The following is a 144,179-nucleotide window of genomic DNA, read 5'->3' on the forward strand; positions in this document are numbered from 1 at the left end:
TTATTCAAGTGAAATATCCTTTTTGTCATTCAACTACATGAAATAGGCATGTTGTAAAACCATGGCGCACATTGTATTGAATCATGATAGCTATATGATTGCATGATGTCCACCAAGTTTAACAAGCAGGGCTGGCAAACGAATTATATAACCCTTCATAGAACTTGTCACATTTTATCATTAGCTATCGTCTTGCACCTGCCGGCTATTACTGTGCTCTACAGTAGTGTGACACGGCATTTTGCTCCTGCGACAATCTATTTAAAGGGGAAGGCTAGTAACTGATCAGTGGGAATCAGTGGAAATGCTGGGAGATGATTGTTCCAATCCTTATGGGATTCATTCAAGAGTTCATTGTATATCTATTGTTGTGTGAAAATGATTTGCTTCAGAATGGTCTCATATTCAAGTAATGTGCAGTTTAATGCTTCCAGGTTAGCGTCCCTGGTCAGTGACGGAGCATTAATCTGCACATTACTTGAATATGAGACCGTTCTGAAGCAATAAATCATTTTCACACAACAATAGATATGCAATGAACTCTTGAATGAATCCCATGAGGATTGGAACAATCATCTCCCAGCATTTCCACTGATTCCCACTGATCAGGTACTAGCCTTCAAGTGCCTTTAAGCCAGCTGCTCCCGTCTTACTTTCTCCAGGAACTTTTAGGGTTAGGGTAAATGGTTTCAGGTTTAGTTTGATGTGAGGATTAGGATTAGGATTAGGATTAGGGTTAGGGTTATGCTTGTGGGTAGAATTTATGTCTATTACTAGCGTTCAGATATTTCATGGGAAAAATTGTCGCAGGAGTAAATAACGGTTATTTCCTGGTTATGGGACCGCACTGTTTGGTGATGCAAGAAAAACAACGATGACGACGATGCAGAAGACAACAACAACTATGTAAAACAGCAGCAGCAGCAACAAGAACAACAACAACAACAACAACGCCTGTTATGTGTTGGCCAGACCTGAGAAATCTAATATTAGGGCCTACACTAACAGATTACTAACGAATCTTAGTATTCCACCTCATGATTATTCGAACTTGGTGGTGCGAAACTCGCTTTGTGCAGCAGCAACAGAGCTGAACAGCATGCATGCAGATGCAGTAACATCAATCAATCAGGGAGGTGAGACAAAACACCTCCCCGCGCCCGCCGCATCAATGCGAAGTGTATCCTAGAAATTTAAAGTAGTTTCATAGCGCCATCTACGACAAAATGTCCAATTCGCAGGCATTCACTTGCTGTGCGCTAATAAATTGCCTTTTTTTCTAGCTAGCTGCATTGCTGCAACACTGTGCACTGACACCTGCTGCAGCAGCAGCAGATGCTCAGCGGCGCGGCAACGGCCTTTTACGGGCGGGATCTGGGAGCTTAGAAGCGCAGCGCAGCGGCATTATCACTCAACAACATGGCTGCGCCTAAGCGAAAGGAAGTGGCGTCACCCGCACGCGAAGGGGGCAGTCACTTGCTGACACCGTCTTTCCCTTCCGCCTTTTTGGCAGACGTCCCGACGGCAAACCTGATTTCTTTCGAAGATGATGATGTCATGTCATCGCGGCACGGAACTCATGAGATCGTCACGGGTGTCGGACGGCTTAGCATGGAAACTGATCCATTTCTAGTCGGAGAGAAGAAGGTGGCGAGTCATACCGGGCTGCTGTCTGCTAGCGAGCCAGCATTTCCCGGCGCACAGTCCCGAGAGCGCTCCGTTGCAATTTCGCGTACTTTATCCCCAGAACGTCAACAGCAGCAACAGCCAACACTCGATAGTGGAGGTCTGGATGGTTTTGAAGAATTTATGGCCGGTCGATTGTCGTCTGCCGAATCGTCTTCGGGCGATCAGGAGAAAGGAACTGTCGAACAGACTACAGCTGCAGGAAAGGAGCGAAATACAAATATGTGCCGATCGGATCCACCGAGTCCCACAAGTGACGTGAGTGATGTGATTTCGGCCGTGATTTCTCAATTTCTGAAAAGTTACACTTCGACTTATTGATCAGCTCAGTCAAGTAGACCCTGCTAGGAGTTCTTCCTGTTTAGTCACAGACATATTTTGTGTAGATCTAACACAACGTTACATTTCATTCTCCCTCACATAGGTCTATGACAAATGGCTAAAAGATGGCTTGTTGAAAGTTGTAAAGAAGAACATCTCACTACACATCGATGGTTAGTTAGATCATGACCCTCTTTTGTGCATCAGGGCCTATATGAGTCTTTCATAAATGCGGGTGTAGAACACCTAGCGTAGGCTGTAGCAAGTAGGCCTACAATTGTAAATGAATATCTAGAACATCGGTGTAAACAAATAATACCTTGATTATAAAGCAACAGGTGATTCTTTATTTACAAAATTCATTATTCACAGCCTTTTAATAGCCTCAAACAACTTATCCAGAATTTATCACCAGCAATCATATTCATGATGATGTAGCCCCGGAGACTGCGCCGCAAGAGCGGCGGCTGTCGCAGTTAATGATGATACTGACCAAATGTTTGGTTTAAAATCTAGAATGCAAGGGCACAATGTAACTGTGTACAAGGAGCGCCCGGAGTTAGGTGTAGGGTACATTGTGTAGGTGCCATCATATCATAACTTGCTAAACTCCTTTTATACCCAGTGCCCAGGGCAGGGGGCACAAACATGTCTATGTCTATGAGACACATCATGCCAAAGCATTGTCGTTGTTGTATGACAAAGTCAAAGACGGCATTTGCTCTCTTGTTTTGAGGATCCATGGAATAATTTTCCTGGTATCGCATCGCAATTTGCTATGCATTTTTACAACACTGCTACACAAACTAACCTTTGTGTAGCAGTTTTCTTCCATAGAAGTGTACAAGATAACATTTAAAATATTGTTCATCAGCTGAAATTGCTAATCAAATTTGAGTTGAAAATTATTCCCTGGGATCACATTGACCTGCTTGTCTAGATCTTGTAACTTTCTCAAAATACAGTTGTAGTTTGATAAGACAAGGTTGGCTGGAACTAGACTGGATATACACTGTGATTTGTTACTCTGATGATGTGGTCAGTGGAAAAACTACCCAAAAATATCAAGAAAAGCTATCGTTTTACAGGGACGGGGTCCCTCCTGGGGTTTCGATTTGTCAAACTGCTTCAGAAAAAAAAAATGCTTTTATAATGGACGTACACAACTGTTGTCGCCTGTTTTGATTGTCTATGAATAGTTTTTTTTTTTTTTTTTTCTGCCTTCTTGGCATCTGAAAATCATTGTTTCATAATGACAAGATATCTCAACACAGTTGCATTTGGTTTTTGTTTAAATGACTGTTAACCCGTTGAGGACGGTTTGATTTTGCCACAACACGCATTTCCCATAGACACCTGCCCGAGTACATACTCGGGACTCGTCCTCAACGGGTTAAGAATGATGTTTGTTGTATAATGTTGGCACATATGACCATCTATAGGCAAACAACCTTAGCAAGCCGTGACATGTACTAGTAGTAGTACTGCCTTGAAAAGGGGATCTGCAACAAGCAAACAAACAAACAAACTGAAAACACAAAACCAAATACACTTCATACATGTACATATAATACACTATATTTCAGATATTACTCAAGTATTTCATAGTACAGGAGGTGTCATGGTTGTATGACTCAGTGTATTCCATAATGAATGTTTTATAATCCTGATCTCTGTAATGGACATTATCCTATCACACTTGGATGTCCACATTTTTATGTACAAACTTCAGTGATAATGATTATTATTTATAACAAAATCTGTAACCTGTAAGCTGTTTTATTCCTATTTTCTTTTTTCTTTTTTTTTTTGTGAACGTCGCTCTGTTACAATAGGTCCTTGACTGCTGTTAAATGATTGTGCAAAAAGTGTCAAAATACTGCCTGAAAAAAACAACAACAAAAACAAACAAACACAAAACCTGGCAACAGCAAACCTGGTTCTACTTCTAATCAGGATTTTCCACAAAGCGCTGCCTTTTTCCCCTCAGATTTCTCAGAGGTTGAAAACACAAGTGAGCACTGCAGTTTGTTTTTTCCGAAACATTGCATGATGTGTACATGTGATGTGTGTTTGTTTTTATTATGTCGTTGAAAATATAAATCCATTCGCGGTCAGCTTTCCATACCACCCTCTTGAGCGGAAATGAACCAATTACTTGGGACACTCGCCTCTTCCTCTTGGAGAGTCCACATGTGTGCCAGATCTCGACACCCTTCATGCACACGTGTGACATGCAGAAGGAAACACTCGTGATAATATGGATGTGAACTCCCACTCAGTGGCACAATTTAGATTCATGGAAAGGGGATGCTAGTCTTTGTTCAAGAGAACATGCCATTGTTCAACCTGATCAAGTGAATTGTTTTTAAATGCACAAATTTTCTGGTCGATTTTTTTTTTCCTTCTCCTTTTCCTTTCTAAAAGGGTGACATACAACAGCTCTATGTGTACATGGAATGTTCCCTAATTTTAGGAAAAATCTGATTTTCTGTTTATGTTTACAATGTATGAACTTTTTTTTTTTTTGCACTCACTGTTTTTAGATGAAATACTATGGGTATTGATATTTTTGTTCTGTTGTTTTACATAATGTACATATAGACTAAACTTTTTTCAAGTGGTTTTTTCAGTTTTTAGCATGGTATTTAAACAAATGAATTTATCACAGGGAAGCACTCATCATATTGATTAGTTGTCATTGCTGACACATGAGATTTATGAGCATACATTGTCTAGATCATTCCTCCATAAAACTAAGATTTATGGATACTATACAGATGTACATGTATGTGTGTGTACCGGTATACAAGTTGTACAATGTATGTAGTGTAGACTAAAATTTTGTACTGCCCTACTTTGGCAAAAGGAAGCAAGTGACAAAAGTGACATTTCTCGTAAATGAGCAAAATGTGACTGTCATTTACACTGACGTCAATGGACTGTCATGATGTCTTATCTAACATACGTATTTCTTAGTAGGATGAGTGTTTCTGCATGAAATTTAGTCTGGTAGAAGAGCTCATTATGTGAATTAGGAAAACATCAATAACTCATATTTGGATGGTACATGTATGTCACTTGCTTCCTTTTGCCAAAGTAGGGCAGCAGTGTTATGTATTGAAAATATAATGGCAAGCTTTGATTTTGTGATTCTTTGAAGCAGCGAGTTCCATCTCTCTCCCTCTCTCTCTCTCTCCCCCTCTCTCTCAGGGCCCCGTCTTACAAAGACAATCACAACTTTACGATTGAATGCAAATCTATCTTATAAAAAAGTTATGATTGAAATTAAGACGGAGAACTGCAATCAATCAATCACAGGTTGCGATTGATTGCAGCTTTCAAGAGATTTGTGATTGACTGATTTCTATCACAAGTTTTATAAGACAGGGCCCTGGACTCCTCTTTTGTGCTCTTCAATTTTCTCTAGTCTGCTTTTTTTTTTACCTCTCTTTCTTTCTCTCCCTCTCTTACTCATGGATATAAAGCAATGCCACAGAACTTTGGTTTACTCACAGGAATCTTGAAAGCAATTTGTTCAATTTTTATTACTTATATCTTTTTTGATTTGCACCTTCTTCCTTTCCTCCTCTTCATTTGTCTCTCTTTCTCTCTCTTTGCTATACTTTGCTTTGCTATGTTTTTCATCCTTTAATAGGTCCACGTTATAAGTGCTAATCTTTAATGTTTACAAGTTTAATGTGTTTTTGATGTGACTTCTAATTGTACTGTATGTATTTGCTTTATGCATGTTTGCTTTTAATACAACTTTGCAATTCTGTCGAATGAATTTCACTCTTCGATATAGTTTTTAAAATATCAAGTTTAAACGTTAACTCACACTGCTAGTCTGTGTGACAGACTTTTTTGATGCAAACTCCTTGTGCTAATTTTATGAAAAAAAACCGAATTGAACAAATGAATGAATGAATGAATTTCCTGATGGATGCTGGTCATGGTTTTCCAATGTATCCCGTTGGACAGAGAATGAAGTATTCATTCAATCACACCACCGATATTTCCACATGCTTGGGCCTTTAAAACAGTTAAAATCCTCCCCTTCCCAACACGACAACAACAATCCCCCAAAAACAAACAAACAAACAAACAAACAAACACAAAGCAAAAACAAAACAAAAAAGATGCACCCACAAATACACGCACACACAAAACCCCAAACACCCACTTGAGTTTGTAATTATGCAGGTCAGGAGCATTAAAAATAACCTGTTGAGGACGGGCTGACTTTGCTACAACACATATTTTCCATTCATGATACACTTGCCGAGTATACGCGGGACTTGTCCTCAATGGGATAATGTCAATTCTGGTTCAAGGACTAATCTCTCTCATCAAGGCCCTGTATTTGTAGCCTTACATCTTTCTTTACCAGCCCAAATAATATCTTGAGCAATCCAATTAAAGGGATGGTATAGTTTTGGTTGAGGCCTAATTTCAGGTTTCTAACATTTTTTGGTGAGATAATGAGAAACCTCTTGTGAAATATTAAAGAGCATGTAATTCCATGTGGAATTCATCGTTTATTTGATGAAAATTGGTCTTGAAATGGCTGAGATATCCAAAACAGAGCGATTCTAATAAAGTGTGGGACCCACATTTTGTTACGATCACTTTGTTTTACTTTGTTTTTGGATGTTTTAGTCATTCAAAACCCAATTTTCATCAAATAAAGTTTGAATTCCTCTTAAAAGGGTATGCTCTGTACTATTTCATAAGTGTTTTCTTGGTAGCTTGCAAAAAGCTAAAAGCCCAATTCTTATCTCCACCAATACTGTACTATCCCTTTAAAAATGCATGCGCACATATTGTTTACAACTAGTCAAGTTTTTCTTCCTACATATAAAAGTGTGATATGAGTGTGATAGAAAGGTGTTTGATAGATTGCTCAGATCAGATTACAATGTATCTGACAGGTGTGAATTGGGGCCCTTCCCTACTCTATCCGGGTACGGAGAAAGTGTAGGTGAGAATCGTACAGAGAATAAGAGTCTGAAAACAGGAAGCCAACACTTTAATGTAGCTTCAGTGCTGTTTGAATGTCCTGCATATACTGTTGTAGTTATTGCTAATGCCCAGTCTTTACTACAGACGCACACTGTGTGCGCTCAAACGAGAATATCTATACCACATACAGTGCTGAGTATGTGAAAGTGAAAGTCCCATTTGCAGCGCTGCGAGTCGAGAAGCACCTGGGGAAATGAACTCCTGGATACTTTTTATGGAAACGTATCAATTCAGTATAACACCGAAACTGAGATCAGATGATACATAATATCTTTTTAAGTTGATTTTTAATAGTTTGTTCTTCCTTTTGAAGTCATTTATGAAGACAATTAGAGGCATTCATACATTTATGAATGCAAGGTTTAGACAGGGAAAGTGCTTCTGGTTTGATATTTAATGGACTGCATTCAGTGCTGCCAGGGAGAGAGAGAAAATACTTATTAATCTTGGCAAGATAACATTTGCTGCATACATTGTCATACATTGTATGTTTTATGCAGTTACCTTTTGAATTTCGAAGAGATGTGTTTTTACATACCAACTGCAAACAAGACATAATTCTGAAATACGGAAATCACATCACTGATTTTTATTTGAAATAACATTTACATAGAAATTCAACATGTTTTCACTTTTCTAGCAAAAATAGAGCAAGACTTTGGTACCTCTTTTGGGAAGCAGGGGGAGCGACATCATTTTGAAACATATGGGGATTTGTATAGTATCAGTAACAAGTTTAGGGGATGTGTGCAAAGCTGTGTAGTTTTGTGGAATTGTCTTTTCTTTTCTTTATATTGTTTTCCATAGATGGCATCAAAAATGTTTTTACATCCTCTTAAAATAATCAAATGTTAAAAATGCTAAACTTCTCAACAGATTATCCATTTGATACATATAATGTTCTATTAATATTGCTGCATGGGTCTAGGGCAATCACATTTACCCCCTGGACGATTACCCTAGACCCTTCCCCTGACCCTAACTCTAATCGTAATCCTGAACTTAATCCTAACCCTAACCCTAATCTGTACTCTAACCTTAAAGCAGTATTTAGCAGGGGGGTAATTACCCTGATAGGAAGTTGCTACATGCATTCAGTCTACATGTTTTGATGGGAAATTCCCCTTTAAAGAAAGTTTTCCTTTTCCTGTTTTCCATTTTATGTAGTATGTGTGTTTTGTTTTGTTTTTTGTCCAGGATTTCCAGAGCAAGTCGGTCAAATTGTGCGGATACCTGGACAAGCAGGGAGAGAAGGGGATTCTTAAGTCTTTCAAGACTAGATGGTAAGTTCCAAGACCGTATACTGTGCTTTCTGTGCTGATTACAGGCCTCAAATTCCATCGATTTTGTTATAATACAGCCCAGAAGTCATATGGCCCATGAGTTCGACACAATAGCAAACAAGGCCCATGAGACCAACACATTGTGTTGTAGATCTCTCGAACTCGTGGGCTGTTTTTACCTCAGAGGCTAGTGTCAATCTCATGGGCATTATTTACCTAGTTGTCAAACTCGTGGGCTGTACGACTTGTGGGCTGTATGACTCATGGGTGTCTGTCTCGTGGAATGACCCCCACTGGCCATGGCTCTCAAAATCATATCAGAACTATTTTACTTTCATCAGACTTTGATTTAATTTGTGCTTCTCTGCCTCCCTGGCAACAGAAGCTACGACTGTTGTTTAAGGATGTGATACTGCACTGTAGAATGCTACGGATGTATTACGTGATAACTTGTTCTAATCTACAGTTGAGCCTCTCGTATCCGGACAAGTCGGGACCGGGGCTCATCCGGATAAGGGATTTGGCCGGATACGGGAGACTCAATGCTTTATACATATACACATGTACTGATGTAGCCCATTGTAGTACAACATGTAGTAATGTGTATACCGCAACCTTTTCATTGTTACACTCAGTAACAAACCCCAAAATAGAGATTCGTGTTTGCAAGAATGAAATCATTTTCTTTTTTCTTGGGATGATTTACCTAAATAATTATTAAGAAATGTATCAAGTATATGTAATTCATGTGTGTTTGTGTAGGAGTTCTCAAGGAGTTGGGAATCCCCCTTTCCTCCCGTAATTCTTAAAAAAAGATAAAAAAATCACGGCGAGATTGCGTCCGGATAATAGAGAGATCCGGATAAAGGGAGGCCGGATAATAGAGGTTCAACTGTATTTCATAAAAATATCAGGGTAAACGTAGTATTTTGGACCACATTCTGGAATAATGTGCTACAATGGAAATCTACGTAAAGACAGGGCAGATTTTTGTTTTTATCTTCAAACTTATCAGATTTTATATTTCTTTTGCCAGAAAAGGGTTATGGGCATTTAGTGGCCTTAAACTCTGTGAATGTTAGAGGGGCATCATGCGTGGTCAGTTGGTGGAGCGTCACAGCCATTGGCCTCCTGGCCTTCTGGTGTACGTATTTCGAGCCCTGCAATTAGCGCTGATGTCTGGAAACTAATTTCAGTGAATAGAGATTGATCTTATCCTTCTAATCTCTATTACCGAAAAAACAAAATATGTGACCCTGCACCTCAAAACAAACAAAAAGTCGCCTGACATGAATTTTTAGTTAAGACCATATTCTGAAAGAGCAGACTTTAAGCTTTAAAATGATGTATAACTCAAATCAAATGGACTCTCCTAACCTATCTAAATATTGGAAAGAAAGCACAAACTCAGGAAAAGTGTGAACTGAGAAAAGAGGCTCTGAAGTACAGTGTCTATTCAAGCGCTTAATCTTTAACAAACCATGCTGGCTGTGCGATGAATGGGACAAAAAACAGGAAGTAAACCGCCAGAGTAACAACAATGAAGGGATTATCAGATTAAATTGAAATTAAGCATGCCTCATTAACACATTCTGTCCATAATTAATGCCAACTTTCAAAGCAGTAGCACTATCCTTTCAAAATTTATTAGAGTTGAAAGTGAAGAGTGTGGACAAGGTTTTTCAGAAATGAAAAAGGGATTCTAAAGACACACCTAATCACACTATTCTACCAAAAATGTTAGAGATAAACTGCTAAAAAAACACACTTTCCTGCCCGTTTTATAATACCAAATTTTAGCATAATATAAAAGAAGACCCGCTCTTTCAGAAAATATGAAAAAGTCAAGTTCGGTTAGGTTGACCCATTTCACTTATTTTCAGTCCTCACGCAAAATCAGTGTGTGCGACTTTATGTTCGTTTTGAGGTGCACGGTCACATATGCAGATAAAAAGTACATCTGTATCTTGTCACTCTGGTCTTCCTGTTGAACTGGGATACATTACTACACCTGAGTGGGCTTGCTAACTTTCTAAAGAGGTCAAATGTTAATGAATTACTGAACTTTGACAAAAGCACTTTGACATGTTAAGTGAAGTGACTGGACTATTAGATAGGGACACTCCTTTGCTTTTTAAACACTGTAAAGTTTCACTCAGTTTGAACACATTTTCTGTCTCCTATGCAATACAGCAGTGAGTTAGCTGGGTATTTCCACATTAACCTCAGGCTATTTTGTGTTTCCAATGTGCATTGCCCCCCAATAATACATTAAATGATCTTTAGAACCTTTGAATGAGAGAGAACTTTGCCCCCAAATTGCTTTAATAGATTTTTTGCCAAAAAGAAAATTTGTGGGTGAACGTATACAACGTGTACGTGTAATGCTGAACTGACATCTTGTAATACATAAAAATTTTCATTGAGAATGTGTTGTTTTTCAACTGATTTTTTTCAATTGATTAGAAAAGATAGTAACACTAGCAGCCCTAAAATTCTATTGAACACTCCGTTTTGTACAATTTCTAGACTTAGTGGTAAATGTGTACTGAGACTGACCAAACTGTCACAGTCCAAGAAACATACAATGTACACTTGTACATTCACCACCTACACTACGGCATAAACTTGCATCCTAAGCACAAAGTTTCAACAGCTCTCGATTTTCATGGCCTCATTGGACACTAGAAAGAATATCCTGTGAAATGACACTTGTAAGCAGCACCTCCCTTCTCCCCCCCCCCCATGAAAAATATTTTGATGTAGACATAATGGTAAGTACCATAGGTGAGATAGGACTCTATAGAATCTCTAGGGCAAAGTCTACAAGGAAACTGAGGTTACTTTTCTCGTCAGGAAACTTTACTGCCAGAGTGTGATTGGAAAATGAGTGTCTCACCCACGTTACCTGGAAAAAACAGAGAAGAAATTTATGTGCCACCCTTGATTAGTCAAGTACAAAGACCTGTGTGCCTGATTGAATTTTCACTGAGTGCAGATTACAAAGAAGGGCCCTTTGAAGCTGATTTTGTTTGTTGAGGTGTAAATCGGGAACAATTGTATTGCAATATATAACAGTAAAAAGCCTGCTGCTTTGTGGCTGTAAACAGTGCAATTCTCCTCGTATCAAAATGTCAAGGGGTGCGTGAACAAGAAAGTCTGTGCGGTTTGTTTAATGCTCCTAGCTACTGGGTAAAACACAAAAACAGGAACAGAAACCAAAACACAACAGTCTTTTAGGTGTTGGTGGACTCTCCAGCCTATTTGTCGGTATACAAGTGTATAAAATTTATGATACGATGTGGTTTTTAGTACTATGAGGTACCACATAGAGAGCTGTCATTTTGTTAAATTAATTTCCATATTTGTTTTTCTACCGCTGTACTAGAATTGAAAAAAAAAATAAACAAAATGATGAAAGCAATTTTAAGTGCTTTATGCACGAACTTTTTCCAGCACTAATGAAAAAAAAAAAACGTCTATAAATTCATATGTAATTTGGATCTTGGGTCACCTAAAACAACCTTTATTGGAAATGTATTTCAAATTCTGTTCATTATTCAAATTAAATTCAAATATAACCTTTGCTGATTTCATTGAAGATTTGAGTAATCTATCTGTGATAATCATTTTTGGTATGTGTATAATAATATGCTCTTCCCTTCCAGGTTTGTGTTTGATGATATCAGATGCCGGCTCTACTACTACCGCAATGCACAAGATACAGCTGCACTTGGGTAAGGACACTAAAATATACTATAAAAACAATAATCGTTCCTCTGATATGTTGAGTTTAGTCTTTTAATGCAGTGTAGTACTTTATCCATGATAATGTGGCCACTAAGGAAACAAAAGTATGGGCACTTTAATATGCATTCAATGTATGCCAGTATTCATAAGCACAATACCACAGGGGCAATAGCCTTTTAGGGTGCTCCAAAAGTAGGTGGTAGGGACGCACGTTACCCCCACCTTGGGGTGATCTGTTGTGTTACTGCTAGCAGACTTGAACCATAAAGCAGAAGAAAGAGAGTACATTGGCTATGTTTAATACACAGAGCCACAGCAGCTCAAACAGCCCCTGAGAAATGAGTATCTGAATATAAGAACGACCCAAGTCCATGGAAGACCATTTCGAGTAAACTTTAAAAAAATTCATATCTTTTTTATTTGTCCAATAATATTCTATTTAACTGTGATGGGAAGGCAACATTGTACAAATTAGAACATATATTATTATGGCAGTTAACATTTACATTAATTGTGGAGAGGCCATTTTGTGTGATGGACTTGGGTCGTTCTTTGAATCATTCTGCTATAGAGATGAGAGAAGGACGAGGGAGGGCGCTATAATATGAATGTAAGAATGACCCAAGTCCTTCAATTTTACATTCATATAAGATTTAACTCATTCATTTGAGGCACTTCCATGGGTAATTAGGCTTTATCATTTATACACCAGATGAGTCCTTGCATAAGTTACAATTTCCCATGTCAAACTGAATTTGGCCAAAAATTGGACTTGGGTCGTTCTTATATTCAGGTCTTCAAATGTGGTTGTATAATCTGTTCAACTTTCAGTATACAGATGGAGGTGGAATGATATAATGATTTATAATAAAAATATTGAAACATTTGAAACTCCAAGGCCCGAATTCACGAAGTTGGTACAATTGAAGCCATGGACAAAGACCGTAGTTTCGTATGGGGCGCCAAGTGTCGGATGGCCTATTTTATAAGGAAATCGTTAACAAATGATCATTTCGTCAACGTAATGTTACCATTTCGTATGAAACGAAATAAACATTTTGTCAACGAAATCGACGAAATGGCTGATTTCGTAAGGAAATAGGCCATGCGACACTTGGCGCCCCATACAAAACTATGGTCTTTGTCCATGGTTTAAACCATGGTTTCATTTGTACCACCTTTGTGAATTTGGGCCCAAAGGTGGTTTTTTGCAATATGTGAATCTTCTGTTGTATTAAAGTCAGTATATGCACAATCTGTTAAAGGGTTGATATAGTTTGGTTGAGGCAGAAAATCAGGTTTCAACTTTTTGTGAGATAATTTTGATACCATTTATATGAATCATTAAAGAGCATACAATTCTAAGAGGCATCTAAAGTTTAGATTTGATGAAAACAGGTCTTGAATTGACTCAGATATCTGAAAACAATGAAAGCAAAACAAATTGATCCTAATGAAAAGTGGGTCTCACCTTTCATTAGGACCACTTTATTTTGGATATCTCAGCCATTTCAAATCCCATTTTCGTCAGATAAACTCTGAATTCTTGCTAGAATTGTAAGCTCTGTAATATGACTTTTTTTTTTGGATAATCTCACAAAAACTAAAAATCTGATTCCCCATCTCATCCACAATTAAATAATATGCCATCCCTTCAATAAACTCTTGTTGTAATTTCCTACACTCAAATAATGGACAAGATATATTTTGTATTCGTCATTTATGTACATGTAGATCCCTTTAGGAATGTATTGATTTTTGGTATCATTTTCAAGCAGAGCATAGCTGTAACTTTACCATCGTTATGGCAATTTGTGTTTCATTTGATTGTGACATTTTTCATAATCTTCAATATTAAGTAATGTGTCTCATCAGTTTCATACTACATTGTATACATATGGATGTTACTTTTCAGCTCACTTTAATAGTCTTTGTATTAATTCTAGCACTTTTGTAAAGGGTCTTGTACTCTCACAAGATATGTTATACAGTAATGACTTGAGCTACAATGTATACATGTACAGTTCGACCTCGATTATCCGGCCTCCTTTTATCCGGAAATCTCTATTATCCGGACGCGTTCACGCAGTGAAGGACTTTTTTTTTTTTTTTTTCATCCAAAAATTGAGAAAAAAAAAAACAGTGACTTTAACATCTTTTCATGGATCTATTTCACTAATTCCATAAGATGTGCGTGAGTTTCTCAAACTTATCTAATGAGGTAAATCATGTATGATTTTCACATAAAGATATACTACTTTATTTTTGTGAAGAAGGGACTAAATTTTGCGCAGGCTAGCATAGATTACACCACCGTTGCGGGGTACGCTACCTGCCTAGCTGCCAGTGCACTGGGACAGCAGCTTGGATGGCAGCGATATACATTAACATCATGTCTCCCATATCCGGCCAATTCGCTTATCCGGATGAGCGCCGGTTCCGACATGGCTGGATAATCGAGGTCGAACTGTAGATACATTGCTGGTTTTGAGAGGAGACCATTGTCGGCAGTAACTCAAGCCAGTGATAATGGGAGATCTTGGCTTTAATTTTACGTTGGTGTGGGAAACTTTCTCAATTACTAGGATGTTATGAATACAGTAATCATAACGTTGAAACAGAGCTTTTATTATTTCTTGCAAGTGATTGTTTTTATTTGGTCTTGTTTTGCTTTGTTTGTTTCCATCCCCCTGAAATTACAGCTCCATCGACATTGCCAACTCATCTCTCACGTTTGATGTCACAAACCCAGGAAGTCAGAGACAGTTCCAAATTCAGTGAGCTTTATTTTATTTGTTCAAATTTAGTGAGTTCTTGCTGTCAACTTGTTTGCTTGTTTGCTAGTTTTTTTCATTGCTACTGAATATCTGCGGTCAGTCTGGCAAAAGATTGTGAATTTTATTATCACGATCTTTACAGTCTCCGTCTTTTGCCAGTGTGACTGCAAACTTCCTGTGAAACTTCTCGCGAAACTTCTCACGAAAATTCCCACTCAAACTAGGTATATTTCTCCACCCCCCGCCAAGCTTCTCGATCTTTTGGCAGTGTGAACACTTGGTGAAGTTTGTCACATGGCTAGTCCACCATCTGTTTTCGGGCCGAGCCTCTGAAGCATGTGGCCATTGTGATGTACAATTATGCATTGTTACGTCACAATCACTCGCTGTCAGATGGCGTACTCTTTCTTATTCCTTGCGTACATGCATTATTGACCCAATCTTCTCGATCCAAAGACTGAGAAGTTTGGCTGCTAGTTTGAACGGACATCAAGACTTCGCAATCTTAAACTGCGATCTTTTGCCACTGTGACTGCGGCTATTGACAAATTGGCCTTCATTGATTTTACAAATAGGCACCAATTATTCATTGTTTTATTCGGAGCCATGATAAAAGAAAACAAAAACAAAAACAACGGTATACATGAAGGTACTCGAGTTACACTCGCACCAATAAAGTGAACCTGATTGCTACACAGGTGATGTATACACTGGATTACTGAGCTTCTGCCTGACAGCCAGTGCCATTCCTAAAGCCCTTTATATATACAGGGGATACTGTGTAATTTATTCATATTGATAAATTCTTGTGTCATGTTGCTTTTATCTGCAATTGATTGACAGATCATGCATGGGTTTGAGTCCAACCAGAGTATCAAATGCCCATATTTTCATCGTGGCTCTTTTAGTACGAAGACAGAAAGTGTTGTACACTGTATTTGGTGCTGTAATACGTTGACAATTGGCAATTGTCAATCAGTTGCAATTACTTGCTTTGATTTTAAAGTGACCCTCTTCTCCGTGTACTGCTGTGAATTGAGTTTCATATATCATTTCAAGTCTCGAAAGATATTCTGTAAATATTAAATCCAGCACTCACCTACAGTATCTTGTAAGGAAGTATGTTGTAAAAGTGTATCAGTTTCAGCTCTAGCTATTACATGTATGATTAATGCTGTCTTTGAGATGGATGAAGTGCCATGTGATCTCATATCAGTCTTGATTTATGATCCACTTTATAAAGAGAAACCTAACTTTGACAAGCAATCTCAGCTGAATTTCATAAAAGCCTTTCCTCAACTCTTTGATTTCCGAGTAAAGCTCTTGAGCATGTCACCTTTTTCTCACTCGTCATTAGACTTGTATGACACCATAAATTTGTTTAATTTGTTTTCAATGGTTTCCAGTTGTGTAGCATACCAGTTCACTCGTAGTGTAGAGACATTTTCCAGTCCTTACGCTGGCTACATTCTGAGGTAACGCTACATACGTAGATGAAACTAGAGAAAGTCACAGCTCTTCTATTAAATATTTTTTGTTTTTGTTTTATATTAAGCATATTATGGCACAATATGATTGGTTGATACTCTTTGCTGAGTATTACTAGTCACCTGGGGCGAACCACGAGGGGTCGGCACCATTCACCATTTTTTTCTTGTGTGGGTGGGTAGGGGAGCCTATTCAATGAGTTGGCACCCTGCTCTTTGCGATGAATGAATGAATAAAGTGGGGTCTTTCATGTGCGTGAGTCATGGCTATTAAACTCATCTTATACAGTTGTGCAGGTCTTCCATTTAACATTACATATACAAAGGGACAGGTGAGTGTTTTTGCCTCTTACTAGAGGGGATGTAATGCTTTAAAAACACACAACATCACTCATTGAGACTCAGGAATCAAAACGGTACCCTTTGATCTGGGGGCAAATGCGCTATCGACTGAGCCAAATCACCGCGCTAAATGTCTTTAGATACTTAGCCTTTGTCACCATTTAATGCTGAATTCTTATTCAAAGCTTTGATATCTAGTGACTGGGAATTAAGCTACATAAAATGATTCAAACCAAAATCTCTCAGCTCCCTTCTGATGGCCAAAGGTCAATTATAGGTGACGTTAGACCCGTGGTACGGGTATCCAACATGGATCTAGTGGTCAGCCTCTGCTTGCCTCATAGCATTGAAGTCCAGTTTAGTACTATGCTAGAAACAGAATGTCCAATATCGCTGCTACACAGATGGTGCAAAGAATGTGTACGTCTCTTTTTAATGTGCTAAGAAACAATGTAAAAAATGTCATGAACTGAATATTGAGGTCAAACGCAAACCTTAGCCACTTCTTCCCTCCCTTACAGGACGGACGGTAGGACGTACGTCCTGCAGGCCAAGGATCAACACACCATGATCTTCTGGCTGCAAGAGCTACAGGTGAGACAGGGTGGGCTTCATGGGCAGTGCAGCTTGAACCCTTTGAAGACTTGTCTAGGGTGCCCTCAGACAGGTGTCTATGGGAAATGTGTGTAATAGCTAGATCAGCTGGTCCTCGATGGGTTAAAGATGTTGATTCACCAAAAAGTGATATTGGTTGTGACTGCATGTGGTACACATAAGCTGAGGTGATGGTGTTATCAATTTTAAATGCACCCATTGCCCTTTGTGAATAAAAGTAGCATTTATGTTTTACAGAGGTCTAGTAGCTGTCCGATAGCCCCTTCTACACACAAGCAAAAGGGAGAGATTTTGTCAAGGTGTTTTGGATCGTAGTGAAAAAAAAAAGAGGAAAACAATATGAACACATTCTCATGTACAATGACGACGTTTCACCAAATGTTGATTTGCTCTTTTTTTTTCTCTTTTTTTTTTGTCTGACCGCAAAGACCCATGTGGCAGATTGGTCCTATAAAAAAAGACTAGTTCAGCTTTCAACTTATAATTATTATGTGTGTGTGTACATATGTTCATGTACACGTGTGTATACGTAGTAAGTTTATTTGTACACAATACATGATAAATTTCATATGAATCTAGTTATCTATTCATTCAGTTTTCTAGCTACTTATCTATCTGTTTACACCAGAGTTTTTTTTGCAATCAAGAAATCCATGTACTTTTCAATCAACCATTGTATCAACCAATCAATCAGTGCATCTATCAATCTATTCTGATGTCTGAATAATCTCAGTAAGGTTCCCTAACTTGTATCCAGAGAGTTACAGAAGTTTGTCTCAACTGCAGAATTTGACATTCCCTATCTGATTTCTACACACTGTTCTTGTGAGTCTGAATTGTCTGTATCCCAACCTCTTTGATTCGTATAGGAGAGGCGGAGAGCGTTCAGCAGCCTCAAGACTTCCCTGTCCAAGGAGCGCTCCTTAACCAGGATATCAGTACTAGTAAGTGGAATGTGAACGCACCCTCATTCTGCCCTGTACAAATTCTTGTCTTGTCAAGACCTCATATGTGGGTGTTCAGGTGCAATGCAGGCCTGTTCATACTTCATCAATTTTTATCTCAAATTTTGATTTCCCATGGCATCAAGATTATTATGCCTCCACGTTTTAGGATCATTTGCCTCGTGAGAATTCACACCTTGTCAAATTTAGGTCACTTCAGTGTTTTAACCTGTAAGATACATTTTGGATGGGTTTAATCAAGGTGCTACATAAGCGCTCGCCTGATTGCCTAGGCGTCAAGTGAAAATCAAAGTTGGGCAGGTGTATACATATCTTGGCTGTGATGGGCAATGGAAAAGTGCTTGCTATAGGTAGTTGCTGTTGATTGCAGGGTTATCATTAATCATAAAGTTACCATGATAGCTTTATACAATGGGTCCAAAACATGCCAAAATAATATTCTCAAAGTATTTTCCATATTTGGTAGTTTTCAAATAAAAATAAGCCGTGCATTCAGTGTTTGAAATCATCATTGATGGTGATATTTGTTCGTAGATCTCTTGATAGTGAAAGCCTAATTCTCAAAACTTGTGTATCCTGGATTGTTTTTGTATGCATTTGACCATCATTAAACAGCCTAGTCAGCAAACTTTGACAAGTTCTGAAATTGAGCCTCCACGATGTTCCTGCCAACAACTGTGTTTTTTCTTCCCTGGCTAATGATATTAAACTGTTGCTCTTCGAATTTGACACCATAGCACCTCATATTACAGTTTATGGTCCTACAGTTGTAAACACACACTTTAATGGCTATATACAATGCGATTAACCTGTTGAAGACGAGTCACGAGTATACTCGGGCAAGTGTCAATGGGAAATGCGTTTTGTAGCAAAATCAGTCCGTCCTCAATGGGTTGAAAGACAGGTCTGTACTTCCCAGTCATTATCTGTTTTATAGTGACTGCACAAAGTAGGCAATGTATGGAGATCTAGGGAGGGCAGTTTTGTTTATACTATGATATGCTACTATGTCATTTTTTTTTTTTCTGTTTTGATCAAACTAGGAACACATATTGCATATTTCTGTGAAGCTTTATGTGTTCAAACTGTTATCTCATGTATTTGTAGTACCTTTGACTCCAGGTAACTAGAAAACATTACAAACGAACAAACAAACAAAAGGGGAAGAGGGATTTATCTGACTTATGTCAACTCTGCTGAATGCGTGATAACTGAACTTTAAGTGAAGCAAATGGCTGTAGATGAGTAAACAGCATGATCAATAATGACTCAAAGTCTGCTATAAACCCTCAAAGTCCATCCCCGTAGCCCCACGAGCAGTGACTAATTCTCTGTCAGTGCCAAGAACACTGTATGAGAAACATTCGCGTGCCTGTGGCACTCTGCCACTCTTATATAGCCATCATGCCCGAGTATTTTTAGTGCCAGAAGCTTTACGAAGGCCTCAGTGTGGGTAGGGAAGTTCATAGTGTGTTCTAATAGTTTTTGGTCCCTAAACTTTTCTTAGTGATTAATTGTTTACCCTTTTTTTTTTTGGGGGGGGGGGACATACTTCAGTGTAAGCAAGACTTACACTTGTATGCTTGCTTTGTGCTCTATTAATAATTTATGGTTTGAGCCTCGAAAGAGACTATCATCTCGGATACATTGAGCCTTGGCTGGCTGAGTAAGTGAGGAAAACAGCAATAACAGCAACAACAACAAAAACAACTACAACAACCCCCAGAATAATAACAGCAACAACAAGAACAACAACAAATGCAAACTATAACTTGCAAACTTAGTTTGTACTTAGTATTGATCAGCCTTGTGAATGGTGGATTTAGATAGTCCTGAAAATAAGACAGGTGTTCAAAACAAAACAAAAAGTAAAAATAAGGAAAAATTCAAAATGAGTGTAGATTTGCTCTGTACTGTACAAGGAAAAGTTTTCATTTTTCCATCAAGTTCATTTCGAATTGTTCATGCACCCTTTATCCATTCATTAATAAGAATTTCTTTAGCACCCTTGTGTGCAAAAATATATATCTTATCATCAATTACGAAAAAGGGTTCAGGTTTGACTTTCCCTTTACTTGGACTTTCCCTTTAAAGGTAGGGAATCCCATTTGCATGCCTTAAATGAAGAGTTGTATAAATCCAGTGGTATGTTGAAGAGAGTATCATTTTAGAAACTCCCATAAAGTATTGAAAGTGGAAGGTAACATTTAGTACATTTTTATTGACCGTTAGATTTTGAATTGAATTTTTTTTTCGGGGCTCACCGTAAATTCCAGTACATTGCTAGGCTACCTTTGCAGACCCATGCACTGCATATGTGTCCATCATGTATATTTTGTGAAGAAAGTTCATCAAAACTTACAAACATTTCTATATACATTCATGCCACACACTCTATATGTTATTACATCAGCTCCTATACTTTTAGATTTGTGTTTATAGATAAAAAATACAGAAGACTGCAACAAAAAGGCTTAAGTGTGGCTGACACACAGAACTACTGAGTAGTTGAGTTTTGTGCATTATTCAAATTGTAGATAACTGTTGACTTCCAAATTTCTCCGCAGTGGCCTAAACAAGTCCCCTGAGGTTCATATTTAATGTTTTGCTGCATTTTGGGAGGTCTATAAAAGGTATCCCTACCTTTAAGCATGTCAATACAATGGAACAGTTCAATCATGCCTGTAGAACTTCAATATGGATTGACCGAAAACAGTATAACACGTCAGTGAAAATTTGAGGAAAGTCAGACAATTCAAGACTTATGAATTTGTAAATTTTCTTTGCTGTCATTGGTGGATAACAAGACTACTGTTGTTTATGATGTCATTTTGGACAACAATATAAAGAAAATATTAGGGGCATTCCAGAAAACTTTAATTTTGTTATTAAAAGTGCGTGTTCCATTGACTTGTTACTGACATATACTGTAAAAGTGGAAATTTTCGCGCATTTCGCGCAACCAGAAACTAGCGCGAAAATAAAAAAACTCGAATATTTTGGCTTGCCATACGTTCCTGTGCGTGATGTCTTGATTCCGCGGAATTAAAAACACGCGAAACTCTTCTGACCCAGCCTAGCGCGAAAAATTAGTCGCGTGAAAATATCCACTTTTACAGTACAATGTGTATTGTAAAGGGTAATATTTATTCCCCTGCTTTCTGAAAGTGATAAGTCACTTGTCTTTCATTACATTTTAGAAAAGTGAAAATATGTTGAATTTTCTCATAGTTTCTCTGTTGCTGTCAATAATGACATCACAAAGTACTTCAAAGTCTCTTTATCCATCGATAACAGCACTGAAAGTTTAAAAATACGTATAACTTTTCAATCGACTGTCTGATTTTCCTCAAACTTTCACTGATGTGTTGATAGATATTGCTGCTTTCACTCAATCCACATTAATATCAATAGGCTTTGGTTTCCTATAATTACTGTCTTTATCTCAAACACATGACATCAAATCTTCTTCACGTGCATCATAAAATTCTCTCTCTTTTCCTCTGAATTGTGTATTGTGCGTAGACCCTTATTGCTAGTACGCACAGTCGGTGAAACAGGAAATGTACGTTTGTTTCTTGAATCCAGGGGGGTGTTTCATCAACGCTTGTCAGCGCCGACAACTGTCGGCGCTGACCAATTTCAGCAAAATCCTTGGTTTTGATTGGCTGGGATGCTCTGGTCACTGACTGTTACTATGGTGATTCAAGTTGTCAGCGTCGACAAACGTTGATGAAACACCCCCCTGGGCAACTTTGAGTGGTCGGCCATATTCACTCCTCCAAAGAGATATCAAAAGCAAAGAAGTTACTGCATCGAGGGTTGTCACTTGAGAAAAATGCCCCGTTCCACTTTAAATATTAAAGCTATAAACCTCAATACAATGCACAATGCCTCCTCGGCCTGTTTTTGTTTTGAACGAAGATGGTACTGGTATACTTGAATACAGATGAAGGAGAAGAAGAAAAAAGAGAGAGGAGATAATTCATTCAGCTTCTGTCGCCAATGTTTCAGTTTCGAGATCTGCCTGCCCACTTGAGCTTGCACTTTGCTGGACCCATGAAAAGTAATCCATATTTTCTAAATGTGCTGCTGGAGTGTTCATCTAGTTTTGGCTCAAGTCTTCAAGCTGTATTTCTTTGTGATGCCTGTCATCCAAAATTTCCCCGAACATAGTATTAACACCAACAATAAGACAAAACATATATGCGGTAGCACCACGAAAAATTTCCACATGGTGAAATAATTCAGTTTTAAATTTATTTTCATAGATGGATTAAGTGTGACCGCAACTAGGTCATGTACAGACTTTTCCCCGTTGAGGATTGACTGATTTTGCAAGAACATGCTTTTACCATAGAAACGTACCTACCCGAAATAGAGTCAAGACTAGTCCTCAGTGGGGTAACAGTGACTAGTGTCTTTTTTGTTTTAGGTCCCGTTTACTTGAAACTGCTTTCCTTTCTGTTTGGTTGATTTGATAGTACACTACTCTTTTCTGTCGTGTTAAAGGGGCACAGTCCCGGTAGTGTAGAGGGCGCTGTTGATGATACTGCCGATCACTGTTAGCATGATACGAAGATAGCCGAAGTTGAGCTGTCATCAAGAGTAAAGCACGTAGGTGTTGTTAGGTAACATTGCCTTCATTGTCTTCTCTGCGCATCATGCAGTCCGTAGTAATGCCAGGGTGCATGCATGCATGTGCTTCTTAGTATGACATCACAAAAGAAGTTTACTAAAGCTGTCATCCGTCGCTAAAGAGGAGTCGATAGCGTAGGTCTATAGGAAACTTGCGCTGTGCGCCCGCGTACGCATTCGACTAAACCACCGGGACCATGTGCCTTTAACCTGTATAAAAATATGCCCAGGCATTTTTGGAAGGATAGCTGAATCTGTCAGGAAACATTTTTAATCAGCATTCAGTAATCCATGCAAAACTTGAGAGATCCCAGTATCGATTAATCACTGTTTGATATGTCAGACTGAAGAGCCAATCAATATTCCACCCTTACTGTGCTCTCTTCGCCAATTGAGGAAGATGTCTTGAAACTTATCTTGTCAAGGAATAGAGATAAATGGTCTATAATAATCCCCTTATTATCCCTATCAGTGGTGGATCCAGAGGGAAACACAGCCGGCGCGCTCTCTCTTTATTTTTGGTGAAAACAAAAGAAATAAAAAGACAAAAATGGGAGGGGGTGCGAGCGCCTCCCTTTAATTTTGTAAAGGTGCCTCCCCTGTAAGGAATTCCTGGATCCGCCCCTGCCTATTGTGGGCACCATGGCTTTCCTGTTGGACCGAGGCACATTGCTACACCTGAGTGAGCTTGCTGTTAAAGGGGATGGCTAGTGACTGATCACTGGGAATCAGTGGGAATGCTGAGGGATGATTGTTCCAATCCTTGTGGGATTCATCAAAGAGTACATTATAAATCTATTGTTGTTTGGAAAGTATTTGCTTCAGAACGGTCTCATACTCAAGTAATGTGCAGTTGAATACCCCATCACTGGACAGGCATGCTAAACCTGGAAACATTAAACTGCACATTACTTGAATATGAGACCATTCTGAAGCAAATCATTTTCACACGACAATAGATACAAGGAATGTACTCTTAAATGAATCCCACAATTATTGGAACAGTCATCCCCAAGCATTCCCACTGATTCCCACTGATCAGTTACTAGCCATCCCCTTTAAACTTCTGTAGCACAGAAAGTACGTAGGTCAAACATTGAGGAATTACAAAGATTGACAAAAAAGCTTGACAAATTAATCTAAATATCTAAGGGCACATGAACGGTTAAAGGGATGGTATACATACAATTTGTAGTTTCGGTTTAGACAAGGATTCAGGTTTTAACTTTCTGAAAATAATGACCCACCTTTTATTAGGCCCACTTTGCTTTGTTTTGTTTTTGGATGTCTCAGCCATTTCAAAACCAATTTCCATCAGATAGACTTTTGATTCCCCACTCAATTGCATGCTATTTGAAGTGTCAAGACAGTCACAGAACACCTGTTGTAGCACAGCATAGAAACTTTGCATTGTATCTTTATTCCTTTTTTTATTACTTGAAAAAAAAGAGAGAAAAAAAAAGAGGAAGATGTAATGGTACTACTACCGGTATTTGCTTTCACTTTCTCTGTTGCCATTAGCAACCGTGCTCGGGGCTGGTCAGCACTCAGAAGATGAAGGAGAAAATGAAGAATCCCATTCCAGGTAAGGTCAACGACCTCCTCGCGAAATCTAGCAACATTTTCGTTTTACACTTTCCATGGCAGAGACTCTACACAGTGCGTACAATGGTTTACATGTCTTGTACATTTGTACAAATATGTGTACAACTGTATGTCGTTATATATAAAGATTTCTGTACCAGTCGGCCCAAACAACCCTCTCCATAAAAGTTTGAGAGGAATGGTTATTATAAACAGTTCATGCTTGCTTTCGTTGGTTGATTCAGTGTGCTACCCTCTGTAGATATAAACTTTACAGTGGGATTTGATGTCACAGTATTGAAATGATACATAAAGACTACAAGGATGTATATTTTAAATGAAATGAACATGACTTCACATTCGTTATGGAAACTGCACAGTAGCATGTCTTGTTGCTGAGATGTGTTTTGGCAAATATCTTCTCCATGCACTCGGATATTACAGTATGTCAAAAAAAAAATACAATCAGATTTTTCGCATTGATAACTATCAATATGTGACCCGCTACAACAAAAAGGTCCTAAAGTCGCGCACTGTCGAAGCCGTGAAAATCGAGTTTGAAGTCAGAGCATTAAAATTGGTCAAAACTTATGATTTTCTGATTTTGATGTATTATTGGAGTCTAACATGTCTTCTATCATCTGTCGAAATTTTGAAGCAAAATGATCAAAGGAAAGATAAAAAAATAGCATTTTTCTGAGCCATGTTTTTTGGCGTTTCAACGAAGCAGAAACTGGTTCAAAAATTTTGATTGAGCGCCACAGATAGCTTCCGCCCCTAACAACGACCAGAGTGATCTCATTGGTCAGTTTGCTGCTTGCTGCTAACCGAAGCGTGAAGCTCGCACACTGCCCAGTTGACTGGTGCACGTGCGGGCGGGGTGCGCTATGCTCAGCCGCTTCTCACATCCTGGTCACTGATTGGTTGATGAGGAGACCGCCGACGCTGATGTGCTTGAATGAACTCTTCAGGGGTTGCTAGGGCTTACCTTCTATTGTCCAGAGGTGAAAACTGACTTGCGTGTCCCTTGATCGTGATTGCGTCAAAAGGAAGACTTTTAGGGCGCTTTTCTCGAAACAGTGCTTTTCCAGACGTCTCGACATGCTCTCTTTTAAACATCGATATCTCCGCAGCCGATTATTGTTATAAAATGTGTTATATATCAATTTAAAGCAGAAAGATTAGGGGATTTTATCATGCAATTTTCAAATAATCGACCTCGCCCGACCTTAGGATCATTTTGTTGTAGCGGGTCACATATGATCAAACTGTCTAAATGCTACTGTACTTCAGGGTCTTAAAATATGATATCTTACCTATATTTTGCAGAAAACCCCATTCAATTTGGTTAAGTGGTCACAGAGAAATGTGAATCCTTGTGAAGCATGTTGTGGATGTGATTCTTCCAAGTTTAGCACTCGGATGCTCTTGGAACTGCATATCAATATGTGAACACAATGGACAGAACTTGGAGGGAGGGGATTCCTGACATGCTCTACAAAAATCCTCATTTCTCTTTGACCACTGAAGCAAATTGGATGGGGTTTTCTGCAAGACATGGGTAATAAGTTGTAGTTCCATTCCCTGAAATTGCAATTGGATTGATTCACTATTTTTAAAGTTATCATTGCAGAGGGTCCCGTTGGATTTTTTTGTTTTTGTTTTTGGGACATACAGTAAAACTACAGTAATGATCGTTTGGTCCTTCTTCTTCTTCTTCTTCTTCTTCTTTTCTTTTTCTTCTCATTGTTGTTATTATTGTTATTGTTGTTATTCCTATTATTATTTTTGAACAATTATGATGATAATGGTGATGCTTATTATGTGTTGCAGTCGTAGAATTAGAAGTACATCTACTGTCAATGCTACTAGTATTATATTTTTGTTCTTCATTGTCATACTACTATAAAAATGTTATAAAGTGAACATAGAATTATGCTGCAGATCACATCAAAAGATGCAACACATACATCACTATGTAATATTGTTGTCCCTCCCAAACAATAGACTCTGACATTCCCCCGGTGATGGACTATGTGGAACCTCCCATGCACTCCGTCGGGGAAGCCACGGCCACCACCACTCCAAGATCGGGGATGTTCAACCTCTCCCTGACTAGCATAAAGACAGACCTCAGAAATCAGATGTCGAATTTAGGGTGAGTGAAACCATGGAGAATTTTCTCGAGCACGAGGCAGTAAGCAGGTGTCACTATTACAGAGATGACAATGATTATTTACCTCCGCCAAGGGAGGAGGTTATGTTTTCGTTACTGTTGGTTTGTTTGTTTACTGTTTGTCTGTGTGCAAAATAACTCAAAAAGTTGTTAATGGATTTGGACGAAACTTACAGGAAAGATTGAGAATGACACAAGTAACAAATGATTATAAATTTTGGTAGTGATCTGAGAATTTTGGGGCATTTTATGAAGGATTTTTGATATTTTGGCAGGTACACGTAGGGTCAATGAACTTGGGAGTTCAGGATGCGCGTATTTAAGGTTTGCATGTACGCATTAAAGTGCGTGCTCTAGTTTCTACCAAGGTAAGGCGCGCCGCGCAGCCAAGGGTTTATGACATAACAAAGGTTTCTACAAATTGGGAAATCGAAGCGACTTTCAGCACACATTGCTATAAGTACGTGTGGGTGGAAATCACTGATATCTCTAGGGAAGAACAAGATCAGTGGTGGAAATGAACAGCATGCCTGGCGGAGGTCTGCACTCTCAGAGTGCTTTTCTAGTTTTGTTTTGTTTTTCAATTTATAATAATGCAGGTTTCAGGGAAATGATGTTTTCCCAAAATTTTCAAAGACTACACAATGTCTATGGCAGGAAAAGTGAAAATGTCCTACATTTCATCCAAAAACGCACTCTTTCATCAGGGCTGCACACTAACCCATTTTTTTTTTTTTTTTCTACTGGTCCGACCTGCCTGTTATACCAGTAGGTACCCATTTTTCCATGTATCGTACTGGACTGTTCTTGAAAAAGTTACTGGTCCGACAGTGATTTTGACTGATCAGCGACCGTCGGACCAATGCCAGTGTGCAGCATTGCCTTCAGCCTTCAGAATGTATTACTGCAATACATTGTTGTTTCCTTGCTATATACCTTTTATATATCCAAATTGATAAACTGTCATAAAATCAAATATAAAAGCAAGCAGGGAATTTTCTGACAGTCATAATGAAGTATGTTTTAAATGATTGGTAAAGGACTTTGTGGGAGCTGGGCGCCTTTGAATGTTTCAACAGATAAATGGCTCTATATAAATGCTGGGCGCCTTTGAATGTTTCAACAGATAAATGGCTCTATATAAATGCTGTTTCATCATCATCATCATCATCTGTGATAAACCAACTTCACTCCTAGTTTATCTAAGGACAAATTTTTGTCAATGATTTCAAATAAAAACAACTTCGAATAAGAACAACTCCAACTCAGAATTTGTAATCAAGTACATCAGTTTAATGTTTCCAGGTTAGCATGCCTGGTCAGTGACGGGGCATTAAGCTGCACATTACTTGAATATGAGACCTTTCTGAAGCAAATAATTTTCACACAACAATAGATATACAATGTACTCTTGAATGAATCCCTCAAGGATTGGAACAATCATCCCCCAGCATTTGCACTGATTCCCACTGATCACTAATACTAGCCATCCCCTTTAACAATGCAAAAGTAGCACAACTTCTTAGTTGTACATGAATCATCAAGGTTTTCTTTCTGGATGAATCCATGGCAGCCTCTGGAAGTCCCCAAGCACCGAAACACCGCCGGAGAGCTTTGGAGGGAACCTTCAGACCGATGCAGCCAAGCAGGCAGAGCAGGGCAAGCAGAAGAGGTGAGATTGCCAACTTTCGATGATGACTATGATTATATCATTTCTTATAGTAATAATGATTATGACAAAAATAATGATGATGATAATAATAGTAATAGTAGTAGTAATAATGATAATAATAGTAATAATAATAATAATGATAATAATAATAATAATAATAATAATAATAATAATAATAATAATAATAATGATAATAATAATGATAATAATGATGATGATGATAATAATAATAATAATAATATTAATAATAATAATAATAATAATAATAATAATGATAATAATATTGACAATAAGTAATGACAGAAATAGCAATGGTAGTAGTAATAATAGTAATAAGTAATGGTAATATTTTCTTTACTAAGGATGTAGTGTTAGCACTGCTCTTCCAGAGGGCCCTGCCATTGTTATTGCCAGGTAGCCATTAGACAATGTACACCTTGTTCTAGTGTAACATCGTGGTTTAAAACATTTTGTACAATGATGTAAGAACTTGGTAGGAGTCTGGACCTTTGTTTGTTAAGTCAACTCAGTCCTTATATCCACTGTACCACACTGCCTGCTATCATCGTCATCTCATCATCATCATCATCATCATCATCATCATCATCAATAATCATCATCACCATCATCATCACCATCATCATCGTCGTCACCTCCATCATCATCTTCTATCAAAATCAACAGCCCCATCACCTTCATCATAACCACCCTCAATCAACATCATCATCATATCAGTACCTTCAGCCGTCATCAATCAAATTCTTATCGTCCTCATCAACAGCATCGGCATCATCATCACTGTGATTATCTATGCCATTGTAATCAATCAAAATCATCATCATTCCCATCACCAGGACCACACGTATAATCATTGACATCAGTCAAAATCATATTGTCATCACTAGCATCATCATCACAATTGTCATTATCTAATGTAATTATCACTCTTACCATCATCATAATAATCACATCACCATAATCATAATCATCAGCATCACCATCATCACCATCATCATAATGATTACCATAATCATAACCATCATCATCATCATCATCATCATCATCACTATTATCATCATCATCACCATCATCACCATTAACTCATAAGGGAAGAGTCCCGAGTACAATGTACGTATAATACTCTGGCAAGTGTCTATGTGAAATGCGTGTTATGGCAAAATCAGCCCGTCCTCAACAGGTTGACATCACCATCAACATCATCACCATTATCATCATCACAACATCAGCGTCATCTTCGTGTCCATCATCGCTGCCTTCAATGTCATCATTCCCATCTCTCTACAATCATCTCTCTAATATTTTTTCCCATTCTCTTTGCCGATCTTTTTTCACAGCAGTAACCTCAAAGAGATTGCAAGTCACAGTGGTGGTGTTGCTCGAGCCGTCTTCAGATGGTAAGTCTTAGTATTCGAATTCCGGATTGTTATCATGCTATTGGTGTTAAAATGATGTTGATAAATGTCTCTTTAAAGGACAAGTTCACCTCCATAGACATGTGGGTTTTGTGAATGCAGCAATATATAATAGTAGAACACATCAGTGAGAGTTTGAGGAAAATTGGACAATCCGTTCAAAAGTTATGAATTTTTGAAGTTTCTGCGCAGTCACGACTGGATGAGAAGACTAATATAGCTTGTGATGTCACATGAGTACAACGACATAAAGAAAGTATAAAGAAAATTCAACAAATTTTTACTTTTCTTGCGTAACAAAAGAACACTCAACTTCTCTCTTTCAAAAGGCAAGGGGAAAAATATTACCCTTAACATACATCAGTAACAAGCTGAAGAAATGTGCACTTTATTTAAAAAGTAAAGTTTTGTGGAATTCTCTTTTTATTTTCCTTATATCGTTGTATGCATGTCGGTCGTGATTTGGTAAAAAGGTGTATGTCTGCCGTTTTACAGCGACTACAAAGCCGAGAAAATTGACTTTAAAGTTTTGGCAGTTTCCTTGACCGTAGAAGCCACCTAAACTGTGCAACGCTCAGGGATTCAATTCCATGATTTAGTATACACTTCAAATTTCATTTCCTGATAATTTTCTTGCATCTAACTTTAAAGAATACTTCAGAATTAGCACTTTTAGCATGTTTAGAGACATACACCTTTTTGCCAAATCACGTTTACAGGGACTGCGACCCACGCTATTTTGGCAAAAAGGTGTATCTTCACATACACCGTAAGAAATCATGCATTTAACTTGGCAAAAAGGTGTATGTATAGAGATACACCTTTTTGCCAAATCACGTTTACAGGGACTGCGACCCACGCTATTTTGGCAAAAAGGTGTATCTTCACATACACCGTAAGAAATCATGCATTTAACTTGGCAAAAAGGTGTATGCATAGAGATACACCTTTTTGCCAAATCACGTTTACAGGGACTGCAACCCACGCTATTTTGGCAAAAAGGTGTATCTTCTCATGCACCGTGAGAAATCGTGCATTTAAGTTGGCAAAAAGGTGTATGTATAGAGATACATTTTTTTGCCAAATTAAACGATAACAAAATATACCAGAGATTTTGTAGGGAGAAGGGTGTATGTGAGACCATTTCTAATCAAATGTTAACTCTTGACAATCTTTACTTCATTATTACAAAAAGATTTAAAAAATAACAATAAAGAAAAATATCAGGATGCACAACTTGTTCATCAAACATAGAAAAATGTGCGCAAATTACAACTCACCCTAGAGTCTAAATATGAACAAAACATGGTCTCATGGATATGCATGGTTAAGGATTACAGCTGAAGAATTTTTCTTCTTCCTTCTCCTCCCTTTTTTCCAAAAACTTCTACTTCCAGTGAGATGATTCATCATATTTTTAGCTTTGTGCCCCTTTTTTTCGACAAAAGGTTCGTTTGTTTTCTCTAGTGAATGCTTTTAATTTAGCAAACAAAGAGGCAGTTGTTTGCACATCATGTATCTGTTCTTAAAAACGCAGTTATCATGCTGCTCCCAATTTTTGCAATAAATTAAATAAATGTGAAAATTCAGGTAGGATCATTTAACTGTTTGCATCCACTGAACACTTTGAGCAGTACATCCAAGTATCATTTCCAAAGACAGGGACACATCTTTCTCTAGACCTTTGTGTGTAACTGCCACTAAATGTCTGTTAGGTAACAGCCCCATACGCATAGCGTAATGGGTAGCCGATCTTACAGTCACACAGCACACCATTATACTATGTACTAACTATACACAGCCCAGTCGCTGTACATGGTACGTCGCGACAGGGCTGTACGCGCGCGACCACCAACCACTAGGAGAGCGACGTAATCGTATTAAGATAGCTTTGAATTTTGATACTTAACATCATTTTTGTCACCTCAAACTCAACGAGTATACTTTTCAATATTTACTCTACATCTGATGCTATCAGTATTCAAATGTACGCAATGAAACTTACCGAAATTGATCATCATATCCAGCATGTCCACACGGTACACAATCTTTCACGCCAGGCCTAACTATACACAGTCCAGTCGCTGTATGGTACGTCGTGACGTACATTACCATGTACAGCGACTGGACTGTGTATAGTTAGGCCTGGCGTGAAAGATTGTGTACGGTGTGGACATGCTGGATATGATGATCAATTCCGGTAAGTTTCATTGCGTACATTTGAATACTGATAGCATCAGATGTAGAGTAAATATTGAAAAGTATACTCGTTGAGTTTGAGGTGACAAAAATGATGTTAAGTATCAAAATTCAAAGCTATCGTAATACGATTACGTCGCTCTCCTAGTGGTTGGTGGTCGCGCGCGTACAGCCCTGTCGCGACGTACCATGTACAGCGACTGGGCTGTGTATAGTTAACTATGTACAGGCTTCTACATGCAGTGCACAGCACGGACAGTGCAGGGATCACTGTCATTTTGAAGCGTAGAGAACTCTCATCCCACAGCCACACTTGCCGGAAAAGCTGTCATTTCAACAGAAATGCTAGATTTTACGAATCTGCGCATCTAATGGCATAGAAGTGGCCATAGAAGTCTAGGACAAACGTTAGATCTGAACTTCTAGATATTAGGTTCTATCTACTCACCGACTAGCAACAAGGAGAAACTTCTGCAGTGCAACGGGCTGCCAGTTTTAAGTCAGGAGCATGGCCCGCCACCGCACCGACCGGTGAAACGGTACACATACATGCCAGCAGCACGTATAAACAACAGAGTATATAATATACACAGAGTATAAAAGATACACCTTTCTGCCTTATCATACTTCGCAACTATAATTCATGATTCATTCGGCAGATGGATGTATCTAAAGATACACCTATCTGCCAAATCGTTAAGCTCTCCCCAGCGTGCACGGTTAGAGGTGTATCTAGAGATACACCCTTTTGCCAAATCATGTAGTTCTCTATCCTGGTACGTCATTGTACGTCAAGGGTGTATGTAAAGATACACCCTTTTGCCTAATCAAAAGCAGGAAAATTGATAAAATAATACAGAGATAGCCCCAAGTATCTCGGAAACAAATGATCGATGACTTACGAAAGTTGGTCACATGAAAATTTCGGCATCGAAAACCCCCCAAATGGTAAAAACCAAAAACATGATATTTTCCAGACATACACCTTTTTGCCAAATCACGACCGATGTGACATCATACACTGTGGTAGTCTTCTCATCCAGCAGTGACTGCGCAGATACTTTAAAAATTCATAACTTTTGAACGGATTGTCCAATTTTCCCCAAACTTTCACTGATGTGTTCTACTAATATTGTTGCCTTCAATCAATCCACATGTCTGTGAAGGTGGACTTGTCCTTTAATATTGAGCACCTTGTGGCCTTCGTATAATTTTCAAAGTGCTGTACTATACTGATATTACCTTTTTTGTGTGTATGTGACGTGGAACTCTCGCTATTAAATTGCAGATTTAATTTTTTTTACCCGTGTTTAAATAAAAAAACAAACAAACAAACAAAACAAAGCAGACTGACAGCAATTAAGAGTATACTACATGTACATAAGTACTGGTAATACAGATATTTGTTGAACTTTGGTATTCATTTTACTTTTGTGAATCTTGGCTCCTTACAATATATTTGAGAAAGTTCCGTGTATGGTAAAATTTCAAAACAGTACAATTTATGTTGCATTGATGTCTTTTATTCTTTGGCATGTCCCAGGAAGCATAATAACACGTCCAGCGGAAGTCCTGCCACGATGCCGGCCAAGACGACTGCACCTAACACAACGTGGTTTGAAAACGTCCCTGACTATGACTGCAAGAACTGCCAACAGGTGAGCCTAGACGACGATTTGTCTTTATTCATTATTATTCTTTTTTTACATGCCTGTCATATCTGCTTTATTTTCCAACCATTTATTTGTGTTTGCAGGGCCTATGTACATGTATGTATGTATGTATGTATTAAAGTATGTATGTATGTATGTATGTATGTATGCATGTACAAATGTATGCATGTATTTATTCATTTATGTGTTTATGTACAGAAGTATGTGGGTTTATATATATTTATTTTTTATTTCTTTATTCATTTTATTCATACATTTATTCATGTATTTGTTAGCTTATTTTTGTTTATTTCTGTTTATTTTCATTCATTAATTTAGTTGTAGTATTTATATATTCTTGTCTATTTGTTTGATTATTTGTTTGTGTGTTTTTTTAAGTTAGGTGCAATGTGGAAGAAAATGAAACTCTTTTTAATACTGAGGGATGCCAGTTTTCCAGCAGGAGCCTGAATTCAGGCCCTGGTAGTATCAAAGTTTTGGCCCTTTCATGTACTGTACAAAGTAGTTTCCATTTAGATGTGTTTTCAGGCCCCTTCTTTCATTCCAGCTGGCATCATTGTCTTTTGCCCTTTGAGTGGCCAGCCACTTCGTGATTACTTGTCAGGCTTTTCCATCAGCACACAGTAATCCATTATCCACCCAAACTTGACTTGAATATAAAGCAGTCAGAAAGTTTACAAGCTCACTCAGTTGTCTTTATTGATTGTATCCTTTCATCTGTTTATAGAAAAGGTCACATGTCAGAAAGATAGCAATATAGAATCCTTGTACAATATTTCTTTAGTACCTGTTGAGCATATCATTCCATACTTGCCAACTAGTAAGATTTTATCAGATTCAGTAAGATTTTTTACATTAAAAATAGCAAAATCAGATTTTCTGTCAGAGAAATCAGATTTTAAAAAAATATTTAGATATACCTTTCATGTGTATTTTCTGAAGATTTGACCGAAAGTAAGATTTTTAACTTCAGTTTGCATATAAAATAAGATTTTTGCAATCCACGAGTAAGATATTTCATCTTGAAATGTTGGCAGGTATGTCATTCCAATATGATACTAATAGAGTATTTATACTAATAGAGTATTTAGTATGGTATTTAGTTATTATTATTATATTTTTTTTTTGCATAATAATCATAATTGAAGTTGTTCCTGATGACCAAAGGGCTTACCAAAAGTTTACCTAACATAGCATTAAATGGTGCATGCAAACTGATTGCAAACATAGAGAAATGTATCCAGTAGGAAATAGATGGATGGAAAAATGTTTAGTCTTGAGGTGGGGGTGGGGGGAGTAATTTGATTGCATTTTAAATGACTGCCATAACACCGAGCCTCATCATGACCTTTGTCTGACCTCTATGTCTGACTTCTGACCTTGCAGCTGTCCAATGAGGTGAGTCGGTTGAGCGAAGACCTCTCCCAGGTCAAGAGGGAGCTGGAGGAGAGTAAGGAGTTCATCGACCTCTTACACCGACAGCTGACCGCTTCTCAGATGCAGACATCCAGCAAGTAAGTTTATTAAACCCGTGAAAAATGTCCGCAAGGCAAAGTTCTACCACCTGACACAGATCTTTAACGTTTGAGTATAGAGAAGACTGTCATTGCTATTCAGTACAGGCAGCATTGCCTATAAAAATTGAATCTATTTGGACTCGAGAAATAGCTTCAACTTAGAAAAGATTTGTTGGATTAAAATCAATAGAGTATAAAGAGAAGAGGATATGAAAAGACCTTCAACTACCATTTCCACCCTATCATCGTTGTGATGCTCTCATTTTCCAAGCCATGCCATCTTGTTCATGTAATCATAGTGGTGGTACTATACCCAGTAGATTACTGTACCAATTTTGCTGTTTCTGTGACCCTTCATCGGATTCATAATGTGTTGTAGCTGTGCACTTTTGATCCAAGTTGCTCTACTTGCTACAGTCTCTTTGTCATCTTATTGAATTTGCCATGATGGTTATCTTCTCTCTTGTTTTTTTAAACTCATGCAATGTCGATTCTATGGTCTTTACTTCCAAGCTGTTGTCACCATGCCCTCTTCTCCATCTAACTGATGATGTCGTTGGTATACCCTCTTCATTGTCATTATGACATTGTCGTTGCTATGTTACCGTTTCCACCCTGTTATGGTTGCTATGCACTCTTCTTCATTTTTGTAGTCACTGTTGCTATGTATTTACGATCCAAATCACTATTACACTGCAATTTCTAATGGTTGTTATTATGCACTATCCATCACAGTTGTTGTATTTGCTATTGTTTCACTCTGTTAATTTGTGGTATAATGATGATGTTGTCTGTTGCTATGCAACCGTTTCCTCCAGCCGTGAGTTCTCCCTGTGCCAGACGGACCAGGAGAAGCTGCAGGTGTTGCAGAGGAAGGACAAGCAGCTGGTTCAGCTGGAGCAGCTCCTGCAGGAGATGAGGAATGACAGGGACAGCTTCAAGAGTCAGCTGGGGTAAGACAGGACCGGGGCCACGCCGGGAATGAGCCACGCCCAAAAACTTTTCCAGTGGCGGATCCAGAGGGGGGCGCACAGGGCGCATGCCCCCTCTTTATTTTTTGGTTGAAACAGAAGAAATAAAAGAAAAAAAAAATATGGGGGGTTTGTGTGCCCCCTTTAATTTGGCAAAGGCTCCTTCCCTTTACGAAATTCCTGGATCCGCCCCTGTTTTCTACCCCATTTATGCCATATGTCCTCCCCCCCCCCCAAAAAAAAAGAAACAAACAAAAACAACACACACACACAAAAAAACAAAAACAAAAACAAAAACAAAAACAAAAACAAAACAAAACCCAACAATTACAATGGGACCCTCCACAACGATAAATATAAAGATAGTACGTGAATCAATCCAAATACAATTTCAGGGTAAGACATCATAACTTATTACCCACATCTTACAGAAACTCCATCCCATGTTTTTCAGTAGTCAAAGAGAAAAGAGGGGCATATCAGGAATCCCTTCCCTCCAAGTTCTGTCCATTGTGTTCACACATTAATATGTAGGTCCAAGAACATCCGGGTGCTAAACTCGGAAGAAGCAGACCCATGACATGCTATTTAATGATCCACATTTCTCTGTGACTGCTTAACCCTAAAAAGACTGGGGGGGGGGGCCTAAAAGGCCCCCCCTCGACATTTCGCGCGATTACTCTGCAACACGCAATGCTCTCGCCGCGATGCTCTATGACTTTTTTCTTTCGAGTTTCCCGCACATTTTGACACCAAATTTGTGACGCCCGGGGGTACGGTTCTGAAGTTACATAACTTTTTGTACATGCACGTGAGGCCGAAAATGGCTCAAAAATGTGATTTTGTGTACAAAGTCAAAGCAAATTGAGTTTTTTCACATGGTTCATATAAATATGCTTACTTTTACTCTCAATGGCTAAAATTAATTTGTTTTAGTAGTGTTATGCTTCAAAAAGGGTCTGCCACAAATTTTGTAAAAAAAAAACAACAAAAACAAAAGGTCCAAAAAACAGAGAAATACATAAGAAATTCATAAAACAATAAAAAAGATAAGAAATTAATTTTGATACCAAATTTTTTTTCAAGTACATTTGCTAAGAATGCCACTAAGAATAATTAGACCAAAAATGAGCACTTTTGGAGCTTTCTTTACTGATTTAGATCAAAGAGTCTGATTTCTCGCATAAATTAGCATAATTAATCAAAATGAAATTAAAGAAGATTATTTTGTAAAATTTGAATATACAATCTTGTAGATTACATCGCACACTACCATTGTGCAAATTTTCGCAGCGATCGCGCGATCCACGGCCGAGATCTTAAGGGGGGGCCCTTTAGCCCCCCCCCCCCCCCCCCCCCCAGTCTTTCGAGCTACCAAAATAGCCCAGTCTTTTTAGGGTTAACCCAGTCAAATGGGGTTTTCTGCAAAATATAGGTAAGATGTTATGTTTTTAGACCATGAAATAGCACTCAGAAAGTTTAATCATATTGAAAGTTATCAGTTCGGAAATCTGATTGTATTTTTTACCCTTTGACATACTGACTGTACATAGTTAGGCACAGAAATACTCCGGAAGCACTTTGTCGTATGCCCCTGTGAGCATGTTCATACAGAGTCACCGATCCCCTCCCCCCTCCCCACAACTCAACTTTACTTCAAATTTGAATATGTTTGTATCAAGACCTGTCTATTGTACTGTGATTGTATCATGTTTCAACAGGCTGTTGTGCAGTGAAATGTCAAATTTTAGTAGAGGCTATGTTCATAGATGCTTCTTTTTTTTTTTTTTTTTCAATGGAGATTGATATGATTAACTCTTTTCGGCCAGAACCTTCTGCAGGCATTGTCAGAACATTTGCTTGTTGGTAAGAAGACATACAAACTGAATTATCAAGAATGATAAACCAATTTGAAAACAAACTGAAACACGTAGGGCCTACTCTTGCATGTGTGTGCTTTGGAGCATTTAGCCCGTTGAGGACGTTTTGGTTTTGCCACAACACATATTTTCCATAGACACTTGCCAGAGTATACTCAACGGGTTAAAATGAAATGTATGTGTTTCTTTTCCTGGCTCATGACCATCCCAGAAAGAGCCTTCTTGACAAATTAGCCTCTGTCAATATATCATCTATTTAATAGTGTAAAAACCATGTCACATTGTGTGAATTTACCACATTTAAAATTTGCCCTCCAGTTGCCAAAAGTATATTTTTACAGTTTCCGGCCTCATTTCTTGGTTTGTTTGTTTGTTTGTTTTCAGATCTTGTGAAAAAGAAGTGCAAGAATTAAAGGAGCAGATCAACATGTTTCAAGACCTGATACAGGCAAAGGATGAAATTGTTGTGTCTCTTACTATGAGGGTGAGTCTCTTAGACTTTGTTTAATAGTCTTCAAGAAAAGGAGTACTAGTAGCAGCTTAACCATTACTCTTGTTTACCCTTTGGCCCGAATTCAGGAAGATGGTCTAAATTTAAACCATGGTTTATGTAAATTTCTTCTGCGTAGATATGATTGACAGATTTGCGTACGCTAACAGGCATCCAGTAAAAAAACATGCATTTATGCGCGCATGTATTGGTACGCCTATTTAACGCTTATTTTAGACCATGGTCTACATTGTAAATTTGTACCATGGTCTAAGTTTAAACCACCTTCGTGAATTCGGGCCTTTATGTCCCTCAACAGATGTAAGTCATGCAGTGATTTAATTTACCATTGCAAATTTTGGTTATCCATGTAATGTTTTTTGATAGACCAGTGTAGTTAGTGATGGTTCAAATTACCTTGAATTTAAACCATAAAAATAATGAAGATGCAATCTTGACATCTCCCACTTACGAAATCCCACTTGCTCTTATGCTAGCAAGCTTCCAGGAATGCTCAGAATGTTCTTGGATGGCAATGTGTAAAGAAACCATTCAGGGGCTGTCATTCAATCCTTAAAGGCTTACAATCGTGGCGAGTGGTTTGTGCGGCATGGAGACGAACGCAACATGCTGCCTCCCCCATTCTGTATCAAATGTAGTGACCCCGAATGAGAATAGCGCTGCCTCAATGGGTCAGTGAACAACACTCAAGACTACAAGAGTTCTGTGCTACAAATCTCCTGCCCCAAAATGGCTGTCCGAGCGAGCCACGAGAGCTTCCGAATGGACGCACACTCTCAGTGCGCATGCGCATGAAGAGATGCCAAAAGAGCCACGCGTCTTCTGTCCTCTCTCCTCCAATCACCGCAGCTCGCCGTCACAATGTTTGTGTATGATGCGTACACACACACACGCACACACACACGTGTCTCAGTGGCAGTATTGTCCCACACGTTTATGGATATAGCACCGAGTGTGGCATTGCGCAATTGCATGCACAAACTTTGGTCGTTCGGGAGTGTACGTACCATTAGGGATGACAATCGTCCGACTATAACTGTAAGTTCGGCTAACCTCCAGGATCAGCTCTTGCCGCCTTAACTTTGACACGACGAATCTTATCATCGATGTTAGCTTATAATCGATGATAAGCTCTTGCCCACATGTAACTAAGAGTAAGTCCCACTCGATGATAAATCCGCAGAGAAGGAAATTTGCGAAAAGAGGTACTGTATATATATTCGGGAGGTTGACTTGAAAGCTAAATGAAATGAGGAGTTCATGGAGAGGTCATGCTTACCTTCAAGTTGTGTCTACGTGATGCTTATCTACAAGTTAGAACCCCTTGCGGCTCTTGGATATAGTTTTAACCCTGAGAAATCTTGTGGTGCTTAACATTGAGTGAACTTCAAGTTAGTTTTGATACCTTTGATTGCATCCTACACTACTTAATTAACTATGAGCGTATCCTTGAAGTTAACTTAACCTCAAAGTTAAGGATCATCATCTGAGTTAACTATTAATTGCTTCTTACCATTCCATGTCTAATTCTCTTGCATTTCTCAGGCGACTATTATCTACTCGTGCCCACAATGTAGCCTGCAACTTGCTTACGATATAATGCTTGTCTCCCCTCTGTTCCATTTGAAGGTGAACGAACTTGAGAAGGCGGAGCCTCTGGTTATCAAGACGGCAACAGACTCCGCCCCCACCACACAAACTCCTGAAGTAGAGGGCAACACAAACCTGGCTGGGAACACCCCCGCTGATGTAATGGAACCTGCCCTGCCCAACTCACCGACATATGTGGACCCCATGGAATACGAACTACTGAAGGTAGAACATTGTTGGTCAATATGGAGGATGGCAACAAATTATATTCATTTATGGTCAGATTCCTTCTGTTTGCGTTTTTTACATACTCAAATAGCTGCATCACTTCTGTGATCCCTCGCATTTATCCCCAATTTGAATTATCCTTCAGCTTTATGTTAGGTTTAAGTGTATGCATGTGTGTCAAACACCAATACACTGGTGTAGGATCTGACCATCCAAGCATTGAGAATTTAGGGTTTCTGGGAGGAACACTACTGGGGCTTTGTAAAGCTCAGTCGGTAGAGCACATGGCTGGCATCCAGAGGTCTCGGTTTCCAATCCTGAAGGAATCCCATTTCCGTTGCTCATTTTTTCACTATTCTTTTCCTAAAAAGGAGTGGAAATGGTTATACACTCGTATTTCCCTTTGATTTGCCAGGACTCGGCGAGGGCGTTTGAAATGCAGAACAAGTTTCTGAACAAGGAGATCTTGGAGCTGAACCAGCTGAGAAATGACGCAGTTGTCCGGGAAAAGTTTTTATCTGAGTGAGTGCCAGTGCTAAGTGTGGCAATTTCTCTTTTTTGCTTGATTTTTCTTGTGGATTTGGTTGTTGTTGTTGTTTCTGTGTGTGTGTGTGTGTGTGCTGTGTGTGTGTGTGTGTGCTGTGTGTGTGTCTGTTTATGTATGTGTGTTTTGTTTTGTTGTTTATGTGACTGTGTTTTTTTTTTTCTAATTTAGAAATTTTTATTGGTTTTCCTAAAACTTGTAACATTACATGAGAAGTACATGTAATTACAAAAATATCAATATCTGTCGTGAATGTTTTTCTTTCAGTAGCATATGTTTGTTTGTTTGTTTGTTTGTTAGTTTTTGTAATTATTTGTTTTTAAGGGGAGGGTAAGAGGAGAGGGAGGGGGAAGAAAGGAAAGGGGGGGGGGACTGGATAAGAGTTGGTGTGGCAGGTGTGGGTTTTGAGTACACATACATGTACTGTATGCAACCGCCCCCATTTGGCAACGAAATCCAAACAAGTATGTACATCTTGTTCGGGAAGTGGTAAAGTTTGCAACTATTGTGAACCATCGTGTTTCTTAAAGGTGCATGGTCCCGGTGTTTTTCATAGTCAAATGCGTACGTGGGCGCACGGCGCAAGTTTCCTATAGAGACCTATGCTATCGACTCCTCTTTGGCGCTTACGCTTTGGCCCACTTTCCCGAGTCTGAAGAAGTCCGATTCGCTGTAGTCAGTGGTCGGATCACAGTTCGGCTCATGATTCGGCTGAGGGGGATGACAGCTTTTTAGCAAACTTCTTTTGTGATGTCATAATAACAAGCACATATGCACGCACCCTGGCATTACTACAGACTGCACGATGCGCAGAGAAGACAACGAAGGCAACGTTACTTAGCAACACCTACGCACTTTACTCTTGATGACAGCTCAACTTCGGTAATCTTCGTATCGATGCTGACGGTGATCGGCTGTATCATCAACAGCGCCCTCTACACTACCGGGACTATGCACCTTTAACAAAATTATCATGTTTGCTGTTTCCTCGCCTCTAATTTCTGATGAGCTATAAGTGTAAGATGGTGACATACCCGTATCACATAGTTTTGTATGAGTTGGCATGAAAAGTGGTTAGTAGTTGTGAGAAATTCTGACTGACTATAAGCTCAGTCCCACTTATAGAATCTTATGTTGGGTCAAGAGATACCATGGGGCAGCGCTTTAAGCCCACCAGGAAAAGCTGACCAATTGCATGCTAAGTCCCACTTATAAAATTTTTTGTTGGGTCGCGAGATACTATGGAACAGTGATTTAAATCGCACAAGGAAATGCTGACCAGCTGCATGTTCAGTCCCACTTAAAGTTTTTGTTTGGTGTGGAGATACTAAGGGGCAGTGCTTTAACCCTAACTAGGCCGGGCTATTTAGGTACTGTAGATGACAGGCTGGGGTGGGGCGCCTACAGCGGGATCGCGACAAAAATCGGCACACACATTGATGAAATCTAAAGTACCATGAAGTTAATTAAAAAAAAAATTTAATTTATGCCAAATTAGGCTAATTTATGCATAATGATGCATGAAATCAGACAATTTGGTATAAATCACAAAATACAGCTCAAAACAAGCACATTTTTTGTGTGTAAATATTCTTTTTATTGTCCTTAGCAAATGTAAGAGAAAAAATTGTGCCATCAGCAAAAATTTCTGAAGTATTTAATTGTTTTTTTGAATTTCTTAAGTATTTCTTTGTTTTTCATTTTTTTCAATATAATTTGTCTGTGACATTGTTTCGAACAAGAAAATATGCTATTATTTGATTTTTATCAATAAAACCCCCAAATAATCACACTTTTATGAAATCTGCCTGTAAGCACAGTTTGCATTGAAATTGTACACGAATTCACGTTTTTGAGCAATTTTTGGTCTGACTTGCATGTTCATATTTATGCGCAACTTCGGAACCGCATGCCCGGGCATTGCAAATTTGGTGTCAAAAGATGCGGGAGACTCCAGAAAAAAGTCATGAAACGTCGTGGCGATAGCTTTTCGCGATAGCGATAAATCGCGCGAAACGTTGAGGGGGGCCTCTTACATTTGCTATAAAGGACACTAAAAAGAATATCTACACAAAAAAAATGTGCTTGTTTTGAGCCCTTTCTTTGCCACATTTCTTTTCACAGAAAGTACATTGACCTGGAAGCAGAGTATTGTAGGACGGAGAGCAAGTACCTCCTCCTCTTGAATGAAGTCAGGGGACCACAGAGAGGTGAGGCAGAACCATAGAGGTTATATACTCATTGCCTGTAGAGGGCAGACTTTATAAAATGCCTGTGACCACATTGACGTTTTGCATACCCTACTCCGTAATGGTGGGTCTTGTCCCGCGAGCTCGCAGAAAAATTGTACAGAGCACCACTCCCTTGGCTGCTGCTTGGCTGCTGGTATGCTAGCAAAGGAGCACTGTCTGCGGTGAGGGTGAAGCCTAGCGCCTCTCTCCAAGCACTCACAGACAACAGACAAATCACCAGGGCAGTGTTATACTGTGAATAAGCACTCTAGATACAAAACTGCTTTGGGCAACATCAATCATTATCTGACCCAAATTGGCAACAGTGGTGAAGGCTAAAACTACCATGCTCAATGTTTCCTACAGACAGTCAGCATTGGAAGAAACCATTTTTTCAAGGGTATTGTAGCATGTTGATACTTGTTAATAGATCTTCTCTTGATAGTGAGTGCACACTTTGCAAAATGTTTGTGCTTTGGAATGATTTGTCATGCATTTGAATGTCATCATTCTACTCAGTCAGCATAGATAACAATTTCTTTAGTTGGTCCATCCAAAATCTTAGATTGTTTATGTTTAGAAGATGGCAATGATTTCAGTTGTATTGGAAAATATAAACGTATATTTATTGCATTCATTTATGAAAAAAGAAACGCATAGATTTCAGGTGTTAATTTATTATTGTGGCATTGCTTCTCTTTTTTTTCTTCTTATAGGTGATCGATCAGACCGAGGAGCCACCGATTCTGACGACATCGTGTCTAAACTTCTGGCTGAAGCCATGGATTCTGAGGTCAAAGCTGACAAGATTAAGTCCTACTCCCAGAGTTCAAGGTAGATTTTGCTCTCAGTATACTTTCTACACTCACCCTTGCCTAAGTCGAATCTATTTGGACAGAATAGATAGCCTCGACTTTAGAGAGAAAATTTCACTTATGAGGGACTAAGTCAATAGAATATAAAGATAAGAAGAATTGAAAAGACCTCCAACTTTAGTAGTTGATTATTTGACTTATGCAAGGTCAACTATATCAAGGTTGACTGTATTGGCTAGACTTTCCTCTGTATGTGTTTGTGTATGCACAAGGCAAGTGATTGATTGATATGATTGATTTGAATTTATTTCCACTTTGTGTTCACACAAAAAAAAGAGAAAATTAAGAAGCCAACAACAGCTGAATTACAATCATGGTTTCTGTGGTGTGGAAAATTATCTAAAATAATTCCTACTCAAAAGTGAAATCTGTTATGCAAGACATATAAGTACAATGCTACTCCATGTTTGAATTTCATAATGTGTTATTAAAGCGATCATTATCTTTAGATAAATGGTACTTCCAATGATTCTGTATCTTTCACATTCGTGGTAAATTATTGTTTAGCATCTTTCATTCTACTCGTCTAATTTTACTCTATTTGTGACCCTGCATCAGAAAACGAACACAAAGTCGCCAGACATGAAATTTTAGTTAAGACCATATTCTGAAAGAGCAGACTTTAAGCTTTAAAATGATGTATAACTCAAATCAGTATGGATTCTCCTAACCTATCTAAATATTGGAAAAAGTCGGGAAAAGTGCGAACTGAGAAAAGAGGCTCTGAAGTACGGTGTCTATTCAAGCGCTAAATCTTTACCAAGCCTTGCTGGCTGTGCGATGAATGGGACAAAAAACAGGAAGTAAACCACCAGTTAGAGTAACAAAAATGAAGGGATTATCAGATTAAATTGAAATTAAGCATGCCTCATTAACACATTCTGTCCATAATCAATGCCAACTTTCAAAGCAGTAGCATTATCCTTTCAAAGGTTATTAGAGTTGAAAGTGAAGAGTGTGTACAAGGTTTTTAAGAAATGAAAAGGGGACTCTAAAGACACACCTAATCACACTATTCTACCAAAAAACTGTTCGAGATAAACTGCTAAGAAACACACTTTCCTGCCCATTTTATGATCCCAAATTCTAGCATGATGTAGAAGAAGACTTGCTCTTTAAGAAAATATGAAAAAGTCAAGATCAGCTAGGTTGACCAATTTCACTTATTTTCAGTCCTCACACAAAATCAGTGTGTGCGACTTTTTGTTTGTTTTGTGATGCACGGTCACATTTGCTAACAATTGCCCATTCATTTCTTAGCATCTTTTCATCTTGTGTTCCCGTTTTGTAGGGAGCAGCTTTACGACAAGTACGGCTTCATCAGCGATGAAAAGAGCGGACAGGAGGATGACAACTCTCTCGTTACCCAGGCAACCAAACTTCAGAAGCGCTCCGAAGAAATCAAGGTGAGCCCTGGAGAGGCTGGTATCTTAAGAATTCAGAAGAGTTTCCTCATTTCATTGAAATGCAGATCGATCCATAGGGATGTTTTCCGAAGACAAAGTTCAAATACCCCTTCGATATTCTTCCATCTCCTTTCGAAGCCCAATACTAATCTGCCCCCCCATGGAAAAACGCAGTAACTGACATTTTTATGAATGTGTACTTTTTTGCAAAAATGAATAGTTTACCCAATGCTCTCCAATGTTAACAGGTCAGTTTTGCACAAAAAAAAATGAAAGTGACCAAAAATGCAATTTTTCACTTTTGCAAAAAGCAGTAACTGCATCCAGTTGATTCAACTTTGCAAGTTTCCCCACGGAAGAAAGCAGTAACTAACAAAGCCCACGGAAGAAAGCAGTAACTAACAATTTAGTCTAATCATTCAGACTCTGTATAGTAGTCCTTCCTGTATATTTTTTTCCCTAATACCATTTATTTTTTCTACTATTTTTTTTTTAACAATGTAAACAGCAGTTTCTTCCATAATTTAGGGGAGTAGATATAAAAAAGATTGTTTCACCAGTAACTTGACTCTGCCCGCAGGGAATCATATGACAAGTTGTAGAAAAAGCTTCTTTCTGGAGACTAGCAAACCTGGCAGACTCAGCGCGCTCAGAGTGTAGAATACACGTGCAGCTAGCTGCATGCGCGTAAATTCTGCAGCATACTGCACAGTAACTAGCTAGACACTGCATCACATCACATAGTCATCACTTGCACAGTGTTGCAGGTCTGGCACAGTCTGAGTGATCATGCCAGTGCTAACCATGCTGTCACACAGTTTCTGCGGTCCAGGCATGCCTGTAAATCTATCATGAATTGCAGAGGAAAAGTCATGGTAGCCATGGCTTTGGCCAGAACCAGAAAATCTAGATGAGCTGAAAATATATTGAAGGGAGATGAGCACTAGTATTAATGCACTGACGTTAGTCTAACGTTAGATGTAGGCCCTATAGGTTTACCCATACCAGATCTAACGTTACAGAGTAGATCTATTGTTAACTGTTTAGTGTTAGACAAAATGTCAGTAGGCCTAATCTAACGTAGGCCCTAATAGATCTAGGTCTAGCACTAACATTGGGCATAGATCTGTAGTCTAGCTTAAGTGTAATGTCAGAGTTCGACTAGGATCTAAGACGAAGAGACTTGATATTTTATTGTCTAGTCCAGGGTCATGTGTCAGGGGCAAGGCCGGGCACTTCAAAGTTCAATTAGGGTAGGTTCCTAGGCCTACGTGTACCTTATTTTTACACAGAATGCCATTCAATCGACAAGACCTAGCCTAGGTCTAGCGTTAGGTCCTAGATCTTATAGATCTAGACTAACTAGAAAGTAGAAGAACTTTACAACCTGGTGGTGGTAACAATTCTCCTCCTATGGTCATATGACATATGCAGTTACTGCTTTTTTCCATGGGGAAAACAGCAGACTCCTGGCCGTCTGCAGTTACTGCTTTTTTCCGTGGGGAAACTACCCAGAATCAAGGGTGAGCCACCGCAGTAACTGCATTTTCCTAAATAACATTTAAAAAATAACGGAAACATAGTTTTTTCCTAGATATTGTTAGACAACTAGGTATGGTGCATAATCATACCACAAAATTATTTTTGAATGTTTCTGTGTTTTTAAAGAATCTGCAAAAAACACAAAATCGCATTTATCTCAGCTCAGCAGCTATGCAGTTACTGCTTTCTTCCGTGGGGGGGCAGACTTGCTTCTGATCAGCTAAATGTAAATTTGAAGATGTTTAACATTGCAGCTGCTCAATTTTAGAGATTTTTCCTCCTTGCAGACTGAGCTCTGTGTGATGTTCAGATGTATGAACAAAAACAATAAAGCATAAAAAGGTTTGGAGAATTTCATAGCCTGAGATGTATGAACAAATATCACCATAATGATAAACTGTTGACTGAATGGTTTATTATAACGCTGCCGTCTCTTGAAAATCTTCAGTAGGGGATATCAGGTTTCTTGATCAGAGCTACATACACTGAATACTAGAGCCAGTGCATGCGAACACATCACATGCGCACAAATTTCAAATCCATGAACGGATAAGATGTTTGTGTGCGCATGCGCTGGCTGTAGTATTCAGCGTATGCAGCTCTCCCAAGGTCCTCTCGACCGAGTCACATTCAGTCATCAATTCGAACAGAAAGAGACTATTGGCAGAACCAAACGTTGCCCGAAGCCTGTTTTCAATACTTCAACTTTATTGGTAAGTCTTCTAATTGAAGAAATTTTTGGAGTTTAAGTTGACATTTACCCGCGATACTAAATCTGTCATGATCCTGAATGCTACAATGCGAAGCCCCATTACGCTATACGTATGGGGCTGCTGGTCGCAGTTAGCTATGCGTATGGGGCTGCACGCTGCTGGTCGCAGTCAGTGGTTTCGTACAATACTACCTCGCCGCCGTACGGCGGGGGCTCTGGCACGAAACCATTATTGCATGATTACTAAGACATGAGAGCACTTTGGGGCGAGTAAGTCTCACAGACAACGTACTTTAACCTGAAACACAAACTAAGACAAGGAAATTCAGGGAAACTTTTGAGGTACCAAAACTTTTTATTATCTTTAATAATCATGCACAATATCACAGAATATGGTAACATGTAGGACTGTGTATGTTCCATTTTCAAGATGGCAACATTGTTAAACAGCACCCTGTCTTGTTTTATTACAGTCTTATCAGAGAGTAATCATACATGTATTTTCATCTCATGATGAGCTTTCTTTTGTAATTTTTTTAAAAAGAATGATAAAGTTTTGGGAGAGACCTGGCTTCAGGTTTCTATTTTTTTTATATATTTTTGATGAGATAATGAGAAACCTCTTACAAAATATGAAAGAGCAATAGCCATGCAGTTCCAAGAGGAATTCAACATTTATTTGATGAAAATTGGTTTTGAAATGGCTGAGATATCCAAACATAGAAAGCAATCCTAATAAAAAGTGGGACCTACCTTTTATTAGGATCACTTTGTTTTACTTGGTTTTTGGATATCTTGGCCATTTCAAAAATAATTTTCATCGTATAAACTTTGAATTCCTCTTAGAATGGTATGCTATAATGTAATATTTCATAAATTGTTTCTTAGTATCTCACAAAAAGCTCAATCCTCATCTCCACCAATACTGTACCAGCCCTTTAAAACTTTCTTCCTGTCTTTTCCTCGCATCGATACCAGTCAAAGCGCTCGACGGCGGAGGTTTCCCGGGGAGTGAAGTGGGAGAATTATCTGGTGGCCCACCCTGAGAAGGACCTCTCCATGACAGTGAGTCATGTGACCTTTGACACGTCATGAAAACTCTTAACGAAGACACTCATTAGACACTTTCACATCAGCCTGATGTTTCGAAATGGCATGGTATTTTCAGAATCTCAAGCTTGGATTTTCGTAACCCGATGGCGAAACATCACGCTGTTTGATAATGCGAATTCAAATTAGCATGCTAATATGAAAGCTAGGCTCAAGAAAATTTCTCGACCCAGACTCGGGAAATTGCTGAAACAGCCTAATGATTTGCGAACTAGCGCGCTGTTTGATAATGTGAATTTGCCTCAAGACATTAGTGTGATGGATCCCATCTTTGCCTTGCCTATGTGACCCGATCGATGATGGGAACCAGTGTGCAAATCGCATGTGATCTTTTGAAGCCACGTGCTCTACTGAAGTTGTCAGTTATCACATTAGCTAAAAAATAATTATAATAAAAAAAAAAAATTTGGGCTTATTCTCTCTAAGATCATGTGAATAGGTAAAGAAATAGTCTGCTAGTTTGTGATCACGTAAAAAATCTTGAGCTTGGATTTTCATTGGGCTGTTGTGAAAATGTCTTTTTTGTTTCAATGAATGGAGGCGGATGCATCATGAACTCTGTCAGATATCAGTGCCATCTTTTCTTGACTTCTAACTCTCTAATTCGAATTTCATGATTTCTGTCGAGTTGTGTTTTTTATTGCAGGTGATTGACAAATTGCCCTATATCGCCGTAAATAAGCAACAAATTAATCAGCTCTCAAAATTCTCAAAGTTTATAGCGTTGAATGGATTGTCCAATTCTTAACTTTTTCTGAGCTTTTCAGTAATCTTCCTGCATTCGCTGTGCAAAATTCACATACACACGTACTTATACATGTGATATTGTAGGGAAACTCTTCCTTTAAACCTCTTTTGCTGCCCCCCCTTTTTCTTCCCCATTCCAGCCAGAGCTAAAGACACTGATTCGAGGAGGCATTCCCCATGAGTACAGGGCTAGGATCTGGAAATGGTACGTAGCTAGTGACATCATAGCCTTTTGTCAAGGCCCTCTAGCTGTAACGGGCGAGAGAGGCAAGCCCAGCTGAGCACGACAGTGCGAGGGCCTTTTGAAATCTGCTTCACACATTATTATTCATGACACATGAACCCTACTGAATAGTCATATTAAAGGTGCATAGTCCTGGTAGTGTAGAGGGCGCTGTTGATGATACTGCCGATCACCGTTAGCATTGATATGAAGATTACCGAAGTTGAGCTGTCATCAAGAGTAATGTGCGTAGGTGTTGCTACGTATTAAGTAACGTTGCCTTCGTTGTCTTCTCTGCGCATCGCGCAGTCTGTAGTAATGCCAGGGTGCGTGCATATGTGCTTGTTATTATGACATCACAAAAGAAGTTTGCTAAAGTTGTCATCCCCCTCAGCCGAATCATGAGCCGGACTGTGATCGGACCACTGACTACAGTGAAATGGACTTCTTCGGACACGGGGAAGTGGGCCACAGCGTAAGTGCTATTCAAAAGAGGAGTCAATAGCATATTAGGTCTCTATAGGAAACTTGCGCCATGCGCCCGCGTACGCATTTGACTGAACCACCGGGACCAGGTGCCTTTAACTTTGACCAATGTGCGTGTCTGTCTGCCCGAACAATGCCATGATGAAGGATGCGGGGAGCGCGCCATTCCATTGGTCGACTGGAACCCGTTAAAGGCACATGGTCCCGGTGGTTTAGTCAAATGCGTACGCAGGCGCATGGCGCAAGTTTCCTATAGAGACCTATGCTATTGACTCCTCTTTTGAATAGCGCTTACGCTGTGGTCCACTTCCTCGTGTCCGAAGAAGTCCGATTCACTGTAGTCAGTGGTCCGATCACAGTTCGGCTCATGATTCGGCTGAGGGGGATGACAACTTTAGCAAACTTCTTTTGTGATGTCATAATAACAAGCACATATTACGATTACTTTGTTTTACTTTGTGTTACTTTGTTTTTGGATGTCTCAGCCATTTCAAAACTGATTTTCATAAAGTAAACTTTAAATTCCTGCTAGAATGGTATGCTCAATACTATTTCATAAGTGGTTTCTTGGTATCTGGTAACAAGTTAAAAGCCCAATCATGTCCATCAATACTATACCATCCCCTTAAAGGTACTAGCCCACATTTGCAAACCCACGAAAATCAAAACTGCATAAAACAGGTCCAATATGACTTCAAGTACAAGTTATAACAGTAACATACCTCACCTGTTGCTCTTTGTCTATACCATTCGATAAAAGAGAGAAAATCATCGTTTTAAAATCAATTTTCAAACCGGGTCAACCCGACCCAAAATCGAATTACGAGCGCGGGCTATAGCTACATACATTGTACATGTAACACGTACGTGGACCGGAGCTAGCGAGCGTTATACGCATGCATACGGATTACGGTGCATTTTCATTTATTTTTATGAAAGTAATGGACTAATTGGAACGAAATTTTGCACAGGTGTTACTGCAATCATACCCAAACTCCATGCTAACTATGAGACCAATTGCTGCAGGTTTACAAATGTGGGCTAATACCTTTAAAGGTAGGGAATCCCATTTGCATGCCTTATATGAAGAGTTGTATAAATACAGTGGTATGTTGAAGAGAGTATCATTTTAGAAACTCCCATAAAGTATTGAAAGTGGAAGGTAGCATTTAGTACATTTTTATTGACCGTTAGATTTTGAATTGAATTTTTTTCGGGGCTCACCATAAATTCCAGTACATTACTAGGCTACCTTTGCAGACCCATGCACTGCATGTGTGTCCATCATGTATATTTTGTGAAGAAAGTTCATCGAAACTTGCAAACATTTCTATATACATTCTTGCCACACACTCTATATGTTATTACATCAGCTCTTATACTTTTGAATTTGTGTTTATAGGTAAAAGATACAGAAGACTACAGAAGGTTTGAGCATTATGTTGTAGAGGCTAAATTGATTTAATAATTCTCTGTTTTTAATTTATGATTTCCTTCTGATTTCTTCGTCATTTTATTTGTACTGTGATAAAACTGCAACCATTCTGTGTGACTGAATTTGCTTGAGTTACCAGAAAAGTCAACAGGAATATGGTGTGAGATGGCTGTTTTCATCATGCACGGCGATTCATTTTGCACGTTGAACCAAAATTAGTAGTAATGGCTTATGAGTAATATTCTGAATGGTATCCTGTAGGCTTCTGTGGAAAAAAAAAGTTCAACACGAAAGATAGTTTGTGTGGCAGTGGTTTGAAATATGCCTAGGAGATTGCGAACAGTGCCAAGTAAATAAATTTCTTTTGGAGCAGATTCCCAATGCTACCATCTGGCGATCCCAAGTCTTGTATTATCTTCACATCACACCAATCTCCTTGTTTTGTACGATTATATCTTCCCCCAGGTGTGTTGATATGCGAGTACGAAAGGACAAGGAAACGACTGGAACGGGATACTATCAGAAGTTACTAGACAGCAAGGTAACAATCCATCAATCACCAATTTTTATTTTTCTCTCGAGAAAAGTTGACCTCGGATGTGCTCTTGGTATACAACAGGAGGAATATATTTCTTATTTGTTTGTTTGTTTGTTTGTCTCCCTCAGTTGCAAAATTCTCAAACTGTTAGTGCCCATATTTGTAACAAAAAATGAAAAATGGTGACATTTTGTGTACAAAACATATGAAAAGCTGCTCAACACCTATACGTCAAGGTTCCTACTTGTACCTTACCACCCACAACATTATGTTTTACTGACCCCATCAAATGCTATATTTGTGAATTATGTGACATGAATTGTGAGTTTATTGGTTGGGGGGGGGGGGAACAATAAAACTTACATTGTACGATACATGATGCAACTGTGGTCTTATCTTTGTCATTAATACCATTTCTTTACTCATCCACGTCAGAGTTTCAGGTCCAGTCCGGCCACCAAGCAGATTGAGCTGGACCTTCTGCGGACGTTGCCTACCAACCGTCACTATGACAACCTGGAGTCCCAAGGCGTGAGTTCATCCTCTCTTAAATACCACCTTTCCTCTACCTCATCTTGTGCTGGCTTTTAAAACCTCTTTTAGGCTGAATTAAGACTACCTGTTACCTTTAACTGACAGATACATTGACAGTGAATTTTGTGTAACGACAATTTTTGTGTGGCATACTGTATACACCCACTATGTCATGTTCTATTCGGAAATTTAAAAAAACACAAAAATATTGACTCTTATCTCAACTTGAATGTCACATGCTTGTATCTCTCTGTTAATTACTCTCCTCTACGATCCTGAATCGCAAATTTTACCTCTCACAAAATTGCCATGAAGTCCTGATTGGTTGGAATATGGGATGCGCTAAATATATGGAGTATACAGTACTCATCAGAGCGTCTTTCAAATATTTGTGAAACTTTACAGGACTTCATCAAATACCCAATATTACGTAACAAGGCTAGAATTCATAACAGTCCCGTGTATTGATTATAAAGTTGGTTGAGCGAGTGAATGGATGGAAGTACAATGTAAGTGTCTTGTCTTCCTTGCTCCTGTTTCAAAAATCCTGTTATCAGTAACAGCTGCCACATTTCTTTGACAAATTTGCTCTCAGCCAATCAGGTGCAAGGATTTCAGTAGCATACAACTGCCGTAACTTGTTTTTAATAGCAAGTGAAACGGCGCCCATGACCTAACTGATCAAGTTGTGTTTGGTAACTGTTTGACAGAATAATTGATTGATTTGTTTGGCTGCTTTTAATTTGTCTCCTAGATTCCCAAGCTTAGGCGAGTTCTTCTGGCTTACAGTGTACACAACCCGGCTATTGGTTACTGTCAGGTAAGTCGTGAGTCTTTCATGATTCTTTTTCACCTCAGTTTGACTGTCTAGTAATCCTCTATTATTACACAGAGCAAAGGCTCCCTGAAATATAAGCCATCTCCTCACATTTTGATCAAGGAATATAAACGTCTCTGAGATTTTGGAAATATGTTCATCTATATTTTGAATCAATACTCTGGTGATTGTGAGTTTTATGTGATTATAGGTTTTTAGAATGATGGCATGCTTGACATTCCTATTTCCGAAATGATGTTACACTTTATGACATTTTTCAAATAGTTCACTATTTGTGAAATGATGTCACAAAGCAATTGTGACATCATCACGCATCTCTCCGCAGCATAACAGCTACCACCTGACTTCTTGCCTGTTTTTTTTTGTTTTGTTTTTTTTTTGTTTTGTTTTTAAAACGTGTAATCCATAATGAGAAACAAACATTATTCTACCTTATTTTAAGTTTTTGGTTGAAACTGTTTGCCACAGTGCTTGTAATATTTTTTGTTTAAAGGGACTGTACAGTACTGGTTGAGGTGGGGATTCATGTTTTGAACATTCCTAAGTGAGATAATGAAAAGCCTCTTATAAAATATGAAAGGGCATGTAATTTCAAGAAGGATTCAACATTTATTTGATGAAAATTGGTTTTCAAATGGCTGAGATATCAAAAAAAGTGCTAATAATGAAAGGCAACATGCCACAACTTTATTAGGATCTCTTTGTTTCACCTTGTTTTTGGATATCTCAGCCATTTCAAAATTGATTTTCATCGAATAAACCTTTGATACCCCTTAGAACTGCATGCTCTTTGACATCTCATAGAGTGGTTTCTGAATATCTCGCAAAACGTTAAAAGCTAAATCCTCACCTCGACCAGAACTGTACACACCCTTTAAATTCAAAGTTTGATGTACTGTAAAACCAGAAATGTTCATGTGCATTTTAATTTCGTGAATTCCACGAGAGCCAAGATTTGCAAAATGAAAATGCTTTGTGAAAGTTTTTGTCTACTCGCGTTTTTACGTATATGCATTGAATAGCAGTGGTAATTCACAGAAATCTCATGCCCCTAAAAAAGGCCGTCGGCTCTAATTTGTGAGAATTTCATGCCACAAAAATATCTTGCTATACAGTACGGTGATCTCTCACTGCATTATTTTTCCTTCTTCTATTTCAGGGTCTGAATCGTGTAGCTGCCATTGCCCTCTTGTACCTGGAAGAAGAAGATGCATTTTGGTAAATATCAGTAAATCTGACTGATCAATTAATCCATCCAGTGTTAGGGGAAATTTTGCTGCAGAATGTTAATGTCATTTTCGTCTTCACTGAAGTAGACTCTCTAAATTCTACTACATATCTTATATTTGAGAAAGATGAGGTGGAACTGTTTAATTTATTGAATCAGTACAGAAACCTACATGTAGTACATGAAATCTTCAATTTTCTTTTTTTTACTTTCATTGATTCTATGCCTAGAAAAATCAAGAAGGAACTTCAAATCAAAGTAAAGGAATGAAGAGTTTAATTGCAAGATGGGTTAAGCACCATTTTCAGACATTTTAAAGTGAGTCCATCATCAGATAGAGCAAAATCAAATTAATTCCTGGGATAACTCTCTTGTTGCATATCGAGGAATATTTTTGAAGTTTGTTAATATTATTAAAGATATCCCATATTTTCTTATTTCATTTTTGTTTTGGCAGGTACAATGTATACCCTCAAATATCTCAAATTGATGAGAATGGAGTTGACTTGTTTTGCAATATCAAACCTTTCAAATGTTCGTTTCTGGAATTTGACAAGTTCAGGCAACTTTTCTTGAACAGTTATGGTTACCTTTAACTTGTCTTGAAAACGGCAAGAACATGCTTTGCCAAGACGTCGAGAGTGGGTAAGCCATTTCCAGGGCCATGTACATACCCAAGGAAGAATATGTGGTTCACCGTTAAGCCCTCTACTAGCCATTGTAACTTTTCCCCTCGACAGGTGCCTGATAGCCATTGTGGAGTACATCATGCCTGTGGACTATTACAGCAAGACGCTGATCGGCTCCCAGACGGACCAAAGAGTGTTCCGAGAGCTTCTGGCTGAGAAGATTCCAAGACTCAACACTCACTTTGAGGAGTATTCGTAGGTTGCTTTCATTCTTTTTTTTTTTAGTGCCGTTTTATGATTACCTTTAATTCCATATTGTCAGCTGATAACCAGAAGGGCTTTATGACGATTTTTTTTTTTTTTTTTTTTTTTTTTTTGGGGGGGGGGGGGGTATTGACTTTAACGCGGTGAGGATGTACTGATTTTGCAACAACACTCATTTCCCATAGACACCTTCCCGAGTGACTTGTCCTCAACGGGTTTATTAGTATCGTGTTGTAGAGCTCGAGTTTCTCCACTTTATGGTGTCAATTATGGATTATTTTCATATTCAGTAAAATGTTAAAAATCAAAAGACAAGGAGCAGGGTATTTTACCTCATATTTGGAACAATACTTGTACCCACTTTTGATTAAATAAACTTTCTGTTTCATGAAAAATTGATTGTTTCATTTTTATTCATGCTCAAATCTTAGAACACAACACCGCCCTTCTGGTTCTCAGCTGAGGATATATGCATCGCCAATTAATTATTTCTTGGTTTTCTTTTCACAGAAATCAAAGCCATACTATAGATTTTTCATTGACATGTACTTTTTTTTTTCATTGATATGGTGTTTTTAAAGCGAAACTAGATAAACAAAAGTCTGCTCAGAGGCCTCATTCCCCAATGCTGTTTAAGGAAAACATTCGTACATATCAAAACCAATGTAGATTAGCATGATCTTGTCTGATATGATATGAATGAATATAATTTTTATTGAGGTCTAGAGATGTCATTCTTTGGTGCAAGTATTGTCAAAGATGCAGAGACAATTGTGCCTGTGTGAACTGGTAGATTTAAGAGAGAGAGAGAGGGGGGGGGGGGAATGAAAGATGGCCTGTATTTAGATGATTGACAGTGGTGTTGTTTCTTGATTGCTTATTGCAGTTAGCAAATACAGATACGTTTTAGCTTCCTGTTTCAGGGAAGTAAAAGTGTGTTTTTCTAAAGTTAATATTCTGCATGTACATATTGTAGATGTCAATGGAATGTTTAGTAGTCTGATACTGTGACCTTTTTCAGGATTGACCTCTCTCTTGTGACCTTCAACTGGTTTGTGACCTGCTTCTGTGACAACATTCCAGCAGAGGTAAGGTCAAAAGTCGTAGCCTCTCTCCTGTCAGCATGAACCCACAGGGGAAATACAGTTTAATTCCACTCGTATTTTGAATACCTGACACAAGTCAACTATTCTCGTGCCTAATGACATAGGGTAATCAATTAACGGCGGCTGGATACTGTTGTCATTAGCTAGTCCATTCTGTTGATAGGAGTATTTAAAAGAAGGTTTCTTCAAGCGGGCAAATACTGTAAAAGCTGTTTGATACATTCGTGTACAGATATTTACATGTACCTCTGCTAAGGGGGAGGTTATGTTTTCATTACCATTGGTTTGTTCGTTTGTCCGTGTGCAAAATAAGTCAAAAAGTTGTTAACAGATTTCGATGAAACTTGCAGGAAAGCTTGAGAACAAGACAAGTAACAGATGATTTAATTTTGGTATTGATCTGGGAATTTTTATGGATTTTATGAAGAATTTTCGATATTTTGGCAGGTGGGTCAATGAACTTGGGAATTCAAGTTGTGCATTTTTGAGGTTTTCATAATATAACGCTTTGTGTTTGCTGAATGAGCTGAGTGAGCTGTTACATTGCTATTGCAACTATGATCGACTATTTTCAAATATTACAGAGCAATTTCTGCTGTTCTTTTTTGTTTATTATTTTTTTTTTTATTTGATTGTCTGTTATATATTTATTTATTTTTTTCAGACCATGCTGCGAATTTGGGACACGGTCCTATCAGAAGGCAACAAGGTTCTCTTCCGCTACTCCCTGGCCGCCTTCAAACTCTTCGAGGACGAGATCCTCAAACTCAACGACTACCTCAAGATCTTTGCCTTCCTGAGACGGTTGCCGGAGATGCTCACTGACATCCAGCGTCTCTCCCAGGTATGTGCACCAATTCCTCTTTTTCTCCCATTTTCTAATAGTCTTTCTAGCCTCCATGAAAGACAGCAGAATGGTCAGATGGTCAGACAAGTGTTTAACTTACAGTGATAAACGAAGACATGCTTGTGGGCATGTTGCATTCATAGCTAGATCAGGTTGAATATTTTTTCGCAAGTTGTTTAATAAATTTTGCGAATACAATGTACATGTAGCATCGAACTCATGAAATTTGCGGAAATAAAAACCTCATGAAATATATACAGGATATGTAGTAATGCACTGTGTTTTCTCTTACATGTATTTTCAACTTCTTCGACCAGATCGCATTTGATGAGCTGAATCCATTCCCTAAGAGACACATCAACAACAAGAGAGCGATCCACAAGGCTCACGTAAAGGTAATTTTAATTGCGTTTGTCTTGTTACTCTCGCAAACTTGGCAGGCGCATTCCGTAACGGTAAAATTTGCTCCAAAAGATACCCTCTTCTTTTGACATTGATTCCATATCTTAATGGCTTAAAGACTAGATTACCGGTACATCAAAATTATTCTCTTTAGTTGAATGAAGACTTATATCTGTAAAGGCAATGATTTTGTAATTCATAGAAATGTGAAATGCACCGAAGGATGAAAATGTGATCTCAGTCTCGAGCAAACGAGTTAAAAAATCGCATACCAGAAGTCTTTGCTGCATCTATTTTATTATGATTTTAACTATTTAATGTTATCACTAATCTTTTTTTTTTTTTTTCATGAGCCTCTTTGTTGCTCAGGGGCAATTGTTTGTGGTGCAGGCATAATTTGCAAACCCTCAAAGTTTAACTCTTTATGTGCCACGGTGGAAACCCCCCCGTGTGCCACATAATTCTGAGACACCAACGGAGTCATACGTTGAGAAACTGATATATTTTTCAAATCAATATATTATTTTTGTTAAATTGTAGACGAAGTTAGCAAAGTTGTAGAGAAAATGCCATGCTTTGCATTGTTGTAAATTCTATGACAAATCTATAATTACTTTTCTTTCAAATGCCCAGTAGCTACATTACTGTAAATGTATGACTTTTTCACACAAAGCTGTGACAGAAAATCCAATATGAAACACTGCTTGTTAGTCATTCACCACATAAAATGCAAGCTACAGGCAAGAGGAACGGAATTGCGTGAAACGCTTTCATTGTACAGTGGCATTTGGCTATTTATCGATCGGTTTGGGCGGGTTTGTGCGTTTGAGCGAAATATGCGAAGTAGGCACGACGTGCGAACGTGGCACATAAAGAGTTAACAAGACTATGTTATAAAACACTGATAGTAGTGCTTCAGTTTTTGTTTTGCAGGGTAGTCAGTGGAATGTCTTGCTGGCATCAAAGTAGTCACACTCTTATGGTGACTTTTTTATTGCTCACCTCTACTTTTCGACTGACTCGCGTTTCTGTTTATTGGATTATCTTTCTATTAACTTGACTCTCGCTATTGTGACACTTGACTAATTTCTGTTTCGAAGGACTTGCTCTGATTCACTTGACTCTCCTTTCTGTTTCACATGACTTGTTTCTGCTTTGCGTGACTCTCAATTCTTCTAAAGTTGAGTCATTTGTGTATCACTTGACTCTCATTTCCATTTCACTTGATTCTCGTTTGTTTCATGTGACTCTGATTTCCTTTTAACTCGACTGTTCTTTCTCTTTCACTTGACTATTGTTTCTGTTTCATGTGACTCTATTTTTTTTTTTTGGCTTTCACGTGACTCTCATTTCTGTTTTATGCAACTTTTTTTTCTGTTTCCCTTTCAAGCAACAACTGGACTAGCTGGAGAAAATAAAGGCCCACAATTTCACTTGACTCTTGATTCTTTTTAACTTGACTCGTTTCTGTATCACGTGACTCTTGTTTCTCTTTCACTTGACTCTCAGTTCAATTTAACTTGACACTTCTGTTTCATGCCTTTCTTGTTTCAGTTTTGATGGACTCTTTTAATTATTCTGTTTCATGTGACTCTTGTGTCTCGTTCACTTGACTCTAATTTGCATTTCATGACTCGTTTCTGTTTCACTTGACTCTTGATTCTGTTTCATGTGACTCTTGTTTCGCTTTCACTTGACTCCCATTTCTGTTTAGCATGAATTTTGTTTCCATCTCACGTGAGGCTTGTTTCTGTTTCCCTTTCAAGCAACAACTGGACGAGCTGGAGGCGATAAGGGCGGAGTTTGTTCCTCGCCACTCCCACAACGGAGACCAGATGGCCAGCGACGGCGAAGAGGAATACGACACGATCGAAGCCTTAGGAACGACGTCCTAGTGTGGGCCTTTGTCGGAGCAGCGCCCAGTCAGCCATTCAGGAATATTGACAAACCCATTTTTATGTTATGTTTCTTGGAAAACATTTTGCGACCAAATCCAGAAAGCGCGATTTCCACGCTTGCAGGGTGGTGGCAGCCAATCAGCTGAGAGCATTTTGAGTGTTGCTATGGTTACTGCAAGTGTTGCTGCTTACAAGATGTGAAAATTTCTGTGTTATGAATTGTTTCATGCCAGTTAAATCAGAGTAGTTTGACATTAAGGCATTAATGCGGTGATAGGGTCAGTCTTCTGTCTATGAAGAAAAAGAGAGTATAACAGAAAAGGTTATACAAATGTATGATTGATGTCTTGTAGCATTATAGCTTTGTGCTCACTCAATGCATGTTGCTATTACAATGCAGTCTTTCTAGAGTTCAGCATCTGTGATGCTCTGGGACCAGCCTCATTTTGTTCAGCTGTGGCATTGATGGTGATGCAGCTGGTGCTGAGCCGGACCAAAGTCTGCTTTTTGAACCAGTTAATTCCTCCTGTTAGTCCACTGTAAGGCGAGAAGCCACCACAACATTCAGTCTCTTTGTGATATATTCAGGCAACACATTCCTTTCTTTGTGCAAACTTTGCAAGATGAACAAAATCATGTTCAATATATGTCATCACTTTTGTTATGACTGCGGCGGCACGACTATCTTAACTCATAAATATGGGTAGATTTAAAATAGGGATGCTGTATTTGATGTGACACTGTTGTGTTTGTGGAGAGCAATCTTGTTCCAATTTTTATTTTTGTAAGCCTGACTGTTGGTGGAGTAAATCTGCAATTCGTCGGTTGAGAATGATAAGGGCGTTAAGTTGCCTCTAAACCCATAGTGTTCGGAACAACTTAACGCCCTTCTCATTCTCAACAGACGAATTGATATTACTGTTGTTGTGTGATGACCTCAACTTAATCCATTTCTACCCAGGGCAGGTGTACCTAATATTACCCCTATGGGGAATCACAATGTCTGGGAGAAAGGGTAACGCTGGTCGAGATACGTGTATGCAAACAGAATAATGCTATTACAGACATTGCACGTGATTGATAAACTGCCTTTCATTGATGTAAATAAATTCTGATTATTCAGTGATTTTGGGTAATAGTCCTGATAAAAAGAAATGTCTTGGGAATACATACTCGGGTGGTTTATCATGGATATAACTCTAAAACACTGAATAAAAGGATGATTTGTCACTTGCAGTGAACGTAGCAAGATGCCAGCAAGAATGTTCAATTCAAATGTGTTGATGCCTTATCTTAATTTTTCCTTACTGTCATCAAGGTAGACAGTTTTAGACACATGATAAAAAGAAAAAAAATCGCCACCCTATAGACACAAATGTAGACTTAAAATCTGTATCTGGTTTTGATAACCTAAATGGACATTGGAAATGAGGACAAACTGACGCAGACCACATGCAGAAACTACAATTATTGTTTTTATCAACTCATGCACTGCCTGCTTTGTCTAAATCTTTAAAAGTTCTTGGGAAAATGAACTCAACTCTTGTGCTTTTTACATTAAACTTGCCTCATTAGAAGTACCCGTCAATTTTTCAACAACTCAGAAGGCTAGCAGCTTCCATTTGAACTCGATTGTATGATGTTATTTTGTTTCATAATATTCTTTTTTGTCACCATCTCAGCATTACAAGTTCAAAATTCCGTAGTCACTGAATAAAATGTAATGCAAGGAAAATGTTTTTCCGCCCATACTCTCAAACAATGTCCCAAGCAAAACAACTGCAAATGCATCAGTGATATTGGACAAATTCCAATATGCAAGTTTGTAAAATGTTGTTTGGTGTACGATACACATTTAGACTGTGTGCAATTTCAGGAACTAGTGTCCTGTCATTCCACTGGGATAATTCTTGTGTGTCTTGTCTCATGCTTTCTGAGTTAAACATCAGTAAATTCGCATTTCCTAGAAGGAGTATACATTGAAATGCCATGTGTTATAACAAGCTTGCTGTACAACAAGATGAAACCAGAGTTCCAGTGATCTCATTATAATGGTATTCTATGTATTACAGAAGGCTTGCCTAAATGAATGTGACAGTATTTTGGTAGCTACGGATCGATTCTCATTGGCAAGAAAGTTGATCCTAATCTTAATTTAAGAACAAAAATATATTGCAGCCTATGTGCTTATGCAAAGAATTTCTTTATTGTCAGTGTTTATTTATCTTTATTTTTTTTTCAGTATGCATGCATTTGTTGTGCATATCTGCAGTGTAATGCATTTTGTTGTGGTTGCTTTTGTATACCTTAATTTGCGTTGAAACGTGGATGTTTCTTTTCTGCTAGTACAATGTCAGTTACATGTGATATCATATCGGTGCCGTTCTGATATATGCGTTTTTATTTCAGGTCCCCATCCAGTTGCCCTTTGTGATTTCAATAACACATTGAAACTGTCGCGATACTGATTTGATACTGAGACACGTGGTTGGAGAGGCCCAAGGGCCATTGTTATTTTGATTGCTTTTTTCCTACCCGGCAACTTAGGGAAGCTCAACAGGGAAAACCTGACATCTTGTACCCTTGTATATTACACTTGTTTTGTTTGTTTTTCTGTTGTTTGATCATTCACTTGTATTGTCTAAAGCCCGCTGCACGCTATACGACTCAAGACTTTACGACCATAAAACCATAAGACCCAGTCTTGCGACCTGCCAACGCACACTATACGACCTGACATTAAGAGTAGGCTTTATACGTCTTTAGTACATTTTACCAATGAGTATTAAAGCGCACGCAATGCATTGCGTGCGCTTGCATTTCACTGGATCTTGATTGGCTGAAAGCCTACGACCGGTCGTAGAAATTCAACATGTCAAATCTCTATGACTGGCACTAAGACCCAGTCGTATGACTGGAAACTGGCAAGACTGATGTTGTCACACTTCCGGTCTTAAGGTCGTACGACCGGTCGGATCGTACAGTGTGCGGCGGGCTTTACAAATGCCGAATAAATGATAATAATAATAAGAGGAATAACCCGAAACAGAAACGCAGCTGGGGATTTGAATTTCATAAGACTATGCAAGTTTTCCCGAGCCTTTGCGTAGCTGATCCATTTCCCTCCTCTCCCCCCCCCCCAAAAAAAAGAAAGCATGGGAAAAGGGTGTACTGTCTTACTCTAGCAATTCCGATGCCACGAGGGTCATATGAAAATTATGCATTACCAGATCTATGTTACATTGTTTCTCAGCTTATCACATTGACCTTGAAACACATAGAAAAGATTATTATTATTATTTTTTTTTTGGAGCATGTTGCTCATGTGATAAATTTGCCACACTCTTTCGCCATCATGCTGCAGTGATGTATATTTGTATGTGCTCATCCCCTTCTTGGATTCACACTAATTTGTTGAGCCCATTGTAACTTAAGAACCCACGCTCGACCTGTATACATCGGACTCCCGTTGTAACAAAGTCCTTTGGACTGGCGGTTTTCTTTTGTTATATCGAAATTTTATTTTTACCAAACAAATAAACAATAAAAATACACAGAGCTGATAATGTTACGGCCTGAATTTTTGTTTCGTTTTAACCGGAATTTTGTTACAACCGTGTTCGTTATAACGGGAGTGCACTGTAGTTGAATGAACTTTCAATACTCCTGTGTCCATATGAAGGCAGTGATACACCCAGAAATCAGTGGTGTCTGAACAGCATCATATCTGTATGTAGCTGCCTAGAGAGCATTGTGATTCGAATTAAGAGTTTTGAGTGCAAAATGGGCTAAGCGTCATTTTCTAAGCATTTTAGAAGTATGTCCATCATTTGATTGATCAAATTGAAACTTTCTCGAGATGCTTTACCAGTTACTTGTTACATTACAAGGAAATATTCCTGAAGTTATGATAAGAAATACATGTATCTCATATTCTCCTAGAATTTTCCTCTTTTTTTTAAGCAGCTTTAATCACAAATACTTGAACTTTACGTTAATGGAGTCAACTTCTTTTACAATCTTTTAACAATCAAAGTTTTTAAATACTGATGAGAAAATAATGCTAAATTCTTGCCGAAAATTTTCAGCTCTCTTTTTTTGCATGTGAAAGTATACAGTAGAAAATATGTGTCATTAATGTTACGGGGACTCTAAAAGTGTGTTTATTAAGCCACAAATTTTGTTTCATTTTAAGCGTGTGGTGCAACTCCTCCTTTGTACTTCACTTTGAAACATATCATTTTAGAGTGGGAGGGTAGGGAAGAGTTCATGCAGGGGTTAGTTTTATAAAAGACTTTTTGCTCATAAGACACACGCATGGAGAGACTTCAAAAAATGGTTTTTACCTCTTTTACATACTGTAGCTACATATTGGCAGCTTTGAATATTCTGAGATTTACGTTAAGACTTTTATGCAATGATTTCATGTCATGGACTCATGGATCTTAAAAGTTTTGCGGGTAAACTAAAGTAAAGGTCACACCCCCTTTCATTCATTGATTTCATCAACTGTCAGCTGGGCAAGGGGTGGGGAGGATTGACTAAGTGCTATGGTAGAAACAGTTTTTTGTTGTTGTTGTTGTTGTTGTTTTTTTTTCTAGTACCATTAAAGCAACAATCATGGTTTCATTTCTTTTGTTATAGTGATGTGATTTCAGTTATGGTGATGATTTTATTCCAACTTGATCAGAGATCTGATGACACTCCAGGGCCCCACTTCTTAAAAAAAAAAAAAAAAAAAAAAAAAAATTCTAGATTGCAACTCTTGCTGGAATGGCAATTGTCATGTTAACAATGAGAATCCAGCTTCCTGATTGGCTGTTGCTACAGAAAATTGCTATTCCAGTAAGAATAGATCTTTAATATGTCATGTGACTTTAAGGTCAAATGCTTTCTGATTTTAGAAATGGGAATAATCAAGTTTATCTTGTAGCCTTTGTAAACACACACAAAAAAAGAACGGATTTTTGAAGGGCAAAAATATCATTAAGAAGGTAGGGACGTGATATCTCCATTTGGAGAATGCTGAAGAAAGAATATGAGTAACAATGTATCTGTTGCGGGGAGCACGTGCTGTTGTGGTCATGTAAGTAGTCATCTTACACACTCATCTGCATATTATATTTCTTGTCTGAAATTTCTGATGATGGACTCAAATCATTCCTTCAAACTGTAAAATATGTGACACGCTATGATATGGTGAACAAAGCAATTGATTGATTGACATATTGTGAATACCATGTAGGCTTAATGTGATAAATTAAAATGGAGACACACTACATGTATTATACATTCTTCATTATTGAAGTCTTTGAAACGATATTATGCAGAAAAAAAGTATATTTCTAGCTGCTATTTTGTCCTCAAAAGAAAAAAAAAATCAACAATGTTGATCAAGAATGAGAATGCACAGTTCATTATAGACTCCGTATCAAGCTATCCTCCATTATATATATGTATATTTGAATTATATGCATTGAGAGCAAATATATAACATATGTTTATATCATTTACATTCAGAGAACTATGCAATAAATGTCTGAAGAAACTCAACTATATTTCGTCTGTTTCTGTTATTCTATTCGAGATAGATGATGTCTGACACCTGTTTTATTGACTGGGAGAAAACATGATATATTTCCCTGGAGAGAAAATCGCATTAATGAGGACCCTTGGTAATATAAGCCAGTTCACAGGTAAAATCTGAGCATGTCCAGATAAAGGTCATAATGTAGACTGTCTCTTGAAATTGGCTATAACTTAGATATCTAAAACCTAGATTTAAAGTCTTCATGAAAAATAATGTCAAGAGTACGACTATTACAGGTGCATATTGGAATTTCCACCAAATGTTTATACAGAGTATGAATATTCATGTTTGAAACATTTGCGTATTGGAATGTAGTGCTGGTAGTACAGATGAATGTGTTTTCATTTTCACCAAATTAACAGAAGACTTTTAATGCAGCAATTGCATATAAGGTACAATACATGAAGTTACTTTCTGCTTGTTTGTTTTAAGCCGCTCTTCTAAAATATTTGTCCATGTTTTGTAAGTTTGCTTTATGCTTTGTGCGGAGGGGAAGTGTCAAGTGTTATATCGATCGAGGGGCCGCACGGTAGGTCGATATTGTATTCAGTACATAACTATGGGGACAACACCGTCGAGAATTCATGAATGCCTGCGTTATCTACACGATCAGGAGAACTTGAACATGAGAACCGCCGTCGTGATATTTGACGGGGATCGAAAGCGTTCATGGTTGAGCTCTCTCCTGGAGCTCATCGAAAATTGATTTAAGGATATGTCGTCGTGATATTCGACGGGGATCGAAAGCGCTCATGGTTGAGTTCTCTCTAGTAGCTTATCGAAAATTGATTTAGGATATGGTAATAAAATTTTGGCGATGAAAATGCAACCGATCGACTCCAGTTTTCGAGTTGTTAGTGTATGATTATCTACAATGTATAGTCCTATAATTGTACGGCATACAGACCACAAAATTCAAGAATGGAGGCTTATAAGAGGTATACTGTGTATGGGTCACCGGATGAGAGCCAAAGCAACTGAACAAGACTCTCATCCATTAAAGCCAAACAAAACAAAGCTTAACAAAACAAAGCTTAACAAAACAAAACAAAACAAAACAAAACAAAACAAAACAAAACAAAACGAAACAAAACAAAACAAAACAAAACAAAACAAAACAAAACAAAACAAAACAAAACAAAACAAAACAAAGCAAAACAGGAAACGAGGCGAAAAATAAACCTAAAGCAGAAAAAGTGTCAATATTCCGTAATGAACGCTAAGACGAGGTAAAAAAATGGTGTTCTGCACATGCGCAAGCCAGCTGTTTCCACTGGCCAACCCGGGAGGTTGTGTCGTCTCAGCGTTCGCGTCACAAAGCAACAGCCGATACGCTTTTCATGTGGATACGTGTGTGTATTTATTACGCCTGCGTTTCACTTTTTAAAGTATATATATCACACTGTACATTTACAATAGCGCCACTATACATGGCATTATGTCACGTTTCACCATCCGTATCTGAAGCATCAACATTTTCGATAGAAGTACATTTCAAAAACTTTATTGAAATGTCTCCCCCTTGTCAATTCGATATTGCATTTAGAGAATAGGTCTACCAGAGTATCACTTAATCGTGTTACAAATATAATGTATCATCTTTAATGTTCTTCTTGTTCTTCTTCTTGTTATTATTATCATTATTATCATCCTTATTATTATCTTTATAATTGTTATAATTATAATTATATGTAGAAGAGCTTTTTTTTTTGTATCATACATAGGAGAACATGGAGAACAAAGGGTTTTACCACTCCCCCCCCCCCCACACACACACAAACTTTTTTTTAAACCCCGAAATTGGCTTGATTTGCTTGTTATCTGATGAAACCCGGAAGTGGCACCGGCCTTGTAGTAGTAGTTGTAGTGGTAGTAGTAGTAGGCGTATTATTATTATTATTATTATTAGTAGTAGTAGTAGTAGTAGTAGTAGTAGTAGTAGTAGTTGTGGTAGTAGTAGTAGGCCTATTAGGAGTAGTAGTAGTAGTGTGTGTTGCTAAACATCGAGTTTCGAGTTTCGAGTATCGAGTATCGAGTATCGAGTATCGAGTTTCGAGTTTCGAGTATCGAGTATCGAGTATCGAGTTTCGAGTTTCAAGTTTCGAGTTTCGAGTTTCGAGTTTCGAGTATCGAGTATCGAGTTTCGAGTTTCGAGTTTCGAGTATCGAGTTTCAGGTCAGGAGTCTCAATTTCAAATTTCAAGTTGCAAATTTTCGTTAATTGGTAATACGATTGTAAAGTCCGCAATAAATGGGAGCCTGTGTCTCCTTCTTGGTCATTGAATACTTCAAGCTTTACAGCAATAGCTTTGGAATTTGCGCTATTTTGTTATTGCATTGCACTTTAACTGCAATTCCATATCAAATTTGTGATTGAATTAAGTAACAAGTGTACTGTACAGCCCTTAACATTTGCAGTAAAAAAAAAAAAAAAGAATAGGGGAATGTCATTATAACGAGATCATCGGTCCGACTAATTTACTTCATTATATCGAGACAATTATATCCTGACACTTTGAATACATGACACTTTGAATACAACTATAATTGTGCACTTATCAAAATGCTCTGGTGCAAATTAGTTACATGTATATAGTCGGATTATATGACGTAATATTGATGAACAGAAAAAAGTACATGTGACGGGGAAGTCCTGACCGTAGGGCCTTTACTCGCGAAAAACAAAGCAAAATGTTATTTTCTATAATAGGCTTGTTATCAAATGTTTTAGATTTGACGATGCCGTAATGATGTCGCAGACGGGACCTGCCTTTTGTTACACGATTACTGCTATACCTTGACCGCCGCATATAAAGCACTCGACTTAATAGAAAAAAAAAGAAGAAAAGAAGATGATAAAAGGAGATGAAAAAGAATGGTGAAACTAACCGAGCTGCATCGCGCTAACCCTCCCAAAGCCTGTTGGAAGAATACTCTTTATGTTCGGCAATTTGCTTATGTCTTTGGAGTGCAGCCTTTGTCAGACAGCTTCATTTATTCTGAGTATATTATCATTATATTGATGATCACCTTGCTCTTCCTGCTCTTATCATTGTCAGCGAGAAGTATTCGCAATCGAGTAAGAAAGAGGTAATTCATTTGTTCTTTTTTTTTTCTCATTGTAGAGTCAGGAGATTCAACCATGGCAAAAATTCGAGCTTAAACTTTGTCAGTGAATTGCTGCTTTCCTAAAATAGCAATGTGACATTTTGTGATTGAATTATAAGTACCTGTATGTAGCCCTATCTGGTGCAACATGAAATGATGATTATGTCTTTGTGCTGTATAGTTTAATAGTCTAAACTATAATCACATTGTGTAGGATAATCAGGATGTTGTAACAAAGTGAAAGTGAGCACAAGACCACATTCCTGAGCACTGTGGTCACTATACTGTTCATTCATGGACTTCTCCAAACACACACCTGTGTTCTGACAGGTTCCGAAGTCCAGAATGTGTGGTTGCCATGGCAATGCACATGATATATACCAACTTCTGGTAGGAACCTGCGTCATCACTCACTTTCTCTCTCCCTGTCTCTCTCTCTCCCTCTCTCACCTCCCCCATGCTTTATTCACTCCGTATTTGGTTCCAATCTCCCTCTGTCACTGTCTCCCCTCATTCTTTTAACCTAGACCACTTCCTCTCACTACCCCTCTCTATTGTCTTTTCTTATAACGAAATGGACTCTTCCATCTGATGAAGCAAAGTTATGCAAGTATTAACATTATGATATTTGAAAGTAATTAGTTTTAGAAAATGTTTCGTGTGTTATGTGTATGAAAGTGCCTATTACAATGTGGTAAAACCAACCAAAACAAATACGCTTCAACTGAAGACTCCACAAAACCCTCAAACTGCAGCATACCGTCCATCTAACTAAAAGCAAGATGGTACGTCTACCTCATCTTGCATCATTTTGGCCCAAACTTTCTCTTCTTGTGCTCCTGCTCTTCAAAGAGCAAGGATATGTTAAGCATCCCAACTTTTTACAGTCTTCACAGCTTTTGGTATTTCAGGTCAACCCAACTACATTGACGTGATACAATGGCACGACGAGTAAAATGTCTGCAATAAAAACTCATTTCTTGTAATGGCTCAACTAGTGCTGAGATGTACAAAATTTGTAATGGCTCAACTAATGCAGAGATGTACAAAATGTAGGCTTTAATAGGAATTCCTTTGGCACAAATGAACCATATTGTAAATAATGTATAATATCTTTTATTAGTACCATTAAAGAAAGCTATCTATATTTCCTTTCCTTTGAAGACAGTTGCCTACGTAATTCTTTGATCAGCAGTCATGGTAGGGAAGTTATTTAACCACTCCTTGTCAGCATGTTGTGTGTGTGAATGTTGATATTACATGCATGTATTTTCTCTGTAGACCGGAGGGTTGGGATTGTGTGAAGTGTAAAAGTTAATGCGTGTCTTGTATTGTAAGTTTGTCTTTGTCATTGAATTGCAGCTTTCCTACAATAGCAATATGAATTTTTTTGATTGAATTGTGAATAGATTCTCCTAATCTTTATATTCTCAGCGAAAAAGAATTTAAATTGGGCATGAAAGACTTGACTCGAATTTTGGCCACTTTCGAGTCTAGACTCGAAAATGGCAAAAGTTCGAGTTTCAACTTTGTCATTGAATTGCAGTTTTCCTACTGTAACAATGCAATATTTTGTGATTGAATTGCGAATAGATTGTCCTGATCTTTATATTGACAGCGAAAACGGATTTGATATCAGGTAAGAAAGACTTAACTCGAATTTTGGTCATTTTCGAGTCTAGACTCGAAAATGGCGAAAGTTCGAGTTTCAAATTTGTCATTGAATTGCAGTTTTCCTACTATAACAATGTAACATTTTTTGATTGAATTGTAAATAGATTGTCCTGATCTTTATATTGGCAGCGAGAACGGATTTGATATCGGGTAAGAAAGACTTAACTCGAATTTTGGCCATTTTCGAGTCTAGACTCGAAAATGACCAAAATTCGAGTCAAGTCTTTCTTGCCCGATTTCAAATCCGCTTTCGCTGCCAATATAAAGAGCAGGAGAATCCATTTACAATTCAATCAAAAAATTTCATATTGCTATTGTAGGAAAGCTTATTCAATGACAAAGTTGAAACTCGAACTTTTGCCATTTTCGAGTCTAGACTCGAAAGTGGCCAAAATTCGAGTCAAGTCTTTCTTGCCCGATATCAAATCCGTTTTCGCTGCCAATATAAAGATAAGGACAATCTATTCACAATTCAATCACAAAATGTTACATTGCTATAGTAGGAAAGCTGCAATTCAGGGACAAAGTTGAAACTCGAACTTTTGCCATTTTCGAGTCTAGACTCGAAAGTGGCCAAAATTCCAGTCAAGTCTTTCTTGCCCAATTTCAAATCCTTTTTCGCTGAGAATATAAAGAACAGGAGAATCTATTCACAATACAATCAAAAAAATTTCATATTGCTATTGTAGGAAAGCTACAATTCAATGACAAAGTTGAAACTCGAACTTTTGCCATTTTCGAGTCTAGACTCGAAAATGGCCAAAATTCGAGTCAAGTCTTTCTTGCCTGATATCAAGTCCGTTTTTGCTGCCAATGTAAAGTTCAGGACAATTTATTCACAATTCAATCACAAAATGTTACATTGCTGTAGTAGGAAAGCTGCAATTCAATGACAAAGTTGAAACTCGAACTTTGGTCATTTTCGAGTCTAGACTCGAAAGTTGCCAAAATTCGAGTCAAGTCTTTCTTGCCCGATATCAAATCCGTTTTAGCTGCCAATATAAAGATCAGGACAATCTATTCACAATTCAATCACAAAATGTTACATTGCTGTAGTAGGAAAGTTGCAATTCAATGACAACGTTGAAACTCGAACTTTGGCCATTTTCGAGTTTAGACTCGAAAGTTGCCAAAATTCGAGTCAAGTCTTTCTTGCCCGATATCAAATCCGTTTTCGCTGCCAATATAAAGATCAGGACAATCTATTCACAATTCAATCACAATGTATTACATTGCTGTAGTAGGAAAGCTGCAATTCAATGACAAAGTTGAAACTCGAACTTTTGCCATTTTCGAGTCTAGACTCGAAAATGACCAAAATTCGAGTCAAGTCTTTCTTGCCCGATATCAAATCCGCTTTCGCTGCCAATATAAAGATTAGGACAATCTATTTACAATTCAATCACAAAATGTTACATTGCCATAGTAGGAAAGCTGCAATTCAATGACAAAGTTGAAACTCGAACTTTTGCCATTTTCGAGTCTAGACTCGAAAGTGGCCAAAATTCGAGTCAAGTCTTTCTTGACCAATTTCAAATCCTCTTTCGCAGAGAATATAAAGAACAGGAGAATCTATTCACAATTCAATCAAAAAATTTCATATTGCTATTGTAGGAAAGCTACAATTCAATGACAAAGTTGAAACTCGAACTTTTGCCATTTTCGAGTTTAGACTCGAAAGTTGCCAAAATTCGAGTCAAGTCTTTCTTGCCCGATATCAAATCCGTTTTCGCTGCCAATATAAAGATCAGGACAATCTATTCACAATTCAATCAAAAAATTTCATATTGCTATTGTAGGAAAGCTGCTATTCAATGACAAAGTTGAAGTGGAAGAAAAATGTATACTAGTATATATTTTGTATATTCATAATGATATCTGCTTTTGTATTCAAAGTAATGTTCAATATCCGAGTGTGTTCTTCCCTTTTGGTTGCCACCAATCATGTTTACCTGACACCTTATTCATACTAGACGCAATCACACAATTATGGTTTGCACCTGAGACAAACGTTGGTCACGGTTGCTTAGAAAACTGCTAACAGAGAACGTAAAATATTTACATTACGTCGGTGAACTGTGCACATATTCATGTCACATAAATTCCCATTTTTTTCACTTTTGTGCAAGTGCTACAGCTGTATGCTATAAAACAGTTAATTTCTAATTTTGAAGTTTTTTACTTTAAATATTTTGACTACACTAAATCTCCACCATTTACTGTCTGCATGATCAGACCTCGCTCTCCTATTAATGTATACATATATTTTTGTTAATATATGGACTGAAAACGGTTTTTCGCATAACTGAAGTTACTATCGTATGCCTACAAGAATACTTTATGAATGAATATGCGAACGCAAGGAAACGTTTTAATTTTCGATGTTTTTTATATGAATGCTTGAATAATGGGTATATATTTGATAAAAGTGTGGTTTGACTTATTCCTAAACACAAATTTTGTGTTTTTCCTAAACACAAATTTTGGTCAACCTATTGCCGTTCTCACTTTCTTAATTTCCATTCCATTTCCTTATCTCCTCCTTGAAAAGTATTTCCTTCTGTAAAACCCCTTTAAGAAAGGGAGCTCACCATCGTCAGATGCTGAATAAGCATTTGCTTGGTAATAACATGAAGCTATTCTCTGGCCGACGTGCTTCACTCCTTTTGTTCTTGTGCATTCTATCGGGGGGAAGGCCTACTGAGACATTAGCCACGTTCTACATGTTGCATATTCATTGTTTCTTATATCTTTTCATTTTTGACACTCTCTGCACCTCACTTCTCGTTAACAGCCAACCAGCCTTGTTCAACAATTCGTATGCATACAAAGAACGCGTACCTTTCACAATCACGCATGGTCGCTACCCACTATCCTCTACATTCGCTTTTATCCCGCAGTATCGCGTTAAGTTCCTGTCATGTCATTTTCTCTGTTGTGCCAACGTTAGCCATGGTTGCCCTCTAGCAGCAATGGCTCGGATAACACCTAGTCAGAATTGCCCCTATTCAGAATGAATGACAGGATAGAAGATGTACCTTTTCACTCTATGTTAGATGATGATTTTTTTGATTTATTTAGACCTGTTACGCCGGAATTTGATTTTCTAGATAAAGAAGAAGCTTTTAATACACGCTCATATCCTTTTGATGAACTAGTTGCGGACAATCTTAATTCTGCAGCGGAAGAAATGCAGTATGATTTTAACGATCTGACTCAAGCTCCATTGTGTAATTATGTCACCTTGAATCAATTCAATGACATTAGAAAGGGTTTTGTGAAAGATACATTTTCATTGGTACATTTAAATATAAGAAGTATGAATAAGCATTTTGAAGAATTGCAGTTATTGTTGGATAACCCAGATAAATTTTTATTTTCAGTGATAGGACTCACTGAAACGTGGTTGTCCTCATGTCCAAAACAATCTTTTACACTTGAAGGGTATAATATTTTTGCGAATAATAGATCTGATCGCTCTGGTGGTGGAGTCGCTTTATATGTTCTACGCTGCCTTGAATGCACTGTCCTTGATGAGCTTAGCACAATGAATGACATTGTTGAGTCCCTTTTCATTGAGATTACTGTTCCCGGTAATAAAAACATTGTAATAGGTATTATTTACAGACCTCCAAATTCCAACAACAGAGACTTTTTATCATATCTCACCGAGGTGCTTACAAACCATTTATTTATAAACTCAAACTCTTTTATATTCGGTGATTTCAATATTGACTTGTTAAAGCATACAACGGACAACATCTCGGGAGAATTTCTTGAGACATTCCTGTCCTTTTCTTTCTTACCTCTTATTTCGAAACCGACACGCGTTTCACGTCAGTCAGCCACTTTAATTGACAATATTTTTAGTAATGTTTTAACCCTTTCAAAGTCGTCGATAATTTTATCAGATATTACTGATCATTTTCCAATAATGACGCACCTTAAATTTAGCCATATTAGTAATACTTCACCCCAGCGATATTTGAGGCGTAAAGTAACCCAAGAAAATTTGTCTTCTTTTTGCGCTTCCTTGGATAATGTTAATTGGGATTGTGTGTTTGATACTGACGACATTAATTTGGCTTTGAATAATTTTTTGGAAATTTTTGATAATCATATGGATATTCACATTCCTAAAAGAAAGGATAAACGGGGGAATTATAAAACAACTCCAAAGCTTCCATGGATTTCCAAGTCTATTTTACGTTCCATAAATAGGAAAAATAAACTGTTTTATGCATTTAAAATGAAAAAAACTGAACAAGCACGAATTAAATATACTTTGTATAAGAATACTCTCACTAAGATAATACGTATTGAAAAGAAAAAATATTATTCTAAACAATTAGAGAGATATAGGTGTGATATGAAAAGTACATGGAATGTATTGAAACAAGCAATGAATATTTCAAATGAAAAGTTAAGTATTTCGAAAATAAGATTTAATGATGAAATTATTGATAATCCTGTTGATATAGCAAATGTTTTTAACTCATATTTCACAACAATCGGAGAAAACCTTGCTCAAGAAATTCCCGATACTAATAAACATTTCTCTCATTTTTTAAATCGATATAATATGAATTCAATATTTTTTACCCCTACCACGAGGTACGAGATTACTGATATTGTATCTGGTTTGAAAAACAAAAAAAAAGCTTCGGTTATGATGACATAAGCAATATGATTTTGAAAAGTGTTATATCTTCTGTTGCGGATCCTTTGGCACATATTTTTAATTTGTCAATGTTAACGGGTGTGTTTCCGGAGCAAATGAAAATAGCTAAAGTTATTCCCATATATAAGAATGGAGATAAGTTGGATGTTAGCAATTACAGGCCTATTTCTTTACTATCTTGTTTGTCCAAGATTTTAGAGAAAATTATATATAAAAGAACGATGAATTTTTTAAAGATGTGTGATGTTTTTACAAATTCGCAGTTTGGATTCCGAGAAAAGCACAGCACCTGTCATGCTTTGCTTAATTTTGTTGACAAAGTAGCACATGCTTTAGACAATCGGTCACATTTGATTGGTATCTTCCTGGACTTCTCCAAGGCCTTCGACACTATAAACCATGATATCTTACTATACAAGATGTCTCATTATGGTATACGTGGGAAGGCCTTGGAGTGGTTCAGGAGTTATCTAACTGATCGCAAACAATATGTATTTTTGAACAATCATAATTCTGATATGAGAGAATTGAAGTGTGGCGTGCCACAAGGTAGTTTATTGGGCCCACTATTGTTTATTGTTTACATTAATGATTTTTGTGCTTCGTCAGATGTGTTATCGTTCATACTTTTTGCCGACGATTCAAATGTTTTTTACTCACATGAAGACCCAAATATTCTTGTGCAGACAGTTAATTCCGAATTAGAAAATTTATGTGAGTGGATAAAAGCAAATAAGTTGTCTTTGAATATCCAAAAAACAAAATATATGCTTTTTAGTAACACTTTAGATAATTTAGATATGGACATTTGTTTTGGTGACGCTGTCTTAGAAAGTGTTCCCCATATAAAGTTTCTCGGTGTTACAGTTGATAACAAACTTTCTTGGAAATTTCATATTGATAATGTTTGCAAGAAAATTTCACGTAACATAGGTGTTATTAATAGATTAAAACTGTCTATTCCTCAGCATTCGCTGTTAACATTGTATTCATCTTTGATATTGCCTTATTTAAATTATGGAATTTTGGTATGGGGAAACACGCATCAATTATTATTGGATAGGATTCTACTGTTACAAAAGAAGGCTCTTCGCATTATTTGTAATACTGTCCCATATTCTCATACAGATCCTTTGTTTTTTGATAACAAGATTCTGAAAATTAAGGATTTGTTTTTATTACAATTAGGGCAGTTTATGTATACTATAATAATAATTGCCTCCCGTTTGTATTTAACTCCATGTTTATGCGCAACCGGACATACCATAGATACCCAACTAGACAATCAAATGAATTTCATTTACCTCTGTTAAGAACCTTGTTAGCTCAACAGACTTTTATTTATGTAGGTCCAAGATTCTGGAACTCCCTTCCTATGGATATAATAAGTGCACCTTCATTGAATTCTTTTAAAACGAGATTGAAAATGCTTCTTTTGAAGTCTTATAATGTAACTGAATGCTTTTAATTTTGTAATATATTTTGTGAGCACGATATCATCTTCTCTTCTTTGACTGAAAGGCTGCGTTTTCTTGAGGTATCACTTATTTTTACTACCTGGTAGTATTCTATACGTGCTCTCGTTCATTCGTCCTCACAGTTGAATCTCTTCCGCTGGAAAGCTGCTCGACAATTTGTCACTTTCGAAAACACCTGGCTAATTGTCTCAGTGGGCTTTCGCCCTTGGTGTATGCATCAACAAATTTTTGGTTTCTCTCTCTCTTCTCTCTCTCTTCCTCTTTTCCCTGTTTGTTGTTTCTTTTTTTTCTCACACTTTTGCTTTCTTTTTTTCTCTATTCCCCGCTTCCCCAGTTTCCCGCACTCTTTGTAGTTGTAAGTTTTCACCCCATTTTCCCCCCTTTCCCTCAGAGGTATCCACATGTTACAAGCTTAGTCTTTTGAGTGGGTACCTCCACTTTTTTTTTTCTCCTCAGTGTGTATATATAGAGTGTATGTATCTTTATTTTACTGATCATGTAGACAAGAATATGTTGTTAATCCTGTCTGGTTATATATATTTACAACGAGTCGCATGTAAAGTTCATGATATTGTTTCTTATACATTCTGTTGAAGAAAGAAAGTGAAAATAAAGTTTGAATTTGAATTTGAATGTGGATTTGAAACTCGAACTTTGGCCATTTTCGAGTCTAGACTCGAAAATGGCCAAAATTCGAGTCAAGTCTTTCTTGCCCAATTTCAAATCCGTTTTAGCTGCCAATATAAAGATCAGGACAATCTATTTACAATTCAATCACAAAATGTTACATTGCTGTAGTAGGAAAGCTGCAATTCAATGACAACGTTGAAACTCGAACTTTGGCCATTTTCGAGTTTAGACTCGAAAGTTGCCAAAATTCGAGTCAAGTCTTTCTTGCCCGATATCAAATCCGTTTTCGCTGCCAATATATAGATCAGGACAATCTATTCACAATTCAATCACAAAATATTACATTGCCATAGTAGGAAAGCTGCAATTCAGTGACAAAGTTGAAACTCGAACTTTTGCCATTTTCGAGTCTAGACTCGAAAATGACCAAAATTCGAGTCAAGTCTTTCTTGCCCGATTTCAAATCCTTTTTCGCTGACATTATAAAGAGCAGGAGAATCCATTCACAATTCAATAAAAAAATTTCATATTGCTATTGTAGGAAAGCTGCAATTCAATGACAAAGTTGAAACTCGAACTTTTGCCATTTTCGAGTCAAGTCTTTCTTGCCCGATATCAAATCCGTTTTCGCTGCCAATATAAAGATAAGGACAATCTATTCACAATTCAATCACAAAATGTTACATTGCTATAGTAGGAAAGCTGCAATTCAGCGACAAAGTTGAAACTCGAACTTTGGCCATTTTCGAGTCTAGACTCGAAAGTGGCAAAAATTCCAGTCAAGTCTTTCTTGCCCAATTTCAAATCCTTTTTCGCTGAGAATATAAAGAACAGGAGAATCTATTCACAATACAATCAAAAAATTTCATATTGCTATTGTAGGAAAGCTACAATTCAATGACGAAGTTGAAACTCGAACTTTTGCCATTTTCGAGTCTAGACTCGAATGTGGCCAAAATTCGAGTCAAGTCTTTCTTGCCCGATATCAAATCCGCTTTCGCTTCCAATATAAAGATCAGGACAATCTAATCACAATTCAATCACAAAATATTACATTGCCATAGTAGGAAAGCTGCAATTCAGTGACAAAGTTGAAACTCGAACTTTTGCCATTTTCGAGTCTAGACTCGAAAGTTGCCAAAATTCGAGTCAAGTCTTTCTTGCCCAATTTCAAATCCTTTTTCGCTGAGAATATAAAGAGCAGGAGAATCTATTCACAATTCAATCAAAAAATGTTACATTGCTATAGTAGGAAAGCTGCAATTCAATGACAAAGACAAACTTACAATACAAGACAGCATTAACTTTTACACTTAACACAATCCAAACCTTTCGGTCTACAGAGAAAATACATGCGTGTAACATCAACATTCACCAGTGGTTAAATAACTTCCCTACCATGGCTGCTGATCAAAGAATTACGTAGACAACTGTCTTTAAAGGAAATGTATAGCTTGCTTTAATGGTACTAATAGAAAATATTATACATTATTTACAATATGGTTCAGTTGTGCCAAAGGAATTCCTAATAAAGTCTACATTTTGTACATCTCTGCATTAGTTGAGCCATTACAAGAAATTAATTTTATTGCAGACATTCTACTCGTCGTGCCATTGTATCACGTCAGTGTAGTTGGGTTGACCTGAAATACCAAAAGTTGTGAAGACTGTCAAAATTTGGGATGCTCAACACATCCTCGCTCCTTGAAGAGCAGGAGCAAAAGAAGAGAAAGTTTGGGCCAAAATGATGCAAGATGAGGTAGACGTACCATCTTGCTTAGTTAGATGGACGGTATACTGCAGTTTGAGGGTTTTGTGGAGTCTTCAGTTGAAGCGTATTTTTCGGTTGGTTTTACCACAATGTAATAGCACTTTCATACACATTATACACGAAACATTTTCTAAAACTAATTACTTTCAAATATCATATGTTAATACTTGCATAACTTTGCTTCATCAGATGGAAGAGTCCATTTCGCATGAAATGAATAACCTTATATCTTCTAAGAAAAGACAATAGAGAGGGGTAGGGAGAGGAAGTGGTCTAGGTTAAAAGAATAGGGGGAGACAGTGACAGAGGAAGAGTGGACCCAAGAGAGAGAGAGTGAATATTAAAAGCATGGGGGAGGTGAGAGAGAGAGAGAGAGAGAGAGAGAAGGGTGATGACGCAGGTTCCTACCAGAAGTTGGTATATGCAAGTATCATGTGCATTGCCATGACAACCACACAGTCTGGACTTCGGAACCTGTCAGAACACAGGCGTGTGCTTGGAGGAGTCCTTGAATGACCAGTAGTGACCACAGTGCTCAGGAATGTTCAGGAATTGTTCCTGATTATCCTACACAATGTGATTACAGTTTAGACTATTTAAACTATAATACAGCACAAAGACATGTTATTTAATGATGCTCCAGACAAGGGCTACATACTTATAATTCAATCACAAAATGTCACATTGCTATTTTAGGAAAGCAGCAATTCACTGACAAAGTTTGAACTCGAATTTTTGCCATGCTTGAATCTCCTGAATCGACAATGAGGAAAAAAAAAAATGAATTACCTCTTTCTTGCTCGATTGCAAATACTTCTCGCTGACAATGATAAGAGCAGGAAGAGCAAGGTGATCATCAATATAATGATAATATACTCAGAATAAATGAAGCTGTCTGACAAAGGCTGCACTCCAAAGACATAAGCAAATTGCCGAACATAAAGAGTATTCTTCCAACAGGCTTCGGGAGGGTTAGCGCGATACAGCTCGGTTAGTTTCACCATTCTTTTTCATCTCCTTTTATCATCTTCTTTTCTTCTTTTTTTTTTCTATTAAGTCGAGTGCTTTATACGCGGCAGTCAAGGTATAGCAGTAATCGTGTAACAAAAGGCAGGTCCCGTCTGCGACATCATTACGGCATCGTCAAATCTACATTTGATAACAAGCCTAGAAAATAACATTTTTGCTTTGTTTTTCGCGAGTAAAGGCCCTACGGTCAGCACTTCCCCGTCACATGTACTTTTTCTGTTCATCAATATCGCGTCATATTATCCGTCTATACATGTAACCAGTTTGCACCAGGGCATTTTAATAAATGCACAATTATGGTTGTATTCCATGTGTCAGGATACAATTGTCTCGACATAATGAAGTAAATTAGTCGGACCGATAATCTCGTTATAATGACATTTCCCTATTCCTTTTTCTTTCTTTTTTTTTCTGCAAATGTTTAGGGCTGTACAGTACACTTGTTACGTAATTCAATCACAAATTTGATATGGAATCGCAGTTAAAGTGCGATTCAATAACAAAATAGCGCAAATCCCAAAGCTATTGCTGTAAAGCTTGAAGTATTCAATGAAAAAGAAGGAGACACAGGCTCCCGATTTATTGCGGACTTTACAATTACCAATTAACGAAAATTTGCAACTTGATATTTGAAATTGGGATTCGAAACTCGAAACTCGAAACTCGATACTCGAAACTCGAAACTCGAAACTCGAAACTCGAAACTCGAAACTCGATACTCGAAACTCGAAACTCGAAACTCGAAACTCGATACTCGAAACTCGAAACTCGAAACTCGAAACTCGAAACTCGAAACTCGATACTCGAAACTCGAAACTCGATGTTTAGCAACACACAGTAGTAGTGGTGGTAGTAGTGGAAGTAGAGGTAGTAGTAGTTGTAGTAGTAGCAGTAGTAGTAGTAGTAGTAGTATAGTAGTAGTAGTAGTAGTAGTAGTAGGAGTAGTAGTAGTAGTAGTAGTAGTAGTAGTAGGAGTAGTAGTAGTAGTAGTAGTAGTAGTAGTAGTAGTAGGAGTAGTAGTAGTAGTAGTAGTAGGAGTAGTAGGAGTAGTAGGAGTAGTAGTAGTAGTAGCAGTAGTAGTAGTAGTAGTAGGAGTAGTAGGAGTAGTAGTAGTAGTGGAAGTAGAGGTAGTAGTAGTAGTAGTAGTAGTAGTAGTAGTAGTAGTAAGTAGTAGTAGTAGTAGTAGTAGTAGTAAGTAGCAGGAATAGTTGTAGATCAGTTGGAGTCGGTTGGGTCCAGACCATTCTCTTCATCTTATTTAGTAATATATTCATTCATCTATTTTTTTTTTTTTCGTTTTGTGCATATGAATTGCCTGACAGCCAGGCCTACTGGGTCTGGAAAGCACGTGCAAACCTTTGATTCTGAAACTTTAAAACCTGAAATTAAGTAACTATATTGGAATGGAATAAGCCGATATAAACGAAGGCACGCACTACACTATTACCACATTGATTATATGCAATTATAAATATAATGCGAGCTAACGACAATAATGGTCTCTTGAAGTGACGAGACTGTGAAAATCACACACCCCACGACAATACACATTCACGTTTAAATCAATTTCGCCATACACAATTAGCACATCGATTTTGTTCTTTTTAAGCGTTATCAAAGTGTTGTTATTTTTTCAGTTTTTACGACAAACATAATATTATATTCGCGATGAAATTGTGACGAAGAAACTGTCGGTAAGGATGGTATTCATAGCCTTTTACTATACATACAATGATTATGACACAACCTAATACACATGATACACCTAAGACTCAAATTCCTCATAATGTTCCAGACAATAACATGTCATGACCCTCTTTACACGTTGATAATTGTAATAAGAAATTGTCCACATTAAAGATATGATCTAAATATTGTCCATTTTGCACTACATTGTAAGTGCAAGTCATACAGCCCATGAGTCATACAGCCCACGAGTTATAATACAGCCCAAGAATCAAAGAGCCCATAATATATTATATAGCCCTCTATAAGACACCTTTAAGACATCTTATAGTGTCGAACTCATCGGCCTCATTTGCCTGGCGTCAAACTCTCGGGCTATATGACTCGTATGAATCATGGGCCTCGTTTCCAATGTCGAACTCATGGGCTGTATGACTCGTGGGTGTCAATCTCTTGGGATGACCCCCGTGGATCGAGTCGGAAGGGGTTGATCACTGTCACGAAATGCACACCTCAATAAAGGTTCTCCACACATACAAAACCCTTGAGCTGATCCTTAGAGTCAATTATAAACTCTACATCTTTTCCGGAGGGAGCGGTCCTTACCGCCAGAACCCTCCCATCAGGATTTAGGGGAAAATCTGTGAACAAAAAGATGCAGCGAAGAAAAGAAGAGATTTTATTGTAACGTTGGTTGAAAAAAAGCTGAGAACCAAATAACTGTAGTGAAGTCCCAAGTATATCTAGAAACACTCGTTGTAAAGAATTGATTTGTTTTGATTACATACATTCTTTCGAGCGTATGGCACAATGTGCATGGTTGGTACCGTTTGCTTAGAATTGCTAGTCACCCTGGGCGAACCACGAGCAGGGGTCGGCATCATTTTCCCGTTTTCTCCAGTGAATGGGAAGGGGGACTTCATTCATCAGGGTCCCGTTTCATAAAAAAAAAAAAAAATAAATAAAAAAAAAATTGTTATCAATATAACAACTGCCACACTTCTATGACAACTTTGCTCTCGGCCAACCAGATGCAAGGATTTCACTAGCTTATAACAACCATCGTAAGTTGTTATCAATAAGTTTTATGAAACGGGGCCCGTCTAAACACCCTGCTCTTTCCGATGGATGAATGAAGTGGGATCTTTTACGTGCGTGAGTTGTGGCTATACTCACACACGGGACCTCGATTTAACGTCCTTTCCGAGGAACAGAGTGTTTAACCTCTTAAAAGGAGGGGGGGCAGAATGCTTACACACAACACTAATTGCTCAGTGAGACTCTGGAATCGAACCATGTATCCTTCGATCTGAAGGCAGACGCTGTACCGACTGAGCCATAATGTATACACTGCAATACGACACCCCTGCCTCCAAAGTAGCTGGATTACAGACGGTTTGATTTGATTTGATTTTCCAAACAATTATATCAGCATTATTACAATGATAAAGAAATGGTGCATGAAATCTTATCATGGTAACAGTATGAGCCATTTTTTTTTTCATAGAAACGATATTGAAATTTGAAATCATTAAAACAATCAGAAAACATGCTCTGCACAATACTGTGGGGACAAACTATTTCGAAATTGACAACTAAAGCATAGAGACCAAACTCTCACATAACTGACTTTCGTGGAGGCCTCGTTCACGTACATACAGTCCGACCTCTCCCTAGTTATCCGGACCTCTCTTTATCCGGACCTCTCTTTTTTTCCGGACGGAATCTCACCGTGATTTTTTAACCAGTCTTAATAATTATCGGGGTGGGGGTTGGAGGGGGGATTCAAAACTCAGAGAAAATTCCTGCACAAACTCACATGAATTACTTATTATTTATTCCCACCATAATTACCATACATTCGTATCAAACTTTAATCTAAATAACATTCACTATACCTCTAAACCACAGCAAGAACATGGACAAAACATTTTTAATTAATTCACGGCACGATACTGTAAAGGTGATCGTTCATTGAGCAACCTATCAGAAAATTTCTCATCGCAGACCACCTGACGAGGACGTGACATGTTTAAGCAAATTGATACATGCTGTGTAGCTACCATTGGGTAGGCAGCCTCGTGTATTAAAGGGTGTGTACAGTTCTGGTTGAGGTGAGGATTTATAATAGCTTTTAAAGGAGACCTCCGGACGATTTTCAGATTTTTGCATATGAACAACTATAAATTGGTTACACTGGGTGCAGAGTTTCAGAATTTGTAGAGATTGGGATGAGGAATAGGAGTGTTTTCAAAATTTATAACGAATCACAACGAACAAGGATGATGACATGGCAGCCTCACAACAAGAATGCATGAGTTAGGGCTAATGGAAGCAGAACAAAAGAAGAAGGCATGCATAAATTCTACACTGGTGAAATGTGAAGCACGAGGTATTGTAATGGAATCACACTGCTACATTTCTGAAATATGTCAGGCTCATAATGTCACCATCTTTGTTCAGTGTAATTTATTTTGGGTTTTTTTCAGAGTATTGATTTCTCTGCTCATGGACCACAATAAATTCAACAACTCTTTACATGGAGCTGTTGATTTATGTACTACAGGAAGTGAAATTATGAAAATCGTCTGGAATGCCCCTTTAACGTTTTGCGAGACATTCAGACACCACTCTTTGAGATGTCAAAGAGCATGTAATTCTAAGGGGTATCAAAAGTTTATTTGATGAAAATCGGTTTTGAAACGGCTGAGATATCCAAAAGCAAGGTGAAACAAAGAGATCCTAATAAAAGGCGTGGCCTGTCGCCTATTTTATTATTATCACCTTTTTTATGGATATATCAGCCATTTGAAAACCAATTTTCATCAAATAAACGTTGAATAATTCTTAAAATTACATGCCCTCTCATATCTTAGGTTTCTCATTATCTCATTTACGCATTTTCAAAACATGATTCCCACCTCAACCAGTACTGTACAGTCCCTTTGAGCATTGAGTCTCCCATATCCGGCCAAATCCCTTATCCGGATGAGTGCCGGTCCCGACATGTCCGGATTGGAGAGGTAGGACTATACAAGGGAATCTCCCAGAAAATCAAGAAAAGTATGAGGAATGCAAAAGAAACCTGGATCGAAGAGCAATGTAAGGGTTTAGACAACTCTTTGGAGAAGAACAACAGTAAGAAAACATACCGACTGGTAAAGGAACTGATCAACAACAAGCAACAAAGATCCACAACAATACAAGATAAAGAGGGGAAAACTCTATCGGAAGAGCAGGAAATTCTTGGCAGGTGGACAGAATATTGTTCTGACCTTTACAGTGGACTCCCGTTATAACGAAGTCCTCGTGACGGGCAGTTTCCTTTCGTTTCGTTATAACCGAACAACTATACAATAAAAAGCATAGAGTGGATAATGCTCCGGTGTGAATTTTACTTCGTTGTAACCGGAGTTCCGTTATAACCGTGTTCGTTATACCGGTAGCGCACTGTATCAGCATAGAGCCAACGAAGACCCAAAAGTGCTTAACCTTCCCCGACAAAATGAGTAGTAAATAGTAGGCCTAAATGAGTAATAAAATACGTGAAAAACGTTGACTAACAATTACACCACATCCTTATAGGGAGAAGTAAAGGCAGCTGTGAAATCTTTAAAGTAGGGATGTCACCAGGAGTGGACACATTCCAGCTGAACTTGTCCATGCCGGCAGCGAAGACATGGTAAAATAAATGGGGCAGAAAAGTTGAAAACTGACTATTTGTGGACGATTGTAACGACACTTCGACACAACGAAAGAAAACTGCCGATCCCGAGGACTTTATTATAACGGGAGTGCACTGTATTTATCAGAGTAATGAGAGAATAGATGCTTACTCGGAAGTTCGTCCTTGTAGAGTGAAGTCAGAAGACGGGTTTTATGCGGGTTAGATGTAGGAAGAGAACACACCCAGTCTCCGGCCTTGGTCCGATCCTTCCAGGTCCACGTGGTCTGATTCGCTTGGAAGCAGCAGATACAATCTATCCATATTTCGTCGAAGCCGCACGTACGTTTAGCCATCGCAAGCAGGTCGAGAAGGTAGGATTTGTTTTGCGGCAATGCTAGAGTTCCCTCAGAGAAAGACCTGCAGGTAGAAAATGCTTCCCAGCGGTTCTTGAGTTCGCAGTGAGCATAAGGGAATGCTGTAGGAAGATTGAATCGGGAGTAAACAAATAACGTCAAGAAAGTAAAAAAAAAAAAAATGACACAATTCCCGATGAACATTTTTTTTTTTTTTTTTTTTTTTATATATCGAGTAAGCTTTTGGGACTTTGCGACATCATCATATTAAACGAGCCATTTGCAAAAAGCGTGGCTTTTCTATTGAGGTTTACGGCTATGATAAACCTCTATAAACATTTATCGCCGGTCTAGCCATCCGGAATGTAATCCGATTTTCTTTGCCTAGTGTTTGTTGTTTTTGTTTTTTTACTCTCTCTCTCTCTCTCTCTCTCTCTTTTCTTGATATATATATATATATATATATATATATATATATATATATATTCCTAGTTGGACCTTAGGGAGACATATTGGGGGGAAGTGTCTTCATTAGGGAGACAACTGGTCATTAAGGAGACAATTTTCGTGTCTCCATTGCGTAAATTGCCATTGAACATGTATTTTAAAATTTGCATATAAAACAAATGGAAATGTCTTCCAAATGACCCATCTAGGAGTATTATATATGTATATATATATCCCTAGTTGGCACCTTAGGGAGACATATTGGGGGGAAGTGTCTTCATTAGGGAGACAACTGGTCATTAAGGAGACAATTTTCGTGTCTCCATTGCGTAAACTGCCATTGAACATGTAATAATAAATTTGCATATAAAACAAATGGAAATGTCTTCCAAATGACCCATCTAGGAGTATATATATATATATATATATATATATATATATATTGTACTACTAATAAAAACAAACATGCAAAGGTATACATGGAAAAAAGCATACTTGCTCGACATTTAATTTTCTTTCCAGTTACGTCCCGTGAAACGCAGCGGCACTGATACCCGTCTAGAGTTTCACTACACGTCTGTCCAGAAGGGCATGGGTTGGACATGCAAGCTGTAATGGAGAGGGGATAGTCGAAGGGTCACATGAGTATTTGCCTCCCCCATACACACATACACACACACACACACAGACACACACACACACACAAACACATACTCTAAGAGCACAGGCTCGCACGCTTTGCTACCTGTACCTATGTGACATAAAGTCATGCTATCGGTTGATATCGGAATTGCAATGTGTTTAGTTACTGATCGTATGATTTTCACTCTCTACACTTTTTTTCCTATTGTTCAAACATTATTGAATAAGGAGATCTTGTGGTGTAACCTTCGCCACTATTGGGTCCTCTGCTAATACCCGGTCTTCAGGGGCGGATCCAGGAATTCCGTAAAAGCGTGGCACCTTTACAAAATTAAATGCGGGCGCACGCGCCCCTTGTTTTCTTTTTGTTCTTTTGTTTTAACAAACAATAAAGAAGGGGAGGCGCCCGCTGCGCCCCCCTCTGGATCCTCCACTCGTCTTAGTAGGCCGCAAAACTCAGGGACGCTTCCGGGTAGACTCCGCGTGAGATTGCAACCCTGCCCACTTGTTTCCACAGCATTCCACTCTCCCTGAACGCAGTTTTGTTTTGTTTTGTTTTACTTTGCCTTGTTTTGTTTTCGTTTCTTTGAGGAAAATATTATTGTGGCTGCATTTTGTATGTGCCTTACAGACAATAGAGGCCAGTTTACAGTGATCCCCAGCAATTTCACAATTGCTTCTGTATCATTACTATAAGATCTTACTTAAATATTGGTATACATTCTCTTCATACACATTGTCTTGTTTACAAATACATTATTTCTGTCACAAACGAAAGTGTGATCTACAGTATATCATGTTCTAGTCGAAAAATGGGATTACAATTGGTATTGGTAAAATATATCCTTTTCCGACTGCATACTTTTAGAGACGGGAATAGATATTGCAGGCTTCTCACATCAAAGGATGTTTTGTGTGAAAAGTACGGTTAAGACTGGCAAAAGAATGGAAAGTTTTAGATCGCAGAGTCTTCGCGATCTTTTGTCACGGTTTTCTTTGTCTTCCGGTCACAATGGAATAGATCGAGACGTTTGGCACTGATGGCATAGGGGGAAATATTCCTAGTTTGAGTGGGAAGTTTCACTAGAAGTTAGACAGATCTTAACGATAGCGATTTTGTTAACTTCTTGATCTTTTGCCAGTCCGACCGCGACTACAAACGATCTTCTTCTCAGTTGTCATGTTTGTACTTGAATGCCATTTTTTTTATTTTTTTTTTTTTTTTAACAAAGCGCCATGAGTACCCAAAGGTGGACCTGTGCGTTTACAAGTAACCACTATTGTCATTATTATTATTATCATCATGTGTGGTTTGGAGAAGAAAAGCAGTAAACACAAGAATACCAGGATGGGCGCAATAGAAGTTTGTCTTTCCTCTGGCCTCACGTGGAACCAATACGTCATAGTTCGGATGGTCATGTGGGAGGTATTTAGGAGTCAGCCTGACGTATTCTCCCGTTGTTTTAGGTGTGATGAACGGACACATGCCTTCTAACTCTGGGGTTGTGTTTGGGCACATTTGATCATTTGCATTACACATTTCTGCCGAATCAAAAATAAAACGATTCAACACAAACAACTGACAGATAGAAAACATTGTGTTTTAATAATAATAATAATAATAATGATAATAATAATAATAATAATAATAATAATTACATTTATATGGCGCTTCATATTACTGACGTTTTTAAGCGCACTTTTGCTACTCATACAAATAAACTAGAAAACACAATAACATTAACAAAATCAGCGTTAACAGTAACAAAAGAAGAAGAAAGAAAAGAAAAGAAAAGAAAAATACATGTGATACAATGGTACAATAATTGATAACTGTGTGCGCCTCCAGAAAGAAAAATACAACTGATTAAACAGGTGAGTTTTGAGAAGAATTTTAAATGATTCGACAGATGAGGCATTCTGAATTTTGAGACCCAATTCCTGCTGGAAAGAACCAAGATTATTGTCCCTCAGTGTGAAACACTGTGCGAAACACAGTACAACTGCAATCTATTCCCATCTTTTTTAAATGAACACATTGTGAGTTCTAAATTCACCACGTGAAACAGAACATTCATTCACGAAGAATCTGTGAAGACCACGCCACAGTGTTAAAACCATCGTCACACTATCAATTCGAGAGTTGTCTTGTAGCTGACTATGTGTACACATTGTGAACACACTGAGGGATAATGTGTTCTTTCAAGCAGATTATTGGGCTGCTCTGCTAATATTCTGTTGCAGGAAAATCTTTCGAACATAAACAAATTGCAGATTACATACACTGTAGCCGCGGTTCGTATTTCCACATGTGTATTGTTATCGACACACATTTCAATTTTGGCTTAAAATTCAAGACGAAACTAGTATTTTCGCTCTTCTCATGTAATATAAAAAAACAAAAAAATTGGCTAAGGGGTCGTCATAACATCTAATGTGTTTCTCATTCAGCTGTTCTAACACCAAAATGTTAAAAGTTCATAACTTTAGCATCGATTTTCCTCAAACTTTCACAAATGTATTCTACTAAATGTTGCTGCTTTCACGCAATCCACAATCTTCTTTGGGTTTTGGTTTCTTTTAACTTAGACAGTTTGTTACACTTATGTGCAAAAGTCAATTGATAAGGCACACTAGGATATCAAGAGGAAAAAGCATGCCACACTAATTTCTTGTCCATTGAGGTATGTGTGTGGAATTTGTGCACATTTGATTCATTGGCTCACTAAGGGTTGATCAATTACGTCACAGATTTGTATTTTTGTCGTGTTTGCTTGACTTAACAAGGTTTATTACCAAGCTTTTCTCACAAAGAAAATGAAAGAAATTTCTCTGTCTGTTTACTTAATAGACCTCAAAATGTTAAATTTGCAACAACGAGACCAGAGGCCCGTTTCATAAAACTTGTCATCTGTGACAACTGCCACATTTCTATGACAAATTTGCTCTCAGCCAATCAGATGCAAGGATTTCAGTAGCTTGTCACATCTATGACAACTTGTCACTGATGATAAGTTTTATGAAACGGGCCCCCGGTCTCCCCTAATCATTTAGACTACGGTATTTGTATTACAGGAAAGGTATGGAGAAATGATCAACAGCACCAAAATAACTAATATAGTAAGTCATCACAGTCATTTAGGAATGCCACTGCGTGCAATACTTCATGATAAAACTATAACTTTGCACTCTCAAGACATATTACCAGTGCTCACTTTCTGTCTTTGTCGCCCAGTATCAGTGCCATTATCATTTTAAATCAGTTTCAGTGATAAAAAGATTACACAGATCTCGTACCTTGTAGCTCAATCAATAACAGGAGAAATATGATCCTATGGCCTTGACAAACCTGCATGAAATAATAGATGACAAAACAATTATATACACGCTCAAGAATTAAATCAAAAACACTTATAGCCATATACAATTAACTATCATTATAAAGTGATGTTGATAAAACACTTTCATAATTTAAATTCAATACAATCTACATTTATCCTTCAAGAACTGTTTCCGGTTTACTGAGTTTGAACAATATATATATATATATATATATATATATATATATATATATATATGAAGAGTTTGTTTGCAAAAAACGATAAGTCCATATTTGCCAAATGGAGATATTTGTGATTAAAGGTCAAGAAAAATAAAGAGAATAATAACAAATTTTTTGCTTCTTTTGACCATAACTTTTTTATGGACTGACCAGTATATCATTTAAAAGATATCATTTTGTACTTTATGAGAGAGACTGTACTTCAAAATCTTCAAAAATGGACTTATCGGTTTTTGCGAACAAACTCTTCATATATATATATATATATATATATATATATATATATATATATGAAGAGTTTGTTTGCAAAAACCGATAAGTCCATTTTTGAAGATTTTGAAGTACGGTCTCTGTCATAAAAACCAATAAAAGGTATTATTTTGTACTTTCTGACAGAGACCGTACTTCAAAATCTTCAAAAATGGACTTATCGGTTTTTGCAAACAAACTCTTATATATATATATATATATATATATATATATATATATATATATATATATATATTGTTCAGCAGTTTGAACCGTTCATTTTTACCTTTGGAATTGATGTTATCAGAGTCCTTTGCAATTAATCAGGCAGATGAAAACCGCTATGAAGGGCAAATTGGGTCAAAATAAACTCGAACTTTGTTCTCATCGTATCTAGTATTAATAAGCTTGTCTTTTCTTTTTGGCACTTTTTTTTTTCTTGGGGAAATCTTGACAGTTGTTAACACTATGCTCGTTTTCTTGTTTGATAGCTTTATTTTACACAACATTGGCGACACTTTAATTACGAATGGTTATACACTGGATTTTCCAATCTAAAACTATTGAAAATATGTTTAGGCATCAGGGCTCAATCACTGGTTCCAGCCGAAATCAAATCCACAAAGTTGACTTGCAGCGTTTCACAGCTACTTGAAATAATATGTCCATCGAAATCCAAAGCAGAATGTCAGAAATCAGTCATAGAAGCTTCCACTTTATTGGGATGATAAAGTTAATACTCTCAAAGTAAAGGAATGGTATAATCTTGCTTGAGATCGGGATTCAGTTTTTAAGTTTTTGGAGTGTAATTTATGGAAAAAATAAATTATTTAGGGGAAAATTATTTAGGGGAAAAAGGGAAAAAAACCGGTCACACACTTTTACGTCAACATCAGTGCACACACACACATACACTAACAAAAATACACCCATAGGATTCTTCCGAATAATATCTATAAAGTCTACCAATCAAACTCAGAAGAATTGTGCAATGCCGTTTAATGAATTTACAATTGAAGAGTTTCGAACGAAATCAGGTAAATTGTAATATTTCTAGTTTAATGATAATGGAAGGATTTCTTATGATATTCAGTTCTGGGAAAATTTATATGACAAAGAGAGTTGAGTGCATATCCAGTTGGTAACAAAGGTTGTAAGTACGTTGACGTCAGCCCATTGTAATATCAAAGAGCATGCAGTTCTAAAAAGGAATTGGAAGTTAATTTGGTGAAAATTAGTTTTGGAACGGCTGAGATATCCAAAAGCAAAGAAGTCCTATGGATAAAAGGTAGGACCCACCCTTTTTTTTTTTTTTTTTTATTAAAGGACAAGTTCACCTTCACAGACATGTGGGTTGAGTGAATGCAGCAATATTAGTAGAACTCATCAGTGAGAGTTTGAGGAAAATCGGACAATCCGTTCAAAAGTTCTGAATTTTTGAAGTTTCTGCTCAGTCACGGCTGGATGAAAAGACTAAGTAAGCTTGTGATGTCATATGAGTACAACGATATAAAGAAAGAATAAAGAAAATCCAACATATTTCCATTTTTCTTGCATAACAAAAGAACACTTGACTTCTCTCTTTCAGAAGGCAGGGGGAATAATATTACCCTTTTTATACGTCGGCAGCAAGTCGAAGAAATGTGCACTTTATCAAAAAAGTAAAGTTTTGTGAAATTCTCTTTTTATTTTCCTTACATAGTTGTACGCATGTGACATCATACACTGTAGTAGTCTTCTCAGCCAGCAGTGACTTCGCAGATACTTCAAATATTCATAACTTTTGAACGGATTGTCCGATTTTCCTCAAACTTTCACTGATGTGTTCTACTAATATTGCTGCATTCTCTCAATCCTAATGTATATGAAGGTGGACTTGTCCTTTAAGACTACCTCGTAGATGGTAGTCATTATTCCGTCAAAAGATAAAATCTGAGTCCCCATTTGAACCAAAACTGTACCATCCCTTTTATGTTAAACTTTATCTTTTTTAACCCAAGGTAGCTTCTCATACTCTTTGCACTCAGTTTTTATCTGTTCCAGAGCCTTTCGCTTCGTACATTAACTTGTTCCTCATCCGACAAAAGTGATCCAGATGCAAAAAAAGGGAGAAAACTCTACTCGTTAGTTATAACATCTATTGGATTGAAATGGAGTAGACTATATAATAGGTGTGATTACCTTGAACATGTTGTATTTCCACCTGAAGTTTTTCAATCATAAGAATCCCAGGCGATGTGTCAGTCAAGTGGTTAAAGGGCTTCCCAAGTCCGAGGCAATTTTCTCACCGCACTCCTCACTCCACAAACGTTTGATTCCCAGTTACTTTTGTGTTAATTCTTTGTCACACACACGCAAAAATCACAAAGATATTGGACTAAAACATTCACCTAGAGCTAATAAAATACGATATTGCATGCCCTCTTCACCATAGTCACTGATCTGGTGGTACAAGATTCCGCAACAGATACAAGATGAGACCCTCTGTCTAACGAGGTCTTGACGTAGATGGAAAAAAAATAGCAACAACAAGCAAGCAACCCCCCCCCCCAAAAAAAAAAAAACACGAAAAGAAAGCAAAAAAAAAAAAAAAACAAGAACAAGAAACAAAATTGCACAACGGCCTCTGCGCCACCAATAGAAAAATAAACAACGATTGTTACTAAGCAAATGTCACGTTACGAGCTGTAGATGAAGCGGGAAAAAATAATTACTCCTTTTCTCTTTCTTTTTTTGTAGCTGTTGCTCAAATAGTAATGTCGCATTCAAATATTATGAACTATCCTCATTTTAGCAACAAAGTGCTCTGCTATATATTTTTCCGATAGTCACGTTTCACATCACAGCATTGTTCCCTTACAGATCGAAGGCGAAAAATAAAGAAAGAATACCGTAGAATTGTCAATCACAGCGGCCGCTCCTTGAATTCCAATCTTCCCATTTTTTGAGAGGCTATGTTTTTTTTTTCCAAAGGACATTGAACCTAGCAAACTCTCTGATAGCGTCAGTTACATCGAAAATTCATGCCTTTTACTTCTTTTAGTCTCTACGTCGGCCTAATGGACAGGAAGCAAAAGAAAACTAATGAAAATGATGAAGCTCTACGAATAATACAAAATAAACAAAAAACCTGAAAGTGTATGAGCACTTAGGTCAACCTTTAAAAAACGACGGCATTCCCCCAGTGTCTACATCTCCCTCACGCTCTTTTCCCTTCTCTTTAAAAATAGAAAAGATGTCCCCCGGAAAGAGGCTGCCATCTAAATAATAACCCCTTGTTATAGGAGCCTACATTTCATACACTAAGCTCATCTAAAGCACATAGAAAAACCGTCCCAGTGACTGAACGCCTGATTACAAATGATAATCGGTACCATTTTTTTTGTGTGTGTGTGTACAGCACATTTTTAACGTATCAGTCGAAAATGTCCGTTGCTACTGTACCTGCGCCCCTCTCTTTAAAAATTGTTCTTCTTGCTATTTTTTTTTTAATTTTTTTTTTCAAGGTATAATGGCAATCCAGTTTTCGCAGACAATTTCCATAACTCGTGGTGTGTAGCGTTGATGTGGCTTAGTGGATATGACTATGGACTGACAATTGTGAGAACCCTGGTCCCAGTGATGCGCCCTTGATCGAAGCGATTGTGCCCCTAGATGTGAAAATGCTTTTTTTTCGACTGATTTGGATTCCTGATACTTCCAGTGACAATATCCAATGATTTTCGATCGATTTTGACCAAAAACAAAGCAATACGCTTGCGTCAAAGTTTCAATTCCGCGCGCGCGTCTATGTGCAAATGATATGGTGAAAAAACATGTCTCTTTTTTTTCGCCATAGCTCTTGAAAATGTCCAGCAACCCTTTGTTTTTATTGCATATTACAAAAGCATATGAATTGTAAGTAACATTTCAAGTATCAATATTCGATGAAAACTCTATGACGTCATCAGATCGTAATCTGAAATAAAGAAAATGGAATTAAATTTTTGAGGTACTGTTTCTGAAATTCAGTTACGTGTATCTCGGTCATTTTGTTCAATATCCCCCCCCCCCCCCCAAAAAAAAAAAAAAAATGCACTTTCAACAATTTTCTTTCGAGTCGGCATCATTGTTTTGCAATTTGATGACAGTATCGTATTGAAAACTTTGATTAAATGCGAAGTATCCAAATTTGCAGAGTTTACGTGTTATGTCTATGAAAGATGATTTTTCCCCATTCATGCATTAACTTGACAACGTTCTGGAATGTGTACCTCAATTGATTTTGCTCCAATTTCTCTAAAACTTTAAGTATTTTGCGGCTGAGACAATAAGCTGCAGTAATCATGCATTTATGCATTTTATTTTTTCAAATATCCTCACCATGTTGACAATTTTGTAGCTTAAACTTAAGAATGAGAATGGAATCTGGATGAAGCGATTCCTGACATTATGTCTGTTTGTTTGTTTGTTTGGTTTATTTTTGCATTTTCTTTCTCCAAATACAATTGCAAATGAAAACAGAATGATACAGATAACATACAAATCAATACGAAAAATATCATTTGCGGAACAACATTAGTCTGAAGTGACATATGAATCAAAATAACATATTAAGGCATACTGTAGCTATTAACAAAGGAGAAATCAGTACAGGGGACCGTCATCATAAGCAGAGCTTGACGTGGATGAGGCCCTATCTGAATATGTGATACCAATATAATACAACACCAATTATATATGTTCTCATAAAACTCTTAATCTTAATACACGAAACACATTTTGCTAGAGAAAAAAGAAAAAAAAACAGAAAAAAAAACAGAAAAGAAAAATAGTGACTTGGCGCTTTAAAACAAAAAAAAAAAAAAACCAAAAAAAAAAACCAGCACGCTGCACCATTGACTACTGCATGGTATAGTAGACTATAAAAGTGTAGGTGTGTGCGAGTGACAGTGCGTTGTGTGTGCAGGTGACAGTGCAAGAGAGAATGAAGGATGTAGCATGCCTATGTAATATTCTGGGGGTAAGGTATGGGCTTTACTTAATGTATGCAATATCATTATCAAAGAAGGGAACGGGAGGGAATGGAAAAAAAATCGAAAAAAAAACCCATTTTGCATGGATTAGGGCTGACTGAGACTTAAGGAAAAAAAAAAGAAAAATTACATTGATCAAAGACTACTAACTGGAAACATATTTCAATAATAAATACTTTTTTAAATGAGCTTTAAAGGAAAAAAGTGAAGTACACTGCTTTAATTGATCAGGTAGGTTATTCCAAACATCGGGACCGTAATGTCTAATTGATTTCTGAGCTAAGACAGTTTTGGGGTTTACAAGGTGGAAGTCTGTCGAACGGAGAGTTGGATATGTGTGTATATTCGAATTTAAGTGAAAAATATTATGAAATAAAGAGGGAAGTTGATTTGTTGCGTACTTGTACATAAATATACCTGTTTGTAAAATGTGGATGTCCTGAAGCTTCAAAGTATGCAAAAGATGAAATAAAGGATCTGTACGAGATGTGGAATTAGTAATAATGCGAATAGCACGCGTTTGGAGTAAATACAATGAATTAAGTTTAGTAATACTACAATTTCCCCATACAATATTTGAATACAATATATGAGGCAAAATTAAAGAATTATATAAAATAATTAGGGATCGTTCTGATAGGAGATCTTTCAACTTCCAGAGTACGCCAATATTTCTTGACAGGGTCCTTTGTAGACAGGATATATGTTCGTTCCATGTCAAATGAGAATCGATTGTAATGCCTAAAAATCTAATAACTTGTTTTTCGCAAAGAGAAAACCCATCAATTGATATATTGACATTAAGATCCTGTGAGTAGGGTTTTCTAAAATGAACAAAATTCGTCTTGTTAACATTCAAAGATAACTTGTTTGATTTAAACCAATTCAATATATTCAATAATTCAGTGTTCAAACGATTAACAAGGGTCCCTATATCATAATCTGATGTAATAATAGATGTATCATCAGCAAAAAGTATAAAATTCAGAGATGGAGAAGAACTTATAATATCATTTATATAAATGTTAAACAACAGAGGCCCTAAAATGGAGCCTTGAGGTACCCCACATTTAATATCAAGTTTCTGTGATTCATAAGACTGAAAACTAACATACTGTTGACGGTTTTGCAAATAATTTATAAACCAGAGCAGAGCGTGACCTCGGACTCCATACGTATTAAGTTTATATATCAATGCTTCATGGTCGATGGTGTCGATGGTTTCGATGGTGTCTATGCAACTGTACCTTGATTCAACCGGATGCTGTTCGTTATTCCGAGGGTTCGTTATTCCGAAGGTTCGTTAATCTGAAACACACAAATTCCCTTTACCTATAGATGTTCGTTAATCCAAAAATGAAAAAGGGTTCGTTAATCCGAACATTTGTGGCGTTATTCCTAGGTTCGTTATTCCGAAGTTTCGTTAATCCGAAAATGAAATAGGGTTCGCTATTCCGAATTATCGTTAATCCGAAAATGAAATAGGATTCGCTATTCCGAAGGTTCATTGATCAGAAGTGACATAGGGTCCGTAACGAACCTTCGGAATAACGAGCTTTGTTTCATTTTCAGATTAACGATCCTTTGGAATAACGAACCTTATTTCATTTTCGGATTACTGAACCTTCGGAATAACAAACCTTATCACATTTCGGATTAACGAACCTTCGGACTAACGAATCTTTGGAATATAAACGAACCTTCTAAATAACAAACCTTCGGACTATAGAACCTTCGGAATAACGAACCTTCGGAATAACGAACTGTAACCGATTCAACCAACCCATTGCTGGAAACTGCATAGCGCCATCAGTCATTACAAGGAGGTACATTGGGCATAAGCATAAGCATAAGCATAAGCATAAAACAAGCAATTCTTGTAAGCAATTGCTTCAAGCAAAAGCACAAGCTCATCTAGCAAATGGTCTAGCTCAAGCAATTATTGCTTAAATCCATATGCATGACCTTTTGCTTATGCCTATACCTTTTGCTTGTCCTGCTTTTAATAAGCAAGTGCTTGCGTTTTCAACAAAAGGGACGTCACGCCTGTGCGAACACAAGTCAATGGTGGGTGTGACAGCATGTATTTGAAAGGGCGTGTGTGTGTGTGCGGAAAGATTTCCTGACATAGTAAAGAAGCTGTAAAATGACACTCATAAATGCACACACAGACGCACACACACATCTATACACACTCACACGTACTGGCTGATTCCCATCACTGCTTATAGTAGCCCGGATCTGCCAGGTCGCATGTGGAGAGAGGTCTCCTTGCTCTCCACCGAAGTCAGACATCCTATATCTGTTTTTTGTTTTCACATTTTTGCGTGCTGACTACTGGACATTCCCGTCGTTGAAACAAAAAGTTTCTTACACTACTTAGGAGTTATTTCTTGTAGATTTATACCACACCTGCACAAGTTTGGTCTTTCTTTTACGAACGTGAAAATGAGACTTAAAAGGGAACGTGCCAGTTAAGCAAAAACTCAAGCCCATTTTACAGAGCTTGCAAAATCGTCAGCAATTAGCAAGAACAAGCAAAAGGTATGTTTTATGTATACGCTTTTAAGTAAATGCTTGGTCTCCAAGCAATTGCTTGTGCTTGCTAGCAAAAGCTTCTGCTCGCAAGCAATTGCTTGTTTTTATGCAGACGGATTCAAGTTAAAGGCTAGCACAAGCAATTACTAGCGTTTATGCATCCGGCCCAGTGTATTGCCGTCTAGCAATACAACGCATTTTCACTCAAGGAGTGATTAAAGGTAAAGACTCAAAATCATCTTAGTTTACGTGTTGTGTCTATAGGAGGTGATTTTTTTTTCCCAACAATGCATTGACTTGACAGCGTTCTGGCAGCTGTATCTCATTTGATTATGCTCTATTTCATTTGAATCTCACCTATTATGTTATAGCTCAGACAACAGATCTTCATCGTCTTCATCTGTCCTATGTTTTTTTTATGTTTTTAATACCCTTTTTACCCATGTAATTTTGTAACTTTGGCAGGGCATCTCGTAATACACTCATCCTTCTGGCAATACTTCGAGTTCTAGTTCAACTTTGTACAGGATGTGGCGCAAAAAACTCCAAGGGATTCATTCAAATTTACGTCTTGCCAGGGCCCGGTAGGCAAGACACCACACTCACTGCCAAACACTTATAATGTTCATCTTTGTTAAATTTTGCAAACAGCTCCAAAACAGTACCTTCCATTGAGATGCTGGCAACTGAACTCCCAAACAGTTTTGGAGCCATGACAGCTGGTAACGGATGCTGCAAAAGTAGCCATCCTGGCAGGTACTTCGCGCTGCGACCAGCAGCCCCATACGCATAGCGTAATGGGGCTGCGGACTGTAGCATCCAGGATCATGACAGGGTAGTATCGCGGACAAATATCAACTTAAAATCGAAAAATTTCTTCAATTTGAAGACTTACCGGTGAAGTTGAAGTATTGATAACAGGGTTCGTGCAACGTTTGGTTCTGCCAATAGTCCTTTTTCTGTTCGAATTAATGACTTAATGTGACTTGGTCGAATGGAACCTGGGAGAGCTACACAGAATTGACGGCCAGCGCATGCGCACACATCACATGCGCACAAATTTCAAATCCATCGACTGGATAAGATGTCTTATCTTGGGTATAATTTACGACAGAACGGAACAATACAGGAGAAACATACACACACAAAAAAAAAAAACAACATGACATGACTTGACAGAATAGATGGAAAGAATTGAGGGAGAGAAAGGAAAAAAAAAGAGAATGCCTACACGCTGAGCAGACCTAGGAATATGGAACAGGGGGTGATTGAGAATGTGCTTCAGAGAGCTGGTACTGCACGCAGCTGTGCAAAGATTGTGATGGCTATTCCATTACGTATTAATGAATTCAGTAATCGAATGATTGGTGGATGGATGATGAACCCTGAGGTTGATGAGATCTAACTAATAAAGAAAAAAAAAATCAGAGAGGATCTAACAGAAAGAATTTCAACCTGCGTTTAAAAGAATACAAACATGGGAAATGTTTATTTCACAGCTTAATGAATTCCAAAATCTAGGACCGGTGTATATAAATGTATTCTGATCTAATAAAGTTCTCAGGAGAGGTAAATGAAACTCATTAGATTGCCTAGTGGGATAATTCTCGCCACCGACAATAGGCGATATCAAGGCGATATCAAGTGATATCGTACGATACCTCCGATATATAAAGCTATTTCGTAATCACATTTCCGAAAATGATCTTTCCTTTTCTCAGTAAAGTTTGTTTAGGCACGTCATTTGTTTCAAACGGACATAATGCATACGGTTGCCTGGTGTGGTGGAGTTCATGCTCAGACAAAGAATGAATTTTCATGCACCATAAGCTTGCTAGAGAAACTCCTGGATCAATAATTGGGGCAGCATATTTCTATATGCACTGTTATGCAGGGCAACGTATTTCTATTATCATTGCCATATACTAGGCTTTAATGAACATTTTGTTCCTGTCAGGTGTTAAGGATGATATGAGCAATCATCGCATCACAGATGCTTATCTCAATGAATTTAAACCCAATATGCTTGTTATAAAAAATTAATGACCTTTCTTTTCTGCTCATGCGCAAAGTCGAACTCCGAAATGGCTTATTATGCGGTTCTTAGAATACCCCCCTCCAAAAAAGAAGAAGAAAAAAAGGACGATTCCTTTTCAGTGGCTCTTTTGTTTAAAAATCCACGGCACTGTACTGTAGAAAGGAGACTGATATCATGTATGGAAGGTAGAAGTAAGAAACAAAACTTCGAAGACTGCAGATATCAGAAACTTTTAACCCATTGCTTCCAAGATTACTCGAATTCCCATTGCTGCAAAACAGAGGGCAACGAGAAAACTAGACAACTCTTCCGGCAGACATATTCTATATCCAGAGGTCAGGCTGACAATAATGTAATAATGCATATCAATTTGTAACTAGACAATCCACTTTTGTGAAAATAATTACTGGCAAAGGAATAAGTTGATAATAAAGTTAAGAACATGTGGCATTTTTGGATGATTAACTGGTGGAATGTTTCTTGGTGTGTATACATACATTAAAGGCATAGTTTACCATTTGCAGATGAAACTAAAACCCAGCATAAGTGCTTTAAAATAGTTCTAAAATGTGAGTTAGGGATAGAAACAACCACTGTAAAAATATGAATTCATATAATCGATGTTAAGTATTGTTAAATACACAAAATGAGAACAATAGATATAATAAGAATGCTTCCAGACTAAACCGTCTACAGTTATGGTTTATTGAGAAAAATACTGATATATCCTTGTATTTTAGGATTTATTGCGAAAATTTTATATTTTAGGATGTTTTGTGATACAACAGATGTACACATATGCATCAAAGGTGATATCTTAAAAATTTTTTAAATCACTGTTCCAAAGGTAAACTGGACCTTTAAGAACGAATCATTATGATGATTATAATACTATGAGGCAAGCATTTAAAAGACAAGACATCAGATTATGAAATACTGTTTAGTGACCACCAGATATCAGTTTGATGCTGCTCTCTATCTACGAAAACATTAATCGAGTTATTCAGAGATATGCTACCTTTAATCTATGTAACCACGGATGTGTTAAATAGATGAAGTGACAATTCTTTACACAAACACATGAAGGGTTTGTTTGCAAAAACCGATAAGTCCATTTTTTAAGATTTTGAAGTACGATTTCTGTCATAAAGTACAAAATAATACCTTTTAAATGATATATTGGTCACTTTATATAAAGGTATATTTTTAAAGTTATGGTCAAAAGAAGCAACAATTTTCTTATTATTCTCTTTATTTTTCTTGACTTTTAATCGCAAATATCTCCATTTGGCAAATGTGGACTTATCGGTTTTTGCAAACAAACTCTTCACATGTTTGAGTTCAACGAGTTACCATTGTGATGCCTAACATTCCGATACACCTTTAAGTCCTTCTTGACACCGCTACAAGTTAAAGGACGAAGTTTGGAGACGACAAACACATTTCACTTTTCGCTGAATTACGAACTATATTTCACATGTGCAGTAAGATTTTAAATGAAATGCTCAAATTAATTTAGAACAGTTCAGGAAAGAATTCAATATTATAAAGATGTGTTTCTAGTTTTTTCCTAACGTCGAAATGAAATGAAAATGAGGTCCTCTTAAAAACCTAATACTTTTCAATGACTCGCATGTTTGGACATGTTGGTTTTCTTTTTTTTTATCTGGGATATTCAAGGCACACAAATTCATTGCTACCATCACATGAGAAGACGGGACAAACTGCAGAAGGGAGAAGGCTTTCCTGATGTGAGGGCGCTAGTCCCGATTATCTGTGCTCTCTTTTGTCAAAGCACATGAGTTAGCAACTAAAGAGTTTGTTTGCAAAAACCGATAAGTCCATTTTTGAAGATTTTGAAGTACGTTCTCTGTCATAAAGTACAAAATAATACCTTTTAAATGATAATATTGGTCACTACGTAATTAGTTATAAAGGTACATTTTTGAAGTTATGGTCAAAAGAAGCAAACATTTTCTTATTATTCTCTTTATTTTTCTTGACCTTTAATCGCGAATATCTCCATTTGGCAAATATGGACTTATCGGTTTTTGCAAACAAACTCTTCCTTTTATGACTGATATTAGAGCTCAGTCCATGAGATTATTTTAAAAAGGACAGCTTCTCAAGAGGGCGCTATAATCATCCGGCTTCAGAAAGACTTAATTATTTCCAATAACTTGCAGATACACGTAGTCAAGGCGCTATATTCCTGTAAGGGGCTTAATTAAGGAGTTCGTTCAACCCACCCTGCAGAAAAGGTTTGACCAGACAGGGTGGTAGATGGGACCTCCATGAACATCCCCAGGTAGTATGTGTTTCCAAATTATGGTATCAGTAGAATTTTACGGGCCACTTTTCATCATTATTTGTTGGAACAAACGTAAAAGTGTCTGCGCACGCCAACACTACTGCACGCACCACTAGCACTGCTACAGGCGCCAGTGCCAGGTGCGTGTAGTAGTCTTACCGCACGCAGACTTTTTCTTCGACAAACAAGGGTTTTTGCCTGCAAACTAATTTTTCACGCCAAACTGGGGTTGGTGTACTGTAGTTTCTTTCTTATTTCTTCGAGTTGCAGCAAGCCGAGTGAGAGCGCATACCCAGTGATTGCGACGCCCGAACCGTTTTTTTTTAGGTGATCCGAGTATCCTCTCGGATCACCTTCTGTATCTGTACGGATTCTTTCTTCTTCTTCTTCTTCTTCTTTATCCTCAAAAGTTGTGCACAGGTTAGCTCAGAAAGTGCTATGCCTATCAAGTTCAAACTTATATCATGTATGTATCGTGTCCAAAAGACGGCAATCGAACTAAAATCAAAGTGATCAGTCGACCGTGACGTCATTATGACGTCATTATACGAAAATACATTCTCAATCATATCTCATTAATGGAATGGAATTTTCAATGAAATTTACGTCACATATAGTTCAAGTCAAACGCATTCTACTCAAATTCTCAAAATTTATCTATACCTTAAAACGTGCGCGTACGCGCGCGTTGAAATACTTGTATGCTCAAATCGAGCTCAAAATATTTTTGCACACGTTTCAGACAATTTGGAGCATTTTATGAAAAATTGAAAAAAATTGGACGGACGCGTACGCGCGCGCACATATAAGCACGCACAGCTCATATGCAATAGAAATTTCCCGATTTTTCAACTTATATCTGATTTCTGAAATGTCAGGGAATATTTCTACCAAGTTTTAAGTCAATACGACTCAATATGACGTCATACGGGCCCGTTAAATTTGAAATTCCGCGCGCGCGTCAATGGTGATATACAGTGCAACTATGCCAAAAAAGCGCCAATTTTAAATCCGATTTTACTCGTCAGGATGGACGGTGACCCCCTATTTTCTTTACATATTCTGAAAGCTGATGAGTTGTACATGTCATTTCATGGGTTGGCGATGCTGAAAAAATGATTAAAAGATATCAAATTTCTCAAAGTAAAAAAAGTAAATTTTCAAAATGACGTCATCAAATTTTAAGTTCATTCGAGCGTATCTCACTAATCCTTTGTCAATTTTCACCGAGATTTCAGTATGTTGTAGCTTATTAAATGTTCTTTCATTAACGTAAAAACGGTATTTTGATTAGATGACGGCATCACCTCGTAGAAATGGATTGAATGTAATCTTGTCAAATTTGACCAGTTTACGTGGGAGTGGGAGTGCAGGTTTTCTGGAAATGAAAATTGACATGACTGTCTTTATCGAGCACTAGCTCACTTATGCTTCGGTGAATTTCTCCTAGATTTTAATATGTTGTAGCTGAGACTTTGCGCTATAATGATTGTGCCCTTCGTTTTTTCATACGATGTCTGCATCACGTCAAAACACTTGGTTGAAATTAAAGCTTATCTTTGATGTATTGAAATATTTCTTTCTTTCCGCAACTTTCTTTGCAATAACTCAAGAAAAACATATCCTATCACCCCCATATTTTGCACATGTTTAGTTCATGTCACGTACATTATTTGATAAAATAACAACTACTTGATCAGACGTCATCTTGGGTATGTAAATTAGGGTCAAAGGTCATAAATGTTTTATCCTGTATCTTGGTGAATACATGTCCTATCTTTCCCATATTTTGCACACGCAAAGACCACGTTACAAGAATCATTTCACAAAATGACCACTTTTTGCTCAGATGCCATCTTGTCTGTGCAAAGTGGGTTCAAAGGTCAAATGTACTTTTTTTCTCTATCTTCGTTATGACGTGTTATCTCTATGGGAGGAAATTTTTCTAGATGTGAAAATTGACATGATTGTCTTTATCGAGCACTAGCTCACTTACCCTTCAGTGAATTTCTCCCAGATTTTAATATGTTGTAGCTGAGACTTTGCGCTATCGTTATGTGTCCTCCGTTTTTCATACAACGTCCAAATCATGTCGAAAAACTTCGCTAAAATTAAAGCTTTTTGCTCAGATGCCATCTTGGCTGTGCAAAGTAGGGTCAATGGTCAAACATACTTCATTCTGTATCTTAGTTAGTGTATACGGAATTTGGTACCAAAGATTGCAGACCTGACTCCATTTTCTGAATGAGAATCCAAACATCAGAAGGCCAATGTCCCTAAACACAGATGAAACCTGTGTGGTCATGCCTAATGGGATCAGGACTCAAATCATTGATTTTCGAAGAGATCGGATCACCTAATTTGTCAACTTGATGACAAATTCCAAGTCTATTTTTTTTTTTGTCGCAATCACTGGGTATGTGCCCTCACTCGGCTTAGCGCAATACAGCGGGCTTCTGCACGAAGAATTCATCAAAACTCCATAAAACTATATATGTACATGTTGCTAGAGATGTCAGCAATACAGTGGGATACATTATGAGGTATAAGATTGTGCATGGTTACCATGGTAACCGGATGCCTACAGGTGATTGGTAACCCCCAAAATGCCTCCTACTGCTGCAGACTTTGATCTTTTTTTTTTATAGATGCAATAAAAAAAAAAAACATTTTTATTGATTATCGTTAAAAACGTTTTCTCCTGCTGCCATGGCAACCAGTATTATCCAATTAGGATTCAGCTGTCAATAACTTAAAAACTAAAGCCCTTAATTTCAAAAAGGTCAATAAGCATGTTCTTTCTTCTGCATAAGTGTACCACATATGTGAAAAATATGTTGAAGTATTCTAAAGTTACAGCAAAATTTGTAAACAAAGGCATAATAAACGGCCATTGAAAGATATAATTTTCGAATAGTAAAATGCATGAAAAAGTTGCATCCGTCGTACTTTCAACACAAATTTGACTTCAAAGTATAATTAGGCAAATGTAGTTTTTAGTAATGTATGGACACAAATTTCCCTTAAAAATATAGGAGAATACAGAGAGCAAAGCCAATTATATTCTAATGTTAGCTCTGTTGAGTATTTACTCGAAACAATCCTGGAAAAGAGCAGAGGAAAGCAATTGATTGTTCATGTTCTTAAAGGAAGTTTATTCAAGAATGCAGATAAATTCCTTTCTAAAGAAGGAATATACACGTACGCTGTATTATCCATCAAAGAATTCAGCGTACTTTTGTGTTCGTTAGCTATTGTAAAAAAAAAAAAAATAAGTAATAGAATAAAATTAAAAATCATGATATGTTAATTCGTATCAGAACGTGCAGTAATGAATTCATGGTAAGGAGAGAATGAGGGAAAAATCTTGGGCGTCATTTCCCTTTTATCCAGGCTAATTTTATAGTGTTGAGGTAGATACTTTAAGATCCGATCTACAATCAGGGAGGTGGGATTACTTCCCACCTCCCTGCTACAATGGGTGATGTGCACGACAGGCAAAAGAAACAAACCTGTCTAGATTCCAGATATTTTCTATTTTTTTATTTTTATTTATTTATTTATTTATTTATTTATTTATTTATTTATCTATTTATTTATTTATTTTTTTTTGGGAGGGGTAACCATGCACAATATTATACCTTACAATGTATCCCATTGTATTGCTGACATCTCTAGCAACATGTACATAATATGTGACCCTGCACCTCAAAACAAACAAAAAATCGCCAGACTTGAATTTCTAGTTAAGACCATATTCTGAAAGAGCAGACTTTAAGCTTTAAAATGATGTATAACTCAAATCAAATAGACTCTCCTAACCTATCTAAATATTGGAAAGAAAGCACAAACTCAGAAAAAGTGTGAACTGAGAGAAGAGGCTCTGAAGTACAGTGTCTATTCAAGCGCTTAATCATTACCAAACCCTGCTGGCTGTGCGATGAATGGGACAAAAAACAGGAAATAAACCACCAGAGTAACAACAATGAAGGGATTATCAGATTAAGCTGAAATTAAGCATGCCTCATTAACACATTCTTTCCATAATTAACGCCAACTTTCAAAGCAGTAGCACTCTCCTTCAAAAGTTATTAGAGTTGAAAGTGAAGAGTGGGGACAAGGTTTTTCAGAAATGAAAAAGTGATTCTAAAGACACACCTAATCACACTATTCTACCAAAAATGTTCGAGATAAACTGCTAAAAAACACACTTTCCTCCCCGTTTTATGATACCAAATTTTAGCATAATGTAAAAGAAGGCCCGCTCTTTCAGAAAATACGAAAAAGTCAAGTTCGGCTAAGTTGACCCATTTCACTTATTTTCTGTCCTCACGCAAAATCAGTGTGTGCGACTTTATGTTCGTTTTGAGGTGCACGGTCACATATATAGTTTTATGGCGTTTTTATGAATTCTTCATGAAATAAATGCAAAAACTGTGATAATTTTGTCATTTTCAGTCCCCCAATAGCGAGAAGCGTCACCGACCCTAGTCTAATTTCTAGCCGTTTTTATTTCGTCTTTATTTCTCTGAGTTGCAGCTTGTGTATTGTGCAGAAGCCCGCTGTATTGCGCTAAGCAGAGTGAGGGCGCATACCCAGTGATTGCGACAAAAAAACGGTTCGGGCGTCGCAGTCACTGGGTATGCGCTCTCACTCGGCTTGCTGCAACTCGGAGAAATAAAGACGAAATAAAAACGGCTAGAAACTACACTACACCGACCCCAGCTTGGCATGAAAAGTTGGTTTGCAGGTAAAAACCCTTGTTTGTCGAAGAAAAAGTCTGTGTGCGCTAAGACTACTACACGCACTACTAGCACTGTCGCCTGTAGCTGCAGCGCTAGTGGTGCGTGAAGTAGTCTTAGCGCGCGCAGACTCTTTTTCGAAGAATAAGGTCTTTTCGCAACTAAAGTGGCCTGTAAAATTTTATTGATACCACAATTTGGAATCACATACTACCTAGGGGTGTTCCAGAGGGTCCAACCGACCACCCCATGCAGTCAAACCTTTTTTGCGGGGTGGGTTGAACGAAGTCATTTTTTCTGGGTCCCTGTGCCTTGACTAACGGCGTCCCGACGGTGTTTTCACGAAGTGGCATGACCGGCCAAATTCGAGAAAATTTTAGATTTCATATTTTTGCATAATTATGATAGCATATACCGAGATCTACATCCTGACAAATTTTTGATCCCAGTCTCGAGTAAATACGTAATAATAAGCACCATATCACTTCGTGAAAACTCCGACTGGGTGGCCTATGTCTTTCACAAAGAGACACAATCACCGCCCGGGTTGATGGCGCGTACACGCCGAACGTCGCCAAAACCATGTATCTGTCAAATGACCTTTCGTATACCAGCGTCAAAAACTGTCGGCTACATAGCGCGCCAGCCGTGTTGCCATTTTCTCATTGGTCCGTTAAGGCAGTGCGCGGCACGTGTGCGCAGTAGACCAGACAGCGACCAGTGTAGAGCTGATTAGAAAACTCAAAGTAACGAAATATTATTTCCAATTCTTGGCTATTTTAAGAGCCAGACGATACCCACAATGACTGAGATGAGTTTTAATGACAAACGCCCTCCACGACTCGCTCTAAAGCAAAATCGTGTCGGAGGAGGAAGACGAAAGTCAACCCCCAATGCAGTCCAATAAGGTTGAAGGTCTTAAAGAACTTTCACTGGTGGTATTGATAGTATACCACCGAAAGTTAAATAATCTGAGACATTCCCACAAATAAAAATATCTCAACAGGACGTGTTAACCACTGTAAAAGTGTTGTCGTATAGGACTCGCATGTAACGGTGGTGTATAGTGTTGGTAACAGCTGCAATTATCGGCACCAAGTGCTTATCATAAACATATAAAAACCTTACGAAATGAAACACTTTGCAATGCAATATGTGTTGATAACAGGTGTGTCCACAATCTCATCACTTCCCTGCGATTCTTGCTATGTGCTTATCGTGGATTGTGAGATGCAATAGGTCAGAGATTTGTAGAGGATGTTGACAAAACCAGATTTTTGGTCGTTTTGTCCACGTAATCATTGTTGAACATTGTTTAAAGGTCCAGTTTACCTTTGGGAGTAGAGATTTGAAAAATTTTCAAGATTTCACATTTGATGCATATGTGTAGGTCTGTTGTATCATAACACATCCTACCATATAAAATTTTTGCAATACAGCCTAAAATACGAGGATATATCAGTGTTTTTCTTAATAAACCGTAACTGTAGACGATTTAACTCAGAAACATTTTTATTATAACTATTGTTCACACTTTGTGTTTTTAACAACACTTAACATTGATTATACAGATTCAAATTTTTACAGTGGTTGTTTCTAGCCCTAACTCACATTTGAGAACTATTTTGAAGCACTAATGTTGGGATTTTGTTTCATCTGCAAATGGTAAATTATGCCTTTAACCCTTTGTGTGTTCTGAGTTTCGATTGACATAGAAATCCTCATAGTATTGTAATTACCGTCCAAAGTGCCTTGCACAGAGAGGGTTGATAAATTACTTTTACACGAGGTATGGTGAACCTTTCAATTTCCCCTATGTTCATAATTCAGAAGTGTACAGAAAAGGACATGCCGTACGGAAAACGACTGATTTGCATTTTTTCTTTTTCTTCCATATTGATATATCATCTGAGATAAGTTTAGTTCAGTTTAGTTCAGTTCAATTCATTTCTGCATTCCGTTTTTAATACAATGTATAACAAAATTTGAACTGAACTGAACTGAACTTATCTCAGATGATAGATTAATATGGGAAAAAAAAGCAAAATGCAAACCAATCATTTTCCATACGGCATATCTTTTTCTGTATTCACTTCTGAATGTATCATACATTATGAATAATGTTGTTCCGACACATTGATACACATTGTGGGGTACGATTGTATAAAGAAAACATATGGGGAGAAAAATATAGAACAATGTCAGGTTGAATGCAAATTGTTCGATAAGGAACAGTTCAAATTGGGCTTAATATGTACAACATTGTATGAAATTAGATGTACAGTGGACCGTCTTCATAAGCAGAGCTTGATTAGGGAGGCATCAGCAGTTGAAGACAAAATCAAAGCCCATTCTATACAGAGATGATACTGACATTGATGTATATCATTTTCAATAGTATTAGCACTCCTTGCAAGATTCTGTTAGCAAGCTCGTACATCCCACCAAGACTACGTTACATGTATATATATATATTTTTTTTTTTTCGTTTTCATTTTCCATCGGACGGGATGGCTGGATTGCCCATATTCAGCTGCACTAGCTGGGCTTCTGTGGGATCCATTTTGGGTGGACTACTTCACTGGGTTATGCACCCCGCTGTATGTGCATGAATATTCTTCTTTGAACCAGGGGCATGTTGAAATATAATGCAGGTGAATATGGATCATTTTCAACCAAAGTAAGCGAAGACTTTTATGCAGCACTTACAAATATCTCACCACTTTCTGCTTGGCTAATTTCATTTGCTCTTCATTAGTTACAGTCTGAGCATTATCAGATATGAGGACACTGCAGACCTCTGGAAACTGACTTAAAGCTTGAATAACCTTAAAAGTCTTCATGGGAATGATGTTACAGTGTGTGAATATTCACGTTTGAACTTTGTACATATTGGATTGTAATGCATGTGAATTTGTATTCTTTTCCACGAAATCAACTGACGACTTTTCACGCCGCACTTCATCATGTAAATTTCAACTTTCTGTTTGGCCGTTTTCAATCAAAAGATTATTCTAAAAGATTGTTTTCTTTTCAAAGACTATTCCATGTTTTGTGATGTCCATGTTTCATGCAGAGGTCACAGCACTGACTATTGCAATGACTCTAGCACCTCCCTGGTATAACATTGGACTGTCGTATGCAGCGGGGAAGTATACAGCGCTTCGTTATTATTATATCGGTCGAGGCGCCTCACGGCAGGTTGATATGTTACTAATAAAGTGCATAACAACAAGGACAACAACATCAATAATTTAAGAATACGGGCGTATAACTATACAGTGGAAACTCAGCATAACGAGATCCTTGGGACTAGGGAAATGTGTTCTTTATATCAGATATTCTGTTACATCAGTAGTCAATAAACAAATAGAGATATTTGTTTGTTATATCAGGTATTTTCATTTATCAGATCCCTTTATAACGAGTTCAACCATGCGCACAATCTGATGTACGCTGTAACGCGATTTTAGACGGGGAAGAAAGCGTCCATGGTTGAGCTTCCTTCGATACAGGCCGTTGATAATGATAATGGTAATGATAGTACGACAAAATGAATAGCAACAAACACACGGTCTTCATTTAGGTGCGCTTGCGCATTTATTACGCGTGTGCTTCACATTGAGGTAAACGTCACACTGTACATTCCAATAGCGTCAAACATACATCAAATTATATCATGTTGTACTATCCGTGTCTGAAGCGTTAATATTTTCGATAGAAGCGAAATTCAGCAACTTGATGGAAATGATAAAATATCAATCTATCATGTCAATTCGATATTGAAATTAGAGAGCAGGCCTGCCAGTATTGCTTAATCGTGTTACAAATATAATGTATCATTATCATTTTTTTATTTTTACAATAATCATGATAATAATAGTAATATCAATGATTGTTACTATTATTATTATTATTATTATTATCATTATTGTTATTATTATAAATATTATTATTATTATTATTATTATCATTATCATTATTATTATTATTATTATTATTATTATTATTATTATTATTATTATCATTATTATTATAAGTTTTGTTTGCAGGTCAGTTGCATTCAGGTTGGTCTAAAACGTCCCTACATCTTATTTACTTTTTTTTTTCTGTACATGTGAACTGCCTGACGTTTAGGCTTACTAGTTCTGGAGAGCATGTGCACATCTTTGATTTTAAAACTTTGAAACTTGTACATTGTAATTCAGGAACTATAACTGGAGCGAAATGAGGGAATATAAGCGGGGATGCACACTCCGCTATTACTGCCGTATAAACAAAGTAGATAAGAGACAACGACAATAATGTGTATAGTGAAGCGACGAGTGTGAAAATCACACGCCATGGCATTACACACAGCGTTTAAATGAAGTTCGCTATTTCAAAATAAAATACCGATCCTGTTCTTTTAAAGGGAGTCAATGTTTTTACGTGTTCCTTTTAGTTTTCATGACAAACAAACATTTTCGAAACGCCGTCGTGACGATGAGAGGGTATGACATTCAGACAGACATGGTAAGCGTTTAAGTATACAATGATTATGACAGGACCTATTATTATTCTGTACACATATAGATTGGAATTAATGGTAATTCCACACAATAATATACAACACTCATTATACGCTGAGAGCTATCTGAAGAAATTTTCCACAGTATCAATTATATCATTGCCCATTTTGCTCAACCTGCTAATCTAAAATTCTTAACCATAAGCCAAATAATCAATACCTCTATTCGTTACCTTATATTGTCGAGTTGCTGCATGTATCACACAAATCATCGGTGGACAACCGAATCGTCGTATCACAGATATTAGGCGTAAAGTCAATGCGCCCCGATACGACATATTGTTTGACCGCGTACACAAATGCCTGCAGTCATCCGAACCGTTGTATCGGGAAGAGGTCGGCATAAATATTACTTCGCACATCCTATGAGGACATGTAACCATTAGAACAAAATGAATGACAACATTCTAAAGAAGTGATAATTACAACAAAATGACATGAGATTAGAAACTAAGAGTTTCACAATATGCATAACGGTATGTCCTTCACCAAAATCATTGAAAATGTCAAAATCAAAAATTTGACCGAAAATCGGATGATACGATGATTTGGATGACCGCCAACGAAATGGCGATCATAATCCTTGATTTGAGTTCTTCATTTCGTAGATGTTTTGGATGAAACCTGTTCTATGCAAGGTTAATTTATATCTTTGAGGACCTGATTTTTAATTTAAATTTTCTCCATCTTGGAAATTCCGGGGGAAACAGTAAAATGTCTATATTTTAGTTTGATCATTTGTGACCCTGCACCTCAAAACAAACAAAAAGTCGCCAGATATGAATTTTTAGCTAAGACCATATTCTGAAAAAGTAGACTTTAAGCTTTAAAATGATGTATAACTCAAATCAAATGGACTCTCCTAACCTATCGAAATATTGGAAAGAAAGCACAAACTCAGGAAAAGTGTGAACTGAGAAAAGAGTCTCTGAAGTACAGTGTCTATTCAAGCGCTTAATCTTTACCAAACTGTGCTGGTTGTGCAATGAATGGGACAAAAAACAGGAAGTAAACCACCAGAGTAACAACAATGAAAGGATTATCAGATTAAAGTGAAATTGAGCATGCCTCATCAACACATTCTGTCCATAATTAATGCCAACTTTCAAAGCAGTAGCACTGTCCTTTCAAAAGTTATTAGAGTTGAAAGTGAAGAGTGTTGACAAGGTTTTTCAGAAATGAAAAAGGGATTCTAAAGACACACCTAATCAAACTATTCTACCAAAAATATTCGAGATAAACTGCTAAAAAAAAAAAAAAAACTTTCCTGCCCGTTTTATGATACCAAATTTTAGCATAATGTAAAAGAAGACCCGCTCTTTCAGAAAATATGAAAAAGTCAAGTTCGGCTAGTTTGACCCATTTCACTTATTTTCAGTCCTCACGCAAAATCAGTGTGTGCGACTTTATGTTCGTTTTGAGGTGCACGGTCACATTTAAAAGAATTTTTCAAAAAATTTGTTTTGACTACAATACTTATTGTTGAGCATGTTTTACCTGACCTGAATTCTTATGACAACTGAAGCTCCCCAGTTTATGATAAAAACAAAAGGTAACTGCTATTAGATTTAGAAAGGACTTCAGTGAACAGGATATAACAAGCCTGACACGTTACAATACCATTCTTAAGTTCAAAACTCTTTGTAGAAACAGACAACATTGACAAATACACATGCAAAATTGGATAGAAAGTCATCATGCTTTCATAGTCCTCTCATTCGTTGGTAGTATACAAGAACAGCATAAGTCTAAAGGTAAATGATATGCATAAACGCGTTAAATGCAAGTACATCATAATTATTGTCGATAATAAAGCAAGAGTGATTTTTAAAGAAAATGATTACTAATAGGGAAGTTTTGAAAAATTAAGGAAGTATTCATGCATTGAGAGAGGGATATTCAGATGGCACCACTTTAATTGACATATCACTTATTGTGACCAAGATCAGTGTTTGTTTGTCGTTGTTGTTTTTTCAGCAAGAGCATAATCCGTATAATGGAGATGTGAAAATCCATTCGTATATTTTTCATTTTACTTTCATTCTTCCTTCAATCAGCTTTTGTCTGTACACTGAGTCTACTCTAAGTACATTTTAGGCTTCAACATTAAATTAATATTTTGCGATTTCTTTTGAGAGAACCAGAGGTAATAAGCAGTTCTGCTGTCACTAAAGGAGTTGTATCTCCCTTTCTTACTATTTATCTAATTTGCTTTTGCTTCCCGAAGGGTGCAAGATATAGGAAGGGACCAAAATAGTGGAAAACACAAAGGAAAAATTGAATGCAGTAGACAAGAAGTTTCAATGTTTGCAGGAGACCGATCGAAGGCGGTGAATTACCTCCCTGAGGAGACAGAATCTGACATATCATTACAATGTGGGTAGGGGGTGCACGACAGTAGACCAACTCCCACGAGTCATGCAGCCCACAAGTCATATGGCCCATCAGTCGATTACAGCCGACGAGTTGATACAGCCCATTAGCTGCCCATGAGTTATGCAGCCCACGAGTTCGAGCAAACAAGACCCACGAGACAGATGCATTGTAATGCAGAACTCGTGGGTTCCTGAGTGTCAAAATGCATGGACCTTATTGCCTGGCGTGGAACTCATGGGCTGCGTTACTCGTGGGCCGTATGACTCCTGGAAATCTTTTCCAATGTCGACCTCGTAAGCTAGGTAACTCGTGGGTGTCAATGTCGTGGGATGACACCCTTTGATGGAGGGGGAAGGGGATGGTCACTGCCACGAAGTATACCCCTCAATAAAGGTCCTCCACACATATGAAACCCCTGAGTTGTTGACCATGAGAGTCAATGAACTCCACATCTTCCCCGAATGGAGCGGTCTTCACCGCCAGGACTCTCACACCAGGTTCCAGCAGAAAATCTGCGTGCAAAAAGATGCAGGGAAGAAAAGAAGAGATTGATGTAATTTTGGGTGAACTCATTGAATGTCCTAATTGCCAAAGCTGAGATCCAAGTCACTGCTATGAAGTCCCAAGTAGATATGAAACACCTCCGTAGAGAGTTGTTTCGCTTTGATTTGATTTTTCAGGCAATTATGTCAAAATTATTACGACTTGAAACATCATGAAGAAAGGAATGCAGTATGGAACCTTACATCACGGTAACAGCATGAGTCAATATATTTTTCCTAAAAATGATACCGAAGTTTAAAGGGGATGGCTAGTAACTGATCTGTGGGAATCAGTGGGAATGCTTAGGGATGATTGTTCCAATCCTTGTGGGAGTCATTTAAGAGTACATTATATATCTACTGTTGTGTGAAAATTATTTACTTCAGAACGGTCTCATATTCACGTAATGTGCAGATTAATGCCCCGTCACTGACCAGGCACGCTAACCTGGAAACATTAAAGTGCACATTACTTGAATATGAGACCATTCTGAAGCAAATAATTTTCACAGAACAATAGATAATGTACTCTTAAATGAATCCCACAAGGATTGGAACAATCATCATCCAGCATTCCCACTGATCAGTTACTAGCCATCCCCTTTAATGTTGAAAACATGAAGAAAACCCAGTCTGTAGGGACATTCTTTAATGTAATTAATGCAGTGGACAAGCATCTCCAACTTACGCTGTTTTCATGGACTCCCCGTTTTCAATAATATTTTATCATGTTTATGTCCTATAGTTTGATAATCATAATGCACGCTGAAACATAAACATCGGAACAGCCGAAGTGACTTGCACACTTTATAGTATAGGTAAAGAGTACAATTATGGTTTACATTGCATGATATAAAGAATAAGATGATTTTCTTCGTTTTTATTGTTTTCTGCAGAATAACTTCACAATGGACATTATTGTGAAAGAGTATCATCACTACTAATTAAAGCATCTTTTTCATGCTAATGTCAAAATGTCACAGCTATATTTTCTCATGATACCTTTCTAGATCTTCGATTAATCACTGAAAAATAACTGGATTTGTTGCACATATAATGATTCCACTTCTATTGATTACCTTGACAACGGTATACACGCGCTTAGGCATTTGCCATGCATTGATAATCTGGTATCATGCATTCAAAATCATGTAGGTACTAATCGCATAATGATAAGTAAGAGTAATGAAAGGCTAAATGCTTACTCGGAAGTTCTTCCCCGTAGAGTGACGTCAGAAGATGTCTTTTATTCGGGTCAGCTGTGGAACACATCCAGTCTCCGATGTCCTTCCGATCCTCCCAGCTCCATGAGGTTTGATTGGCTTGCCAGCAGCAGGTACAATCCAGCCATATTTCGTCGAAGCCACACGTGCGGCTGACAATCGCGAGCAGATCGAGAAGGTAGGTTCTGTTCAGCGGCAAGGGGATTGTTCCTCCGGAGAAAGATCTGCAATAGGAATTAGCTCTCCACCATCTCTTGAGTTCGCAGGGAGCATGAGGAAATGCTGCCGGAGGGTTGGAATCGGGAGTATAAAAATGACGACAAGAAAAGACTTTATAGTCAAAAGCAACACAATTCGCGATGCAAAGCTATTGGTCATTTTGAACAAGGTTTTTGGAATTTGAATCGCCATCACTAGTCCTATCAAACAAACAAAAAATCGCCAAAAAAAGCATGGTTTTTAGCTATTGAGGTATACGGGGAGCCGTAGAGAATGTTCATCCCTGAATCTCATTGTTTTCATTGCTCGTCTGATCAGAAGCTATAAGCTTAACACAAGCTAACATAAGATCGGCGGTCTAGCAATACTGGTCTCGGGTTTGATTCCCGATGAGAAATCCTATTTTCTTTGCTCAATGTTCATAAACATACTATTATATATGCTACAAGCAAACCATTTAATGAGTTACCCATTTTCATTCAAACAGCCTTTTCATTCCAAACATTTAAGAAACGTGGACGCCAACACCAGTCTTTCATTTGATGTGAACCTTTTGCACTAGGTATGCATTATTCAGATATCTATTTTCCTCGCTCGTTTTATGTTCTTTCTTACTATATATACATATAATACATGTATGCATATTATATACAGTATATATACATAAATATAAGAGTATGATATGGTGGTTAGTTTTCATTTATCAAAAACATATAAAAGCATACATTCATCTTTAATACATACCTTTTCGACATTTGATTCCGGTTTTGGACGCTAAAGCGCAGCGACACTGATACCCGTCCAGAGTCTCGCTACACGTCTGTCCATAAGGACAAGGGTTGGACATGCAAGCTGCAAAGGAGAGTAGATAGTCAAAAGGTCACAATACCCATGAGGGCGATCATCCGCAAAACACTCGCACGCACACACAGAAACTCACTAGCATGCTCACACGATTTGCTAGTAACCTAAAATGACATGAAGTCATGTTTACGGATATCTGAATTGCAATGTGTGTAGTTATATACTGATCGTATGATTTTCATTCCCTCCTGTGGTTTCCTATTGTTCAAACATTTTAGATATTAATGGACGTCTTGTGGTGCAACCCTGCCCTCTTGGGTCCTAAACTAATGCCCTGTCTTAACAGACCACAAAAAGTAGGGTAGCCTCCGGGTAGCCTCCAGGTAGACCCCGGGTAAGATTGCAACCTTGCCCATTTGAACTTCTTTTCGACAGTGTTTCCTTCTCCCGGAACACAGCTTTTTATGTTTTTGTTTGGTTTTCTTTTCTTTTCTTTGCAGAAAATTTCATTGTGGTTGCATGTTGCGTGTGCGTTACAGAAAATAAAGGCTGACTTACAATGAATCTCAGTAGATGGACGATTACTTCTATCTCACAGACGAGGGAATGCAAATCGAAGGTGTCCTTGACTTATACCCCGTCTATCAAAAACAGGAAACACAACGCAGGCTAGCCTTCAGGTAATGGTAGGCCTACCAGAATAAGATTGTGTCCATTGAATCGTAACACGTTAGACAGCCTACGGGTAGCTTCGGGTAGCCTCCAAGTAAATCTCCCCAGGCCTGCGATCGACCAGGGCAGACGCGAGGTATATAGCCTCCGGCGAACTTCCAGGTAAGCTGTCTATTAAGACTCTCGCGGAAGGTGTGAAGGAATCTTGCCCGGGTAGATGCCAGATTACGTCATGTATTGTGACCAGCGCTGCGCCACAGAAGAACTCTCCTTATATAGGCCTACACTCATCGAGTTTTGTGGGTTGTGGATATCGTAATACAGTCGTGTTCTGATTGTAAAATTTATTGCGATTTCATAAGCATAATTTATATTTTCTTTTTTTAAAACAAGTATCCTTATTAAAGAAAAGAGAAATAAAATGCGTTTGCACGGTGAATGTATTCTAAGGTAAAACAGTAAAACGCCTCTGTTTATAGGTAATACATTCCTCTATCAGTACAGAAGTGCACAGTAGTACACAATCATGTTCGCTACTGCAATGACATTGATGTGATCATGCTTCCACATCCATGTTAGGGCTACCATCTGTAACGAACTGGCCAAGGACGTCTAATTCTCCGCGGAAAAGGTTTTCGAGCGACGCCTGTAAAGACGGTGCATTCATCGTTCATTCCATGTTCTGTTAAGATCTGCGGAATGTTACCCGGTGATCATTACCCGGAGATCGCCGAAGACCGTCGGAGATTACCCGGAGGAAGCCTCCGGGTTGAGTATGTTAAGGCGGGACTTATTCATGTGGTCGCAGTTAATTGGAGTTTATTGAGTGTAGATCTACTTTAAGTGGTGCATATTCATTACTGCGGTGATTAAGATAACATAACATCATGCCTTAAGGAACCATAGGCACTTGTGACGTGAAGATCTACGTCTCGTTATTATTGTGTAATAGATTGCTCGATTCTGTTACATTTCGTATAACTGCCATTGTGTGTGTGTGTTTTGTATCCATACAAACGTTAGACAGAAACAAGGCAAGCCCTTTTGATTTTTTTTTTCACTTTCCACATTCTATAAAGCGTTTGTTACGGCATTTTGGTAAATCGGCACGTTTTGGTAGATTACAAAAAGGTGCAAGTTACCAAAATGTGTCGTCACTATGTCACGGCACATTCTGGTAACTGCACATTTTGGTAATTTACCAAAATGTGCCGACAGTGCACCTATACCTGACGGGATCAACTGTTACCGAAATGTTCAGTTAAAAGTGGATTTGCCTGCACATTTTGGACAATCTGCACATTTTGGTAACTGCACTAAAAACCCGTAGATGGGCTTGAGATTTATAATACGGTCAAGGAGTTAAGTTAAGGTGATTATGGTCCTGCAGTAAAGACAGGCAAGACACTTATTTAGCTCAGGTGCGTGGGGCTGACAACTCAGTGAAGGAATTCCTCTGAAGGAATGGCAGAAGTACCACAGAATGTCATTAATTTGGCCGCATGCGGGGATCGCGAAATAAATGCGTGGGAGTTGCCTGCGAGGTGCTGCCGCTTAGGGCCTCCCACTGGCGTTCTGCGTGTACCTCTGCGGGCAATTCCCACGACTCACCCAGAAAAAAATATTTGGTCATGCTGTAAACTTAGCTGCGGGTAAATCGGACGTGCGTGCGCACCTCTCGGCAAATACAGGCCAGATACGCGCTAAGTACTGTCAGGTGCTGACCAACTGCGGAAAGCTCCGGGTAGCAAATTTGCTTCCCCGCAAGTCAAACTTCCCCAGATGCGGTATGACAAGGCATTGGGCGTGTTCAAAATATGTTCCAAGTGAGTTGCGTGGGTACACGCAGAACACCAGTAGGAGACCCTTACTGGAAGCACCTTGCAGACAACTCCAACGCAGGTACTTCCCAGTACCCTTAAGTCGCTCGTAACAGAAAACGGATCGGTTTCAAAGTTCTCACGCAAGTCAAACGGAATACACGCAAGTAAAAGGTAAGTAGCACGCGTCTAGCAAATAAGACACAAGTGCGAAACTCGTAAACATTCTTGTCCGCCCGCAGAAAATTTTCCTGCGTGCTGAAAAATCTCTACTCGCAACAAGCCCGCATAGCTTGCCCGAATCTTTCCGGGTAAGGCTTGCGTGCGACTTGCGAAGAACAATGTTTACTACCCGGAGGTCCCCGCAGATGACCTGCACGTAACAGTATCTAGCACGTATCTCATTCGTAGTCGCCCGGAGGTGCGCACGCAAATCCCTTTTACCCGTAACCACTTTAAGGCCTTGTCACACCTTTCCGGGCAAGCTACGCGGGCTCGTTGCGTGTGAGGATTTTCCAGCATACCGGACAATTTCTGAGGGCAGACAAGGACTTGGGCGAGTTGTGCATGTGTCTTACTTGCTGGATGCGTGCTACTTATGTTCTTCTTCTTCTGTGTGACCTGCGTGCCAGGCGCGTGGGGGCTGACAACTCAGAAATTCATCTGAAGGAATGGCAGAAGTCCAACAGCAATGACAGAATGTCATTATCTTGGCCGCGCTGACCGCATACGGGGACTGCGAAGTACCTGCGTGGGAGTTGCCTGCGAAGTGCTGCTCAAAACTTGGCTGCGGGTAAATTGGACTTGCGTGCGCAGCTCCGGGCAACTACGGGCGAGATGATTTTCTTGTGTGCTGGAAAAACCTTACTCGCAACAAACCCCCGTAGCTTGCCCGGAAAGGTTGCCGAACTCATTCGGTAGGGACAAAAACCAACTGCACTTACAATTTGTTTTTGTCATGATTGTGGAGGAGCAGAAAGTTACCAAAATGTGCCGTAACATAGGGCACATTTTGGTGACTGCACATTTTGGTAATTTACCAAAACGTGCAATTTACCAAAATGTGCCGCAACCAGGTTGTCTTTTCAGTGGCTCCCTCCATTTTTTAGCACAATGCATGACTATTGTATTGATGCATCACTTTGATCTTCAGTACTTATTACAATTCATCGTTCCTATAAGGTATACTTATTGTTATTTACTATGTTCAATACACATAGTCTTTTATACATTATTTCTGTCACAAAAGAAAGTGCTATCAATTTTGTTATGATATAGTCGAAAAATGGAAATACACTTGCCACTGAAAAAATCCTTTTGGGAATGATTATTCAAAGAGCCGACACTAAATATTGCAGACTTCTCAAACGAATGAGTTAGATTAGGATAGACGACTATCAACTGAGGATGCAAGAAGAATAAATTACAACAGCAAAACAAAAAACAAACTTCTGCATAAATAGATTGAATAATTATTTTTTACCTGGATGGGCGCAATAGAAGTTTGTCTTGCCCCTTGCCTCACGTGGAACCAATGCGTCATAGTTCGGATGGTCACGTGGGACGTATTTAGGAGTAAGCCTGACATGTTCGCCAGTTGTTTTAGATGTGATGAACGGACACATGTCTTCTAACTCTGGGGTTGTGTTTGGGCACATTTCATCTTTGCCATAACACATTTCTGCCGAATAGAAAAACAATGTGCCAGACAAACAACTTTCATATAGAGAACACTGTTTTGTGAGACCCAATTCCTGCCAGAAAGAACCAAGTTTATTGTCCGTCAGCGTGGAACACTATGCAAAACACAGTGCATGTGCTATCTATTCACTTTGTTTGAATGAACACATTGTGAATCCTAAATTCACCGCCTCAATCAGAACATTACTTCGTGAAGAATCTGCGAAAACAACGCCACAGTGTAAAACCATCGTCACACTATCAATTCGAGAGTAAACCGCGTTTGTCACATAGCTGACTTTGTGTACACTTTGTGAACACAGAGAGGGATAATGTGCTCTTTCAAGCAGGGCTGGGCTGCTCTGCTAACATTGTGTTGTAGGAAAAATCATTCGAACATAAACAAATTGCAGAATGATTAGATTAGCCGCGGTTCGTATTGACACATGTGTATTGCTACCGACACACATTTCAAAATTGGCTAAAATGTCAAGACGATTCTAGGATTTGCCTCTTCTTATGTTATACAAAAAATCCTCAAAAAAGATGGGCTAAGGGGTCATCATAGTAGTCTCCTCATCCAGCGGTTCCAACATCAAAATTTTGAAAATTCGTAACTTTTGCATAGATTGTCTGATTTTCCTCAAACTTTCACTATGTGTTCTACTAATGTTGCTGCTCTAACTCAATTCACAATATTCCTTTTAGGTGTGGGTTACGTTTAACCTTACACATATGTGAAAAAGTCAATTAATCAAGCACACTAAGATGTTAAAAGGCTAAACGCCCACTGTATTCTTTCATTTATATCTATATGATTTGCATTTTTCGTGTTTGCTTGAATAAACAAATATCACTACTAAGCTTTTCTCACAGAGAAAGTTAAGTAAATTTCTTTGTGTGTCTGCTTAATCGCCACCTCAAGATATTAAATTTGATACAACGAGACCCGGTCTCTCCTATTCATACAGACAACTTTATTTGTATTACAGGAAGTGTATGGAAAAGTGATTAACAGCACCAAAATAATATCTAATACTAGTATTGTAAGTCATCACAGTCACTTAAGAATGCCACTATGTGCAATGCTTCATGATAAAACTATAACCTTTCACTGTCTAGAAATATTACAAAAGCTAACTTTCCGTCTTTCTCGGGTAGTATCAGTATTTGTTCCATTATCATTTTTTTATTATCAATTTCAGTAATAAAAGTATTACACAGATGTTGTACCTTGCAGCTCAAACAACGACAGGAGAAATATGATCCAATGCCCTTGACAAACCTGCATGAAATAATAAATAACAAAACAATTATACACACAAAAATCAAAACAAAAACACCTATAGTCATACTCCATAATCTATCATTATAAGATTACATTGATAAAGCACTATCATAATTCATATTCAATATTATCTACGTAATCCTACCAGAACTGTTTCCGGTTTAAAGCGTTTGAGCTGTACATTTGTTTCTATATCATTCAGCAGTTTGAACCTTTTTTTTTCGTTTCGAATTGAGCACGGTTAATCATTAAGGACTCTGGTATCATTAGTGTCCTATTAGGACCCATTTGGTAAAAATAAATTCGCTCTCATTACATCAAGTAACTAATAAACTTGTCTCTTCCTATCAGCATCATTTGTTTTTCTCGGAGAAGTCTTGACAGTTGTTAACAGTATTATGCTCGTTTCCTTATTTTATTTTACCGAATATCGGTGACACTTTGAGTACGAATGATTATGCACTGGATTTTCCAATCTTAAATTTTTGAAAATATGTTTAGCCATCATGGCTTTATTAATCACTGGTTCCAAGCGAAATCAAATCAGCAAAGTTAACTTGCAGCGTTTCAAATTTCAGAAATCAGTCAGAGAAGCTCTCACTTTATTAGGATGATGAGGTTAATACCCTCAGAGTTAATGAATAATATAGTTTTGCTTGAGATTGGGATTAAGTTTTTAAGTATTTTGCAGGGTAGTTCATTGAGAAAATATTTTACTTACAAATTAATTAATTTATATATTTATTTATGAATTTATCTAGTAATTTGTTATTTATTCACTTCTTTATCAATTATTTTTTTATTCATTCTAGTTCATTCCGTTCTCTAAAAGCAGGGTAGCCCTTTCAGTTCACTCTGAACTGCTCTACTAAGGGGCCTTGCATCAAATACAAAATACAATTTGACTTAAAAGCACACAAAACAGACATGGTAAGAAAGAGAAAACACAAACACCAAAATATACAAATCTAAAGAACCCATTGAAACAAACAAATAAACAAGAATGAATGAAAGAAAACAGAAAGCAGGGAAAATGGAGAAAACAAAAACCGCACGCACAATTCAACCTCAGTACCAGTGTACACACACACACACACACACACACACACACAAACACACCCATAGCAAGCTTCCGAATAATATCTATAAAGTCTATCAATCAATCAATCTTAAAAGCATGATAAAATGCTTTTTAAATGAGTGTACATTTGTAGATTTTCGAACGAAATCAGGCAAATTGCAATATCTTTAGATTAATGATAATGGACGGATTTCTCATAAAATAGTCAATTCTTGGGAAATTGATATTACAAGGAGAGTTGATTGCAATATCTAGTCAGAAAAAAAGACATTTCGTTTTGGCAACAAAGACTGTAAGTAAAACATTCAAAATTCAAAATTCAAACTTGAGGTTAGCCCATTATGTATATATATATATATATATATATATATATACAAAAAAGAAAACTATATCAAAGAGCATGCAGTCCTAAAAGGAATTGAAAGTTTATTTCGTGAAAATTAGTTTTGGAATGGCTGAGATGAAAAAAAAAAACCCAAGGACATCCTCATAAAATGTTGACCCTCATTTTTTTTTAAGACTACTTCGTAAATGGTTGTCATTATTCCACGAAAAGCTAAACCTGAGTCCCCGTTTGAACCAAAACTATGCCATCCCTTTCATGTTAAGCTTTATCTTTTATAACCCGCGATAGCTTCTCATACTCTTTGCACTCAGATTGCATTTCTTCCAGAGTCTTTCGCTTCGTACATGTGTTCCTGATCAGACAAAAGTGACCCAGATGCCAAAAAAGGAGAAAATTTTACTCGTTAGTTATAACATCTATTGGTTTTGAAATGGAGCAGACTATAAGTGTGATTACCTTAAACATGTTGTATTTTCACCTGGAGTTTTCCAGTAATAAGTATCCAAGGCGATGTGTCAGGCAAGTGGTTTAAGGGCTTCCCACGTCCAAGGCAATTTTCTCACCGCGCTCCTCACTCCAAAAACGTTTGATTCCCGGTTACTTTTGTGTTAATTCTTTGTCACACACATGCAAAAATCACAAAGAAATTGGGCTAATACATTCAGCTAGAACTAACAAAATACGATATTGTATGCTCTCTTCAACATAGTAGCTGATCTGGTGGTACAAGATTCCGCAATAGATACAAGATGAGACCCTCTGTCCAACGAGGTCTTGACGTAGATGAAAAAAAAAGCAACAACAAGCAACCCCCCCCCCAAAAAAAAAAACAACGAAAAGAAAGCAAAAAATAAGAACAAGAAACAAAACTGCACAACGGCCTCTGCGCCACCAATAGAAAAATAAACAATGGTTGTTTCTAAGCGAATGTCACGTTACGAGCTGTGGATGAGAAGGGGAAAAATAATAACTCTTTTTTGTGTTGTTTTTTGTAGGTGTTGCTCAAAAATTAATGTCGCCATTTAAATAATCATGAACTATCCTCACTTTAGCAACAAAGTGATCTTCTGTAACTTTTCCGATAGTCACGATTCACATCAAGGGGTTGTTTCCTTACAGATTGAAGCCAACAAAGAGAAAAAGAATAGTGTGTAAATGTCACTCCAAGCAACCTCTCCTTGATTTGTATACATCTACATCAATATCTAACCTTCCCATATTTTTCCAGATTATTAGTTCCGAAAACAAGGAACCCAGTATACCATCTTATCGCATCGAACACATCGGAAAGTCATGCCTTTTCGTCTCAATCTCGGCCAAGTGGACAGTCCTGAAGTAAAGGAAAACAATTGAAAAAATGTCAAAGCTCTGGTGGTAATAGAAAATAAACAATCATAACCTGAAAGTGTATTTACACTTAGGCCTTCCTAATAACAACGGTTTTCCCGCATGTCACCATCTCCCTCTCTCAGGCTCTTTCTCTCTTAAAAAACAAAAAAACAAAACAATGACAAATATCATGTGTCCAGGAAAGCGGCTGGCATCCAAATAACAACCCTTTGTTATAGGAGCATATTATATTTCATACACTTGTCTGAAACACATAGAAAAAAACAGTTCCGCTGACTGAACGCTTGATTATAGATGATGGTAGGCGCCATCTTTTTTTCCCTGTGCACTTTCAACGTGTCATTTGAAAAATGTCTTTTGCTACTGTACCTATAACCCTACTCCCCTCAAAAAATTTTTGTTCTTCCTGTTGTTGTTTACTGTTTTGTATTCTATAACTTAGCCAGTAGCGTGGCAATCCAGAATCAGCTGACAGCTTTCATAGCTCCATTGCTGTTGATTAATGTATAAGACCGTGGGCGGACATTGTGAGGTCCCTGGCACCAGTCACGCACCCTTGGGGTAAACTGGCACCTCGTCTACAACCACACTGTTCACCTAGTCTAATGCAATCTCGTCTAAACTCGCTTCGTCTACTACCAACTCGTCTACCAACCATTTTGTCTATTCATGCCAATTAGTCTAATTGCCATTTCGTCTAATATCCATCTAATCTAATATCTAATTTGTCTAATGCACATTTCGTCTAATACCCATTATGTCTATTGGCCATTTCGTCTATTAATCATTAGGTCTATGAATGAAATAGTCTACAGCCCATTTTGTCTAATAGCAGATTGGTCTACATCCACCTTGTCTACTCAATTAGTCTAATAACCGGTTAGTCTACCCCCAACTGGTCTACTCCCAACTGGTCTACTCCCAACTGGTCTACTCCCAAACTGGTCTACTCCCAACTGGTCTACTCCCAACTCGTCTACTCCCAACTTGTCTACTCCCAACTCGTCTACACCCAACTAGTCTACTCCCAACTGGTCTACTTGTTATATGTTTTTTTTAGTATATATATTTTTTTTTTGTATACTCCAAACTCCTTACTTAAGACTACTTCATCTAGTTTCCTTTCCCATTGAAATAGGTTGAACACTCTTGGTGCCCCATTTGGTTTATTTTTTTTTTGTTCTAATTATGACTTTTTATAAAAAAGAATAATGTCACAGTGTGGAAAACTTGCGGTGTTGTGGTGCTGGATGTGATACGCGTGCATCCAGTGTCAATCCAACTACACACACACATCGCTCGGATCGTTGTACCTTTACTTGTGTACCAAACGAGATGAAATATTACTCGATAATTCCTCATTCAGGATCCCGCCAAAATCACTGCATGCATGGACGGGGGTGGACTGGGGTGGTCGGTCGAAATGTAATTCTGTTTCGTATGACTGGCAATTCGTTTGTGATGGAGGATTGTAACTGAGCTAGTTTATTACCATTTAGTTATTTTACGGCCAGAATGTTGACTGGATAGTCGTGTCTCACCATAAATATGTCTTTATATTCAGCATGCGCGGAATAATTAACAACTTTAAAGAATGTACTATTTTTTATTTTTGTACCAGGGCAGGGTTATGAATAGTTCGTGACAGTGAGACGGACTGGACACTAGGCAAAGTGGTATATTTATTATTAGCATGACCAGATGGGAATAATCAGTTTGGGTAATTGTTGAGAGTATACCAGTTGGGAGTAGACCAATATTGGGTGTAGACGAGTTGGTGGTAGACGAGTTGGGAATAGACCAGATGGGAGTAGACGAGTTGGGAGTAGACCAGATGGGAGTAGACCAGATGGGAGTAGACCAGTTGGGAGTAGACCAATTGGGTATAGACCAGTTGGGAGTAGACGAGTTGGGTGTAGACGAGTTGGGTGTAGACCAGATGGGTATAGACCATGTTGGGTATAGACGAACTAATGGTTGGACGATATGATAACTAGACAAAGTAAATGTAGACGAGGTGGGAGTAGACAAAGTGGCAGTAGGCGAAATGGATATTAGACAACATGACAAGTAGTCATTGTGAGTATAGAAGACTTGGCTATGAAATCAATTGCTCAGTAGACGAAATGCTCCTTTGCATAGACAAGTTGGGTATTAGACAGTACGGGTAGTGGGCAAAGTGGCTATAAGAAAATATGTGTACGAGACAAAACAAGTTGTAGACCAAATGGGCATTAGACGAATCGGTAATAGACGATTTGCCAGTAGACCAATTGGAAAATAGACAGAGTGGTTGTAGACGAGGTCGCTATAAACCGCCCCTGGTCGCAGCAGTTGTGCTCCTCTGGGTTTGATAGATAATGATAATGATGATGATGATGATAATGATAATAATGATAATGATAATAATAATAATGATGATAATAATGCTAAAAATAATGATAGTTATAATAGTAATAATAATATTAATAATAACAACAATAATAATAATAATGATAACAATAATAATGTCAAGTTGTACTGCGCCAAATAAAAGTGCATAGTTTTACAGACTATTATTACCCCGATCTCAGGGTACCTTATTTCCCGTCAACACTGACAGTGCTCACTCTCCACTCTCTGGGGAGCATTCCAGCCAGTCGCCAGTTTATAGGCCCGCACGTGCTGGTGGCACGTTTCATAAAACTTGTCATCAGTGGCAAGTTGCCATAGATGTGGCAAGCTACTGAAATCCTTGCACCTGATTGGCTGGGAGAAAATTTATCATAGTTAGTTATCACTGATGACAAGTTTAATGAAACGGACCCCTGATCAACCAACAAACATTCTCATTCCACTGGATGCCCCATTATACTCCTGGTTGGAGAGCATCAATGTGGACAAAGTGTCTTGCTGAAGGGCTAACGTGTTTAGATATGTTGGGCTGTACATGGCTCGAACCGCGAACCCAAACCACACTCATGTGATTCAGGAAAGTGCGCTCTTATCCTCTCTGCCACGACTCAGTTTTCATTAATTGATTGATTACTTAATTTATTTCTGCATTTTTGACAAAGTAATAAACAACGAAACAAACAATTTTCCAATATTAATCACTTTACAGCCAAAACAAAATGAATATAAATGTAATCATATGTAATGTACCAATAAGAAAGTTGTATAGGTGAGTATAATCATCCAACAACAACAAGAAAAAAAAAGAAGAAAATCATTGATTATATAACCGAATGAATACATAAAACATACAGGAGACCGTCATCTTAAACTGAAGCTTGAATTTGATGACGGCCTCTGGAAAAGCATATGGTTTATACCTCATTACAAATCATTAACACTGTAATATTATACATATTAAATTTTATAACCAAGTACAGGGTAGGTACCCAATAATCATTGCAGGGGTGAGTTAAGGTGCAAGTGCGTGTGTGCAGTTTTTTGTTTTATCGTTGTTAATGCTATTTTTATTTGATGTGTAGATTTTTCACATAGTTAAGTAATATACATTGTGTATCTGTACGAGTATCATGTTATGTACGAGTCCTGTCATGTAACATTTCAAGAATAAAGTGTATATCTTGGCAACTATAAACTGTGTCCGCACATTGTGTTTTATTACACATTGGACCCTTCAGAAAGTTTCAGTTATCAATTCAGAATTTATTTGTGAATAAATTTCAGATCAAAATGATAAAACACATCAGAATATAAAGACAATCCAGTAAAAAAAGTATTAGAGGGTTTGAGAGTACAACCATGATTAAAGAGAGAGAGAGAAAAAAATAAATTATTTGGTGTAACATTCAAACACCAACTTGTATACAACTAGGGCTTATACATTGGCAATCAACATGTGTCTCTTAGAAGCAAAACAAAGCTAGTCGTGTCTCTATCCTCGCTATTAAAGAGTAAACAAGTAAGTAGGTCCAACTCTGTGTATTTGTGCTATCTATGGTGCTCGAATAATTTTCTCTTTCAGAATTCATAAAAAACAATATAAAAAGGCGAGTAAATCTTGCTTAAGTTTTGAAATGAGAAGAGCTTTAAGCGTCGAAAAGTTAGTGACACCACAAAGTTTACTCTAATATTGCATTTTATACTTTCTAAACATGCTATCAATTATGCAACTGCATGTCTTTTATGTATTCCTACATGGCGGTCTCTACATTTTGCAATTGATTTGAATAGTTTCTGTGCCCTATATCAAAGCCAGAATTCACAAAGGTATGGCTGAAATCAAAGTTATGGTATGAAGTTGGAAGAAGAGTTGGAAGTTATGTTCATAACTATCCCACGCGACGATCCGACGAATTTCATCTTCCATTAATGAGAACAGCACATGCCCAAAATACATTTCTTTATACCGGACCCAGACTTTGGAATAATTTAGATAATAGTTTAAAAGATTCCCCCAAATTTGTTACATTTAAATACAAACTCAGAAAATATTTACTTTCTACTTATAATCTTAGATAATTTAAATTGTTTTGATTCATGCTTGAGCTTTCACTTGTCCTGATGTCGCAGCACTTGGCGTGTTCTGTGTGCAGACTTCTCTTCTTTCTTCCCTCCTCTTCCTGTCCTGTCTCTTGTTCTTCGTACACTTGTATTGTTACCGTCTTCTCTCCTCTCGGTACTGTCTCGCGTCTTACAGTGTATACGGGTGGGTAATCGAATGTGTGTACGAACGTGTTGTCCTTGTCATATTTTCCCGGTACACGTGGTTCAGTGAGCAGTGTCCGGGCACTAGCATTGGTATTCTATATTTTTTCCCAACCGGTGTATCTCAAAATAATACATGTATATTGTTACAGAATAGCATATAAATTACTCATTTTGTCTAGCGATCCACGTCCGACAAGCTATGCTTTTTAGTGGATCACTATTTTCCATAATCGAATTTATTTTCCGCTCGCCCACGAAGTATTTATACAGTGTTTTCCTAAATATTGTACATGTTATATGTTGTTCTATAATATGTCTCGTATATATATTACATGAATCTTATGCAAACGTTTGAATAATATTTCATCACATGTATACTTTGTACTATGTTTCTTGATTTTCGATGACTGGAAATACTTTGTACTATGTATACTTTGTACTATGTTTTTTTGATTTTCGATGATTGGAAATAAACTATGATTGAATTGAATTGAATTGAATTGAAGGACTGTACGAATCGGTATAACTTGCGCATGCGCATGTCAGTGAGCATTCATTGTTGGATGTCTGTTGGCTGCAACACGCTATGAAAATTTGTGTAACTTATTGGCTATAGTGTAATATTCTTTTGTGTAGTCGGGTCGTCGTGTTCAAACTGAACCGAACAAAAACTCAAAAAGACTGCTTTAGATAATGATGGTACAGCTCCCCTCTTTTTATTTAATGGAAGGACCAATAAAACAAGAACACAACAACAACAACTACTGAATTGAATTGAATTGAATTGAATTGAATGGAATTAAGTGTTTGTAGACTCACTAACGGATAAGATACCTTTGTACCTTGTATATGATTGGGGTTAGAATAAAACCTGCGAGGCCCTTTCGTGGAAGTATAATATATTTCGTGTATAAAAAAAATGCTGTAACCATTGTGTTATCCTACCCTTAATAACTGCTTCGACGTTATTGTAATTAAACTGCACTATGTAGTGGCATCTATTAAAAAATACAGGCTATGTTTGTTTTCTTTTTAATAGCCTCATGCGCTATACAGAGACAGCCATTAAAGGGGATGGCTAGTAACTGATCAGTGGGAATCAGTGGGAATGCTAGGGGATGATTGCTCCAATCCTTGTGGGATTCATTTGAGAGTACATTATATATTATATATATATATATATATATATATATATATATATATATATATATATATATATATATATTGTTGTGTGAAAATTATTTGCTTCAGAATGGTCTCATACTCAAGTAATGTGCAGTTTAAAGGGATGGTACAGTGTTGATGGAGATGGGAGAACACTTATGAAATAGTTCAGTACATACCATTTTAAGAGGAATTCAAAGTTTAGTGATGAAAATCGGGTTTGGCATTACTGAAACATCCAAAAACACAGGAAAATAAAGCGCTCGTAAAAAAGTGTGGGTCCCACACTTATTAGAATCGCTCTGTTTTGGATATCTCAGCCATTTCAAAACCAATTTTCATCAAATAAACGTCGAATTCCTCATGGAATTACATGTTCTTTCATATTTCATAAGAGGTTTCTCATTATCTCACCAAAAAATGTAAGAAACCTGAAATCAGGTCTCTACCAAAATTATACAGTCCCTTTAAGGCCCTGTCACTGTACAGGCATGCTAACCTGGAAACATTAATCTGCACATTACTTGAATATGACACTGTTCTGAAGCAAGTAATTTTCACACAACAATAGATATATATTGTACTCTTAAAGATAATAAAAAGTTTTGGTACCTCAAAAGCTTCCCTGAATTTCCTTGTCTTGGTTTGTGTTTCAGGTTAAAGTACGTTGTCTGTGAGAATTACTAGCCACAAAGTGCTCTCATGTCTTAGTAATCATGCAATAATGGTTTCGTACCAGAGCCGACGCTGTACAGCGTCGATAAATATTGTACGAAACCACTGACTGCGACCAGCAGCGTGCAGCCCATTGTACGCATAGCTAACTGCGACCAGCAGCCCCATACGCATAGCGTAATGGGGCTCCACATTGTAGCATTCAGGATCATGACAGAATTAGTATCGCGGGTAAATGTCAACTTAAAATCCAAAAATTTCTTCGATTTGAAGACTTACCAATTAAATTGAAGTATTGAAAACAGGCTTCGAACAACGTTTGGTTCTGCCAATAGTCCCTTTCTGTTCGAATTGATGACTGAATGTGACTCGGTCGAGAGGACCTTGGGAGAGCTACATACACTGGATACTATGGCCAGCGCATGCGCACACAAACATCTTATCCGTTCATGGATTTGAAATTTGTGTGCATGTGATGTGTTCGCATGCACTGGCTGTAGTATTCAGTGTACTGTATGTAGCTCTCCTAAGGTCCTGTCGACCGAGTCACATTCAGTCATAAAATTCGAACAGAAAGGGACTATAGGCAGAACCAAACTTTGCCCGAAGCCTGTTTTCAATACTTCAACTTAATTGGTAAGTCTTCAAATTGAAGAATTTATGGGATTTTAAGTTGACATTTACCCTGCGATACTAAATCTGTCATGATCCTGAATGCTACAATGCGAAGCCCGATTACGCTATGCGTATGGGACTGCTGGTCGCTATGCGTATGGGGCTGCTGGTCGCAGTTAATTGCATGATTACTAAGACATGAGAGCACTTTGGGGCGAGTAAGTCTCACAGTGTTAGTTATATGAAAGGTACTTTAACCTGAAACACAAACTAAGACAAGGAAATTCAAGGACACTTTTGAGGTACCAAAACTTTTTATTATCTTTAAATGAATCCCACAAGGATTGGAACAATCATCCCCCAGCATTCCCACTGATTCCCACTGATTAGTAAGTTACTAGCCATTCCCTTTAAGGAAAGCATGGTTATGAGAGGAGGTACTGTGCAGGGTAATGCAGGGGCGTCACCAGCTTTTTTTCAAGGGGGGTGCGTTTTGACCCTAATGTAAGGGAGATTCTTTTTTTGACAGACATTTGGAATAAAGGAAGCTCTCAATCCCTAGACTTTTACTGTTTTTGAGGGAAACCAAGCGGGGAAAGGGCACCGGCATAGCTAGGATTTCATCTTGGGGGGGGGGGGGGGAGGGGGGTTGTTAGTATGCGAGGGAGCGAGCAAGGGGGGTGTGTGGAAGTGCCTGTTGTCCCCTCCCCCCCCCCTCCCACGGTGAGAACTTTTTGCATTTTGATGTTGTAAATGGTGCAATTTGATGCAGGCTTTTTGCGTGTTTTTATCGACTTGAAACAGTCCCGCTTGTTTAAGGTAGCAGTACATTTTGATGGAATTTGTTGTTGAACAATATGCCTATAAACTATAATCATTTCAATAAACTTATTGTATTGATTCTTACACTGATGTCATGAACGCGACCAAGCCCGAGCAAGCGGAGAGAGCGAGGGGGGATTTAATGCATGCTTTGCTTGTTTTATCGACTTGAAACAGTCCCACTTGTTTAAAGTAAAGCAGTATATTTTGATGTAAATTATTATCAAACAATTTGCCTATAAAATAGTATCATCCAAATAAACTTCCTGTTTTAATATATATTTACACTGAATATCATGAACGCAGCCAAGCAAGAGCGAGAGGAGTGGGCGAGGGGGAGGATGTGGGAGGGAGTGTCCCCCTCCCACGGTGAGCGCTTTTTGCATTTTGATGTTGTAAATGGTGCAATTTGATGCAGGTATTTTGCGTGTTTTATCGACTTGAAACAGTCCCACTTGTTTAAGGTATCAGTACACTTTGAAGCAAATTATTATTGAACAATTTGCCTATAAATGGTATAATTCAAATAAACTTCTAGTAATAATTCTTACACTGATGTCATGAACGCGACCGAGCCCGAACAAGCGGAACGAGCAAGGGGGGAGGTTGTGGGAGGGGGTTGTCCCCCTATAAATGGATTATGGAATGACGGTGTGAAACGACAAATTACTGGCAGCAATATCGGGAGAATGGCTTAACGATTACACGCGAGTGAGCGGAGCGAGCGAGCTGTAAAATTTTGACATTTTTTACAGTCCAAAAACTGCCGTTAGTCGCCATATTTTGTTGCTTTGGAAATTAAGGGGGGCGCATCGGGCGCAACTGCAGGTAATTACTAGCAGCAACATCAGGTGAATGGCATAACGATTAAATGCGAGTAAGCGAAGAGAGCGAGCTTGAAAATTTTGACATTTTACAGTCAAAAAACTACCATTTGGAGCTATATTTTTTCGCTTTAGAAATAAAGGGGGAGGGCGCACCGGGTGCAACTGCAGGCAATTACTGGCAGCAACATCTGGAGAAAGGCATAACAATTAAATGCGAGCGAGTGGAGCGAGCGAGCTTGAATATTTTGATATTTTACAATAGAAAAAAAACCCCTGCCGTTTGTTGCTAATTTTTTCGCTTTGGAATTTAAGGGGGGCGCATCGGGCGCAACTCCTATAGCAATTACTGGCAGCAACATCAGGAGAGCATAACGATTACATGCGAGCAAGCGGAGCGAACGAGCTTGAAAATTTCACATTTTACAGTCCAGAAGCTGCCGTTCTCAGCCATATTATTTCGCCTTGGAAATCAAGGGAGGGGGGCGCACCGGGCGGAACCGCTGGCAATTACTGGCAGCAACATCAGGTGAATTGCATAACGAGTTAAAATGACATGCTCTTTCATATTTCATAAGAGGTTTTTTATTATCTCACTTAGGAATGTTCAAAACATGAATCCCTACCTCAACCAGTACTGTACAGTCCCTTTAAATGCGAGCGAGCTTGAAAATTTTACATTTTACAGTCCAAAAACTGCCGTTCTTAGCCGTATTTTGCCGAATTTAGCCGAATTGTTTTTTTTTTTTTTGGGGGGGGGGGGGTGGAGCGCATGCCACCGTCGCAACTGCTGGCAATTACTGGCAGCAACATCTGGAACCTGTTTTATCAAAAGATATAAGCAATTTTAAATTTCCTTAACACACAGGCTGCCATTGACTTATGATAGAAATCAACTTTATAATCAATTTTAACTCTTCATAACACAGGGTCCAGGTGAATTGCATAACGATTCAATGCGAGCAAGCGAAGAGAGCGAGCTTGAACATTTTTGACATTTTACAGTAGAAAACTGCCGTTTGTAGCTATATTTTTTCGCTTTGGAAATTAAGGGGGGCGCACCGGGCGCAACTGCAGACAATTACTGGCAGTAACATCAGGGGAATTGCGTAAAGATTAATTGCGAGCGAGCTTGAAAATTTTGACATTTTACAGTCCCAAAACTGCCGTTTGAAGCTATATCTTTTTTGCTTTCGAAAAGCAATTACTGGCAGAAATATCAGGAGAATTTAAATGCGAGCGAGCGGAGCGAGCGAGCTTGAAAATTGTGACATTTTACAGTCCCAAAACTGCCGTTTGTAGCTACATGTATATATATATATATATATATATTTTGTTGTTGTTGTTGTTTTTTTTTTGCAATAAGGGGGGGGGGGCGCACCGGGTGGAAATGCCAGCAAATACTGGCAGCAACTTCGGGAGAATGGCATTACGACTAAAATGCCAGCGAGCGGAGCGAGCGAGCTTGAAAATTTTGAAATTTTTACAGTCCAAAAACTGCCGTTTGTAGCTATACTTTTTCGCTTTGGAAATAAAGAGGGGGCGGGGACGCCCGGTGCGCCCCTCCCCCTGGATCTGCCACTGGTAGTCAAGGGTGTCGGTTTATGTTCATGACTGGGGGAGGTATGACCAGCGAGGTGGCGTCGAAGTGGCCAAGCATGGGAAGATGTCCAAAATCTATCTAAATAGTAAACACTGTATAGAATACACTTGTACTATACAGTAGATATGTATAAAATCAGTGCTGCCAGAACCAGGGGTGCGATTTTTCTTTGCCCACGATTTTCTTTTTTTTTTTTAAGGGTCTGAAGGGGGGTGCGTTCGCACCCAACGCACCCCCCCTGGTGACGCCCATGTAATGATATCATGAGAATAAGCAATTAAATCAATGGAACTCCTCACCCTTAAAAGCAAATGAAGTAAAAAAAAAACAACAGCAACGAATGAGACTAGGGGAACACAAACTAAACTGAATAAAGGAAAACGTAATGTAAAAAGAAATGTTTGTAGAACACACACACACACACACACACACACACACACACACACAAAGGAATCAATAGAATCGAATGGAGTTTTACGTGATTGTTAAATAGATACGTGTCTGTGCGAGGAGTGTAAATGTGTCAGAGATTATGTGATCGAGATAAAGTTGCATTCCCTTTTCACACAAAATTATAACAGAAATTCAATTGAACCAAGCTGTTAAGTAATATTTGAACAGTGATTCACATGAAAGAGGCTCATGGTTAACACCAATGAACAACATTCTTTTTCTTGTGAATACAAAACAATTACGGGGAGTACTGGTGTCTATCATGCATTAACTGGGAGTAAGATTTCACGTACCTGCTGTTCAAAAGACAAATTAAACAAATCTCTATATGTAATAGAAATGCAGGATACCACTATCATAAGCACATGTTTGACATGGATAATGGCCTTACACGATACACAATAGGCTATAATACAATCAAATGAAGACTTTGTTCGCAAAAACCGATAAGTCCATATTTGCCAAATTGAGATATTTGCGATTAAAGGTCAAGGAAAATAAAGAGAATAATAAGAAAATTTTTGCTTCTTTTGACCGTAACTTCAAAAATGTACCTTTATATGTAGTGAACAATATATCACGTAAAAGGTATTATTTTGCACTTTATGACAGAGACCGTACTTCAAAATCTTCAAAAATGGACTTATCGGTTTTTGCGAACAAACTCTTCAAATACAATCTAATCACCACTAATCGAACAAATTCAAAGTGTGTGCGTTTCACATCAATGTAGTCCTGTACATCATAGTGTATATTAATTGCGTTACTGAACTAAAATGAAATAGCCATTCTTGCCTCCTGTGGACCTCCCCTTCTATAGAAGGATAATATTAACATGTACATGAATTATAACTTGTATCTGTAATTGTATTACGTAATCCTATACTTCATGATCAATTGAGGAGTACTTTCCAAACGTCGTACTGCATATCGTTATGAAATTCATTATAACAGACTTTGCGAGAGACTATCTGCCGCAAGCTGCACTCTCATTCAGGCAAATGACTTTTCAAAGGCACGAGGCCTAAGCTCACAATTTGACATTGCGATTGAAGTATCTAATTCCCTAATAGCTCAGATCGCATGTATTATAAACAATGATCATTGTATTAGATCGGGGACTACGGAAAATAATGCCAATATATACACAAATAATGAATTCTTACACGTGACCTTGCACGCACGCACACACACACACACACACACTAGGGGTTGCGTACGCGTTCACATCCCGAACAGACTAGCTAGCAACCAGACAAACGCAACTCTGCATTCACTTCCACTCCATAGACCAGTCTGGAGTTCCCCTTTGCCCATGGGCAGAAAAAAAATGCCATTATTTTGTAACAACAGGGCTGGCATGTTGAGTCTTAAATTCACTGAGACACTTGTAAGCATCTGCGATGTATTAGTTATTTAAGAATGCTTAAAAAAAGTTCTCTGCACATCCACTGGCAGCAAAACCAAAATTTGGTAATATGTATGAAAAAAAAAAGGTTTCTTAATGCATTCAATGCGAAACAATAACATAGATGGTTGCCCGCAAATGTTAATTGATGTGCCATTCTTGTCACCTAGTCTATACGGACTATACGATATGTTTTCGGACAGGATCGAAATCCATAAATTGTCGAGGCGGGCATTTAAGCTTCGCTGTGCCAAACCAACTGAGAAAAAAGAAAGTTAATTTCTACCAAGGTGCACATGAGCTAGCTCCGAACTAGCCTATTGGAATCACAGATACTTTTGCTTATCATAGTCTGCAGGTCATCGTATTTTGAACAGAGTATGCTAAGGGGAATCCTTTTTCCTACAATAAATCTTTTTTAAAAGTTGGGCAGTGTAATCTTCAGTGCAACAAAACAAGTAAATGCGGGTCTGCCAAATGGTATTTCAAGCTTCAAGTATTTCAATAGCCTTTTGCAAAGACGGCAAGCAATGGACTCGAATATGGCGGTCGCTGAACTCCTGCTCTCCTACTCTCACAGCTCGCCGATCGAGCGTGTGCGAGTCCATTGATCTCTGTGTGCGTGTGCTGAAATCATAGCGAGATGCCTTTGCAAAAGGCTAATCTTTCAAGAGGCAGTAATATAGACCTATTACGGACGAGTCATTTTTACTCACATCAGATCGATCATGCACATTACGACTACATACACATAACATAAAACTGCAATGAAGATACGACATGAGAATGATACAAATGGCTCTAGAAATATGAGAGGCAGTGTGCATACCAAAGACTCATTTTACTGGTAATATCTAACGTGTAATGATAACATAATCATGACGTCCACTACCGTGATGAGAGTCTTTCAGCAACTACATGTATATCCGAATCATTGTCATTGTCCATTCGGTTCAAGCTACTTAAACTAAAATTCTTAATTATAGTGCCATTTATTGTTACTTATCAATGTCATGCAATATATATATATATATATATATATATATATATATATATATATATATGTACATAATGTATATATATATATATATATATATATACATGTACATAATATATATAATATATAACATATATTTGATGATGATTACACAAAGGAAAACGAAATTTATCTGTTTTAGGATTCCAACTCTCTACTGGTATATCGTCGATTATTGAGCAGCAGAGACTTTTATGGAATCACTCTACTGCAAGTAATATCCAACGTAAGAACATCATTAGAGAATACAATTCTATCCTTTTTAGCTCTTGAAAAAAACAAAAAACCCGAAATGTTTCCAAGATTTTGTGCGATCCATAGGCATACACTGAAAGACGTGTTTACGATGTTCCGATGCCACAACCTATAGTCGACATAATTGTGATCAAAATCACCGCTTCGTGGTAACAAAGGGCCTCTGGAAACCTGATATTCAATACGCTTTTCTTTTTTACTTTTGTTTCTTATAATTACTAGTTGTCATGGAGCTGACTTCAATAGATTTTTTTTTCTTGTGAAAGAGCTACAGATGTCCGTGCAAAGGGAAAGAGTGAAGGCGTACCAAAGAAGAGTACCCAGTGAATAATTCCCGGACTATAAACAAATCAGGCAGAAAATGATATGACATGACCGGGGATGGGAGAGAGAGACAGAGAGAGAGAGAGAGAGAGAGAGAGAGGGAGAGAGAGAGAGAGAGAGAGAGAGAGAGAGAGGGGGGGGGGGGTAACTGCCACGGAGTGCGCCCTCAATCGTCCTCAACACATATGGATCCCCTCAGGTGGTCACCATATGAAGCAATGAACTGCACGTCTTCTCCGGAGGCATCGAGCTTCACCGCCAGGACACCCACGTTGTGTGGGTTTTGGATGTGCTCTGCGAACGACACAGTTAAAAGATAAACAAATAAACAAACAAACATAGAAACAAACAACAAGCTTCATTTATATTATGTTTGGCAACCTCTAATATTCATTGCTCAAGTGTATAACCGAGTTACAGAGTTTAAGGGAAACCAAAACCCATACACAAAATATTGAAATGAGTAAAAACAGCAATATTAGCAGAACACACTGAAGGTTAGGGAAAAACAGAAGACCGATTCAAATGTTACGAATTTTAGTTACGGTGCCGTCACACCTGGATAAAAAAAAAAGACTACTGCTGCTGCAGCGCCCAATATCACGGTGCATACTATCATAGAACGTTGGTAGAAAAATGGAACATATTTTCACTTTTCTGGCATAGTGAAACAGCATTTTGATATACCCCTTTCAGGAAGCAGGGGGAATTAGGGCCTATATTACCCATATCTCAGTATGTCAGTAAGAAGTTGATTAAATGTGTGCTTTAAAATATGAAATGCGCGTGCATGCCAATCATGCATTTAATTGTGTATAATATAGTATCGTACGTATAATCTAGTATATCGCATTTCTATTCAGATACTATTGACAAAGGTACAGTCGACTCCCATAATAATTTAGTCCTCGGGACCGGCAGTTTTCTTTCGTTTTATCGTTTTGTTATAACCGAAAAAAAAAAACGATAAAAGAAACATAGAGCCGATGATTTTGCGACCTGTACTTTTATTTCGTTGTAACTGGAAATTCCTTATAACCTAGTTCGTTATAACGGGAGTGCACCGTAATGATTACCCGGAAGGACTTCATTGTAGACTGAGGTTAGAAGACGATCGTTAGGCCCCTCGGGCTGAAAGCACACCCAGTCCCCTGCAGTGTGATTACGATCGCTCCACAGCCAAGAGGTTTGATTCCTTGGCCAGCAGCAGCAACAATCCACCCACATTTCGTCGAAGCCGCACGTACGGTTGACAATCCGGAGCAGCTCAAGAAGGTAGGTTTTGTTTCGGGGTAACGGTAGAGTTCCTCTTGAGAAAGACCTGCAGTAGTGATATGCGTCCCAACGGTACTTGAGTTCGCATGGAGTATATGGGAACTCTTCCGGAGGGTTGAAATAGGGGTTATAGAAATGACGTCAAACGAAGTTCGAGAACAACGCAATTTTAGCAAGGTTTCGGAAATTTTCCCCATTCTATCAGACTGCCCATTCGCAATAAAAGCATCACTTAAAGGACAGGTCACACAGCCCAAAAGTCGCGTCAGCGCATGAATCACGCAAGATAGTCGAGCCTTATGCGATACATGCGCGATATGCGCATTTCATGAGTTTGTCTGACGTGGAACCTTCGAAGTTGTCCGCCGATGTGCGCCGGATCGGCGCTTTACGCATTTCCAGGTTTTGAGCAGCTCAAAACTCGGCTTCGCGTAAGAGTTTACGCAGTATTGCGTTGTTTTACGTTTTTTTTTTTTTTTTCGTAGTTTGTGTAGTTCTTACGCGGACAATGCGCAAAATATGCATGGAATATCAGTGATCGTTCGCGAAAATGTTGCCGCTATCGCGTTCATGCACAAATCATACGCGATTCATGTGCAGTTCATTACTGATAATGCACAGATTAAGCGTGGTAAAGTTCCGTGGACCTCAGTCGTCGCGCACCACCACGCATTCGCCCTGTTTGGGGCCTATGCGTGCCTATGCGCTGAAAGTTCGTGGTTTGTTAGTGAGTTTTGCGTGATCTTTTCGTAGTTCTTGCGCAATTCATCGGTGATTTTCATCGCGTAAACCAGCAAAAATTCTCGACAGACAAGCACGCACAACCAAATTTAATGAGTGACTCATGTGTTTACGCGAATTTGGGTTGTGTGCCGAGCCCTTAGATTGGTGTTCGTCCCTGTAACCCCTCATTCATTATTATTGCTCGTGTGGTCAAAAGCTCTAAACCTTATATAAACCTAACATAAGAGCGCCTTTCTAGCAATCCAGAGATCCCGGGTTCGAATCCCAGTGGGATTTCATTTCATTTGCTCAATATTTGTTATTATGACAATATTTATTTCTTGGTCATTTTCATTCCGTTTGCACTTATCAAAAGACACGTATGTATATTATAGATATATATAGATATATTTTATACAGCATTATACTGTATTATAATATAGTATGCAATATTTGGTTTACCGCTGACAAGGCTTCATACACACAGTGTCTCCCGAAAGCAGGGTCCATGTAATGATGAATTATTTGTTAAATAATTTACATGCATGCATTTACTTTAAAAATACATGTAATTTCTCATACCTATTTGACATTTGTTTCCAGTTACGGCTGGTGAAGTGCAGCGGCACTGGTACCCGTCCAGAGTCTCACTACAAGTCTTTCCATAGGGGCAAGGGTTGGACATGCAAGCTGTAATGGACAGGTGATAGTTGAAGTGTCATATGAGTGTTTGCACCCCCATACACACACACATACACACACACTCTAAAGCGCCTTGCTTACCGTGTTACCTATATGTGACATATTAGCCGCGGTCACACTGGCAAAAGATGGATATACTATTAAAAGATTAAAGATCGCGATCACCTGAAACTTCGCAATCTTTTGCCGGTGTGACCGCGACTAATGTCTTCCTATCGGTTAGTAGAATTGCAAAATGTTTATATAAAAGTTACAAATCGTGTGATCTTCATTTTCTATTGTGAATTTCTGTCGTTTTAACTTAAAAAAATAAATCTTGTCCTGCAACTCTGCCCAATTGGGTCTCCGATAATGCCTCGTCTTAACAGGCCACAAAACTCACGGTAGCCTCCGGGAGTCCGGGTAGCCTCCGGGTAAGATTACAACCCTGCCCACTTGGACTTCTTTTCGACAGCGTTTCCCTCTCTTTTTACGCTTCTTTTTGTTTTATTTTTTGCCTTGTTGTTCGTGAAGTAAATTTAATAGTGGTTGTATTTTTAAATGTGCGTTACAGAGTACAGAGGCTAGTTTACAGTGATTCCCAGCAACTGGACGATTGTTCTAGTCTCAAAGACAAGGCCGTGCATATCAAAGCTCCCGATGACTTCTCCATGCATTCATAGTTCATTGGAATGTAATACGTATTGATGAGGGAAGAACTACATTTTAGATGGTCCATATAACTTTAGTACTTCGCATAAAACATGTTTTATGAACATGACTAAGATTAGTGGGAAAAATCAATTATCATTATGTATGGTTTGGGAAAGAAAAAGAACAAAGAAAAATACCAGGATGTGCGCAATAAAAGTTTGTTTTTCCTCTGGCCTCACGTGGAACCAATACGTCATAGTTCGGATGGTCACGTGGGACGTATTTAGGAGTAAGCCTGATGGATTTGCCCGTCGTTTCAGATGTGATGTACGGACACATGCTTTCCAGCTCCGGGATTGTATTTGGGCACACATGACCTTTTGCTTGACAAGTTTCTGCCGAATCGAATGGAGAACAACGAAAACAAATGTTAGATAGGTAAGGGTGTGTTCAGAGACACAATGCAGAGATATCAACATTCCACAGCACCAAATATCTTCGGTGCTGAACAAGAGAAAATGCTGGAAATTATATCATCAATTGATTCAATGGATAGATGCGTGTTGTTATTTATAATAATATCATGACTTTTCAAATTTGGATGAAATGCAGGTGAATAGTAACTTCTCTCATGTAATATTTTTAACACATGCATGTTGGAAATTATGTCATCCATAACAGGCATATGCTTGTTGTATCGACACACTATCATGACTTTTTAAATTTGGTTAAAAAAGATCAGTTCAAGGCTATGAACATTTCTCTGGTAATTTTTCAAATACACAAGAAAAAGAAAACCGGGCTATAGGGAAAATGTTATCCCTGGGTAACACGAAAAACAAAAGAAGATACATACACCCAAAATAAAGAAAAGGCCTTGTGGTCGTTTAATACGAAAAAAAAAAAAACTTCTCAAGCTGGCAAGGATTTCTGTCATTCTAACACCGGTGGTCGAGAAATTTGCATTTCCTGAGGCACTCAAAGGTGTGCCTGAAATACTCTTATAAGGTGCGGTCAGACTGGCAAAAGGTCGCAAAGTTTAAGATCGCGATCTTTAAGATCTCGAAGTTTTGCCAGTGTGACCGCAAACTTCCAGCGAAACTTCTCGCGAAACTTCTCGATCTGTTTGCGGACGGTGTCTCCGAAGCGCGATGCCATTGTCATGTACACCTGCGCATTGTTACATCACAATCACTAGCCATCGGACGGCGCACTCTTTCTTGCGCGCGTACCAACGGCCCAAACTTCGCGATCTTAAACTTCTCGATCTTTTGCCAGTCTGACCGCGCCTATAGAGACATTCTGCTACTGATGGTATGACTAGAATATTCCAGATGGGTGTAATAATTGCAATAAAGTACAGAAGTAAATAGAACTTTGTTTTCAAAAATCTTGAAACTAGAATCTTGATCACGAATCAAACGAGATGATCTTTCAAATAACTTCAAACAACTTCGAGTATATTTTATGCTGCCCACAGAAAAATGCTAATGGCACTCTAAATTAGCATAATGTGAAAATTACCCAATCATATTGTATATTGTTTTTTGATAGTAAACTAGCACTTATTTTATACAACTGACTTAGATTTATGTGATATAGTCCATTGAACACAGAGATATGAGCCTTTTTTTTCAGCACTCATCAGAAAACCTCTCACTAAAAGTTTCGTTACTACGTTGAATAAAGTACGTAGTCCAATTACGTCTTCATTCACTCTTTTTTTCTCTTTTTTTTTTTAGATTTTGGGCCCATAACTTGGGGGGCCCATTATACTTTAAAAAAAATGAAGGTTCAAGAAAATTGACATGATATCTTTGGTATGTTATGAGATGTGTCCTGGTCAAGATGATAACCTACACTGGTCAGAATATGAGACCCCTGTTTCAACAAATGCCTCTCTCTA

General features: G+C 38.0%; 1 protein-coding gene across 1 annotated transcript; it reads left to right on the forward strand.

Moving 5' to 3' along the window:
* Nucleotides 1–1,419: 1,419 nt before the first annotated feature.
* On the forward strand, nt 1,420–59,935 carry LOC140246538 (TBC1 domain family member 2B-like). The gene is made up of 32 exons (XM_072325881.1): nt 1,420–1,944; nt 8,230–8,315; nt 11,984–12,052; nt 14,768–14,842; nt 16,249–16,317; nt 17,193–17,265; nt 18,156–18,230; nt 22,922–22,927; nt 24,411–24,474; nt 26,481–26,631; nt 28,223–28,321; nt 29,677–29,736; nt 33,497–33,611; nt 35,013–35,140; nt 35,962–36,096; nt 38,379–38,478; nt 40,135–40,320; nt 40,739–40,845; nt 42,992–43,077; nt 43,815–43,932; nt 45,265–45,379; nt 48,612–48,698; nt 49,631–49,695; nt 52,100–52,175; nt 52,608–52,703; nt 53,461–53,526; nt 54,704–54,762; nt 55,513–55,656; nt 56,687–56,753; nt 57,436–57,615; nt 57,936–58,013; nt 59,787–59,935. Exons 1-32 carry the CDS (start codon nt 1,420–1,422, stop codon nt 59,913–59,915), a joined length of 3,489 nt encoding a protein of 1,162 aa, XP_072181982.1. The 3' UTR covers nt 59,916–59,935.
* Nucleotides 59,936–144,179: the final 84,244 nt, after the last annotated feature.

This window comes from Diadema setosum, chromosome 3 (genome assembly GCF_964275005.1).
Source record: "Diadema setosum chromosome 3, eeDiaSeto1, whole genome shotgun sequence".
Taxonomy (NCBI): Eukaryota; Metazoa; Echinodermata; class Echinoidea; order Diadematoida; family Diadematidae; genus Diadema; species Diadema setosum.

Bases quoted from the DNA above. Each gene is read 5' to 3' on its own strand.
- LOC140246538 (XM_072325881.1), top strand. From the start codon at position 1,420: ATGGCTGCGCCTAAGCGAAAGGAAGTGGCGTCACCCGCACGCGAAGGG. The intron at 12,053-14,767 runs GTAAGGACACTA...CTGAAATTACAG, and splicing joins CAAGATACAGCTGCACTTGG to CTCCATCGACATTGCCAACT. The intron at 56,754-57,435 runs GTAAGGTCAAAA...TATTTTTTTCAG, and splicing joins GTGACAACATTCCAGCAGAG to ACCATGCTGCGAATTTGGGA.